Genomic DNA, 144,179 nt, shown 5'->3' with positions numbered 1-144,179 from the left:
ATTCTACATTTATTTTTATTTTTAGAAGCCTTGACATGCATTTGTGTGTGTGTGGTGTGCTGCACACACATGTCAGGACATGAATGTGGAGGTCAGAGGACGGCTTTCAGGAGTTGACTCTCTCCTTCCACCATGTGGAAGGGATCCACCATGTGGACCAGGGATCAAACCCAGGTCCTTGGGTTTGGTGGGGAGCTCCTTCACCCACTGAGCCATTTTGCCATTACTCTGCTTTTATATATTTAATTATTTATTGTCAAAGAGCACCATTGGCCCTAGTCTAGAACAAGTTGATTAACTTGAGTCTCAAAAAATTCCTGAAAATATATATATATCGACAAACTTTAGTGTTAAGACTCATACAAATTCTTTCTTTCTTGGTAGGTTTTATTTTTGAGGATCTCGGCAGTTTTCTGTTCAGCACTGTAGTTGAAAGCTAAAATTTAATGACAAAATGGATTAAGAGTTAAATATTTAAGAACAAAAATAGAGGAAACCACTTTTGGAATCGATTTTTCTCCCATTACTTTGAAGTCTGATATTTAACCTTGGTGTGACAAAACGTTGACTGACTTCACACATCCAACTTGAAACTGAAATGTTGTTTTGCATTTGACATCTCAACATCACCGTGATGAGGGAGTCGGATAACACAGGACACTAAACTGAGAATCAGCACGGATGGAGATGGAGCTAAGTTCTTGAAAGACCACCCTTTGCTTCCTCCAGTGGGCCATAAACATTGCTGAAGGGCTCAATTTCTAAAGTTTTTATAGTTTTGCATAATTTAAGAACACTAGCAGGATTTTCCCCTGAAATTATCTTCACTAAGTACATTCTTTAAAAATGTGCTCACGGCTTGCAGTGGTGGCTCAGGGAGGAAAGTGCTCGCTCCGCAACCACGAGGACCTGAGTTTGAATCCCTCGCACCCCTCTCTCCCACAAAAGCCAGACACAGTGGTACATGCCTGTACTTTCAAGACTGTGAGGCAGAGACAGGCAGACTTCTGAGGCTCCCTGGCCAGTCAGTCTAACCTAGTGAATTCTTACGTCAGTCAGTGGAAGACAGAGTCTCGTAAAATAAAGTTGAAAAAGATAGAAGAAGGCACTTGACACTGATTTATAACCAACCCCACCTGCACATGCACATACATGCTTGCACTGCACACAGACTCACCGTCACTAATACAATAGTAGTAGTAGTAGTAGTAGTAGTAATAGTAATAATAATAATAATAATGTGTTCACACTTTGGTAATGCATGTTCTTTTCTAGTGTGAATAGAGCTGGATAATTAATTGTTTACAAGTTCCGATCTTGCATTGAATTCTGTGTGTGGGACCCATTCCGTGTGGGAAATTCTAAGCTAAGTGCCTACTCTATATAGAGAAAGCCCAGTCTTGCGTTTTTAGACTGATAGGCAGGCAGCCGATCCTTCTTCCTCTCATCTCAGCCCTTGATTGCCGTGAGGCTCGGTGGGCCTGTGACTGCCTTCACCTGTCACATTACCCTGCCTGGGCATTTTTTTTTTCCCCCAGTGATTACAGTGCATATTTCATTTATCTCTTTTGTGACAGAATTTATGAGTGAGCTTGAATGGTTAAGGTCGGAGCCTTGTCCTGCCCCGTCATGGAGCTCCTTTCCGTTAATATAGTTCGTTTCCTTAGTGTATAATTGCGGCACTGTGGGTTGCAGAGAGAGAGAATCCCACAGCTGAGATTTTGAAATCAGCCTCACAGTGAGTGACGGAGTGACGGGCTAGCCAAAGCTGCATAGCAAGGCCCTGTCTCAGACAGACAGATCGACAGACGGACGGACAAACGAGTTGTGAGGGACAAAAATTAAAGTATAACAGGGAGCATTTGCTGGGTTTCTTTGAGGGCTCCAAGGCAGAACTCTCTGCGCCTTACAGCTATGGCGCCCTCTAGTGGCTTTACGGAGCTTCTTCCTCTGGGCTTCTGGCACGCAGATTATTCGATGGGTGGGCTTCCCCTCCTGCCAGCTGGTTACTTCTGAGTTTGTCACAGCAAGCTCTGCATGACTTTGAAATCAGTGGGATTCCGGGATTTTCATTCCCTCTTACATGGCTTTAAATGGAAACAGATCGTGGGGCGTGAAACCACCACTACCATCCTTGATTTCCCGTGCTGAATGCCTACTGCCGAAGAATAATTCCTTCTCATGCTTGCGGGGAGAGCCCACAGTAGGGTGAGGTGTACCGAACTGTGGAAGAGGGCGTGTTCAGGGCACAGGTCTCCACAGGGCACAGGTCTCGGAAGATGCACCCCGCTGAACTACACACAAGTCCGTGGAGGGCTACACTCTCTTTTGACTTTGCAACTTAGGTCTCAGCATAAAGTCTTACATAGAGTATGTGCTTAACAAACGCTAACTGACACATTAATGAGTAGATCCTTATGAATAAATGATACCCCTCTCAACTCTATTTTCGTATGGGATTTTTGCTATTTCCCTTGGCTTAACCTTCTTCTGTAGTGTAGTGTCAATGTATACTCGGGAAGAGTCCTTAGATTGATTTAAAAAAAAAGTTGAATAACAAAATATTACTGATTTTCACCCTTTCTTGAGGAACAAACTGAATTCTTCAGATAGATCATGCCTGCTTAAAGGGCGACATTGTTTTAATTTCTTTAAAAATATGTATGTGTTTTTATGTGTATGGGACTTTTGCCTGCATGCATGTGCACCATGTGTTTGCCTGGCACCGAGGGAAGCCAGAAGAGGAAAGATAGATCCCTTAGGATCTGGAGTTCCAAACAGTTTTGAGCTGCTGTCTGGATGCTGGGAATTGAACCCAGATCCTTTGCAAAAATAGCAAGTGCGCTTAAACACTGAGCTACCTCTCCAGACCCCTCTGTTCTAAATGTCTGATGGACTCCTAGGACTAGCAATGCTGTGGAATCTTGCAGAGGTCCTAGCAGTCTGAGCTGCATGTGACAGGACTCTGCTGGTCCTGAGGGGGTGCTGTTTAAAGACCTTGGGTGCATCTGGCAGGCGTACAACGGTTTAGCAGAGACCTTACTGAACTTGAAGTTCTCTGCCGACTCCGTGGCATAAAATTCTAAATTATCTGATGCAGAACCTTGAGTTTCAGGATAGTCAGGTCTTTCGATCCATTTGCAACAACTTTGCTTTTGACAAAGCTATAAAAATTTAAGTGAAGGGGTTTGAATCAGTGCAACTAAGCTGTAGCCCGAGGCTCACTCACCCCTGAGAAAAATAGCTCCACTCTTGTCCATGAATGCTCCTACACTATGGCGCCCTCTTCTTTCTTTACACCATTCCTTTCCTCCTCTGTCCTGTCAATTACATCTCAAGTCAGTGCCAGGGTTTGCTGGACAAAGAGCACCCTCTAATGTCCCCAGGACCCCCAACACCTATGTCTTGTTCTGATGTTGACTTGGTCTTCTGCCCCGCTCTAACTTCTACCCTGGTTATGGAAGAAAAGAAAGAATGTCATTCTCTGGCCATGTACAAGGCCATGCTTATAATCCTAGCAACTTGGGAGGCTGAGGTAAGATGGCACCTGTGAGTCTGAGGCTGGCCTAATGGAATTCATGCTAACCTGTGTATTGTGATCCTGTGTGATTGTGGTACTGCCTTTTAGAAATGAATGAATGAATGAATAAATGAGGCCATTCTCTCTCATAAACCCTGGCACTGGGCCCCAAGAGCTCCCTGTACCTTCTGATGTGGTTCTTTTCTGCTTCTGGACATCTTGGTTTGCTGCTGTCTTGGAATTCTGGGAAGCAATCTAAACTACCTAAGAAATGAAAGGGGGTGTATTGCTCTGAGTTCCTCAAAGGCCATGGGAGATTCTGGGTATCCTTGTATTTTTCCTCCACAGGGTGAGTTTCTTTATTATCTTCCCAGAAAGATGCTTGATTGATGGCCATTGTTCCTTGGTTTCCTGGGAGCTGAGAAACAGGGGTGTTGGTAAAGGTCAGACGTCAGGCCCATCAAGGCTGATTTCTACCTTCCTTCTTCTATAGTGTTCATTAGGCACTCCATGAAAGCACAACCCTAGTGGACAGACTCAAAAGCTGTTATAATGAATACGTGTACAGTTTAGGGCCTGCACCGAAGGCATGTTTGTAATATATATATACATATATATATATATGTATATATATGTATGTATATATGTGATGTATTTAGCTGATATAAAGTGTGTTGCAATATATGCATAAAAAAGCTGTAGAAGGCTGGGTGGTGGTGGCGCACGCCTTTAATCCCAGCACTCAGGAGGTAGAGACAGGAGGATCTCTGTGAGTTTGAGGTCAGCCTGGTCTACAAGAGCTAGTTTAGGACAGGCTCCAAAGCTACAGAGAAGCCCTGTCTCGAAAAACAAAAACAAAAACAAAAACAAAAAAACAAACAAACAAAAAGATATAGAAATTACTTTCTGTGTTTGCAGTTGCATGTGTATGTGTGTGTCTGTGTATACGTGTATGTACCTATATGTCTGTGTATGTTCGTCTGTGTCTCTATGTGTATTCGTACATGTGGATAGTAGAGCTGAGGTAGGAACTGCAGGAGTGTTGCTCCAGTGTGAAGCCCCAGGACTGATCCTGTTCTCTCTGAGCGACAGGACAGCGGCTGTGCCCTGATGCTCAGGAAACTGCTTCCCCCACACCAAGGAGAGGCTGAATCCATTCCGCTACTTACTCGATCCTCGCAGGGCCACTAAGAGAATTAAGTGTATAATGCATCGCACAGCTGTCTTAGTTAGGTTTTCTATTGCTGTGAAGAGACACCATGACCACGGCAACTCGTACAAAGGAAAACATTTAATTGTGCATGGCTTACAGTTTCAGAGGTTTAGTTCATTTTTATGGCAAGACATGGTGGCATACAGGCAGACATGGTGTTGCAGAAGGAGCTGAGAGTTCTACATCTTTTTAAAAAAAATTTTTTAAAGATTTATTTATTTTATGTATATGGTGCTTTATCTACATGTCCACCTGTATGCCAGAAGAAGGCATCGTATCCCATTATAGATGGCTGTGAGCCATCATGTGGTTGCTGGGAATTGAACCCCGGAACTCTGGAGGAGCTGCCAATGCTCTTAACTGTTGAGCCATCTCTCCAGTCCCCAGGCTCTACATCTTGATCTGCAGGCAGCAGGAGACTGTGTGCCACACGGGGTGTAGGTTGAGCATAGACGACTTCAAACCTGCCTCCACAATGACACACTTCCTCCAACAAGGCCACACCTCCTTAGTGCTACTCCCTACCGGGCAAGTATTCACACGCATGAAGTTATGGGGGCCATTTCTATTCAAACCACCAATTTCTTCTCCCAGACCCCTTAAAGGCTTATAGCCATCCCATAATACAGAAATTGCATTCACTCCAACTTCAAAAGTCCCCATAGTCTATAATAGTCTCAGCCCCGTTGAAAGTCCAAAGTTCAAAGTCTTTTCTGTGATTCATGCAATCTCTTAACTGTAATCCCCTGTAAAATCAAAGTAGAAAAGCAGATCACATACTTCAAACATATAGTGGCACAGGATAAAAGTTACCAGTCCAAAACGGAGGAAAGGGAGCATATATACTAGACCAAAGCAAGACTGAAAACCAGCTGGGCACACTCCAAACTTTGCAACTCAATTATTATGTCAAAGTGTTCTTCATTCAGATCTCCAACTTCATTCATCTTTGTTGACGGCAACACACTTCTCTCTCTTGGAATGGTCTCATTCCCTGCTATCCGCTCTCCTCAGCAGGTATCGTATGGTTCCGGCATCGCTAACGTTTTTCAAATCTCCAAGGCAACCCAAGATTTTCCTCACAGGCTCACACACCAGCCTCGCCAGATCGCCATTCTGGGACATCCCTGACAAACACCTGGTCTCAGTGGCTTTCCTTAGTTATGGAGGAAGATCCTATAAACCCTTTCTCTAGCCTTGACTCTAAAAACAGAACCACCACATAGCCAAAGCTGCCAAGTTCTGCTGCTTGTGAGGCTGCAACATGGCCTCCTCCTTCAATTACATCTTCACCAGCTTTCTGTTCTTGATGGTTTCCTTCACTGCCTAAGCTTGGCTGTCCTGGAACTCTGTCTGTAAACCAGGCTGGCCTTGAACTCAGAGATCCACTTGCGTCTGTCTCCTGAGTGCTGGGATTAAAGGCATGCGCCATTACACCTGGACTTAAGATGTTTTCTAATTCTTCTTCACAAGTTGGAAGCTTAGCTAAGTGGTGTTTTGCCTAAATAAAGTTTACCACTTGATTCCATTTCTTAATCGGTTTATTTCCTTGAACACAGGACTTATTTCCATTCCACTTCCTGGCGCCCCTTTCTCCTCACATTGTACGTTTGGCTCCTTTTCATTATAGATCTTCATAAGAGTACCCACTAATAACCACACAACAGAGTCAATACTAGGCTGTTTTGAAATTTCCTCTGTCGATGGAATTAATCCAAATTGCTTTACTTTAACCTCAGGCAGACTCTTCAGACAAGGACAAAAAGAAGCCACATCCTTCACCAAAATATCACAAGAATGATCCCGAGGTAACATACTATCTATTTTTCCCTCTGAAACCTTTTGAGCCAGGCCCCCACAGTTCAAATCACCTTCAACACCACTGTCTTCCATGATCTTACTAGCATGGGCCATTAGGTAGCACTTAAAGTATTCCAATGCTTTCCTGACACAAAGTCCCAAACTCTTACTTCTTCTAAACAAAAGCATGGTCATGTCTATCACAATACTGACTCCTGGCACCAACTTCTGACTTAGTTAGGGTTTCTATTACTGTGAAGAGACATCATGACCATGGCAACTTTTATAAAGGGAAACATTTGATTGAGGTGGCTTACAGTTTCAGAGGTTTAGTCCATTATCATCATGGTGGGACATGGCAGCAAGTAGGCAGACATGGTGCTGGAGAAGGAGCTGAGAGTTTTACATTTTGATAGACAGACAGCAGAAAAAGACTGTATGCCACACTGGACATAACTTGACCATAAAAGCCCACGTGCACAGTGACACACTTTCTCTGACAAGGACATACCTCTTAATAGTGCCACATCTTCTGGACCAAGCTTTCACACATAGAAGTCTATAGGGGTCATACCTGTTCAAGCCACCACAACAGGCCAATGGTAAATTGATGGGATTATGCATGGTTGCAATAATTAGCTACAAATCATGGAGCCATTTTTTTTTAAAAAAGATTTATTTATTTATTATGTACAGTGTTCATATGCCTGCAGGCCAGAAGAGGGCACCAGATCTCACTATAGATGGTTATGAATCACCACGTGGTTACTGGGAGTTGAACTCAGGACCTCTGGAAGAGCAGCCAGTGCTCTTAACTGCTGAGCCATCTCTCCAGCCCCCCATGGAGCCACTCTCAGCACATTTGGTTGATGTGATTTAAACCTTGGTGTGTCAAGTAGAGAATAACATTCAAGCAGGGGTTTACGTTATCAGAAACTCCGGGATTTCAGGAAAAGATTGCTCCAGCTTCTACTCACTGTCCAATAGCAATCCCTTTGAAGCAGACTTTCTTGTTATTTGAGTGATCTTGACTTGTTATGAAAACCTGAGGTCAAAAAGAGCCTTTGGGTTGTCAGGAATGACTTTGTCCTTTGGGGAGAATCAGCTGAAGCCACGCTATTGCCTGGGAAAGCAGAGCGGGGCTCCCGGTAACAGGTCGACCGCCTGGCAGAAGAAGGTCGGGGTCCTTGGGGAAGCCAGAACCAGTACCAAAGCTGAAAGTGCTGCTGAGCACCAAGGAGAGGGATTCTAGCTAAGGGTCCCTTAAGGCAAAATTTCCCTGAAGCCTATGGGAGATGGGATTAGCAGGTGAGTCTGGCCCAAGGTGAGGTCAACTGGGCTTAGGATGGCCCTGGTACTTCTGATGTGGCCATGCTGTGGTCTGGAAGGACAGCCCCGTGAGGTCCAAAGCTCTGTTTGGAGAACTGCCCTCTTCCAAGCAACTGATACACAATGAAGAACATGGCAGGATGTGTCACTGAGGTCTGGATCTCTCTTTACCACGCCAACTTCCTAGACCATCGTGAATTTCAGAACTGGTTAGTGTCCAAATTTTACTGACTGAGCCAACTGTCAGCCCAAATGCTATACATGGTATCGGATGGGAGAAACCAGGGAGTGGATAGAGAGGCAGAAGTAATGGGGTTGGCCTGCGCAGACAGACAATAGGAACAGTTTTTACCTTTGCAAAATTCAAGTCAGGGGGTCTTGAGGGAGAGTAAAGTGCAAGCTATCAGCAGGAGGAGTTGAGTTTAAGTCCAAGCATCCACAGACAAAAGACGGGTATAGTGCCACACACTATCGATGCCAGCGCTGGGGAGGCAGCAACAGGAGGATCCTGATGTTCTTTGGCAAGCAGCCTGGCCGAATTGACAAGTTTCAGGACAGTTAGAGACCCTGTCTGAGAAAATAAAGATAGACGGCACCTGAAGAGGGACACTTGAGGTTAACCTCTGACTTCTTTCTTACATGCTTATGCATGCAGGTGTCGTGATATTTGCTTGTAATCCTATCACTTGGAAGACCGAGGCAGAGAGATCACTACAAGTTCATGGCCAGCCTGGACCACATAGTGAGACCTTGTCTCACAAACCCAAAACAACACCAATAAAAAAAAAAACAAAAACAAAAAACAACTGAGCTTGACCAAGCATATATAGACTGAGAAACTCTACTGCAACCACAATGTCCTTTGGGTGCCTCTCTGTGCTATTTTCAGCTTCAGGTTTGCAGCGGATAACATCATATGACCTAAAACCCCTAAATAACCTCCACCTCAGCACCTCAGGAAGACAGAGCCACCACAAACTGTAGAGCAAGATTTCCGTAGCAACATCACGAGTAGCCAGGCATGGTGGTGCATGCCTGTATTGTCATCCTCGGGAGGCAGAGGCAGGGCCGTGGCTATGAACTCGAGGCCAGTCCGATCTACAGAGTGAGTGCCGGGACAATCAGAGCTATGCATCGAGACTCTGTCTCAACAAACAAAGACAGTGCAAAGAGCTGTAGGGAATACTTGCTGCGTGTGGCTGGCTTTGGTTGTAAACACACCCACCCTCTTTGGAAAGAGTGCTCTCTTTTTGACAGTGTGAATTCTATTCCAAGTCCATACATTTTCTTAAATGTTACTTTAGAAGGGTCAAAATTACCTGATTCTGACCAAAAAAAAAAATTGCTTTAAATGATTTTTTTTAAACAAAAAATACTTTGCTATTGTTCTCTTTAAGGAAGGGTCTACGTTAAAGATGTCAGAGCCTGGGTGCAAAAACATTACTTTTAGAACCTTACTTATGGCCCCTTCTGAACTGGTGATCACTAGCTTCATCTTGAAACAGATTTTAAAATGAACTATGGGACAAAAGTGAACAGAAGTGGACCTCCTCTGCATGCTCTGGGTCTGGGAGACGGGCCGGAAAGGGGATCTCATGGTCCCCGGGACTTGTAATATCTCAGATCTCAAAGAAATACAAGACACTGCCATTAGCAGTTATCTGTCGTGGTCCAAGGCTCCGAACCAACCCAAGCAGATAGAAGAACTTACTGCAAAACAAGATTTAATTCAGGGCAGCACAAAGAAAGGTGAGGGGAGGGGACTTGTAGACAAAGGTTTCTGTCCCACCTGGTCCTGCAGCTGTTCAGTCCCAAATAAACACACAGAGGCTCATATGAATTATAAACTGTCTGGCCTATTGCTCAGGCTCATGACTTACTAACTCTTACAACTTAACCCGTAATCCTTAGCTATATTTGGTCCCGTGGCTTGGCACCTTTTCTCATTATGCATGCTCATCTTGCTTCTTTTGCATCTGGCTTGTGACTGCGTCTCTGCCTTTCCTCTCCCCAGAATTCCCCTAGTCTGGTCGCTCTACCTTTGCTTCCTGCCTGGCTACTGGCCAATCAACATTTTATTAAACCAATAAGAGTGACAAATCTTTACAGTGAACAAGAGTGTTATCCCACAGCAGGGGCTGATCTTAGGGCCACAGAACAGATTCCAGAGCTGAACTGCAACCCCTGAATGCTAGTTGAGGCAAGTATTTAAGCACAAAAATTACAAACATTTGTTGCCAAGTTACCGTTACAATTTTTACCAATCAGGATTTAGAGATTAGGACTTACTTTGAATGTTTCATCAAAGTCAACGGATACACAATGCAAGCCTTTTGATCCAACCAATCAGATTAGTTTGTCCCTTCTTGATTAGGAACAGCCACATTGCTTCTAAAGAACTAAAGATACTTAACAACTATTTCTAGGTTTAGGGAGGATTTGGTCAGCCATTGGAAAGTTCTCAGCTCCCCTAGGGCTTGCGAACCTGAGCTTTATTTCACCCTGCAGGTAAAATGGAGTCTGGTTAAAATGGCAGTATTCAGGCCTAGGTGCTTTTGCCTGTTCCCTTCACCTTCTCCTCCAAGTGTCCTCAGAGTCAATCCTCTTTTGTGAAAGAGCCAAACATCAGATTTGTTTTTGACAGGGAGGGGAGACTGTGGAAAGGAGAGACAGGCCATTGATGGCATTGAAGGCATTCCTCAAACATGGAAGATTCCTGGATTGTGAATTGGTTCAAGCAAACATACTCCCACTTCAGCACCAGCCTTTTCAGAGGAGCCATTTGCTGTCTGGGGCACAAAGATCCTAATGTGCGCTACAAGCTTAAGGAATCAGCTTAAGACAAATAGAGAGGTCCAGCCTAAGTTAGCAAAGGCAGATGAATGCATGGCTTCCTGAGGCTGGAAAGATGGCTCAGCAGTTAAGAGCACATACTGCTCTTTCTTCGAAAGTTTGGTTTTTACTACCAACACAAGACTGCTCACCACCGCCTGTAACTCCAGCTCCAGGGGATCCACTGTCGTTGGCCTCTATGGCACTGTATGTGCACATACACAATCCCCCTGCCACATAATTTAAAATAATAATAATAAATCTTAAAAGGCATAGCTTCTTGGCCTTTTTGTGCCGATCAAGTGCAGAGGACATTCAGCTGATACTATGAAGACCTATTGGTACCCAAGTTGGTTACTGATGGCTGCCAAGCTATACCTGTGATACACAAATGTCTTCCTTTTTTAACCTTTAAGGTTAGCATGTAAAGGAATGGGTTCTATTAGTGTACTTTCATGTCTGTATGTCATTATACTTTGTTCTCATTTGTGCCCCCACCTCTTCTCCATGCTACCCCAGCCCTTTGGCTGGTTCCGTTCCTTTTTTTTTTTTCAAATATTTCCTCTTCTAATCTCATGTCACATGTATCCCACTGCCCTCTCTCCCGTCACCTTAATATGTCTTCCTTTCCTCTTATGAGCATGTGATTGAACAGGTGTGGGTTCACACGAGGCATTGAAAGAAGACACAGGGCACCTTAAGGATGAACCTAGTCTTTTCAGTAGGGGGGTGAGGCGGGGGGGGGCGGTGGAGGGGTGGGTGGACTGTGCCCTGAGACATTATCCTGTAGCCAAGGGCCCTTTTTTATTGTTTTCCAATTTACACCTTTAGCAAGTTGATTTCCATATCCCCAAAACATCCTAATTAAGCCTTCAAAGGGACAATGCCAAATACAAATTCTCAATTAAGGAATATCACCATGTGGGATTTTTCCCAACCAAATTACGCATAGGCTTTTTACCCTTGAGCAAATATCAGCCATGATTTCCGTATTTTAAACAGGAGGTGCTGAAGATGAAGATTAAGGCTCCGTGGACATTCGGGAATCAGGCCAGCTGCAGCTGTGTAGGAGTTCTCCCTACACGATCACCTTTCTAGTTTTATTTTCTTGCTCCCTCCTCCACATATAACTTTAAATTTAGGTTCTGCATATGAGAAAACTGAAAAGTTTTTGCACCCCAGTAAATGTCTCCTGACGCAATAATCCGACCAAATCAAACCAAATTAGAATGGATTGCAATGCTCCCAAATGGCCTTCCAGCCCCCCAGAGAGGGAGAGGGAAGGATGACCAGAAAACCACATGTTTGTTCTCTGGGGGTCAGTTTAAATACCCTGTGGGCGTGGTCTTGAGCATCTCTGGGGAGGGGTCATCGGTTGGCGGCTTTCTTGGAGGTGGGGTCTGGACTGAGGCAACTCTTTCGGCATCTGGATGCCAAGGGCTATGGTGAAGCCTTAACCCAAACATTCCAAACTCTTTGGGTATATGAATGCCAGGGGGTGGGGTGATGCTGTCACCCAAACAAGAACAACATAAACTATTTGTATTTCTGAATCTGGCTTATTTCATTTAACATAATGATTTCCAGTTCCATCCACTTCCTGCAGCCCAACCATTAGAGAGCCCCAAAGCCTTAGCTGAGAGCCCAGTGACCAGCCGTGGAGGTGCCTTTTAGGAGGCTCCCACGCTGCCTCTTACTGTGGTCTTGGCTACTACGGCAGCCTAACTAGCTTCTACTGTGTGTTGCCAGTGTATATTCCTCTACCATATGCGAACCTTGATAGAGCAGTCAGAGATATTTGGAGCAAAGCATTTGACTTTGGGCTGGGGAAGCTGAATGTGCAAAATCATGGAGTGGTGTGGAATTCTCCACATCTGGTTCATTTTTTAAAATGCTGCTATGGTTACCGGGACACTGGAGACTAAATATAAATAGAGGGACTAGAATTGCAGCTGACGGCCAAGTTTGCTAAGATGTGAACATGCCATCTGATAGCTACATTTGCACGGAGCCGGGATGAATAGTGCTGGATTGGAGGGGAGGATGTATAGACACCGGTTGTGCTGGCAAACCATAGCTCAACTGTCTGATTTTGAAGGCTGGCCCGCTGGATACCACAGGACCTGGGGCAGTGGCACATCAAAGCTGGCAAGGAATACCCTTGCAGTGGACTGCAGGACTGGGGACTTCCAGCTATACACCAAGATCACAACGAAACATTATTTGGAAGGTCAGCTGACAAGAAATCATGTGGAGGTCTTGGCACTTCACTAAGCCTTTTGCGGACATCCATCAGGTGACACCCACACACTTTGACAGCTATGTGCCATTTGGGTCCCAGTGCTCCCATTTCTGCAAAATCCAACAACGCCACCTTCAGATGCCACCTTCATTGAACAGGCATACTGAAACTCCAAGGCCTCCTGGGAGGCTCACAGTACTCTGCCTCACTAGAGAGGGTCCATGCTGGAGGTTACGAACTGGGGCTTGTTTGGGACTAGAGATTTAATGCAGCTGAAAGAAACCTCTGGGAACAGATAGCAGAAGTCTTAGCCTTGATATATTTGCATGTGACCAGCACCTACACCTCCGCCAAGGCAACCAAAAATAGAGGAAGAACGGCTTAAGAGCTGAGCTGTATTCCGTTCGTTTGCACAGTCACTGGATAGCTTTACTTGCGATCATGTTGCTCATGCTGCAGTCACCTATGCATTGTTTAAATGTACTAGCTGTCAAACATGCTGCCCAATAATAAAATAGACCTTTGCAAAAGTTGCATTTGTGTACAGTTTCGGGGCTGTGGAATACTCCTTCTGTACTCCGTGAAAATGTGTTGCTCTCATTGTTAATAAAAAACGCTGGTTGGTCGATCGCTAGGCAGGATTTGGGAGGCAGAGAGAATGCTGGGAAGGAGGGTGGAGTCTCGGGAGTCAGGAGAGATGAAGAGAGAAGCAAGATGAACTTGCCATGTTGAAAGAAGGTACCGCCACATGGCAGAGGGTAGATAAGAAATATGGGTGAGTTCGAGGCTAGCCTGGTCTACAGAGCGAGTTTCAAACTACAGAGAAACCCTGTCTTGAAAAACCACAAAAAATAAAAATAAAAAAGAAATATGGGTTAATTTGCAATATAGGTGTTAGTTAGTGACCAGCTATTGACTGAGCATTTATAATTAATAAGTCTCTGGATGGTTATTTGGGAGCAGCTGCCAAGACACAGAGAAAGTCTGCCTAGGGTTTTTTTTTGTTTTGTTTTGTTTTGTTTTTTTTTAACATTGATAGCTGCTGTTGAATGAGATGAATCAGTGGCTGTTTTAGGATGAGTTTAAAGATTTTTGTGATATGAAACCATCAGTAGTAGAGTTCCTTTCACAATTCCCAAACCCTACAAATTATGAATTAGAAATATATATTAAGAAACTGTGCGATCAGGGAAATGCAAATCAAAACCACTTTGAGATACCATCTTACACCTGTCAGAATAGCTAAAGTCAAAAACACCAACGATAGCCTATGCTGGAGAGGATGTGGGGTGAGGGGAACACTCATCCATTGTTGGTGGGAATGCAAACTCGTGCAGCCACTGTGGAAATCAGTGTGGCTATTTCTCAGGAAACTGGGAGTCAACCTCCCTCAGGACCCAGCAATTCCACTCTTGGGAATATACCCTAAAGATTCCCTAACATACTACAAAAGCATTTGTTCTACTATGTTCATAGCAGCACTATTTGTAATAGCCAGAACCTGGAAACAGCCTAGGTGCCCCTCAATAGAAGAATGGGTAAAAAAGGTGTGGAACATATACACATTAGAGTTTTACTCAGCGGTAAAAAACAATGACATCTTGAATTTTGCATGCAAATGGATGGAAATAGAAAACGCTTTACTGAGTGAGGTAAGCCAGACCCAAAAAGAGGAACACGGTATGTATTCACTCATAAGTGGATTCTAACCATAATTAAAGGTCTTTGAGCCTATTATTCGTGATCCTAGAGAAGCTAAATAAGAAGATGAACCTGATGAAGATTATTTAGCTATCCACCAGGAGATCCTTCATCTGGCGAAGGACGGCGATACAGTCGGAGACCCACATTGGAGCACCGGACTGAGCCCCCCGAGGTCCAAATGAGGAGCAGAAGGAGGAAGAACATGAAAAACGAAATCAGTACTGCGAGGGATGCTATCACCCACTGATACAAGGGAACGAATCTGATGAGAGTTTACCAAGGCCAGTTGGACTGGGACTGAACGAGGACGTGATCTAACCAGATTCTTGGAATTTGGGCGGATTCTCTGACTGTGGCTGGCCCGAAGTCTTTCTGAAAAGCCATTGACAATGACACTGGGACCTGTTTCCTCTACATATGCTGGATTTTGGGGATCCAGTCTGTTTGGATACTTACCTTCCTGGACCTGGAGGGAGGGGGAAGGAACTGGAACTTCCCACAGGGCAGGAAACCCTGACTGCCCTTAGGGAGGAAGAGGGAGGAGGAGAGAGAGTGGGGGGAGTGGGAGGGTGTTGGGAGGAGGGGAGGAAATGGAAACTTTTATAATTTAATAAAATTTACTTAAAAAAAAAAGAAACTGTTGTGCCCAGTCCGTGGGGACCACAAAAGATCCCCAGGGACACAGACTCACCAAAATGCAAAATGCAAAAACTGGTACAGCAGCAGCAAGAGGGTGTACCTGCCCTTCTAGAGGGCATTATTCAAAGACAAAAACCAGAAAAGTTACATGAGCAGGGTGGGGGTGATGAATTTATAAGGATTAGGACCCCTGATTGGCTGACATTTGTCTAGGGGTGTCCTAGTGAAAAGCAATAGGTGTGTGCTGGCAGGTGATCCTATCTACAACAGTTGGAAAGTTAGGAACTTTTTTTCGATGGTCTGTTTCTGGGTGGTGCCTGGGTAGTCTCAGTTTGTGGTCTTTATCGGAACCAGGTATTGCTTCAGGGTAAACTACTGAGACTCAGGCCTCTGTTGAGCTTATCATGGCTGGGTCTTACAAAACTAAATTGTGACATCTTGAAATTTGCAGGCAAATGGATGGAACTAGAAGAAATCATCCTGAGTGAGGTAACCCAAATCTGGAAAGACAAATGCAGTATGTACAGACTCATAAGTGAATATTGCAATGGTAAAAATAAAATGCTATTGTTCCCCGAGGGGTGCAATGGCAGAAACGCTGCAGGTCCGTGAGTGGCAGCAGTGGGCAGCTGGTCCTGAGACCACACCTCAGGTCCCCAAGCCATGGCAGGCAGTAGGTCCCGAGACCACGATGGGTCACAAAGGCAGCCAGATCCCAGGCAGGGAGCCACATGGTGGTGAGAGACCATGCAGAGAAAGTGGGTATTTATTTAGTGGGTTATGGAAGGGAAGGGAAGAAGGGAGAAGGGGAAAAGGGAGAATAGTAGAGAGAAGCAGAGGGAGGGGGGAAGGGGAGAAATGGGGAGAAGGGAGAAAGACAGAAACTGCCTCTTTGGGAGAGGGATGGAAAGGGAAAGACTTGGGCTTCAGGCACGAAGGAAGATCTGCCTGCCTTGGCAGTGGATGGGGGAGGGAGTGAGCGTGGCACTCCAGGACAGACCATTATATTCCCATCTCTTTTTTAAAATACAATGGTGGGAGGTTATGTACAACATTTTAAAGGAATTGGGGTGGCAGATTGTCAAGACTTCTTCCTGCTTATTTGTAGGTGTCATCTTGGGCGAGAGACCTGAGAAAGCTGGGTGCTGGTCACATCCTGGTGTAGCTGGTCTTTTTGTTCCTGTCCAGCGTTTGTGGTATGGAAACGTCTGGTGTCTCTTACTCCTGTATTGGCAGAACAGAGAACAAAGTTAAGTTTAGGAAAAGAAAATTTTTAGCACCAGGGAATTGAGAGGGGTGTATCTGACCTGTTTAAGGTGAATCCTTTAATTCAGCTCCCTGGAACTCATGAGAATTTTTTGGGTTTGTGAAAACATACATTTTAAACAGCTGCATATTTATATTAGAATGTCTGTGACAGATATTTTTTTGCACAATGAAAAATATTTTTAAGACTGTGGAAAGCAGCATGAGAGTGAGATTTGATAATTTGTATTTGTCCTCACACCTTTATAACTTGCAGGTATTCATTTTAATAACTTGCATTTGTATTTTACTGAAGTTTATTTGGTGAGGCTGTCCCTTTAAATGACAAAACCTCTCAATTGTCAAACTGGATCAGAGATCTTTGAGAAGGATAAAATTTTACTTGAGTTATTGATTAAATACGAGAACTTAATACATTCTTTAATTAATTTACATTGATTAATACAGAGAACTTACGTGGTTGACACCTAGAGCTATTCTTCAGGGTCCTCCATGGTTGCTGAAGGTCGTATTTGCCTTTTGCTGTTTAGTGCAGGGCCTGCCAGGTTCCAGAAGATCCTGTGGGCTAAGAAATCTGTAGGAAGACAGGCCTACCTTGACCTGAGCAGCTAGGCTGTCAGTTCCAGCGATTCTTGCCACCGTCTGGTGATCTTCAGTTTACATGAAAGGCAGTTTTACCCAGTGGTCAGCGATTGGCAGTTGAAGTGAATTTCAGATGGACATTGTTTTTTGCCCATTTGTCTTTTGTCTTTTTTGGAGGAAGTAGAGTGCTGCTGCTAGGAGCCAACCTGTCTCTTTTTGTTGTGAAAAGTTTTTTTAATAATTAAATATTTAAATGCCATATTTCCTAGATCTCTGAGCATTCAGGGGATGTTCATCAGGTAAAACTACAGTATAGAATCTGCCTGGAGTGCTAGGTCTGGGTTTAACTCAATTAACATGTAAGATTTACACGCGTAAAAAGACAGAAAGAAGAAAAAACTGCTTGAAATAGGTTAACGGCAGAATTGACAATAGTAGAGACCAGCGTAATATAGTTTATATCAGGGTTGGATTACATATATACTATTTTTTAAGAGACTTAAAAGTACATACCAGTTTAAAGTATGAGGCTTATTGCTTTGTAGTCTAGAAAGAGATAACAATGAACAGATAATTATAACATTTAACAGTAAACATAGGTGCATTTCAGTTACATATGTGAACACATACACACAGAGTGAACAGAGTGAACAGAAATTGAGTGAAGTGGATGCTCTTGGTGGGCCCTACCAAAGACATGCCACTGCACAAACACACTTGCAACAGAGTCAGCAAGGGGAATCTAAAGACAAAACATAAGTAAACCGGGGGACCAGGCAGGGTATACTTCAGTAAAGATGGCAGGACTTGGTCACCTGACCTGGCTTTCAGTTAAGATGGTGGTGAAGTTGCCTGACCTCAGTCAAAATGGCGGTTAGGTCACCTGATCTCAGTCAAAATGGCGGTGGTCACATGTTGTATGGAAAAGCCACATTTTCTAAGCCACAGGAGTTTTAAACATAACAACAAGAGAGACCTAGAGGCATGATCTGCCCAGTTGCCGAGCTGCCACACCACAAGGCTGGAATTGAAAACAGCTGCCTCCTGGATCCGATCAATCCTATTGGCAGCAATGGCAGGGACAGTTTGAGGAAAAGTGGAGTCGGTGGGACACCAGTGGAGCATAGTTTGAGGGTTTATTCTGTAGCTGAAAACGTGAAAATCCACAAAAACATCACAGGGCCTATAGAAGAGTGTCCTTTCTCTACAGGCAGGGTGTTAAAGTCTGACTGGCTCCATTGTGGGTGACTAGGGAGGGAGAGCAAGAAAACAGATGTCTTGGTTGAGGGGGCGATTATGGGGCTAGAAAGAAACCTGGCACTAGGGAAACTCCCAGGAATCCACAAGAATGACTCCAGCTAAGACCCTAAGCAGTAGTGGAGAGGGTGCCTGAACTGGCCTCCCCTGTAATCAGATTGATGTCTACCTTAATTGTCACCATAGAAACTTCATCCAGCAGCTGGGTGGTAGTGGTGCATGCTTTTAATCCCAACACTCAGGAGGCAGAGACAGACAGATCTCCATGAGTTCGAGGCCAGCCTGGTCTACCAAGTGAGTTCCAGGACAGGCTCCAAAGCTACAGAGAAAGCCTGTCTTGAAAAACCACAAAAAGAAAAAGAAAGAAAAGGAAAGGAAAGGAAAGGAAAGAAGGAAAGAAAGAAAGAAAGAAAGAAAGAAAGAAAGAAAGAAAGAAAGAAAGAAAAAGTCATCCAGCAACTGATGCAGACAGATACAGAGATCCACAGCCAGCACTGGACTGAGCTCCCAGAGTTCAGTTGAAGAGAGGGAAAAGCCATAATATGAGCAAATGGGTCAAGACCATAATGGGGATACCCACAGAAAAAACTGACCTGAACTCGTGTGAGCTCACTGACTCTGGACTGACAGTGGGGTAACCTGTATAGGGCCAAACTAGGCCCTCTGAATGTCAGTGACAGTTGTGTGGCTGGGGCAGTCTGTGGGGCCTGGCAGTGGGACCAGGATTTATCTCTAGTGCTTGAACTGGCTTTTTGGAGCCCATTCTGTTTGGAAGGATACCTTGGTCTTGCCTCAAAGTGATGTGCCAGACTTTGTTGACTCCATCTGAGAAGCCTCACCCTCTCTGAGGAGTGGATGGGGGTGGGGTGGGGAAAGAGGGTGGGAGGAGGGGAGGGAGAGGAAACTGGGATTAGTATATAAAATGGGAAAAGATCTTTTTTTTTTTTAAGTAAGTTTTATTAAATTATAAAAGTTTCCATTTCCGCCCCTCTTCCCAACACCCTCCCACTCCCCCCACTCCCTCTCCTCCTCCCTCTTCATCCCTTAGGGCAGTCAGGGTTTCCTGCCCTGTGGGAAGTTCAAGTTCCTCCCCCCCCCTCCAGGTCCAGGAGGTGAGTGTCCAAACTGACTTGATCCCCAAAATCCAGAATATGTAGAGGAAACAGGTCCCAGTGTCATAGTCAATGGCTTTTCAGAAAGACTCCGGGCCAGCCACATTCAGAGAATCCGGTCAAATTCCGAGAATCTGGTTATATCACTTCCTCGTTCAGTCCCAGTCCAACTGGCCTTGGTAAACTCTCATTAGATCCGTTCCATTGTATCAGTGGGTGATAGCATCCCTCGCAGTACTGATTTCGTTTTTCATGTTCTTCCTCCTTCTGTTCCTCATTTGGACCTCGGGGGGCTCAGTCCGGTGCTCCAATGTGGGTTTCCGACTTTATCGCCATCCTTCGCCAGATGAAGGATCTATGGTGACAAGCAAAATATACATCAGTATGGTTATGGGCCACGGCCGATTCAGGCACCCTCTCCTCTGTCCAGAGAACAATCTGGGGGATCTCTCCTTGGACCTGGGATCCCATATATAATCAAGTCTCCTGTAAACCCTAAAATGACTCCCTTAGTTGAAAAATATTCTTCCCTGATCCCATATTCATCCTCCCTCCCTCCCCCCCATCCCAGGCCAACGAGCTTTCCCCATTCCTCCCCTACTCCCTTCTCTCTAACCCTCTCCCCTTCCATCAACCCTCCCACCCCTCCATGCACCCGAGGTTACCTGGGACTCTTGTCTATTTCCTACCTCCTGGTGGATAGGTAAATAATCTTCATCAGGTTCATCTTCTTATTTAGCTTCTCTAGGATCACGAATAATAGGCTCAAAGACCTTTAATTATGGTTAGAATCCACTAATGAGTGAATACATACCGTGTTCCTCTTTTTGGGTCTGGCTCACCTCACTCAGTAAAGCATTTTCTATTTCCATCCATTTGCATGCAAAATTCAAGATGTCATTGTTTTTTACCGCTGAGTAAAACTCTAATGTGTATATGTTCCACACCTTTTTTACCCATTCTTCTATTGAGGGGCACCTAGGCTGTTTCCAGGTTCTGGCTATTACAAATAGTGCTGCTATGAACATAGTAGAACAAATGCTTTTGTAGTATGTTAGGGAATCTTTAGGGTATATTCCCAAGAGTGGAATTGCTGGGTCCTGAGGGAGGTTGACTCCCAGTTTCCTGAGAAATAGCCACACTGATTTCCACAGTGGCTGCACGAGTTTGCATTCCCACCAACAATGGATGAGTGTTCCCCTCACCCCACATCCTCTCCAGCATAGGCTATCGTTGGTGTTTTTGACTTTAGCTATTCTGACAGGTGTAAGATGGTATCTCAAAGTGGTTTTGATTTGCATTTCCCTGATCGCTAAGGAGGTTGAGCATGACCTTAAGTGTCTTCTGGCCATTCGAAGTTCATCTGTTGTGAATTCTCTGTTAAGTTCAGTACCCCATTTTTTAATTGGGTTAATTAGAGATTTAGTGCCTAGTTTCTTGAGTTCTTTGTATATTTTGGAGATCAGTCCTTTGTCTGATGAGGGGTTGGTGAAGATCGGGAAAAGATCTTTTTAAAAAATAAAATAATTGGCTGGGTGGTGGTGGTGCACGCCTTTAATCATAGTACTTGGGAGGCAGAGGCAGGCGGATCTCTGTGAGTTCGAGGCCAGCCTGGTTTACAAGAGCAAGCTCTAGAACAGGCCCCAAAACTACAGAGAAACCCTGTCTCATAAATAAATAAATAAATTACTTTAAAAACTTTTATTGAACTACACTGACACCCAATAAATGAAACACACATCAAACATGCAACTTCCAAAATTTTGACGTAGTTACACATATATTCAAATACCAGTGGTCTTCAGATACATCCTCCAAAGCCTTCTTGTCCTGATTTCACCCAACAGCCCTGCTTCTCACAGTCTCCAGGCTGTTGGAGGAGTAGCCGCTTGTTTGTTTCCCGGTTGCTCAGCCCCAAAATAATCACACAGAAATTTTATTAATTAAATCACTGCTTGGCCCATTAGCTCTAGCTTCTTATTTGCTAACTCTTACACCTTAATTTAACCCATCTCTATTAATCTGTGCATCACCATAAGGTCGTGGCCCACCAGCAAACTTTCAGCATGTCTATCTCTGGTAGCTCCATGGCTTCTACCTGACACTGCCTCCCCCCCCACCCCAACATTCAGTTTAGTTTTCCCCACCTACCTAAGTTCTGCCCTATCAATATGCCAAGGCAGTTTCTTTCTTCACCAATGGTGTTCGCAGCATACAGAGGGGAATCCCACATCACCAGGCAACTGCTGATCCCTCCCTGTCACTGTGAGTTGCTGTGTATTTCTTCAAATTTTACATGAATGAATTTTTACGATGCACTGCTTCTAAAACCTGCTTCTTTCACTTTTTTATTAGTTTAAACTTCACCCACATTAATTTAGGTATCAGATGAGTTTTTTAATTGGTGTACTGTGGTTTTCTGTGTCAACTTGACACAAGCTGGAGTCATCAGAGAAGAAGACTCAGCGGAGGCAATGCCTCCATGAGATCCCTTTCTGGGAGACTGGAAGGCCACACGGGACACTGGTATCCATTAAACCTGGGCTTTTTCTGATTTGGTTTGATTTGGATCGTTGCGTCATCAGAGAGGCTTATTGGGGCACTTTTCAGTCAGGACCAGCTCTCTCGTTGCAGTGTTTATATCAAGAGGCAACGCCTGCTTTCCCTGGGCCAGTGAGGGGCAGGACTGGTTCAGAATGGCCCTCTGGTTTCATCTCTCACCTAAGGTCCCCAACGTGACACAGGTCACAGACATCAACACAGACCCCACCTATGAATCCAGACATGGCTGGCCCTTGGCAGCAGCTTGGGTAGAAGCACTGCCACTTAGGTGGGGATGGTTCTGGTGACAGCATGGCCCCAGACACCACCAATGCCTCAAGTTGAGGCCCTACCCCTGGACTTTGAGACCTTTGGTGGCAATACGGGACTCAGACTTCAGTATAGATCCCAATGCCCGCAGACCACAGATCTAGACATGGTCCTTGGCAGCAGCCAGGTCTGGATGTCACCATTGCCCCAAGTGGCAGTACGGGTCACGCAAATCAGCACAGGCTGCACCGATAGTGCAGCCTCAGACACCAACATGGCACCAGACCTCGGGCATCTGCTCAGCCTCTGATGGTAACAGGAGCCTCGGAGGTCAGCACAGATCCTGCCTGCAGTAGGGCCACAGACCCAGACATGACCCTCAGCTGCAGGTCTGGCCTGGAAGTCACCATGACTTTGGGTAGCAGTGCATGTTGCTGTACACAGATCACGGGTAGCCCCCAAAGACCACCATGGAGACTGAATCCCGTATGTAAAAGCAAAGAGCCTCTATTTAAGTTCAAACTTGGACTCTCAGTGTACCCAATGCATTGGCATGGTCAGAGAGCTTCAAACTCTGTTGGGGTGGGTTTTTTTTTTAATAGCAAAGGTTGGGGTGAGGGATTTCTAAGGTTCAGGACCCCGGATTGGCTGACATTTGTCTAGGGGTGTCTTTGTGAAAGGAGATAGGTGTGCGCTGGACTGAGGGATGTCAGATGATCCTATCCATAATGGTTGGAATATTGGGAATTTCTTTTGGCCTGTTAGGTTCCTTCCCCTTGGATGGTCCATTCCTGGATGTTTCCTGGGTGGTAACATCCTTACCTTTCCTGGAATCAGGTAATCTGAAACTCAGGCCTCAGTTGAGCCTGTCATGGTTGGGTCCTACAGTCCCCACTTCACAAGTACTGATGACAGGACTCAATAATGGGTCCTGCTTGCTCAGGGATTTAAGGGGGTGGCATTTGGGACCTAAGAACCATTGGCTAACAGATTTTTTCTAGGGCAGTGACCGGGCCCTGTAGCCCTGATCTTTAAGTACATCCAAATTATAATCCTGAATGACCTCTTTGGTTCTGGATAAAGAATCAAAGTGTCTTATCTTTTTGTAGAACCATTTTAGTTAATAAATCTTCTAATTGACAATTCTGGCTCTCTTTTCCTAGTATGTCAATAGGCATTATAGGTAGCCATTTTGTCCCCCATACCACAGAGTTCCCCTTGTCTCAGCATTTCTACCTATTTTGGTCAGGGAACACAAGACATGTTCTTTTCCGTATCTACTTCGAGCTGACACTGAGGCATCGTTATCAGGGCCCAAGAAGGCTGAAAGGCTAGCCAAAGGTAAGGAGGGAATTCAGGCAATGGGGGCATTTAACAGAAGCATCTGATTTGCTGATTGCATTCAAGAGACAGGTAGCATTCACACAGGCTCTACTGGCCCACCATCAGAGTTCAGCAAATCCAGGTCTTGCAGTTCTTTGAGGTAGGTTGTAGTCAGCAACTGATGCTTGAATGTGTCTGTCAGCCAAGTGGAAATCTGTTGAGACAAGTTTAAACTAGGAACAGAAGTTAAGATTTATAAACTTAAAGGAAAATATTATATTTGAAACTTTCAGGCCCACAGTCTTAGTAAGTGGGAAGGGGAGGAGTCTCAAGGCCAGGAGAGAGAAAAATACTATCCTGAGGAATAGACGGGGAGGGGAGGGGGACTTAGGCTGTACTTATCTGGAACCCTTTTGACCTGCGAGAAGTGGATCCAGGTTTTTTTCTGTAACCTGTATAAATTTTTATTTTATAAAAGGATATAAAAGTTCTAAATATATTAGTATCATCAATCTGTACTGACATACACATAGCAGTAATTAACAGGTCTTGGGTGTCTGTAAAACAGCAGGAGTAGACCCATTTCAGTCCTCGCAAAGACTACAGACTTGGCTTAGAAGCGTGCGTATTTCCCTCTGTCCAGAAAGCCAGGCATAGATTGGACGGAGACGTCTTTAGCCCAAAGAGAAGTACCTGAAAATCTATTAGCTTATCAGAACTATACCATAGAAGAGGAAGACATCTGAACCCCTTGTTTTTTTTTAATCTAATCATTTACCAAAGACATAAGCAGTTATTACTGAGAAAAGTCATTTTAAATCATATTTCTTTAGTGGAAAGTTGCATCTGAAACCTGTTTATATTTTAAAATAAAGTCTGTTGGCAAGGCAAGCCTGTCTAGCTTTTTTTCAACAGGAGACCTAGTAGCTCTAGAAAGAGCAAGTCTTGATTTTTGCATATGAGCTGAGCTAAGAAACTGGCTGCAGCCTAGGGGAAGAACCTGATTGCCGGCTGCTAAGCCGACAAAGTTAAAGCTAGCCCAGGCCATCAATACCATCAGAGAGACAAGAAGGATAAACTATACCTGACCGTAGGTCAGACATCTTCCTAAAGTGGGGGCCCAGCCATGACAAGCTCAACAGAGGTCTGAGTTTCAGATTACCTGGTTCCAAGAAAGACTACAAACTGAGCCAACCCAGGCACCACCCAGGAATGGACCATTCGAGGGAAATGTACCTAACATTCCAAAGGACATTCCTAAGTGGAAAGTTTCTGCACCCCAATAAGCCGATGCAATAATCTGAATCAGATCAAACTGAATTAGAAAAGCCGAGGTTTAGTGGATACAGACACTCCCAGATGGCTTTCCAGCCCTCCAGAGAGGATATGGAAAAGGAAGACTGGAACGCCACGTGTTTGCTCTCTGGGGGAAGGCAGTCTAAATACCCTGTGGGAGTGGTCTTGGGCATCTCTAGGAAGGGGGTCATCCTTTGGCAAGTTTCTCGGGGGCAGAATCTAGGCTGAGGCAACTCCTAGGGGAGGACTTGGGGTGGAACTTCCACCCAAGATTCCAAACTCTTTGGATTTATGGATGCCAGGGCCTGGGGTGTGGCTTCTATCCAAACATTTCAGATTCTATGGCTATATGGATGCCAAGGGCTGAGGTGAAGCTTCCATTTGAACACTAACGTTCTAACCATTGTAGATAGGAGGATCAATTGATGTCCCTTAGCCCAACACACACCCATTCCCTTTCACCAAGACACCCCTAGACAAATGTCAGCCAATCAGAGGTCCTGAACCTTAGATATCCCTCACCCCAGCCTCTGCTATGATAAAAACTCCACCCCAACTGAGTTTGAGCCTCTGTGATGGTGCCAATGTGTTGGACACACCGAGAGTCCAAGTTCTAACTTGAATAAAGGATTTTTTGGTTTTACATATGGGATTCAGTCTCTGTGGTGGTCTTTTGGGGGTTCCGATCTGGGCATAACACAGGTCACTCAGATCTGCATACATTGTGGCCCTTGGACACCAACTTGGACTCAGGTGGTTGACCTGACCCTGGTCATTCTCAAGGCCCTTGGTGACAACAGGAGCCGCCTATGTCAATCCAGACCCTGACTGCTATAGGGCCAAGACCCAGACATTGTTCTTGGCAGCAGCCTGGGGCTCAGATAATGTCGTGGTCCTGGGTGGCAGCACAAGCCATTCAGATCTGTATGTCCTCTGCTGCAACATGGCTCCCAGACTCCAACAAAGCCACAGGCTATGACCCAGATCCTCGGCCTCTGTGTGGGCCCTAGTGGCAACTTGGGCCACAGACTTCAACACAGACCCCGACTACAGCTGGTCTACAGACTCGGACATTACCTCAGGCAGTAGATTGACCTGGTCAATGTCTTAGCTCCAAGTGGTAGCCCTGACCACTCAGATCAGGATGGCTCTGGCAGCAGTATGACTCCCAAACACCAACAAGGCCACGGGTTGTGGACCAGACACCAGACTCATGTGACCTTTAGTGGCAACACAGGCCATGGACATCAACATAGACCTTGGCTGTGGTAGGACCACAGACCCAGACATAGTTCTCAGTAGCAGCGTGGGTCTGGTTGTCACCATGGCACCAGGTGGCGCCCCAGATCACTGGAATCAGCATGGCCCTCGATGGCAACAGGAGCCATGGTCAAAGAATCTGGCTGCTGTAAGACCAGAAACCCAGAAACAGCCCTTGGAAGCAGCCCGACTCAGGCATTGCCATAGTCCCAAGTGACAAGCAGGCCTCCAACATCAGCGTACGCCTCTCCATCTTCAATTCTTCCTTTCTGTTTCTTTCCACCGCACATGAACCATTTTGCTTCTTTTTCCTTTCCCATTTCTCCATCACAGTATTTGATTAGCATAATGGGGCTCATGGATATCTTCCCTCGGGCCAGGGCTTCGAGGACCCTGGCTGGCCTGTGGTTAGCTAATCCCCATCTGAACAGAACTGCATGGGGGTAGGGCATGAATGTCTTCCCTTAATAACTCTTTATATATTCTGGATGCAGGTCTTTTTAAAATTAGATATGAACTGCAAATATTTTCTCCGAGTCCATGGCTTGCTTTTCATTTTCTTAAATTTCTTTTCTGTTTTTCAAGACAGGGTCTCTGTGTGTAGCCTTGAATGTTCTGGAACTCTGTAAATCAGAATGGCCTTGAACTCACAGAGGTCCACCTGTTTCTGCCTCCCGAGGGATGGAATTAGAGGTGTGTACCACTAATGCCTAGCTCATGTTCTTAATTTTTTGATGAGCAAAAATAAATTTTGATAAAGCACAGTTTATCCATGTTTGCTTTTCTGAATTTTGATTTAGTGTTATATCTTGGAAATATTTGCCTAATTTAAGATCTCAAAGACTCTACCTATATTACAAGGTTTCAATTTTTGGCTATATTTAGGTCTCTGAGTCACTTTAAGTTTCGATTTGAGATATGATTAAATTACAGATTTCTGAATAGTTTAGCTGGAAAGATAAATCTTAAGAGAATATTGTGGCAGAGAAAATTAAATGTCTTTCCCAGTCGTGTATTGTTTTTCCTGAACTCACATGAAGAGTGTGTCTCCCAGTTTCTTTCCACACAGGTAAATATGATTGAGTCTTAATCTACACTAGTGGTTCTAAACCTGTGGGGCTCGACACCTTTGGGGTCAAATGACCCTTTCACAGGGCTTACATATCAGATATTCTGCATACTAGATATTTACACTATGATTCATAGCAGAAGAAAGATTAGAGCTAGGAAGCAGCAATGAAATAGTTTTATGGTTGGAGTCACCACGACATGAGAAACTGTATTAAAGGGTTGTAGCACTGGAAAGGTTGAGAACCACTGGTCTCTACAATATTGAGAGAGATCATGTGCCATTTTCTAAATTTCACTGTGCAGTTCTTTGCATAATCATTATTATTTACTGTCGCATAAGAAACTATGCAAACCCGAGTGATTAAAATAACAGTTTTCATTATCTCTTTGGCTATGCGTTGACTGAGCTCTGTACTAGTTCTTGCTTTGGCCCTTGCACAGTTACGGGCATTTGTGATCTGGGACTGCAGCTGATCGTCTGATGGCTCGGTAGGATCTTATTTGGCTTCACCAAGCAATATGTTGACACTTGGTCTCTACATGTGGCCCCAAAATCTCAGTCTGGTGGTTGAACTTCTAGAGGAGGCATCCCATTCCCGGTAGCCTGGTGTGTGTGTGTGTGTGTGTGTGTGTGTGTGTGTGTGTGTGTGTGTATCTGCGCCAGCTATTTAAAGACTATACCTGATAGGTTCAACATCGTTTCCACCATATTCTATTGGTCAAAGTGGTCATAGGGTCTGGACTGAAGAGGAGAGTAAACATAGCTCTTGATGGGACAGTGGCAAAATCCCACTGTGGAATAACAGATAAACCTCTTCAGAGATACAGCATCTCATGTCCTCTCACCAGAACACTCCCTTGGATTATTACTTGTGCTCTGAACATTTTTAAATGTTTTGATGCTAAGTATGAAAGAAGCATTTGTGACTGTTACAGGTGTCTGTGCCCTTCACTTAAAAAATAATAATAAAATCTCCCTGCTTATCTCTCTCCACAATATTTATTGTCCCACCAATTATGTTTTCTGGCATTAATGTTGGTACCCAGTTGTCTTACATCATGGTTTAACATTTTATTTTCCATTTTGCTTCCTCTTTCATAGATATTTTGCACTGCCCCCCTCTCAGTTGGTTGTAATGTTTGATGATTTGTTTACTGAACAGCTTAATGATGATGCTGTACAATCTTGATAAACTACCATGAATTCTTTACTTTATAATGATGAATGCTGTAATTCTTTAATTCTATTGGTTAGTCCTCCCCCATTTGAAACTTCACATGACATTCCTATTGCTGTTTTAAGAACAGCCAATATTTAATCTCATTTTTTTCTTTTTAGGAGTACTTTTCATCACTTTTTACACTCTTGTGTTTTCATCTGTCGCTATTTTCTTTTCACTCAAACAACCCTGAAGTTCCTTTTGGCATAAATCTGCTGGAAATAATTTGTGCTAAATTTGTTTCTCAGAAGATTTCTTTTTGTGTCTGTTTTCCTTCCTTCCTTCCTTCCTTTCTTCTTTCCTTCCTTCCTTTCTTCCTCCCTTCCTTCCTTCCTTCCCTCCCTCCTTCCTTCCCTCCTCTTCCACTTCCTCCTTCTCTTCTCTCCAGCCCTCTCTCTTTTTCTGTGTCTGTCTCTCTTTCTCTCTTTTCTTTTTGGATGTTTGTTTTGTGAGACAGTGTCTTACTTTGTTGCTCTGGCTGAACTGGAGCTCACTATGTAGACCAGCCTATCCTTGAACTCACAGTTATATGCCTGACTCAGCCTCCAGGGTATGGGGATTAAAGGCATGTAGTGGCTTTGCTTTTAATTGTTAAGGACCTTCCTATGAATCTGGATTTGTAGCTACTATTGGTACTTATACATTCATAAATGATCAGCAATACTACGAAAAATCTGAGTATATATTTGTGGTGATTCTTTAGACAGATGAAAACAACAGCTTATCTATTTGGTTCTATATTCATAATGAAATAGTACTCTTAATTTCTTCTTATTAATGCCAGAGCACTGCTGCAAATATTGGCTCAATGGGGTTATTTATACACCTGCTATTACTTTTAGTTATATCCAAATTGCGGGGTCCCCACAAAACCCAACAAAGGAGACCGAGTCCCATAAAATAAAGGCAAAGAGACTTTATTTTAATCAAGTTTGCAAACTCAGTCTCTCTGCATGTCCAACGTATTGGAATATCTGGAGAGCCTCGAGCTCAATTAGAGTAGGGTTTTTATAGTAGTAGAGGTGGGGAGTTTCCAAGGTTTAGGGCCCCCAATTGACTGACATTTGTCTAGGGTGTCCTGTTGAGGTATGCTGGCAGGTGTTTCTATCTACAGCTCTTGGAATGCCAGACATTTCCTTTGAACGATCTGCTCTTGGGTGGGAGTCAGGCAGTCTCAGTCTGTGGTTCCTCTTGAAGCCAGACATTGTCTCAGGGTAAACTATTGAGACTCTAGACTCCTTTTAAATTTATTGATGACCAGAAAGGTGATAATGGTTGGAAGTAAAGAGCTTCCTCTGGGTGACCTGTCCAGACTTAGCATATCATGGCTGGCCCCCACACTTTCTACAGGAATTAATTATAGTTTTTTTTTCAAAATTCTTGTTATAAAAAGCAAGATGTGTATGTGTGTGTGTGTGTGTGGGGTGGCTACTGGAAAGTTGGTTCATTGGTTAAGAATGGTGGCCATTCTTCCAGAGGACCTAATCTGAGGCCTCTGCAGTCTTCCAAGGTACCAGAATACACATGGCATCCATACACACCATAAAGAAAAATTAAAAATCTAAGGCGGGGTAGTGTTTAACCAGTAGGTTTGAATCAAGATGAATAAAGATTGACATTAGCCAGGCTGTAGTGGCCCACGATTTTAATCCCAGCACTCGGGAGGCAGAAGCAGGCAGATCTCTGTGAGTTCGAGACCAATCTGATCTACAAGAGCTAGTTCCAGGACAGGCTCCAAAGCTACAGAGAAACCCTGTCTCAAAAAACACCAACCAAACAAACACAAAGATTGACTTTAACACGAGGTTAAGATCTAACATAAAGATGCCTTTTCAATATGAACACGTTTATTTTCCATTTTTTTTTTTTTTAAATGTCTATTGCTACAAACACGGTTTTTAGGATGCACCAAGCACAGATTGTTTCCAGGTCTGGGGCCCACGTGCTCCTTCACGGTCGCCATGGCTACCTGCCCCGGAACCTTGGCGTGATGACGCTGGTTTCCGGCGGGATTTTTAGAGTGACGAACAGTTTTGGGCCAAGCGACCATGAGAGGGCCAGAGCTGGGGCCCGAAACTAGCATGGAGGGGGACGTACTGGACACCCTAGAGGCCCTGGGGTGAGTGCTCTCGCGGACCGCTTCCCGGGGAGGTACGCCGGCCCTGCGCGTGGCCGCTGCGGCTCGGGCGCGCGTGCCCCCCGGACCCGGCCGGCGGTGTGCGGGGCGGTGCACAGGCCTCTGCGCTCCAGCTCACAGGGACCCGGGGAACGGGGCGGGACCGTGCGGCCTCGGCGGGAGCAGGCCAGGCTGGCGCGGGGCAGGGTCCTGCTGTCCTGTGCATCGCGATCTCCCCGTAGCCGGCTCTCCCCGGGCCTCGGGGGCCTACTGTGAGGACGGAGAAGCGGCGCGAGCCGCTCCGCACCGTAGTCGCCTCTGGACCGTTGTTGTCGCACGCCACTCAGGCTTTGACTTCCTCCGGGCTCAGGATTACTCACTCCAGCTTTTTAGATTGGAGACTTTCTTGGTTGAGTGCAAGCCTCTACATTTAACCTTTTCCGCTCTTTAATGCACGTTTGAGTGGCAGGCAGGGAGAAATGACAGTTTTCAGAGTGATATTAAGCTGTAAAGAATCTACTGTCCGTTGCAGTTTATCATTCTGGGCGCTAGGTGCTATGAGGAGAACCCCAGGGGTGGCGGCGATGGGGCGATCTGGACACGCAGTTCTTACTCCCTCCCATCGTGGTTTCCTTCACAGCCCTGCTCCTTTTCCATCTTTGTCTTGTGAACTTCACCCAGCTCCCGGAGAACAGGTGCTGTGCCAGCTTTCTTCACTGAGGGATTCCTAGCAATGTACTAGAGAGGGGTCTGTCGCAGGGTACAGTGACCGATGGGGTAAATGAGTGAAGAAAAAGTTCAAAAGGGGGTGCATCTCTGCAAGCGAAGGGCCAAACGACTGAGGGTTGATAACCTCACGTTGGCACCATCTGCACAATCGTGTTTGCCTCCTTGCGCGCAGCTTCTTTTTATGGTAACTGTGTTCCTAAAGAAGCTTGGAACCTTCTCTCCGCACCCCCTTGCTTTTGTTCCCTCAAATGTCATTGCTCCTCTAGCGACTGTTACTTTTATTGCCCTCAGGTGATGCGTGCTTTGCTGTTACCCAGCGTAACAGAACCTTGCATTTATTTGATCTTGAATAAAATTTTTTTTTTAAATGAAATAACAGAGCCAGGGATTATATCAGGGCCATTTGTACTTCTGTGAAATTCTCTTCTTACCTCACCGGGATGTAATTATTAGATACTAAGTTAAAGTAGCCATAAGTGTTTAGGTTCCAGTTTGGCTCCCAAGTCCGACCTTTGAAATTTTGGGGATCTTGTAAGTCATTTATGAAATGGGAAGACAATGGTTTTTATCCTTTGATTCATTAAAGTTGTTCCTACTATAACTGTTAAGAGAGTGAGATTTGCTGTAATGCTGGCATTTACTGAGGAACATTCGTTTACATTCAATATGAGAAGTACAACTTTGCACACTTTAGAATTGGCTTTTCCTGGAATGGCCAATGTGGTGACGTTTTGTTTGTGATTTAACAAATAAAGCTTGCCTGTAAATCAGAGTACGGAGCTAAGCCACACTAGTTAACCATAGAGGCCAGGCAGTGGTGGCACACACCTTTAATCTCAGTGTTCGGGAGCCACGGACAGATGGATCTCTATGGGTTCAAGGATGCCCTGGGCTACACGAGATTGACCCAGTCTAAAAGAGAAACAGAACCAAGCAGTGGTGGCTAACATCTTTAATCCCGGTACTTGGGAGCCATACACCTTTAATCCCAGCATTGGAGACAAGAGGAATGTAAGACGGGAGGAGACAGGAGCTCAGAACATTCACTCTTGAGGATTTGTAGACACAGGATCTTGCCTCTTTTGGCTTGAGGGTTTCGTAGAGGTAAGAACTAGTTACTGGCCGATCTGCTTCTCTGATCTCTCAGCTTTCACGCCTAATATCTGACTCCAGGTTTTATTTTTAAGACCAATCAGAGTTTATGCTACAGACCAAGGACAAGATTTTGAGATTTGAAGACTCACTTCATGATGATAAAATGTGGAAATGTTACTGATTGTGTATGTTGTAACTGATCACTGATCTCCATGAAGATTGTGAAGGATGTATTTTTTATTGTGATGAAACCATTTGGTTTATCAGGGAAAGTGCTTTAGGTTGTCAGGTAAAGTAAGAAGTTAATGGAATGACTTAAACTTCTGAAAGGCCAATGTAGAGCTGCAGCGGTTACTAAAGTTAGGAATCAGTTTGCTCTTCCGTGAAGTGAGTATCCTCAAGCAGATGACTTCATGCGTCTTTAGTTACAGTGGTCTGTGATTTTACGAACAATGCGGCTCAGCTAGTTGGTTTGGTTGTACACTGCAGCCTTGCACATAGCTGATGGAAAGGTTCTGGTCTAGTGTATAGTACCCGCTCTCCACGTCACCATCTTCAGAGGAGCATGATAATGTTGCAGATATTACAGAGCTTCAGTCTGGGGTGAAACCACTGTTTATTTCAAACATTTATGGAGCATGACTGGGTCTCGGACACTGTTCCGAGGAGCCAGCGGTGAGCAAAAGAGACTGGTGCCTGTCTTTACGGAGCTCACAGTTAAGTGCCGAAACATGTGGTTGTCCATAGATACACTGTAATAAGTGCTTCAGAGGAGAAAGCAGGGGATATAACAGGAGGCTCATGGGTTAGTGCTGGATGTCTGAGGAAAGGACAGTGGAGTCGAAGTAGGAGGGATGAGTAGAGACTGACTCAGTGAGAGTAGCTGGGGAAGGAAGATGCTGTGTTCTGAATGTTAGAGTAGAAGTGAAGACCTTGAGGAGGCGATGGGGTTGGGAGGCAGAGTGTGAAGAGGATCAGGGCACGCTGCACATACCTTTACAGCTATGTGGTTCATTTTCTCCCTTACCTACTAATAGGACCTGCCAGGTAATTAGCTGTCTAACTTAAAAGTACCTTTGATGGTTTGGGAAAGACGTGCTGCTTAGTGGTAGGGGTGCATCGTAGTATAGAGGTAATAATAGATGTAGAGTATAGAGGTAGTATAGATGATCCTTAGTACCAAGGGTTCGTTTCTTCAGCCAGATGCACTGTGGAATCACAGTCGAATAGGGGAGGCAGTGAAGATAGGAAGGAGGAGGAAGTACAGCGGGTGCAGAGGAACCAGTGGCGTGGAGGTGGCAGGAGGTCAAAGGACAGTTGTTGATGAAAGATGACAAAAGAAGCTGGGGAGATAGGAGGTGTGGCCAGGAGGAATATGATTGGATCCGTGATTTGGGAAGTATAATAGTTCTGGTGGTGGCGAAGTCCAGGGAGATTGACAGATACAGAGTGGAGAGGTTGGAAAAAGGAGGTTAGGGAGCTGAAGGCTCGGGGAGGTAGGTCTTAGGGGCTTTGGAGAGACACAAGATAATAGTAAGAGCAGGGGTGGAGAAGAAAATTGCCCACAGCGGTGTTAGATGCACAAGAGGCTTACAGCTGGGAGCCATAGGAGAAACTGTCCAGAGCTTTAGACAGCAGGGACAGTTGTGAGAGCAAGGAGGACAAACCCCCAAGGAGCTGGCTGGTGAAGTAGGGTAGCCTGAGAGGAGGTGGGGTTATAGGGCAGCTGTTTATAGGTTAGACAGCATGGGAAGCAGAGGGGTGGAGAGCTAAACCGGCAACAGAACCAGTAGGGTGGGTTAATGGCAGGAAAAAGGGCTTGTATCGCTTAGGCTGATTGGGATTAATAAATTAGGGGGCTGGAAAGATGGCTCAGTTTTTAAGAGCACTGAGTGTTCTTTCAGAAGACCCAAGTTGATTCCCAGCACCCACATGGGCGCTCACAGCTGTTTGTAGCTACAGTTCCAGGAGATCGGTGTCCTCTTCTCGCCTCAGGCACCAGGCATTTTTCTACTGCACAGTCATGCAGGCAAAACACCCACACACATAAAATAACAAAATTTAAAAAACAAAAGAAAAAGAAATAGGCCCTGGGTGATGTCTATTTGAGGAAGGTCCACAGCACTCTAATGGACTAAAGCCATGGTTCATTTATCTAATTTGAAGCTGTGTCAAACTAGCAACTACGGTTCCGGTGAGAGGCGGTGGATTCTCAGGTATTGGGAGTAACAGTAGCACTTTCCCAATTAAATGAGAATGTGTGGATGCTAGCACCAGCCAGCAGTACAATTTCATTGAAACCTAAGTGGCAGAATACACCTCTCAAATGCTTGCTGTTATTTCTCATAGAGAGAGTTCTGGCGACAGTAGGGAAGTACCTGGGGCTTGCTGCTGCAGAGGGGCGGTGTCCATCAGAGACTAGGAAAGCAGTTTCTAGACTGCACCCAGCATTGCTATCTTAGATTGGATCTCCACCAGATGCTCAGGAGGCTGCTATAGTCAGAAACACTATTTCTTACCCAACTGACTATTGCCCCACAGAATAGTTTTAGATACTGCTGCTGTATAAATAATTAAAAGGAGACATTTCTGGAAGGTTCAGTCTGGGTTAGGAACACGGGCAGTAGAGGTTAGCCAGTTGCCATGATTGTGGCCATCCCAAGCGAGTTCCCACTCACTGTGGGGTGTTGTACATACTTGGTGCTGGCCTAGCTTGCTCTGAGCAGTTTACAGAAGTTAGTCGCTGTTATGACTCATTCCTAATCCACATTCAGGTTTGCTAGATTGTTTTCTCGGTTTTTAATCTCTGTTTTGAGCTAAGATTTTGAAGATTGTGGTTTTTTTTTCCTAAAGTCAATATTTTTGGTGATTTGATCAACTTTTATTGACTCTTATAATTGGTATTTCAATGGAAATGACTTATAGCCACCTATGTACAACCTAGATAAGTGCTTTATTGTAGAAATGAACACAAGTGGGGACATGAATGTTTACTCTTCTTTTTTTCAAGACAGGGTTTCTTTGTATAACAGCCCTAACTGTCCTGGAACTCCCTCTGTAGACCAGGCTGTCCTGGAACTCACAGAGATCCCTCTGCCTCCACCTCCTCAGTGCTGGGCTTAAAGGCGTGCACCACCACCGCTGGGCTGGAGGGACATGTAGCTGGGACAGTGTCCCAGCTGCAGCTCTGCCTTGTCCTGGCTGCGTCCTCTGAGTTAGGCTTTTTTTTTTTTTTTTAGTTACGTGTATTGACAGAGAGAGGTTCAAGAGTTTCTGTAGAGTGTTTGGAGCCACATCTGGGCTTCATCTGAAAACCACCACTTATCTGTTGGCATCACAGAATCAGACTAATACGAACTTCAAAACGTTTCTAAAAGAGTAAATGATTTATAAATATGCATGTCTATCCCTGTGCCTGACTTGCTATTTAAATCTCAGTAAGGCTTAATTTTTTTTTATCTGCAAAATGTAGATTTGGAAATATTCTTTATGAAATACAACTCATTTTTGACTCAGTAGGTGGTAAAAATACAAAAGTTTGTTAACTTTGGTGACTTATGGGGAATGAATATTATTGATACCTTGATGGTAAAACTACAATAGAGAAAACTTAGGATTTATCATCAGTAAGTGTTGGGTTTGTACTTTATGTTGTACTGTACATACATAATAAGTTCTCCGTAGAAAAGGGTCACAGAGAAAAAGCTTAAGCTCTCTGCAGCTGATGTGTCTGCAGTCAGCCTGTGTGTGTAAGCGATGGACCAGCAGCAGGGAGCAGCTATCTTTCATCTCAAAGGAAAAAGTATGTCGATTTTTATGTTAAAAATGATTGCACGCGAGTCTCAAATTGATAAACTTGGTTATCTATGGTGTGGGAGTCGAGTAGAGATTAGATTCAGATGGCAAACTAGGAACGTGGTGGCTCACACCTGCAGTTCCAGCACTCAGGAGCCGGGGTGGTAGAGGAGTAAGAGTTGATGTCCTGGACTTCAGTGAGTTCAAGGCCAGCCGGACCTATACTCTGAGACAAACAAAACATGGTAAGCTAGATTTGTGCTGACGTACCTCATTTTGTAAATTAGACTTCAAAACTATATATTCTGTATAATTAAATAGCAAGATCAGAAATAAAAGTGAAATGAAAACAAAAATTCCTAAAAATTAAAAAACAAAACAAAACTGTATTTATCAAATGATTGGTTAGATGAATTGTCTGGGAATGAACTCATATTGTATTTTGAATTAAAGATGCCTCCCTGGTAGAAAAGTGTCTGACTGGATTGTCAGGAAAGTAGGGAACTATTTACAGATCCTGGGGATGAATCAAAAGACGCACTGGCCATGTGACTGCGTGCCTGATACCCAGAGACAGCAATTTCAATCTCAAAGTGAAAGTTGGGGGTTCTGCTACATTGAGTGCTGAAATCTGACAGTGTACGATGCCTGAGAAAACCTTAGTTGCAGAAAGAGTAAGTATAGAAAATTGGTATCTAATACAGTTGAGGTGATATAAAGTATTTTGAAAATTTAGTGTCTTGACTAATACAACTTGTGGAAATACTTTCAGTGATACAACTATGAAATAAATAATGTAGGTTAAGATCTCATAGGTCGTTTTTAACTTTGCCTTGTAAACTAGATATTTGCATTATGCTACTTTTCACTATAGTTTTTACAATTGGGACGATTCAAGGCTATTAAGACTGTTGGTATTGTGTTATTTGTAATATTTAAATTTTCTATAAAATCTGAAAAAGCCAAATACTAGTTACATAGAGGAAGAATAAACAGTAAATTGTCCAGCGGTTCCCCTCTTCCCTGAAAGCAGCTACGGTCACACATCAACATAGTTAATGTCTGCCGTCTGATAAAATAGTGTATGAGAACAAGCAGCAGGGCTTGGCAGAGAGCGCCAGAGGCTCCCCCAGGGCAAGTTAGAGATTAAAAAAAAAAAAGAGAGTTGAAAAGTAAACCAGAAAAACTAAGAGTTCCTTTTGCCCTTCCCTCTCCTCCCTCCAGCTGCTGCCATAGCCCACAACCCTCACATTGATAGCCTCCTTTTCTTTATTATTGTTGTACATATCTCTCTCAATTTGCACACTGATATATGAATACATCTTGCTGAGGCCATTTTGTTTGTATATAGTTTCAGGGCTGACCACTTTGTGTTAGATAGCCAATCAGGGTATTGATCCCTGGGAGAGGTCAGTTCTCTCAATAGTCATTGGTAGACTATAGTTCTTTGTCTAGAGTGGGACCCTATGAGATTTTTCTCGCTTCCATGAGCAGGCCTGCTGGTACTGTCTTTTATGTCTGATTTACGCAGCCATTTCTAAGAGAAGCAGTCAGACACGGGGTTCCTTGTATTCTGACTCTTGTGTTCTGTCTGCCCCTCTTGGTTGATGTTCCTGAGCCAGAGATGCTGGCGCTCTCTGCAGATATATCCATCAGGGCTAGGTGCCCCACAATCCATTTCTCTCTCTCTCTCTCTCTCTCTCTCTCTCTCTCCATTGTGTCCAGTTGTGGTTTTCTGTAACCATCTGCATTTGCTGTAGAGAGAAGCTCCATTATCTGGGAAGGAGGGCAAGGCTTAGAATGTAGTTATGGAATTGTGCTAGTCTAGCAGAGTAATGGAGACTCTCTCTAAGACTGTCCCCAACAGGCCCTAGCTGGCTAGGTGTTGAGCAGGCCATAAGTTCACTTAGACAGCTGCTGGTTTGACTTTATGGATATCTTGTCATGCTAGTCACTATTGTGGTTCACAGGTGTCGCTACAGGGCAGGACTATTGATGGCTTCTGTCCCTTGGCAACTTGTACAGTATTGTGTGGTACCATGGGAACTAGTGTAGGAAGGAGGCTTTGGGTTAGATTCAGCTCAAACAATCCAAGTCCTATGTCCTCAGTGTGCCTTCAGCAGAAGGGGCTTTCTTTGGACCTCTGTGAGGTATCCAAAGGCAATAGCCACAGCCTATATTGTTTGGGGAGTCATCTGGCCTCCCTTGGGGCTACAGATCTTAACAGAGTGTTCTCAATAGAAGAAATAAAAATGGTGAGGACATACCCCACCCCCAAATGTTCATCATCCTTAGCAGTTAGGGAAATGAAAATTAAAACAATTTTGAAACTTCCTCTCACCCTCTTTGGAATGGCTAATATCAAAACAACTTTTCTGTATTTTTATAAGTTGTTGTTTCTTCCTTTCTAGGTACAAGGGTCCATTGCTAGAGGAACAGGCGCTCTCCAAGGCAGCAGAGGGTGGACTGTCTTCACCTGAATTTTCGGAGCTCTGCGTTTGGTTAGGTTCTCAAATAAAGTCATTATGCAACCTGGAAGAAAGCATCACTTCTGCCGGTATTGCTGCCCTGCTCTGCCCACCCTTCCACTTTCTAGGGAAGCAAATGGACAGTGCTCAGACTGTAGTTTTATCAGTAGTACGACCACTGTATAAGGAACAATTGCTAATATGATGAACCTCAGTACTGATTATTAAAAAGTCTAAATTAAATTTTATAGTAAACTGTAAGCCTTCACTGCCTATCTGAAAAAGGCAGTGTGAACTGGCTGTTTTAAAAACTGAAGCTCTTGACTATGACTCAGTTTGAATTAAGTTTTAAAAATATGTATACGCCTCAATTTAAGTATTATTCTCAAGTCTTTATCTTAGGACATGGATTCACATGGAAATCTTGTGACTATAAACCTCTTAGTACCTTAGGCTGCTCTTTTAACTCTTCAGTATCTGGTGCTGGAGTCTTCCTGCCAGGTCTGGTAGAATTTCAGATAGTCTGATAAAGTGAAAAAATGGGGAATTATTGGGTATTAGCTGAAGAGAAAAAGTAGCATTCTTTTCCAAAGCTGTTTTTAATTACTTTCTTTGTCATACATGACAGAGTTTATTTGAGACAAAATAAAATATCTACATTTAAAGCATGATGCAGTTCCTCATGATTATATTAAAGATAGCAGTGAAGCTAAATTCCACAATCACATTCGTTATCTGAATGTGGAGAAGCAGCGGAGTTGGACAGCTGCCCTGACGCCAGCTCTCAACTGGCACTGACAGTGCTTTTGACTACTCTGGTTGCTAATCCTCAAAATGTCCAGCTTATCTGATTTTATGGAGACTCCATTTGGAGAGACTTATGTGAGATTTAAATGTAGAAATATTTCTAATCCTGTGATCATGTCCTTCATGTTCTTAAGCTTAGATGTCGCTTTCTGTGTGTAGACATTGTGTGCTTGCCTTCAGCCAAGCCTTGCAGTTACCTATCTAAAGATGAAAGCGAAAATCTGAAACTTAATGTAAAGTGGACGTCAGCTGTGATGCATTTACAGTGGTGGATTATGCGGTAGGCGCTCAGTGAATACCTCTGACTTCTTTTCAAGGGAGAGACGACCTAGAGAGCTTCCAGCTTGAGATAAGTGGGTTTTTAAAAGAGATGGTCTGTCCGTACTCCGTACTCATATCAGGAGATGTTAAAGACCGCCTCACGAAGAAGGATGACTGCCTGAAACTTCTGTGTAAGTTGTCTTTCCTTGGACGTTTGAGTGCGTGTGGTCAGTGTACTCTTGTTATTTTCAGGTCAGAATTATACTCTTGGATTATTGAGACATTAGAGACTACATACTGAAGAGACTTTTGTGTTTGACGGAAAGTATTGCCCCGTCTTAAACAGTCTTACATAGACAGCTTAAACTCTACTAGCATTTATTAATACTCACAGTATAGTCAGTAAATCCCCATGTTTGTGCTTTCTGCAGTATTTTAGCACGTGTTCCTTTGCCTGACTCATCCCTGACGGCTTATGATGAAATGGCTAACTGTCATCTCTGACGTCTGACTTAATCTTTCAAATTCTTTGGGATGTTAGGCTATTCTGCAGATCACTGTACCTTCTTTGTAGTGATAGGCAGTGATTGACTGTTTAGGAATATTTATTGATCACCTACTCTTAAACCAGGAAGAGCAATAGGGATACATCACAGAAAATCAGATAAAGTGTAGTTTGTGCCTTTATGGTTCTTAAGTGAGGTTTGGGAGGTTTGGAGCATATATATGTAGCACGATTAGTAAAAACTCAAGAGACAGATATTGGGGTTCAGCCTGAAGACCAGAAAAGCAAAGCAGCCAGCCACTAGCTCTTTACCTTGACCTCAGTCTGAAAATGGTGATCCTGCCCCCAGAAACCTCAGAAATAGACTGTGACTGAGAGCTGTCTCCTCCGGTTTTATAATCCTCTCTAGGGCTGGGATTAAAGGCATGCACCACCCGGTTCCTATGGCAACTAATGGTGGCTACTGGGATTAAAGGTGTGTGTTACCACTGCTGGTCTGTAAAACTGACCAGTGAGGCTATTTTACTCTCTGATCTTCAGGCAAGTTTTATTAAAATACAAATGAAATATCACTGCATATATTAATCTATATTCCTACAGCTACTTCAAAGGCCCTCATAGAGCCGTATTTTATTGAACTTAGTGCTATTTTTGGAATTCAGTGAACAATGGCTATTTGTCATTGAAGTTTGAGGTGTTCTATAGCTACTGTTCTCACTGGTTCTTTGTAAGTTAGTTTTGATTTTGATATTGTTATTACTTATTTACGTAAACTAGTTCAGTAGTTTTTTTTTCAAGAAATTCTCATGCATGTATTAATGTTATTTTTCTGATTTGTTATTACAGTGTTTTTAAGTACAGAACTTCAAGCTTTACAGATATTACAAAAGAAGAAACATAAAAATTCTCAGTTAGATAAAAACAGTGAAATTTGCCAGGAAGTTCAAGCTGTGTGTGATGCCCTTGGGGTCCCCAAGTCAGACACTTCTGACATTCCACTCCTACTGAGCCAAGTGGAATCAAAGGTATTTTATATGTATAAAATACACGTATACATACATATTTCATTCAAGATTCGACTAAATGCTAACATGTCAGTGCTATATTCTAATTGTGATATAGATTATCAATTTCTCGAGAAACTTGTAGAGGTTTATATTGGTTGTAGAGCCCTGGCCTACCATATGAAAAGTGCTGGGTGACCTACATATGGCACCAAAACAAAATACTTCCTCTGAAGTTTTATATATAAACTTAAGTTTTTGACTTATATTTAATATACTTATAATTTAATTTGTAATTAATATTCAAGAATCATATCTTGATGAGTGAGTCCTAAGACTTTGCCAGTGTTTTCTATGTTAAAAATTGCTTTTCAACTTCAAGGATTGCTGTCCTAGCTAGGTTTGTATTACGGTATAATAGAAGTGGTTGTTTTGCAAAGTGAAGGACACTCACCTCCCCACACCCCATGGGATGTCGCACTCTGCTTTCTTTGCCAGTGAGCAAACATACTCTCTTGATTGTTTAGTAAACATGTATTGTGTAGCAAATGAATAAATAAGCACACTGATGGAGTAGTTATAAGGAACTATGATCTTGTACCTCCTGCATTTTCCCTTATTGTGCCTAAAACAGCTTCTTGTGCCATTCAGTTCCTATCAGAAGAAAAATTTCTGTAATTTATTTTTTCTACACATGCTTGTACAAGATACTCTGTTATAATTGAGAAAGACACTTCTTACTTTCTAACTTAAACTGTTCAGTAATGTGACAGCAAATCCCTGTCATTTACTTTTTGAATATTTACATGTTGTGGTAATTGTTTTTATTGCTTGCAGCCTCCATAGGAGGAAACTGAGGCACTGTTTCACAGTGTGGTAGACCTGATGTCTGAGTGTAACAAGTCTTCCTCTTTTCTGCCAGCCAGCTCCCAAATAATTGCATGGAGACTTATTGTTAATTATGAAAACTTGTCTTTAGCTTAGGCTTGTTTCCAATTAGCTCTTATAACTTAAATTAACCCATTTCTATTCATGTACACTCTGTTGCATACCGCCCATCCTGCTTCTGTGTCTCCGGAAATCTCTAGTGCATCCTAGATTCATCTCCTACTTCCTCTCTCTCTCTACCTGGAAGTCCCACCTATATCTTCCACTTAACTATTGGCTGTTTAGCTCTCCATTAAACCAATCACAGCAGTATATCTTCACACAGTATACTAATATCTCACAACATTTGAGAGTAGACAGTTAGCTCCCAGAGCTGCTGCTCTTGGCTCAGTCTATAACAAGTTTTTTTAAGTCCCATTGCATTTTAGAAATTTAGAAATTACAAATTTATGTACATTTAGTGTCCTCTTGAGTGAGAGGTGACAGCTGACCCCTCATTGTTATGATATGTGAAGTAACCCTACAAGTAGTTATGGTGTTTGGGAAACTTACAGAAACAGCATGTTTAAGAAAATAAATGAATTTAGGGATGATGCTGCATTCTGTACTGTAACTGTGGTCAGTGGAGAGATAGATTGCTCTGAAGATGAGAAGATTTACAATTTGGGTCAGCGCCGCACAGCCTCGCTCTAAGCTGATGTTTAAATGTAACCCTCAAGATCCAATCTGCATGTCAAAATCTACTCATATTAAATGTACAGAGTAATGAATTTTAGTCAATTTTTATGTTGTATAGCCATTATTACAATCATTGACTAACTTTAGAACATTCTTAACACCAAAACCCCTATTCCTGTGTACAGTCATTTCTTATTATCATCCCAGCTTTCAAGACGAATTTGAAAATTTTTCTTTGAATTTGTTCTGTATTTGTTGCACGAGGAGGTGGCCCTTTGTTCCCTTCCGGCCGCCTGGCTAGCTTACACCCAAAATAATCACACAGAAACTGTATTCATTTAAACACTGCCTGGCCCATTAGCTCTAACTTCTTATTGGCTAAATCTTACATATTAATTTAACTCATCTTCATTAATCTGTGTATTGCCACGTGATTGTGGCTTACCACACCAGCGTCCATCTTAGGCAGGAGTTCCAAGGTGTCTGCTACTCTGCCCTTCTTCCCAGCATTCAGTTCTGTCTTCTCCACCTACCTAAGTTCCGTCCTATCAACTAGGCCATGGCAGTTTCTTTATTCATTATCCAGTGAAAGCAGCACACAAACAGAAGGAACTCCTACACCACGTATTCATTTTCTTTGTCTTTCCTGTATACGTGTATGTGAACCACGTGCGTGTCTGTTGGAGCCTGTGGACTCGGGGTTACAGATGGCTGTGAGCCACACTATGGTTGCTGGAAACAGCCCAGGTCCTCTGAAAGAGCATTGAGTGCTCTCAATCGTTGAGCCATCTTTCCAGCTTGGTTTTGAACTCTTAAAGAAACATTACTGCTTCTGATTATTTGCTATGGTTGTTAATATAATAAGACATCAAACCACTCTCTAGTTTGAAAGGTGAGCCCAACTTAGAATGTTACTTTGCAGTCAGTTTCTTCAGGCAAAATCACTATTATTGGAATGACCTGTGATGATACTAAGAAAAAATAATTGTCTAATATCCTATTTTCAGAATAAAAATGATAGCCTGAATCAGTAGCTTTGTAAAAGTAGTTAAAATGTTTGTGTCAGGCCTGTAATGGGGAGCTTATCCCATGTTGTTTTGTAGAGCAGTGAAGTCAGACTAAGTAAAAATTCCAGTATTTATTTGAGAGCAATTGATGAACTTGTTAAACGTCCTAGTTCTCTCTTGAGAGTGGAACAGGAAGTAAAGAGTGCCATCCTGAGAGGACACTGCACAGTGATTGTCCACACGCCATTTCAACTGCGCCTCTGTACACTTCCTTACTGACGAGTGCTCTGTGGTTTGAATGAATGTAGCCGGCTCTGTTTGTGCACCAGGGACTTGGCACTGCCATGACCTGCTTTCCTGCTGGGTGAAGGTGTGTTTCAGTGATTTCACTTTAGCATGGTTATTATTTACTGTTCAAAAACAGCACATCAAATAAGAATAAGATGGTTTTAAATGATCTATATGCAGTTTTTGGTAATCTTTCATATTTGCTTTCAGGTGAAGGATATTCTCTCAAAAGTCCAGAAAAACCATGTGGGAAAACCACTGCTAAAGATTGATTTAAGTTCAGAACAGGCAGTAAGTGTTCCTTTTACTAATTATATAACTAAAGTAAAGCATAGCTGTACCAGCTCTGTAGACCAGGCTGGCCTCGAACTCACAGAGATCCGCCTGCCTCTGCCTCCCAAGTGCTGAGATTAAAGGCATGTGCCATCACAGCCTGGTTCGTTTTTAAACGGTTTTGTTACTTTAAGGAACTACATGAGGCAGGCTACCCTGAGGCTTGTCCCACAGCTTAAAAGACTCAAAGACTACAAGGTGCCAGCCCCGGCAAGGACCACCTTTGCCTCTATCACTTCCTGATGGATGGCAAGGCTGGTGTGTGCGCATGAAGAAGATACCAGATGAAAAGTCACAAGACTCGCATCCCAGACTCCTTTTCAGGGTCATATCTTCAGTGGACCAAAAACTTGTCCCTGAGCCCGATTTCACACAGGCTCTCTGTACCCTTCCTCTTCCTTCTCAGTGCCTGTCCCCTCGCAGACCAGACCTCTAACACAGGAGCCTTTGAGGGGACAAGCAGCATCCAGTCCATTCATTGCACTGGTGTCCTTTTGTAATGGACATTTAGTGTGTTGGAGAATTAGATCACAGATATCATAACACTTTAGTCGAGTTATTAATTTCAGATATCTACTAGGAAGAATGTTTATAGTGGCGATATATTAGCAGAGCTGTGATTTGAAAAGGGTAGTGTGAGGCCAGCAAGGCGGACAGTTATTGGCCTATTATTTCCTTAATATGCGCTGCTTAGCAAGCTGATGTTTTGCTTAAATACATATATCTAATGAAAGATAAGCTTCTTAACTAGTTTCTTAACACCATAAATGCTTTATAATTAAATGTTATTTAAATATTTGTCCATAGTTTCACAGGATTATAAAATGCTCATTAAGTATAATATTATTTAAAGTACAGTAATTTTCAAATTTCTTCTCTGAGCAGAATCAAAGAGTCTAATCTTGTGGTTTCATCCCCAAATCCTGTAGGAAAAATTGGAAAGGATTAATGATGCTCTTTCCTGTGAATATGAATGCCGCCGGCGGATGTTAATGAAACGATTGGATGTGACTGTGCAGTCTTTTGGGTGGTCAGATAGAGCAAAGGTGAGGCTGCTTTCCCCCTGGTTTCCTGTAGGTGGCAGTGTGGGGCAGCTCCTGCTGCTCTCGCTGCTGTTCTTACCTTTCATGCTCTAATTTGATCTGGGCCACATGTCAGCTAACCACTGCTCTTACATACAGTGATTATAGGCTCCTCCAGGTTCGTGTGTGCTGATAATAGTGTTCCCTGACTTTTGTCTTTGTTTTTAACGTGCATGGTTTGATTTATGTTAGTGTAAAATGAGTATTTCTGTGAGCTGACTGAGATAGTGAGTAACTAATGAGAAAACAGAATAGAAGCAGATTTAGGTGGTACTGATGCTGGAATAGGTTTCTTGAGTTTCTTGGCTGGGTGGCTGTGGCATGTCTTCTCACTGAAGAGAGCTGCAGGACGGAGCTATTCCTAACTAGAAGCTTTCCAGATAACCTGGTTCCTTGAATCTTTACCTGGCGTCATTCTGGGGTCTCTCTGTTCCTCCCCCAATCATTAGAACTTTGCAAACAGTGACTAGGGCCACCTTAGGACCTTCCCTCTTTCAGGGACCGCTGTCTTGAGCGCTGTGATGTCCTCTGTATGGCAGTCGTGGTTGAAACTGTTTGTCTGGCAGGTGTTAGTGGAGGCCTTCAGAGGGGGAATCTAGCATCTGTCACTCAACTTTGACCACAAGTGGAGTTCCGATATTACATTGTTACTATTATTTGAGCAGTTGAGCAGTTCTTCCTGTGTTGTATCACTTGGCATCATATGCTACTACGTTTGATGTTCCTCAAGTCTCATATTCTAGAAGCTTGGTTCCTACCATGGTGGTGGTCAGTGGAGTCTCGTGGAAGATAGGCCATCTGCCCTCATGAATGGTCTAATCCTGTCTTGAGCTTTGGCCTCCTAGGAATGACTTAGTGGACTGTTTACAGTGCAACTGTCCTGAACTTGACCCCTCTGCAACACAGTCTTCTCTCTTTCCATATCTTCTCTCCATTTCACTAATTCTCCTCTCATCTTTATTATTCTTTGCCTTCTGCAGGACTTGGGATTGGCTGCTGGTTGCCCTTCAGGAGCCTTGTACCATTAGATTACTAGTTAATGCCCTTCAGATGTTTCATTGTGACAGGACTGCCTTTTCAGCACCCCAAAGGTTCCGAGAAGTTGTGTTCTCATTGTCAGTTATCACTAGGAATTTAAATTTTTCCTGTATTTCTTATATGATACACTGCTAATTCAAAAATATATTGCTTAGTCTCCAGATATTTTTGTAGTTTCTCCTGTTGATTTCTAATTTCATTACACTGTGTTCTAATTGGATGTAAGGGGTTATCTCTCGCTTGATTCTGTTTTCCTTTGGGTTTGTTGAGACTTGGATCTGTGTTCTATGAAAGGATTGATTTTGGAAAAAGTTCTATCTGCTACTGAAAACATGTGTTCCTTCTCTGTTAGGTGGAATATTCTGTATGTATCTGTTATTCCTAGTTGATCTGTACTAAATTTTAGATCTGAATTTCTTTACTTGTTTCCAGCTTAGAAGATCCATCTAAATACAAGAGAGCAGTATTGAAGCCGCCCTCCTCTATTATGTGTCAGGTCTTAGGTGGCCTCTTATGCCATTTAGTGTTTGTTTGTATGAAATTAGGGGCTCTAATAGATCCAGTGTATAAATGTTTACAATTACTGTATCTTCTTGATAAATTGTAATCTTTATTAATATGTAATACCCCTTTTTATGCCTTCCAATTGTCTTGGTTTGTATTGTGGAATATTGTTTATACTGTAAAGATGTGTCTCTGCCCAAGACACCTTCTGATTGGTTTAATAAAAGCTATCCTGCCAATAGCTAGGCAGGAGAGAATAGGTGGGACTTCCAGGAGAGAGAGGACTCCAGGAAAAAGAGAGGTAGGGATGCCACGTGGCAGAATGTAAGTTAGTAGAGGCAGATTAATTGAAGTTATAAGGGCTGGTTGGAGAAAAGCCTAAGCTCAGGCCGAGCTTTCATATAAGTCTCTGTGTCGTTTGCTGACCTGCGGTCCCCATGAGAGAAAACGACTACAGGTTTGAAGTTTACTTCTCTGCTGTAAGGATAACTATGCCTGTGTGTTTACAGTTTCCATTTGCTTGGTGATTTGTTTTCCTTTTTTTCCATCTTAGCTACTTAAGTGTTAGTTGCAGATAATAGATGGCTGGCTCTTTTAATCTAGTCTGTTAGTCTATCTCTTTCTAGTGAATGGTGAATTGAGGCCATTTACATTTTAGGTTATTGTAGAAAGGACTTACTGTTTCCCATGCCTATTCTTGGTGATGTTCTGTTTTGCTGAATTATTGGTGTTTCTTTTCCTTCCCCTGTGTTATTTTTGAGGGTTTGCTGAGTTGCTATGTTGGATATGGTTGTTTCTTTCCCAGCTCTGGTTTGCTTATCTGAACTTACCATGGAGTATCCATATTCATGTTAAGGAGACAGGTGGATGGACTGCCTGCCTGCCTGCCTGCCTGCCTGCCTGCCTGCCGCCTTCCTCCCTCCCTCCCTCCCTCCCTTCCAGTACTCTATTAAGAATTTTCTACAATGCTGGATTGTTGTGAATTGCTTTGGAATATCCTTATTGTCCCACCATTTTGGAAAGATGGCTTTGCTGGGTGTAGCATTCTTGGTTCACAGTTGTTTACTTTCTGAGCTCGAAAGACTTAATTCCAAACTTCCCTGACTTTTATGGTTGCTGATGAAAAGTCTGAAGTAATTCTGATATTTCTGCCTTTATGTGTGAGTTGTTGTTTTCCTGTGCTCTTGGGGTTGTTTCTCTACATTGTATTTGACATTCTGACTGTGACTTGTTGGGGTTTCATCTCTGGTCATGTCTGGAGTTTTCTGTACCTCTTGTGTTTGTATACTGTTTCTTTCTGTAAGTTTGGGGAATTTTCTGCTGTAGCTTCAATAAATAGTCTGTTCCATTTCATTTTAACTCTGAACTTCTACACCAGGCTTTTTGGAAATTTTATTCATGCTCCTTAATATTTTTCTTCTTATATCTGTTTATGTTTTTGTCTCAGCCTTGTCCTCTATCCCTGAACCATGATCTGCTGTGTGGTCTTGTCTATTAATGATGCTTTCAGATGTGGCTTTTATTTGATTAACCATCCCCACATACCCGTCTCTTTCTTTTTCAGCGTTTCAATCTCCTTGATGAACTTTTCCTTCATAATTTGGACATCTAAGTTTACTGACTGCCTTTCAGTTTAGAGACTGCCTTGTTGAGGTCTTGAACCTTTATGACCATTAATTCTTTGAAAAGTCTTTGAATTATTTCTCAGATACGCAGCTGTCTATCTGTAGCTTTGGATTACCTCATAGGTGTGTTGGTAGGATGGAAATGGGCCATGGATGGTGGCCGTGTCGTAGTCTTTGTGTTTCTATGCTGTGTTGTCCGTCTGTCTTTAAGTTTGAGCTTCCTCTTCCTCTAGTTCATTTGAATGTATTATGTTCGTGATTCTTCTTAGAGCAGTGGTTTTCAACCTTCCTAATCTTTTTTTTTTTCTTATAATGTTGTTTCTCTGATTTCTTTCTTGGTCCATTTATCATTCATACATGTGTGGGCTAATGATTTCAACCTTCCTAATCTTGCAACCCTTTAATACAGTTCCTCATGCTGTGGTGACCCCTAATCATATTATTTTTTGTTGCTACTTCATAACTGTAATTTTACTACTTTTGTGAATTGAAATGTAAATATCTGATATGCAGAATATCTGTTATGTGACCCCTGTGAAAGGCTTGCTCAATCCCCAAAGGGGTTGAGATCCCCAGGTTGAGAACTGCTGTCCTCGATGCCTGTCTCTGAGTTGTGAGTTCAGTTATGGGGACTGGTGAAGCTTGGTGCTGATTGCCAGATGGAAGCTCCGACATGATTTCCATCTTGGCTGTACACCACTGGACCAAGGGTGGAGCTGCTCACTAAGTCTGGAGACAACCGCTTGGAGTCAAAACTTTGGTCTGCCCTTGGAGTCTATGAGCCCACTAGGGGCAGGATAGCAAATGTCAGACTGCTGAAGTCTGTACTATCTATGAGCTGTGGCTAGAGTCCAGGGCTGGAGTAAGCTCTGGAACCATGGATGTATTGGCTTTCAGTCCTGGGGGGAGCACTGCAGAAGTTAAGCCTCACCACCGCACTGACCTTAGAGATGCTGGAGCCAAAGCTCAGACCCTGCATGGGTCTTGAGGCTGCTGCAGCTGGGAACTTGGTCCCGTAGTACTCGTGGGTCCCTCGGAAGTATCCTTCCCAGGTACTCTCTGGACCCACTGGAGCAGAAGGCCTGCACCTCTGGAATTTTCTGGTCTTTTAACATCAGAGTTTTTTTCTATATAATTTTTATAACTTTCATAATTTACTGTAAATTTCAGTGTATTATGGTAGATTCCTAAAATGATATTTGCTGTGTGAAAGGTTATTAGTTTTAATAATTAGAGCTTCTGTACACCGATAAATACTGTCTTGTCTCACATAATCTTCATATTGGAGGTAACCAACTTTCTCTCTAACTTGGTGGATAAAAAGATTAACTTACTAACTTGTTTCTTCTTATCAGGAAAATTGCTTTCCATAGGCCCGTTAGTCATTGAGTTTCCTGTTTCCTATTTGTGTCTCGATGCTGCTTCCTGTGTCTTCTGGTTTCCTTTTGATTGAACTCTTTTGTTAAGAAAGTTCACACTTATGGATATTTCCTCGATTTTCTGATGATTCTGTTTTAAACCCTTTGACGTATGATATCTGGAAACTTTAGTCTGTACAATGTGATAGGTTTTAAAGTTTAAGATAAGACAGCTCTGCTCTCTGAGGTGTCTTTGGTGAACGTGTGCCTCCCTACTGGTGTCATCACCGATGTTTTGCCGAGTATCCATCGGCGTGTGCCTCGCCGTGGAAAATGATCTTTCCTTTCTGCTCATTAATCTGTGATGCTTCTCAGGTTATTTTTACATTCATTTATTTATGAGACTCTAGCCATTTTCTATCTTGCTTCATCAATCTTTTTTTCTTCCAAGTTTCAATTAATCGGGTGAGGCAGTGGATGTCCTTTGTGTTGTGCTCAGGGTGCTTTTCCTGCTTTAGATGTGGTGCAACTGAGATTTCTCACTGTGTTTTAGGGACTGAAGTTCCCTCTCTCCTCCCCCCTCCCCTCGTTGATCCATCTATCCTTCATATTCCTGTAACTTAAGGAAGCTGCAGATGGAGTGATAAATGAACAATTCTGGATTAAATAACTTCTTAAGTTGAAAGCAGTGTAACACATTTAATGAGAGTAAATGTTAGCTTTAAAAATGATAAATTCAGCTTGGTGTGGTGGACACGCCTTTAATCCTGGCAGGACAGCCAGGGCTACACAGAGAAACCCTGTCTTGAAAAAGAAAAAACAAAAACAAAGAAAAAGATAATTTCATATCATATATTAGTATATGGTAGGACTCTTCTTTAAAAATACTTTAAGTCATTCTTCCATATTTAGGTTGTGGATTAACTTTAGATTTTTTTTTGTTTGTTTATTTTCTTTTCTTAAAACCATTTCCATTAGGACTACTGTTGCTCAAAATGTGTAAGTTAAACTGAAGGACACTGAAAACAGCCGCATCCCCTCCAGACATTTGACAGTCCTTGCCATTTCTTCAAGTTTGGCTGTTGTTTCTATAAGATTGATTGCCTATTTTATAATGTGTTAACATGAATAGTATCATTTTATTCTGTTTGTTTGTATTATTTTTTTCTATTTATTTGACTTCATCTATTGCATTGAGTATTGGGATGCTTTCTCTCTTCTCTATTTCCTTGCTTACATGTTTTCTTTTCTAAAGATCATGATTGCTACTGCATTTCATCCAGATTCACTTGTGCCAATTTTCCTCTCTCACCATCATGTAGGCCAAAACAGATAACATAGCAAGAATTTACCAGCCCAAGCGGTATGCTTTGTCACCCAAGACAACGGTTACGTTGGCACATCTGCTTGCTGCCCGTGAGGATCTGTCCAAGATCATCAGGACAAGCAGTGGCGTCAGCCGGGAGAAGACGGCATGCGCCATCAATAAGGTCAGTTTTCTTCCAGCTTTTGTAGTCGTGAAGTCAGTCAGCGCCTTCTGACTCTGAGGAGTTGAGAAGTTTTGCAGTAGCTTTATCCATCTGATTAGTGAGAATCTCCGGGAATTGTTACTACCACTTATTAGATTTACTAAATTAAATTCTTTTTAGCGTCTGTTTCAACTCTTATGACAGTGGTCTTCATGAAGTTGGAGATGTCTGTGATTTTGACTGTGTAATGGTAGAACACTCTAGACAAATCCAAAACAAAATGTCACCGTGAGCTTGAGTAGAAAGGTTTCTGTGTCTGTTAGAGCATCCAGAGGCGATTTCTAACTAAAGAACAACAACAACAAAATAATAATCAGAAGAGTGGGACAGGTAGTTTATTTGAGATAGAATTCCTTGTCAGAGGCATTTGGTTTGCTCTCCTCCTCCCCTCCTGTATGCCAGGCAAGTACTCGACCAAACCCACATCGCTGTCCCTCAGGTGGTTGTTTAAAGTCTGTCTTTTCCGTGGTTTTGCTCTATAGTTTATTTGAGGGAGAGCTTGTAGTCTATTTTGGGGCAGCATCTCTATGAATTTGACAGAAAATATATGAGAATAATAGCTAAGAAAGGTTGGTGAAAATGTATAGCACAATAAAAACAAAAAAAGTTTGGTGTTGTGTGTGCACATGCGTGTCCGTGTGTGTGTGTGTGTGTGTGTGTGTGTGTGTGTGTGTGTGTGTGTATGTGTATGATTTGGTAGTTAGGACATTATTGCTGAGAGTTAAAGATTCTTATATGTGGAAGTTTGCTGCACAGTGAGAATTCATTATTATTATTAGTAGTAGTAATAGTAGTAAGTTACTATGTAACCCTGGCTGGCCTGGAACTCATGCAGACTAGGCTGACCTTGAACTCATGGAGACTGGCATGTACTGGGATGAAAAACATATGCCATCATATCTGTGATATAATTTCTTCTATGCATTTTAAAATAATTTAAAAAATTTATAATATAATTATATCAGCCTTTCCTCCCTCTAATCCCTCCCTTGCAGCACTTCCCTTCTGCACTCCCCCTCTAGTGCTTAAACCCTTGTGCGCTCTCTCTCTCTCTCTCTCTCTCTCTCTCTCTCTCTCTCTCTCTCTCTCTCTCATTCATGGCCTTTTCCTGTGGGTTTGATGAGAGGTGACATTACAATCTAGCTGATTCTTTGGCTTTGATTGAGAGGTGAATGTTTTTGCCTTTTCTCCCGGAAACTGTTGGGGTCCCCTTGGCTGTGCCAAGGCTCTGGCAAGGTTGACACTTGCCATAGTTACCTATAATCTTTGACTCTGCCACGAGCATGTAGCATAGCTTATGTCTGCCGACGGGTGGAAGCTTCAGCTCTTCCTAGTTTATCCTTCCAGGTGTTGCTAAGAGCATGGCTAAGGGAATTGGTGTCTGTGTGCACGCTCTCTCTCAGAATGGTGTAATAGTCCTCATTCAAAGTGCTTGGAGAGAAATGCTTGTATTTTAAATGATATTTAATAAAGATTAAACTTAAAATTTTAATTAATTAAATTTATTTATTTTTGTTTTTTTCGAAACAGGGTTTCTCTGTAGCTTTGGTGCCTGTCCTGGAACTAGCTCTTGTAGACCAGGCTGGCCTCGAATTCACAGAGATCCACCTGCCTCTGCCTCCCGAGTGCTGGGATTAAAGGCGTGCGCCACCACTGCTCAACTTTAAATTAAAATTTTTTAAAAAAATAGATTTACATTATATGTGTATGTATGTATGTATATGTATGTATATGAACATACATACACACACAGAGATACACACACATACACTTCCACCCATTGGCAGACATAAACTATGCTGAATGCTCATGACAGAGTGAAAGATTACACACACACACACACACACACACACACACACACACACTATTTGTTTGTTTAAATGATCTTAGGATGAGACCAGTGTTAAAACACAGAGTTTGTTTTGTGTACACCTTATACACATAGTTTGAGGGTCATTTTGTGCCATATGTTTTATGTGCTGGTGCTTCTCCTGTGCAAACCATGATGTCATTTGTAGAATTTTTTTTCCTTGTTCCATCAAGTTGATGCTCAAAAGTTTTGAATTATGAAGCATTTCATCTCTTGGATTTAGAGTTAGGTTATCTATGCTATGATATTATAGTAGGTACATTACTAATATTAAGTTTCCTCAAAGAAAAAGAGTAGTTCAGGAGAATCCTTCCCTCTCTGTCACTTGTTATGTGACAGACTTTGTCTGGGGAGACTGTCCCCCGGTCGGAGCCCCGACAGATCAAAGGGCAGATACCACCAATGTCCAACCAGTGAGTTTCACTAGGGTTACTTACAGGAATATGGATGTAGTAATGCCTTAGACAACTCCATCACCACAGCCCACCCCAGCATTGGTGACAAATGGCTCACAAAAGCTGGGAACCTGGAGCTCACTGCACAGCTTACAGGCCGCTCAGCGGTGGCACAGTTTGAGCCTCCCCTTCCAGCACTTCCGCTGGGCTTCATTTCTTCATGCAGTGCTGCTGGCCTCTGCTCCTTCCGGGCCATGGACAGCGGGTCTTGTCTCAGAAGGGGCTTGGCAGCTCTGCTCCTCTGAGAGAGACGCTCAGCATTCTGTTCTGTTCACATATTCTCGGGGAAGGAGAAACCTAGTGAGTCTGGTCAGTTTTAGGGACTTCTTGAAGTTAGAATGTTTCCCTCTGGGAGGAAGCTGCTACAGAACATAACTTGGCACTGTTGTTCCATTCAAAGGGATATAGTTATGTAGTCTTTATACACTGATGAACTAAAATGTGCAGGGGTGTGCAGACTTATTGGATAACCCATTGCTGAATTGACCCTGGTGGAAAGTCAGAGTTGTATAAATAAATGGATATGAAGTTGACTAACGTAGGTTTTATGGTTTGTGTCTTAAAAACATTTTGCTAAAATAGTTTTTCATGTGACACCATGCTTGTCATAAATTTTGTTAAACAAATTTAAATGAGAAAAAAATTAACAAGACTTTAACTGCAGGGAATACTGCTTTAATTTGTTTAAAAATACTACTGTACTCTGAGGAATATGTCAAACTTCACACTTATATTTTCAGTATTAATTCATACTCGTTCATCCCTTATATGTTCAAAGATTTGGCTTCTTTATTTAGAAATAATAGCCTTAATATCATCTGAAACTTTATGTAAATTTAATGTTGAAAAACAGAAACCTAATGAGAACTCCTTTTTTCACACAGGTGCTTATGGGAAGGGTGCCTGACAGGGGAGGACGGCCGAATGAAATTGAACCACCACCCCCTGAAATGCCCCCTTGGCAGAAGAGACAAGAAGGCGGAGGGAGGGGTGGCTGGGGTGGTGGAGGTGGAGGTGGTGGCAGAGGAGGTGGTGGGGGTGGAAGAGGTGGATGGGGCGGTGGAGGAGGGTGGGGAGGAGGTGGGGGAGGGGGAGGAGGGTGGGGCGGAGGGGGTGGAGGAGGAGGCGGTAGAGGAGGTTTCCAAGGCCGGGGAGATTACGGTGGAAGGGGAGATTATGGGGGAAGAGGGGGCTATGGTGGGAGAGGGGGCTATGGTGGGAGAGGTGGAGATCCATATGGAGGCGGAGGAGGAGGTGGTGGGTACAGAAGATACTAAGGCTGCAGCTGGTAGAGCCCCATTTCCTACTAGATTCCATGTAGAGATAGTGTTCTGAGGAGCATACTTGAATGTCACCTGAGGTAGAGCATGGTGGTGTCTCTGAGGATGGCATTCTTGAATGTAGAAGGCCATTTTACACTACCAGTTGAGCCGACAACATGATGCTTTCCGTATTCTCTGTACTCAAGCATGCTATGGCTTTTTAAAAAGAAAAAAAAAACCCAAAACTATTTTTAAAAATTAAATATTTATTACCAGCAACTTGGAAAATGGAATGTATTTTATTGTCATGATTGATTTTTAGACTGTAAACTGGTATTTTGTTCAGGATTGAAACACACAAATGACCCCACCTGTAACAGAAAGGAACCTAGACTCTTGTCTTGTTTGTATTCCTGTGGATCTGTCCTATATTGTTAATTCTATTTTACAAAACAGAGAAAGTGTCTAATATTTGTGCTCAGTAGGCAGTTGTCATTTTTTTTAATAGAATGAAATTTCTCTGGTTAGGTTTTTATTAAATTTCTGTTAACTGAAGCCAAAGTCTTCTTTATTTCACTATGTCTATGTGACTTAGTTTCCAGCTGGATATGAAACCTGTGTGGTTGACAGAATAGCTAAGTTAAGGATTGAGAACCAAAGATGGCGGGTAGCCACAATGAAACAGTGTTTTCTGGACACGGGACAGTTGCACATCTGAATTCGTAGACTTATCTATGCAAAATGAAGCCAGACAAATCCCAGCATGGAGAGGGCTGTGGTCGTGAAGCCGCACCCCCAGCTGAGGAGCTGTTGGCAATTGATTGCTGCTGGAGGAGGGTGGGCCAGTTTCCTCCAGGGATGTGGGAAGGGGAGCTGCCCATGTGCAAGTCGATGTACTAAACTTGCCCGTGGGGGCAGCACTAAGTGGACTCAGTTAAAGAACAATGACACAAATAGAAGCACATAAAGTTGAGGAGAAAAAGCATGTGGTATGTGGGGTAGGAGAAGGATTGTAGGGAGTGTGGATTTAACCAAATGCATGTGTGAAATTCTCAGACAATAAAAAAAATATCAAAACTACTTTAAAGGAACAAAGATACATACTGATTTTACTTGATGCTATGAAAAATAATGTGTTCCTAATGAGTACCCTTGCTTTAGATATCACGTTCTAAGAGGCAGGCTGTATTAAGGCAGGTTGTATTAAGATAGCCTTTGGGAAACACCAACTTAGGGGTGGCTGCATGTGATTTGGTAGCTGGAGCAGTCAAAGACTTGGCTACCAGGAGTTGTGAATTCACGTTCTCTTGAGTCAGCTCACCCACACCCCTGTCAACAGGGTCAGCTCTATTGTGCTCCCAGGAGAGGAGCAGGGCCTGCTGTCCTGGGTGCTGCAGCTGGTGAGGGGCTGGGCCAGGTCCCCTGTTTGCCACAGGTGTCGCCGAGCAAAGGGGGGGCATCTTTCTCTCGCCCTCACCACCACATGGCCAGTTCTTCCACACATGCCCCCATCAGCAGGGCCAGCTCTACTGTGCTGCCCAGCTGGGGTGTAGGGCCTGTTCTCCCGAGTGCTGCAACGTTGACAGTTGATGGGCAGGCACAGCTTTCCCACTTTAATGACCTCAGGCCCAGCTCCCCACCTGCTGCAGGTGGCAGGGGGGTAGGGGAGGGCTTCTCTCCCTTTGCCCATGCCACTGTGTGGCAGATGAGGGGGCAGACCAGATCTCTCACATTTACATTCTTGGGGCCAGCTCACCAGCACCCCTATCAATAGGGTCAGCTCTGTTGTGCTGCCCAGGTGAAGTGCAAGGCCTGCTCTCCCGTTCGCTGCAGCTGGTGAGGGGCTGGGTCACAGGTTTCAAGGTGGGGGGCATCTTTCCTTCACCTATGCCACCATATGGCAGACAAGGGGTTAGGGCACCTCTCCTGCTCACATTCTCAGGATAGTCTTGCCCCTGCCTCCTCATCAGAGTCAGCTCTATTGTGCTGCCCAGGCAAGGCACAGGACCCTCGTTCTAGAATGCTGCCCCTGGTGATGGGCAGGGCCAGTTCTCCCTAGTGTTACAGCCTGTGGGGCTGGGCCAACTGTGTAGCCCTATCCTCTCGGCCTTCAGTGGTCGCAGGAGCCATGGACGTCAACACAGGCTGACTGCAGCAGGGCCACGGACCCAGGCAAAGGCCTTAATAGCAGCCCAGGCCTGGGCATCACCATGGCCCTGGATGGTAAGCAAAACATCCACCTTAGCCCACTCCTCATCGCCTTCACCTCTTCAGATCTGCCTCTGTCCGCAGGACATGGACCCCCCCCCCCCCCCCCGTATTTCATCATGTGTTTGCTGACCATAATTGTGCCTGCCCACTGGGCAGGCCACCCTGGACAGGCATGTAGGTCTCCTGCTCAGTCATAATGGCTAGTAGGGTTTTCTCTCCAGTTCAACTTGACTTTGTGCTGTCCAGATCCACCCAGAGGTGTGTCTCCTGGGGGTTCTAAATCCAGTGTGGTGGACAATGGAAGTGTTCAGCATGGCTGCTCGTACTTGTGTACTCTCGGCGCAGGCTCCAGGTCACAGTTGTCCATAGCAACCAACCTGTTATCTGGGGACAACACACAACTGGCTTTTGATTGGCAAGTGTGGAATGTTTTTATCATATAGTAAACTCTATGATAAAATTTAAAATAATCTTCACTGTGCAAAAGTTAATACTGTGTGTACCACAGTCACGGACATGTGCTTCTGAGGCAACTTTTTGAAGAATGGGGGGACAGAAAAACTGTATTGTCACTTGGAAACTTAAGAGTTTTTGTGTCTGTGGTTAATGGTTTTTTCTTTTTCATTTGTGGTAATTTAGGCAAGATCCTTTCCATAACTAAGAGAATGCATGTATCAGTATCTGAATTCTGAAAAGTAAAACATTATAAAATATATATGAGTAAGATAGTGTGGAATAGACAAAGTTGAACGTTTTCACATTTCTTTTATCATGAGCATGAGTTGCTGACAGTAAGGGGCGATTCACGACTAATATTTATTTATTTTGGAAAGGTTCTTGCTATTCAGCCTAGGCTATTCTTAAACTTAACTCTCAAACTTGGCATCCTCATGCCTCAGCCTCCTGAGTGCTGGGATTACAAGCCTGTATCACCATATCTGTTCTTTACTTTTAACCCTAAAGATTTATGTAAATATGGCAGACACTGGTGTATTTCTGTTACGCCCTTTTGTTCCTCTGTGAGTGCTGTTGGGGTTGTTCCTGCGACCACCGGCAGTCTTTCTTCAGTCTGAAATCACAGGGAAGTGGAGCCAGCTCTGTGTACCCAGCCTGTGAGCTTCGCACAAGGAGAAGCTCTGTTGTCTGCAGCCTAATAGCTTAGGTGGAGTTCTTATGATGGTCTTTGTAGACTGTTTGCTATTCGACCCCTGTGCTGGCAGTAGGGTGACTGGGGGCGTGCACAGCAGCAGGTTGTCACGTGAGATAGTCGTAAATGAATTGACTTCGTGAAGACTGATGATGAACGGCATTTCGCTGCTCCCCAAAACCTGACGCCTTTCTGGATCCTTGCTCTTTGTTTCTTGTTGTGTTTGTTTGTTTTAATTTCATGTTTTTTCTACTTTTACACTTTTTTGCCTCCTTTTTCCCTTGTCTTTGCCCAGCTGTGGCACTTATGAGCACCCGTGGACATGATCTTACTAGAAACTTCTGAATTAAATTCGTAACTGGGCTTTTCTCTGGGCTGAGAGCATCAATGCTGCCTGACCCCATGAACTGATGTCAAAGGGAAGCAGCTGTTTAGCTGTTTCCTTGTACTCTGTAGATTTAGAAAAACTTGTCTCATTAAAAAGAAAATCCATAACATCTAATTCAGAAACATTAACCAGTACTTGTGACAAACAGTGTACATAATGTCAAAGGACTTTATAGCCAGAAAATGTCCTGAGTGATATTTGGTCCATTTACTACACGAGGAAGACAGAGCTTGCAGTGAGATCTGCAGACTGAGGGTGAGGGTGGATGAGAAGAATTTTCATCTTTCCTTCAGGGTCAGCTTTCCAAAGTGATTTCATTATTTCATATGAAATATTAGGTCCCCCTCCCCCAGAAAACTTTTTAATAGAATGGAGTGGTTTTGCTCTGAATTACAGTAAAACTTCAAATGAAATGCACAATGTTAAGAAACCAAGACCTTTGAATTACAGGGATCCAAATGTCTTTTATCATATAAATATTAGACACAGAAAACGTACAATAGGTATCAAAAATTTTACAATCTGTACATTGTTTTCTTGCGGCTTTTACATTATACATCTTTAGACAGAATTGTGATCAGTAAGGAGGTGAGTCAGTCAACAGAGAAGATGAGAGGTGTCATCACTATTACTGACAGGATTGATCCTTGTTTTGGCAGACATGTATCTGCCCGAACATTTCAAGCAGTATGGTAAACAAAACTTGGTGTGATAAGCTGAACTTTGTTCCCAGTTGTATCAGGAGATCCCACCTGCTCCTACAGCTCTGTAGGAACAGTCCCAACGCAGACTCCAGTCCTACAGCTCTGTAGGAACAGTCCCAACGCAGACTCCAGTCCTACAGCTCTGTAGGAACAGTCCCAATGCAGACTCCAGTCCTACAGCTCTGTAGGAACAGTCCCAATGCAGACTCCAAGCGTCTTTTATCTGTGCTGAACTGTAAGAATCTGTGATGGAAGTACTGCCTCCTTCTGCCTTTTCTGTCAGTTCATGCTAGGACCACCTAGCCATGATTGAGGCCCTCTGAATTCCTATGTTACAGGTTATTTACATAAAAACTCCCTGGGAGATCTTTTTGGGGATGAAGAAAAAATTTACAGCGTCTAAAAAAAATTGGGCTATGCACTTGTGCATAGCAGAGGAAAATTTTCATAGTGAACAATATATGAGGTCTGTCATTACTCATAATTGTTCCAAATAATTGTGCCATATTCCACCTGCTAGCGGTGTATGTATGAGGTGGTAGCTGTGCTTTGCGAATTTCCAAGTTCCTATATAGAATAAGGATGAAATTGTGTGTAAAACGGTTCTAGTGAAACTTTAACCACAAGCCAAGTCTTTGCCACTCAACTCCACAAAGAGGTACACAAATGGGCAATGGTCTTTCATCAAACAAAGTTAAGTGATCCGAGTACTTTAGGGGGCAGCACCACATACAGTTCGCATTCCTCTGGAGACGCGGTGCTGTTGGCTGTAGGTTTGAAACTTACTTTGTTAGGTGGTACTCTTGGAGGTTGTTCGTCCTGTGTATGGATTACAAATTAGTATGGTGCCAGACCTTCCAAGCATGGAAGCAAAGTCTCCCCAAAAGGACACAATCAGATGAAATGCTTTTGAAAGATGAAGAGAAACTGACAAGAGAGTCTGTGAATAGCTTCCCAGGCAACAAGTCAAAACCGCTGACTTTTACCTTTTCATGATAGAATACACGGAGACTGTTACTCGTGGTTTTGCAAAAGAATACAATTCACATTGTTAGCAGTTTGTGTTATAATGAAGAGAACTATCTGAATTTGTGTCAATTCCTAAAAGGTGTTTGATTCACGTCCGCATTCTCTAAAGGAGAAAGTCCAATACATGCATGCTGATAGTGTATCTACATATTCTATACATATGTACATGCCGTCAGCTGTTAGAGCATCATAGCCATTAGCTTATTTCTAGATAGTAAAAGTGAAGACAGTTTAAGCACAAATTCAGTTAAAAAGAAAACCTTAAGATAGTTTACTTAGAGAGAGAGAGAGAGAGAAACTCGAACATGAAGAATTAAGCACTGTCCACAGACTATTCCTTCTAAAAAGTCATGGATTCTTAATTGTACCCACTAGAGAATATCTGAACAAACATTTTTGTCATTTGTCTTAGCTAATTAGCTGTGTATGAAATGGTGATTACTGTTTGTGGATAGTGAGTTTTAGTTTGTATTTCATGATGCCTAAGACCTGCAATCGGGTAATGTCAAGTTCAATTAAAAAGTCCTGGATTTAAAACCGGGCTCCCTCGCTAGCAGTTCCCTTCTAGGTAGGTAGACTGATGCGCCTACAAACAAGGGAAGGGGTGGTGAGGAAGGACAGGGAAGGAAGGAGGTGCTTGGTCGGATCTGAGGTAGTGAAGTAGGGATTGGTCTCACAAACAATGCAGGCATGTCGAAGTCACCACTATTAGGGTATTTCCATGAAGTGCAGGCTTTGGGTTAAAGTAAAAATTTCAGTTTGCAGAAACCTTGGGGAAGACAACAAGTTGATCCCCCAGGGACTTTTTCTCTACGGATCAGTAAAGCAGGCTGCCTGAGACACTGTCAGGAAACTATAGTCTTATTTTAGCACACGTTTGGTGTTGCTTCCAGTAAAGAAAGAACTAGATTTGAATATGAATGCTCAAAGCTTAACATACTTGAGCTTTTCTTCCCACTGAGTCAGCTGACTGAAAACCAATGACTCACATTAAGAGTATTTTAGGTAGAAAAACAATGACACCGGCAACAGTGGCTGGCTTTCCCCTTCTCAAGACTGTTCATCTCAAGTTGCCCGAACCTCTGCAATCAGTTTTTGAAGTGAGATCCAAGTATACCCATCCACAGATTCTGTTCCTTGATTTCTGGATTAGGAGCAATCACCCCGGTCCATCTGTGCTAAGACATGATTGCTTTTCGCTAGTTGAAGGGACTCTATCTTCTTCTGTGCGTACTTCAGTTGGATCTTCAGGGCATCATTATCTGCTTTCAGGGTATTTATTTCCTAAAGGGAAATGAGAATAAGGCATGTCACTAGAGAGGCGGTGAGTGGGAAATCACTTACGGTATCAAGAGTATTATATTTGATTGGCATTTCCTATTCACCGTGGTTAAGAATTAGAAACTCTTTTCAAAGTAGTTATTTAGCTGTGGGTATAAAATAACACACTAACTATCACGGACATGTGCAAATAAATAGCAATTATTCTTTGTTATCGTATCCGTCTCACAGATGTGAGTGGCTAGCAGACAGAATAATCCATTCTTGGGAAGTGGGTGGAGGAAGACATGACCTTTGGATAGCGTGTAGCAGACATCGTCACTTGGCAGACAGTAGTCTGTGGTCTGGTCTGCTCTGAACTATGCAAGCAGTGCTTCAAAACTCCGTGAAATGAGATGTTATTGTTAATTTAACCTAAGTTCACAACCCCCATTGCTGATAACCAATATGCCTTTTTGATGGAAGACTTTTCTCTCACCCCCACACTGGGATTTAGTGTTCTGTTGGCAGTAATTTAACTGTACAGCCGTGGGTTCATCGCCAGGCTTCTGGCTTTGAGGCAAGTATTCTTATGTCAGACTGACTTACACGGGCATCGGAAAGTACAGGTGCACTGTTTGGTTAACGGGATCCCCTCTGGGTTCTCAGACTGAACCACCCAGAGTGCTGTCTACCAGCTTCTGTGAGATTGAGCACTGGCCGTGAGTCTGACAGTTCTATGTGGTAATAGGGTAGCTTAATCCTCGCGCACACCCTGGAAGTTGGTAGACTTTATAGTAGTACTTTATAGTAGTAGCTGTAGACTTTATAGGGACAGGAAGTGCTCCCACATTCTTCTAGAGCCCAGGCGTATCTGACCCAAATGTCTTCGATTCCTCTTTTATTTGGTTCCATGCTGAATCAGTTATGGCATGAACCAAAATAACAGACCTTCCTTTAATGTGTATTGAAATAAACAGCTGTAATCAACATCCTTATTGCATGCTATTTTAAATCCTAGTTTCGCTGGACGCCTTCCCTGTGTTGAGGACTATTGGCCTAAAGACCAGGCATGGCAGGTCCCTAATGGGACAGCAGAGCACATGATTGTGCCTCTGACATGCTTGCGGAGAACTCTGGTCCTCAGGTCTCTGTGAGGCAGGTAAAAGAAAAGAGACGCAGCTAATACAACACCAGGGCTCATGGCCTGGTGACTGTCACCTGTGCCTCATGGCATTTCCACAGCTGGCGTTCTGCCTTTCATAAGCATGTGAGACTTGAAACCTCGGCATGGACTCCCAGCCCTGCATTTTACAGAAGACCAAGCAGGTTGCAGTGTTTAATAACTGGCCTAAAGAATGTCTGGGATTAGATCCCCATACTTAGGAAGTAGAAGCAGGCAGATCTCTGAGTTTGAGGCCAACCTAGTCTACACAGTGAGTTCCAGGACAGTCAGGGCTACACAGGGAAACTCTGTCTTGAAAAACCAAAACCAAACCAAACAGCAACAAACAAAAGCAATACAAAAAAAATGTCTTGGTGTCTCAGACCAAGTCCTCTACTTGTATCATATTCCGTTTCAAGATTTCTTTTATTGTTCTAAAAGGAGACATTGTCAGTTTCTCTTCCTATGGTAACTCAAGTTGACTTGTTTGCTAACATGCATTTTAAAAGTACTTTGAGTAAAAGATATGTTTTCTTCCAGAAAATCTGTTGCTCTTTTGTCCTGTGCTCCTCCTGATACCATGTTCTTCATTCCAGTCATCAAATTAAGTCACAGACATTGCCTAGCACATAGCTCTCAGACTCTCCTTCTGGCCTGGCTGGGAAGGAACCTTGTTGGGAACAAGGATGAGTGTCCCAGAACCTTGCGGGTTGCTTCATTGGACATACTATTCAGATAAACACATTAAGCTAGGTGGATGGTGGATTATGGTGAATGGTGGTACTGACAGGTCTTCAAACGTGATACAAATCATGATGTGCGAGGGAAATGGGCAAGAAAACATTCCTTAGTAAAATTAAACACTGTTAGAGCTAATGTCTCCTTTATTCCTTGATAAAAAAATGACTTAGATTACCTACATTTGGCAACTTTCTCCCTTTTTCTTGTCTGCTTACTTAACTTGCTAGTAACCAAAGTTTGATTCATCACTCTTTGCTTTCCCTACTGGATTTTATTTCAGCAGGAGAGCTAACATAGGGAGGAGGGTGGCGAGAAGGGAGGCACCTGTTCCAGTTCTTGGTAGGTCCGGAGTCTGAGGTGAAGCTCCTGTTTGGGTTTTATAAGTGATTCTTTGTTCTCCCACTTGACGAACGCCCGCTTCCGGAGCAACACTGGGCTGGGGCAAGGGGATGTGGGGCTGGGTAGCACATACAGACCATCCTGGGCCGGCTTCCGCGGGGAGGACAGCACCAAATGGCCAGCTGGCATCTCGCCGCCGACCCAGGGGGACGGGTCTGTCTGGGTGGTCTTGTGGGCAACAGTCCTCTTCAGCCTCACTGAGATCTTCTGGGAGGACAGCCCCAGGAGCATGATGGTCCGGTCCTTGCTGTCTTCGCTGTGGTCCGCAGCCTCCCCATTCTGGAATATAAACGCTCCTTCCTCGGGTGCTGCGGAGAGATATATTTGTTAGTGTTCTCAGATATAGCTCGATTCTCAACATCTGTCTCAAATGAGACCTTTCTTATTTCAGGAGTTCTGTTTCTAAGCACCTTTTGTTTTCAGACATGCGATGTCAGACATGGTAGGAGCCAAAAACCAGGGATTTTGTGTCAGGATTCATCTACACCAAGTTAAGAACATCTTTCCCTTTTTACCTTTTAAAAAGATTTTTGTGTGTGTGTGTGTGTGTGTGTGTGTGTGTGTGTGTGTGTATGGTGTTCTGCCTGTATCATGTATGTGTACATGTATATATGTACACCACATGCATGCAGTGTCCTTGGAGGCCAGAAGAGAGTTTTGGATTCCCTAAAACTGGAGTTAGAGGTGGTCATAAGATACTATGTGGATGCTGGGAGCTGAATTCAGGTTTCTACAAGAGCAACAAGTGCTCTTAACCTCTGAGCCATCCCTTCAGCCCCTCAAGCACCTTTTCTGTTTGCACAAAAGTTACCGGGACAGCCACTGTTTCTGTGAGTTAGAATCCCTGCCTTGACGTAGCATGGTTTCCTAGCACTTCTAAAGATAGCGGGATAAACATATGGACAGAATGTTCCATTGTGTAGGAGGTCCTTCTGTCTATGTGCTGCTTTTATTGGTTAATGAATAAAGAAAGTGTCTTGGCCTGTTGATAGGGCAGAACTTAGGTAGGCAGGGAAAACTGGAATGAATTCTGGGAGAAGGAAGGCAGAGAGAGAGAGAGAGAGAGAGAGAGAGAGAGAGACTATGGAGCTACAGCCAGAGTCAGACATGCTGAAACTTTGCCGGTAAGCCACTGCCATGTGACAATACACAGATTAATGGAGATGGGTTAAACTAAGATGTAAGAGTTAACCAATAAGAAGTTAGAATTAATGGGCCAAGCAGTGATTTAATTAATATAGTTTCTGTGTGATTATTTTGGTGCTGAGCAGCCAGGAACGACCAAGTGGCCCCTCCTCCAACATTCCATAAATGCCTTCTGTGGACTCAGGGCGAGAACTATGGCTCAGAGTTTGATCCAGGAACGGGAGTGTTACTCAGGCAGACAGACAGTAGGAACTCCCTGTGGGACTCACTGTGCAACTGGTCCAGGGTAATGGTGAGGTGGCAGGATTAGTTTTGTGGAGTGTATTCTAAAATTTATCACCCTTATTTGATTCTGCAGGGGCAAGGACAAACCAGCCATCTGGTTTTCTTTTAGCCAATATCCCTGCCTGAGACGCAGCCTGGAAATATTAACTAAAAGGAGGAATTTCCCAAAGAAGTGGAGGATTAGTGGATTTATTTGAGCCAGGTGGGAAGATAAACTGGAGGTCATCCAAGTTTACCTTTTGTAAAGACTCAGCACAAATTTTGAACTCTTTGCAAAGTAATTAGGGTCTATATCTCATTTATTAATAAACACATTTTGGATTCTGTTTATTTCATTAAATGGAGGCAGAACATATCCTGTTTTTCAGAGTGTAGGGAATAAAGTGATTTTTATGTATGAGAAAGGTTTTTTGTTATTTTGTTGGTGATACATGTGTATTAAAATGACACATTTTTCTTGTTGCTAAATTTAAAAAGGAATTCTTTTGTGCCTGTCTGTCTTATGCCTGGAGGCTAGAAGAAGGCGTAGATGTCATCTATCACTTCCCATCCAGTCCCCATATTCTTTACCCTTTCTCTCTCATGAGACAACATCCAACCTGTACAGTGCAGGACCTTCAGCAAATTTGACTCAAATATACTGGTTACTCCACAGGACCAAGGCTGTCTCACAGGACTGCTTCCTGCTGACCAGTTTGGTGGGCATCTTTCAAATCTCAACTAGACACGTCCTCTCTGCTCCTTTGCCCTCCAGACCTGGGGAGTCTCTGGTCTACTGGCTTCAAATTATTTCCTAACCACTCCTCACTTGCACTTTATCATATGCAGAGTTAGCGGTGACAATTCTGGCTTAGTCCTGGATTCCTCTTGGATGATTTGGTTCCTCTCCAAGCATATCTCCAGAGTTTCACCTCCCCCCCCCCCCCCCGGATTTACTTTTCTGATTTTAGAATTTTAATCATCTTTCTTCACCTGATCTCTCAAGGTTCTCCGTCTCGGACAGAGTGTTAATTTAATGGGCGAGGTTCCTCTTAGGGATGATACATATAGTCATTGAACCTGTGCATAAGCCTACTTCCTGCTGCCGGCCCTAAGGGCCAGTCACATGGTTTTCTGAGGCTCCTTTCTGGGTTATTAGCAATGAGTCTGGTTTTGGTCACTTTTCGTGCATAGTGGTCTCTGTTAAACTGCAGAAACCAAATTCTCAGCTGCGTCTGCCTCCTTCTGGAAACAGGGCCAAGAAAACCACGTTTTCAGCTTCTACGCGTGTTGTTTCAGCTACTACTGATAGTATGCTCTCAGGACGCTGCTGAGCTATGGAGATATTAGTCTTTGTTTCTGAGCACAGCAATCCCATTTACATAGTATGTCACACTACTATGTAATACATACTATGTAATACACTACATAACACTTCATGTTATGCATGTTATACATTCATTCTCTCTGCCTCTGGTTGGTGCTTAAGGATGAAGGAAGAGAATTAACATGGGATGCAATCATGGCAGGAAGTCCATATCTGCACTTGGTATGTACCCAGTAGCACCTGATGACTTTTTTGTCTAACTTCCACTCTGTTACAGCACCCAGGGAGTTAAAATCCATAACGAATCAGCCGTGGCATAGCAATTGAGGTGATCTTTCTTACCCTCCGAACTTGACCCTTCCTTCCCTGTCCATACCTACGGCAAACGTCCCTAGTCCCTACTTACCGTGGAGCAGATCTTTGGTTCCCAGTGGGCAAAGGTTGGACATCGGCACCACGGAGCTGATGTTCTCTGTGGATACCGCTGGGCTCTTGATTCTCTTCTTGCACTCGAACACTACCAGGTCTTTGCACTGTTTGTGACAGTTCATCCCGCAGTCTGTGGACAAGACACTCAGCTCACACGTCTGCCGCTCCCTTTTCCTAGCATCTCTCTCACAGCCAAATTCACGCACCGCTTTTTTTTTTTTTTTTTTTTTTTTTTTTTTTTTTTTTTTTTTTTTTTTTTTTTTTTTGCCAAACTCAGCTAGTCTAGCCTCTGGAGCCAGGGCACCTGACGTTCCTAAGGAGTCTAGGAAAGATCACCTCCTGGTTCTTAACCTCCTTGGCAAACCCCAGGACTTATCACTAACTGCGTCAATGAGTCTCAGAACGAAGCAGCATCTCATCGAGGAGAAAAGAGATGCTGACCTGGAAAATTAGGTCCTGAGGTATCTGCTGAAAAAAGAAAAACTGACTGGTCCTGTAGTAACCTAACCCAGTGATTCCCTTTACTTGAGCATCCGTCTTTCCAGACTTCTACAAGGAGCACGGCCATCTGTATTTCCAGAGCAACTGAGGCCAAGAGAGGGTCTTGTAGAGCAAAACTACCTGACTGGTCTTATGGGCATCCCTCTCTTGGCTGGCAACAATTCCTCTTAGGATTCTCTTGTTTGGCTCTGAATGCAGCCAAGAATGTTTGGACTGAACGGACAACTACTATGCACAAAAAATGTTACCAAGAGGAGTTTTGTTGGACAAAGGAAGTGAGTGATTCCATTTCCCAAAACTGGGACTTACCTTTACAGCGATATCCTTGCTTGATCACTCCCCAGAGCTACAAGGTAAAGAAGACAATATGGCCCAAGTCATTCTCCTGTCTGGTATGAGGCTGTGCCTTGGCATTCATTCTCTGTCTTTGTTTTACTGCCTACCAATGGGTAAACCCTGGTAGCATCCATTTTCTATCTCTCTTCCTTCTATTACCTACCAATGGGTAGACCCTGGTAGCGTTCATTCTCTATCTTCATTCTACTGATTGTCAGTTGGGAGACCCTGGCAGCTGTCTCATGTCCTGGTTCCTTGACAAGAAGCCACTAGTCAGAGACGACTGCTCCCTATACAAGAGCTCTGTACAACCCAGTGCTCTGCAGGCCAGATGTGGACGAATCCAGACCGACAGGCTCCTGAGGACTGAGTATGAGATCCTGTGTCAGAAACTTGGGTTTGCAGGAAACTATTAGTTGGGTTGGGACAGAGGACAGACAGCACTCAGGTAATCTCTGAGATAGGATCACTTTGGGATAATTTCCCCCATGTATATAATACACTGTGGTCACACTCATCCCTCTGTCCCATCCTCCTTTGTCCTTCTCCCAGTCCTACCAACCCTTTACTCTTCTCAATAAGCCTCTCTTCCACTGCCATACCTTTATAGTTTTTGTTCTGTGACACCCTGAATTTAACCAGGGTCACCCTGTGGGGTGTGGAGTGACCCACTGGAACACAGGTAAGTTAGTTTCTTTTGAAAGGGGAAGAAAGTGCTGATTTTCTAACATTTGAAACAGCATGTAACACTTTTGAGAGGCATATCCAAACTCCACATTTCTGTACCATTTATTTCAGAACTTTAACGCACCAGGGAAGAATAAAAAAGCAGGAAGGAATTGGATGCAGGCTAAGTCCATAGAGGATTGTGTTTTCTGGGATTGTGCTTTCTGGGTGTTCTTTTGGGTTCTGAGCCAGAGCGATTACGTAAGGATTTTGAGGCCGTGCGCGTCTTACTCATTTAAACTGTCCTGCATACACCGCCCGACACACACACACACACACACACACACACACACACACACACACACACACACCATGTTCAACTCTGACAGTCTAAGAGTGACTTACAAAGCCAGCACAGTTGTCACAGAAAGTAGGCTTCAGGTAGGTGGTCTCTTGAAAGTTGTGAGGAAAGCCCAGGCCCAGCTTGGAATAGATGGAGCTGGCCCTCATGAAGTAGGCTGTGATCTCATCCCTGCTGATGAGGCCTTCCCTGCAGCGAATGACAGGCAAGGCGGTGAGTATGGGAAGGGAGGTTTCCAGCCTTTGGACCTAACCTTCCCATCTGTCCTTCCCGTGGCTGCTTCCTCATCATTCTCCTCATCGTTAGGGCGCAGGATAGCATGGACTGGGAGTGAGGCAGTCTGACTGCTTATCACTCATGGTAAATGGCCACACACATCCGTGTGCTCAGGACTTGAAAGGGAAGTGCTGTGTAATGTGTGTATAGGAAAGCAAATGCCTCATGCACCGGTGTCTGTCCTGAGCCAGGAAAACCATGTGTAGAACCCACGGCCAAGCGTTTGTTTTTCTGAAGAGACCTAGCATAAAGCTTTTAGAGCCAATGAGAAAAATGCAGGAAATATTGATATAACTATGAGTTGTTCCATGGTTTGTAACATCAAAGCAGGAAGGAAGGCCAAGTGTTTCTCCTAAACTGGTGGCACTGGGAGTCTTTGAGTGGGCTACTCAGAAAGCGTGTGGATTTCACGGGCTGCGGCAGCCCAGGGGACAGGCGTGAGGCTTTCACTTGATGGCGGCCCTTTCCTCCAGGATATCCCGTCTAAGCCTGGCAGCACACGCGCTTGCAAGTTTCTCCCACAGTCCCAAGCACCACCCTCACCTGTCTTTGTCCATCACGCAGAAGGAAAATGGAAAGCTTGCAGCGATCTTTTCAAACTCCTCCTGGGAGATGTAGCCATCCTGGTCCAGATCGTAGTTCTTGAAGACAGACTGAAAAAAAAAAAAGATTTCTTCCACTTACTGACGAAAACCAATCACCTTTCCCTGTAGCTAAATGACAAGGGGGCAGAGACATAAACACTTGGCATCAGCCTAACTAAGAGCAGCGCTGAGCCAGGCCCCCTAAACTGTGGCACTGGCACAGCACGGCACATCCCGAGCGACACTACAGGGTGCCTAGCTGCTCTCGACCTGTAGATCTCAACCGGGCCACGCCCTGGCTACTGCACACAGCTACTCCACTGGGTAGAGGATGCGCATTCTCCCTCCACTCTGCCCTCCCTGCAGGTCTCTCTTCCCTTCCCTGGGAAGCTCACAGCCAAACCCAATTGGAAGAGTTCTCCTCCTCGAGTCCTGTGCTCCTCACTGTTCTGCATGTGTGACTCGAGCGTGAAGACAGCACGCAGTCCATCCCCTTCCCCAGCAGCTAGCCAGACCACGCGGTGCCAAGCTTCCCATCCTCCTTCTTAGCATTGCTACATGCTGATATTGGCCACATATTAACCAACAACTTTTAAACATATGTTCCCCTGCAAGGGCCTTTAAGCATGGCAAACCCACCCCATGGGAGACCAGTGTGTTGACATTATTTCCTCTGAAATGTTCTACAGCCACAGTGTGTGGAGTGAGCAGCTTTGTGTTCCCAAGGGAACGGGTTTGAGCATCCTCACCTCCATGCCTCTCTTCCTGGCCCCCTCTCCTCCCCACATCCTGAAATTAAAGCAAGCTACATACCATAATTTTTGTCTGCTGAAATGGGTACTTACATCCACCATCCTCTGGACATGTTTGCTGATGGTCTTTGGGTCTGGTTTGGGAGATACTCCAGAGGCCCAGTCCACTACAACTGGTGGCTTCGAAGGAGTTAGTGGCTAAAATGGAATAGAGAAACCCTTGTGACTGACACAGGTTAACAGGGCTCCTTCCTTTCGCGCTATCTGACTGTGTGCCATGGCAGAAGAAGAAAGCGCACACAGTTGGAACCTGTCTGAATTAGCTCGGCTAACAGGCTTCTAAAGAGCGCCTACAGGACCTCCAGCTACAGACAATTTCGCTCCTCACTGGGCCTGACTTCCAGGCCCCTCTCCATTAGCTCTCTTGTCAGCCGTATCGACAAAGGTTAACGTGAGTCAAGCCCTTTGCCTCTGCGCTCCTGTCCCATTTTAGCAGAGATGGATGAGGAAAAGCTAATCAAGACGGCAAGGTGTCCAAGGAAGAAATGCACTCTGCATATGCCGAGAATCTATTGTTGATAATTTGAACCTTGGCCCCAATTAAAATTCCCCTGAAAATAGAAGTTGCTGACCCTTCTTCTGAAACACCTTTACTGCCCTGGGTGTGGACCCTCCTGACCATTCTATAGAGGCAATGGGATTTAGAAGCCCAAAACAAACAAACAAACAACAACAACAACAACAAAATGGATTTCTTGTGAGTCGGCAACTCTCTTCCCTCAAGTCCTTCTTACTTGGGGAGTTAGGAAGCCTTTTAGGAGATGGGAATAATTATGCTACGTATTTGTCAGTAAGAGAGACAGGCTCAGGTAACCTGCAATGGTCCTACTGTGTGCAAAACCAGGACTTGGTGCTGTTTTGAGTCCTACTGGGCACAGGAGTTCAGAAGATCCAGTACCTTCCAAACCCAGAACACCACAGGACACTGATGTTTTTCTTTCTACCATGGCAGAAAGTTTCACGAATGTTGCTTTTCAGTGTGAGTGTTGCTGTCATCACCCCGTTTTAGAAATGAGATGTGGGGACCCTTTGACAGGAGGGAGACAGCACTGTGCTTCGTCACACTGCCTCTGACAGATTTGACCCAACCCCCCATTAGGCACACAGTCATTTCCTGTTCACACAGGGGTCCCTTGGTCTTAACAGCAAGCTGCTTATGGATAAGAACTATGTGTAACACATATGTTGAGACGCTTTGCACAAAGCTGAGCACACAGCACAAACCGTACAATTAGTAAGCAACTGAAGCCCAGCTTCTTGAGAAGGAATCTGAGGAGCTTTTAAAGGCCGGTTACACTCAGCGTCAGGGTGAGAAACTTACCGGGGCTCTGTGGTTCCTTGGCTCGCGGGCATAGGAGAGCTCATAGATTTCATCTTCTGTATAGTACAGATCCAGGGATAGCTGCAGTTGGGGCAGAACATGGTTCATTTCTGGGGCACCACCTTTCCTAGAGCTGAGGTTTATTCTTGGCTACATCTTCCCTTCCCAGTGGTTCATTTTCTTTTTCTGTTTTTTTTAGGTTTATTTATTATATATACAGTGTTCTGTCTGCATGCTTGCAGGCATGTTCTGTATGCCTGCAGGCCAGAAGAGGGCGCCAGATCTGACTACAAGTAGTTGTGAGCCACCATGTGGTTGCTGCGAATTGAACTCAGGACCTCTGGAAGAGCAACCAGTGCTCTTAACCGCTGAGCCATCTCTCCAGCCCATTTTCTTAGTGCTCAGCTGGGATTTTGTTTGTTTTTAGGTTTATTCATTTTATTTTATGTTTGAGCACTCTGTCTGCATGTGAGTATGTGTGCATGGTGTGCTTTGTGCCTGCAGAGGTCAGAAGAAGGCATTAGATTCCCTAGAGCTGGAGTTGGGAATCACCATGTGGATGCTGGGAATCAAACCCTGGTCATCTCTAAGTGCAGTAAGTATTCTTCACCACGAGCCATCTCTCCAAACTCAGCAGTTTGGAGAACACTAAGTTGGAGCCAATAAGATGCCTTCGCAGGTAAAATCACTTGCTGTGAAAGTCTGGAGACCTGAGCTTAGTTTCTGAAACCAAGATAAAGCTGGAAGAAGAGAAATGACTCCACAAAATTGTCTTCTAACATCCATAACCACACCATGGCATGTGAGCACGTGTGTGTGTGTGTGTGTGTGTGTGTGTGCACGTGCATGTGTGCATGTGTGTGAGCGCGCGTGCGAGCCATCACTCCATCTCGCGCACAAACACACATACATACACACAAATACAAAACGAAAATCCTGAAAATTTGGCCTGTTTAATACCTGCTACTTTGATAGGGAAAACTTTAATTCATTCCTTTAGAATGTTCTTAAATACTGACTAAGTTCTAAGATGTTCTCTTTATTTGTGATTTATTACCTATGCATCTCTATAGACTTGATGGTGGTGTGCGAGACTTGTACTTGTTTAAAGAAAAAGGGTTCGAACCCCCAAACTGCACCCAAGCTGGGGGTGAAGCCTGTGACTCTATCAACACGCTCTGTGAGGCAGGAAGAGACCCTGGCCTCTTTAGAACTTTAACTTTAGAACAGGAGTTTTGGATCACCCCAAGACTGGCCCCTTAGAGTTCACAAAGGAGGGAGCAGATTGAGAGCATAGGCCCACATTCATGCAGCTAGCACTCTGAAGCATCACAAATTTGGAAGGAAGTGCAGCAGATGCTACCCGCACCCACTGCAAACCCGATCTCCACTCCCCACACCCACCCTTGGCTGGGATGTGTCCAGGCACAGAGATCTAAGATGAAACTAACACACCCCCAAAGAGTCACTCTTCTTGTTTTGTTTGGCTGTTTCTTTTTTTCCACCTGCCTTACTGTATTTAGTGAGAATATGCTGTCTCCACTAGTGACCAAGGTTTGCATCTGATTTGCTATCAGCTCCACCTTGAAAGCTTAGGGACAGTTTTCTGCAGGAGTAGGAACCCACCCCTAGAAGTCTACAAGGCACACTGCTTAAAAGAAAGCCTCCTGGGTTCCGCTCCCCAACTCAATTCTAAATTGAGGCCTCTATCACTTAACAATGTCACCTCCTCTGAGAAGCTGAACTTTGTGTCTCTGTATCCTATTCCTAAAGAGGAGCTGGCAGTATATGGGAAGGGAAGTCGAATGGACCCAGGGCATAGCTAGTACTTAGTAACTATTCTCCCATGGGGATCTCACCGTAAGCAGGTGCACCAAGTCTTTGTTGGCATCCAATGGTGGGGCCACCTCTTGCAGCTGGACCAATTCATTGATATGATTGTAAAGGGCCAGGAGCTTTTGGACGTTCACCTTCCCATCCTCCAAATAGTCGGGCATGGCTTCATACAGGGAAATGAGGTCCTTGAGGTGCACTCCCAGGATGGGGATTTTGAAGTGGGTGCACTCCCCATAGGCTCGCCTGTAGTTGTCATAGTTTCTGCAGGAGGACAGCAGTTCAGTCATCTCACCCAGAACCTACAAAGCAGAGCAGACTGGTCACAGATGCCTGTGAGGCCGAGTATGCCACCTTGCTTACGCTCATGTTCGCCGTGGTTTTACCCCATCCCGGATTCGTTGAACGGCGCGTGATGCATCTCATTTGTAGCTATTACAACTCTTAAATCAAAACACCAGCCATGTCAAATGCCAGAGTATAGTCATAACCAAAGTATGTGTTCCCGATTTTATCATTTTATATCAAAACGATTTATTTTTAGAACTAATATAAGCACTCGACGCAACAATTAAAGGCACAGGAGGATACAGTAAATAAGTGCCTTCATAACCCCAAACTCTAAGTTGCCTTTTCTGGTGTCCTTGGAAGCCTCCAGAAGCATCATGTTGAATCGGGTCCAGCTTGTGAGGTCAGCAGGCACAGCCTTAGCTGCTGGCCTGGGAAGCTGTGTTTTATTTGGGGAGCTACAGTAGTGTAGGGCAGGTTACTATTCTGTGGCCCAAGAGTCTCAAAATGGCCCCATGTCTAAAGGGAGCAGCCAGAGACAATCTTCTCAAACACCCCCTGTTGGTGTAAGAACCCCGCTCCCCAAGTATGATGACGCCAGCTTTTCAGAAATGAAGATGCAGAGTGGCTTTGCCATCATGTCTTCACATGCAATACCCATATTAGTTAGACTCTATGCTAAATTCTTTTTAACAAGAGCCATCTCTATACAGTGAGGGAGTAGAGGCTTGAACTGTGCCCACTCAGTCATTCCGAGACAGCAAGAGATCCCCCCCCCCCCACCCCTTTGCATGGTTTCCGATACCTAAGTGATCTTTTCAGTATGGTCTCAGCAGAACTGTTGGGAATGAAAAGGTGACTAAAGATATTTCTGGGTACCCAGCCATAGGGAAGGGGCTTCTCATGGGTCCAGCATGGCAATAGGAGGTGCTAATTAAAAGGAACTCCTTGTAAGGAAGATGAATACACGGGATAAATGGACAGGGATATCGAGACTCAGGAATCTTTCCCTAAAAAGAGCCCCCTCTTTTAATTTAGGATGTTTTGGTTTGTGGATAGCAAGCCCCAAAGTCCAGTGACATGAGATGACAGTGTGCAAACAGCCATCATTACCTAGCTCAAGCCATGCACGGCTCACCACATCATGGTGGGCGGTACGTACACTAGCAACCTTCTGCCACAGAGATTAAAGAATATCCTGTGACATCTAACTAAGAAATGTGGGACAGTCCATGAGACACTTCGGGAAAACCATTTTGAGTAAACCGTGTCATAAAACCATTGCAAGTGACCAGAGGATGCATCTTGGTGACCAGGCCCTTCTCAACAATACCATATCTAAAGAGTGCATTTCCAGTTCTGGAAATTCAAGGGTTTGGAAAGTCTGCTAGTGAGCTAGGGCTCCAGGCTGCCACCGCATAAATACATCTGACACACGCTATGAGCAACTGAACTTCTGTTTGTTCGGGGGAAGCATTCCGAAGTGAGGAGAGACTAGGAGAGTATTGAACATTTGACGCCTTGTAGACACAAGGAAGAGGCACACGTTACTTATCCTAAGTGGTCTGGCAGAGAGAGGCACAGTGACACTGTGGCCAGGCGACATCTCACACACCCTCAGGTCTGTGACTCAAGCATCCTGATTTCCTTAGGTTTGCCTCCCTGGCCCCTAACCCGGTTGAGCAGGGGTATGTAGTCTTAGGGGCCCCAGAACAGACAGGTCACTGACCTTATTGATCTCATGCGGGACATGGGAACTTGTCTCCTTGAGCCTGGAGATGGAGCTGTGACACAGCCCCCCGATCACAGCCATCAGCGTGTTGAAGTTCTGCAGCTGGTGGAGCTTCTGTGACACGGGACACATGACAACAGGATCACTGTGCATGTCATCACACGGGGTGCCTAGAGGCGGACATCTCTGTGCCGCACATTTTCCGTATAGCGTTAGACTAACAGCCAGGGGCTTTGGTTTTTTCCCTTTTATTGACCTCTAGAGCAGATCCAAGATCGGCAGGGAGGCCACATGCCTCTCTTTCATGGTATCTATCTGTGAACTGTCATCTAAACCCTTGGTGTCTAAGACTCATTGAGTACATGCTTAATGAAGACTTTTGGACCCAACCCCATAAGTTCTGGCTCCCTAGACTGGGGGTAGGCTTAGAAGTATGTCACATCTGTCTTTAAGAACTATCAGAGCAGGTGGGCCACTTCCAAACTTGGAGAAATACTGGTGCAGACCATCCTGGGTTGGAAAATGTGTATCGCCTTTATCCTATTGCCAGGCTTCATTTTGAGGAAAAGAGATTATTCCACTGTGTGGTGCTTATGCTAGTAAAGGATAATAGCTGGGAAGGAGAAGTTAGGATCGCTGCTCCTCAAACAGCGACTATGCTATCCACAGAGCCTCAACTCAAGAACCTAAGACAACTCAGGCTGGGCTGGCTCTGCCCATCTGCTGGCCATATGGCTAGTTATGAGATGCTCATGTGTCTCCTGAAAAAGCACGGCAGAGCTGAGTCTTGATCTTGACATGGTCCACATGGCCTTCCACTTTGCTCTCGGGTGAGAAGGAAGAAGAGGTGCATGTCTAGACCAGGAGACAACAGAAGGTGCACACGCCTCCTTGTGGGTCACAGGGGACACAACTCTGACAGGATGGGCTCCGGGCGAAAGGAAGAAGTCATTTACCCCATGGCCCAGGATCTCAGTCCAGCCACTTACCTGAGCCACATGGATGAACTTGATGAACACCTCTGCGCGCAGCTGCGGGGTGGGGCGGCTGAGAACCATCAGTTGGACCCACTGGGAGATGCCATTGCACAGGGCGATGGACCGCTCCATGGTGGGGTTCTCCTTCACGCAGCTATTTACAAGGTAATTTTGATAATCAGAGAACTGGAGGGGAAAAAAAAAGACAGCCATCAGGTATTCTTGGAGTTCTGAGGGGCACATCAGCTCCGCTCAGTGGTGACTGGGAACCAGTATGGGCAGACAAGCCTGTGGCTACCACCCTGGCATCTTTGCTACCAGGTCAAAGAGAATGATGCATGGGAGATCACATTAGGACCTCTCTGTATGAAGCCCATTAGGCGCACAAGGATGGACACAAGTTAATTAACCCAAACGACATGCTTGAGCAGACAGCTTTCTCTCTCCCGAACAGAGCATAGCACAGTAGAAAATGTTTATTAGTTCTAGCTGTGAATCTCCAGGTGGAGAACACAGTTCTCCTTCTAGAACCCTTCTCTTTCCATCTGCTGTCTACAAAAGCTGTGACCACAAAACCTCCCTGCTTAGGACACGAGCCTGCTATAAGCACCGAGATAATACATGGTATGGAAGCACAGCTCTCCACAAATGCAGCAGTGCTAACAGGAAGATCATGCTAACACTAGCCTGTCTGAACTACCCTGAGCAGGGGCCAAGGTACCCGAAACACAGCAAAGTAGACACACAGCGACCTTGTTTTCCCAACCTGTCAGTAGTGTCAGCTATGGATAACAATGGGACCGCATGTGTCCCACTGTTATGAATGGGACTGTGTGGTCTAAGTGATGACTATAGCTGACATGTCCCTGTCACAAGAATCTCTCAGCTTCAGCAGTAAAGAAGAGCCTAGTCTCCCGGGATACTGCTATGGGAGGATGCGGCGATGTGCTGATCTCTGCACTCTGAAAGCCAGGGTGGGCAGGTCAGATAGCCAGTAGACTGTGAGGGAAGCATCAGGGCCAAGCTAAGCGCCAGCGCATGCCTGGCTGTGCTACTTTTCCAGTGCCCCAGAGATGATGGGAATTCCAACCGGAGGGGGACTGGCCACTCCCACTACTCCCGTTAGACTTGTAGTGTGGTGGGAAACCAACTCTCGACACACACACACACACACACACACACACACACAGAGAGAGAGAGAGAGAGAGAGAGAGAGAGAGAGAGAGAGAGAGAGAGAACACGAATGTCTGCCTTGCCTAAACAAAACAGACACCCAGATGCCCAGATGCCCAGATGCCCAGTAACTGATCTCCATCCCATGGTGCTGCGATTGCTGGCGGGTGGTCATATCCCAGTGGGGCAAAAGCGCTCTTTAGAAGAGCTGTGAGGGCTGCCACAGCAAGCAAAGGTCTTCCTGGTTCTAAGAGGAAGTGGTCACCCTCATTCCAACAAATGCACTATGTCCTTTCTCACTCGAAATAAGTTTAATCCATCTGTCTCTTTAAAAAGAGAGAATTATCCACAAAATAAAATTTTCCCACAAAGGGCTAAACAAATCACAGCAGAGATGCAGTTCCCCCATGTTGGAGGGAAAGTTATTATTTGTGAAAACTGCTTAGGAAAAAGAAAAGCACACAAGGACCCACTGGCAAAGCCTTCCATGAAGGGGCCACGGCACTCAAAAGAGAGAAGGCTGAAGCTTTTATCTGTAAACAGAACACTGTTCCACCCAGAGAGGCTGGCTCTGATTCCTTCTCCTCCCTGCCACTTTTGCCTCCCCACAGCTGAGCACCGGCATCAAGCAGACATCACGCGGGCCCAGGATGGCTCTGCCAGTTTCTCCGGCACAGCTCTGATTTCCAGTGTGATAACATTCCCTTTTCAGAGGCTTTCAGCTCTATCTAGCCTTGGGACTCGGGAGGTGGGTTAAATGGAAAAACCCCAGCCTCACAATGGGGGCCCAGCGCTCTATCTGAGGGGTGCCCAGGAGGGAAGTTGGCACCGGGGAGCCTTTAGATCCAGTTCCAAGGGGAAGCTCCTGGGTCTCTGGTTGGGTGATGGCAGTCAGGGTGTTATGGGAGAAGCTATGACATAATCTCTGCGATCTGGTTTGCTTGTCTCCTTCCACAGGCAGCTGGGCTCAGGAAGTTGGTGCTGAGTGACTGGGAGACCTGAGCCTCAACTCGAATAAGCTATGCAGCCCTTGCTCAAGTCAATCCTGTGACCCTCCACCCTCCACCTGGGGAACACAGGTCATCCTAAGGCAGCAGCAAAGTACTGACTGGTGTCAGAGTGAAAACTGAAGACGGTCCCTGGGGGTGGGAGGGGAGCCTGAGTGGAATAAGTGTGTCATGTTTCAAAAAGCACAATGGCCAGGGACAGCAGGTTGCAGCTAACACGGTGACAAGTTCTCTTGTGTGGAACAGTGTTCTCAGGTGTCCTGTGGAGTTAGTTGTGAGGACCGTAGTGAGAACAGGATGTGCCGTGGTCTCTCCCAGTTGCTAATGGTTAAGTAAAGCTCCCTCTCTCCCTTCAGCTCTCTCTACCTTTGCTCTGCTTGGTTATACCAACAGCATGAGCTAGGTAAGCAGTTTGCTTCCAGAAGTATGGTAATGCTGGCCATGTCGGCACCGTTTCAGGAATTTAAATATGTTTTAGAAAGACTGGCCACATTTGTTTTATTTTTAGAACTTCCCAGAGTTATTCAAAGCCTACCCTGGAATCCCAACTCTTAGGGAACCTACTCCCACTTTTTCTTTTCTTCTCCTTTTTTTTTTGTTGAAAAATTATAAAACAGTTTTCTGAAAGTCTAATGATTTTCAGGGGTGGAGGGCATGTGCATCCTCATAGACAAGCCTGCATGCAGGATATCATGTGTACCCCGCCCCCAGCACTTATCTTGATAGACTGAGTGAATGCTAGAATGGACAGTCTGAGGGCACAGAGGGTGTGACAAGGGGAAGCAGAGCCCTGGCAGCCAAAGGAGATCTGATGGCATTGGGTTTCCAGATCCCATGATGCCTGCTAGGGAATTCTGGTACCATGGCAGAGAGAGGGTCATGCTGGGTCAGGGGGGCAACTGGCTACTGACATCCTCTGCTCGTGTCCCTAAGCTCCCCAGAGTAGGTTTTCTCTCGCCCCTTGGCTACGTACAGAGATCCTTCGGAAGGACTTGAACTCAAGGTAGGTGAGGTGTTCAGACAGTTCCTCGGGTTCCAGATGGTCAAACAGCAGGGAGACTTTCCGCTTCTTGCTGGTGTTCGATTTTATCCTCTGGGTCAGTTTCCTGGACCAGTCTCGAGAATTACTGTTGTGGGGAGATGAGGAAGGGAGAAGACAGGAAGAATAAACCACAGCTGCTCTTCAGGAGCGAGCACGCTAGCGTCATCCACAAGAATTCCCAGCACACAGTTAGCGCACAATTAGTGAGCATCGGAGGGCGCAAATAACGCACCGGCTGAGTTTTCCCCAGTCGTTTGTTCCGCTGGGATAGCAATTCAAAGAAGTGAGCCTCCTGGACTCAGCAAGAGGGACAGCAGGGCAGTGGGAAGGGACACTTTTAGGCTTTGGTCCTGGCTCTACCTCTGGTCTTAATATAACTACTCTTCTGATGTGTTCCTTCATTACTGTGAGGGTTGCAGGACTGTTGGAGGCATTCGTAAGAGGGTGGTAATATTCATACCAGCAGAACTCAGAGACAAACAGAGAGAAGACACCATGCTGCAAGGATCATTGGTAGGAACCTGTGGTCACCCTGGGCAGAAACAACTTATTTTCCTCTAATGTCCCCAGTTACAAAGATGGCCATATAAACTAGCTGACCCTAGAACGACCCAGTGATTCCTTGATGTCCTCACAGCCTCTCCCAGAGTCTCTCTTAGTCTCTCTTTCGTGCCAAGCAGAGGCAAGCAGTTTTGGAAGGCAGCGGGCATAAATTTGGGTTTTTAAGGTGGCATTTCTGAGATCCTTGGCTCGGGACATAAGCGTTCCCTGATTTTAAGTTTGGGAAAGGCTGCAAATTCCGTAGATCTCTCCCACATTGTATTCAAGACTCTCGAATGTATGGCAAAGGAAAATGTAACTTAAGTGCATCAAGTCAGGCCATATCCTCAACTAACATTTTCTAAAGAATGCACGGTGAAAAACTCCGGGAGAGAAAATCCAACTAGAAAACAAGTAGCCTGGATTCTAGGCACTTTTTTTTTTCATCTTTAAAATAGAAAGGTTGTTACTTTGAAAAAAATAAAAAAGCAACTCTTTTATCTTTCAAGTTGTGTAATTCCAAGCAGAGAAGTAGAGAGGACCCAAGTGGATGGGCAGATTGATCTGGGATTGCGGGGTACGACTTTGAAATCATTTCTTTGTGCACGGGTGTTCCAAGCGTGACTCGGAGAGTAGTCACAGCTCTGCCACTAGTGAACAGCTCAACTGTGTCAAACAGATGGCAGCGACAACAAGATGAGGGGTAGAGACCAGTCACAGCCCCCAGACCAGTAAATCGGAGACCCCAGACCAGCCAGTCACAGCCACCAGGTCAGACAGTCACAGCCTCCAGGTCAGACAGTCACAGCCTCCAGGTCAGACAGTCACAGACCCCAGGTCAGACAGTCACAGACCCCAGACAGTCACAGCCCCCAGGTCAGACAGTCACAGCCCCCAGACTAGCCAGTCACAGACCCCAGGTCAGACAGTCACAGCCTCCAGGTCAGACAGTCACAGCCTCCAGGTCAGACAGTCACAGATCCCAGACAGTCACAGCCCCCAGGCCAGTCAGTCACAGCCCCCAGACTAGTCACAGCCCCCAGACTAGCCAGTCACAGACCCCAGGTCAGACAGTCACAGACCCCAGGCAAAACAGGATTTTGTGTGAATTAATCTCTCCAATATGCTGCTGTTCTAGAACTCTGTATTTTGGGAATTGGTATTATTGCAAAACAATTAACCGCACATAAAAACCCCAGCATGTAATAACGTGTGACCTTCTTCCCCAAATTAAGAAGGCCTCATTTTCCAGAGTGAGCCAACTGTGTGAATAAGGAACTCGAAGAACAATGTAAACAACCCTGAGTTCCTTCTCGGCTCCGAAAATCTAATGGTCTTTCACAGACATCTACTACATGTTCTCACACTCTGCTTGGGGCATTTGGCAATAGTGCCTGGGCCATGTAGTGCAGGGGTGCCTGCTGCACCAACTACAAATGAGGGCCTGGTCCAGACACTGAACTTTTGGTTTCTCACGGACTACCTTCTGCTCTTAGCTCCCATCCTCTGCAGCTTCCTCACTGGGGACCTCTCCGCTTTCCTAGTGAATGTCAAGTTATCTGGTGGTGGCACAAGCCTTTAATCCCAGCACTGGGGAGGCAGACTGATCTCTGTGAGTTCAAGGCTAGCCGGGTCTACAGAGTGAGTTCCAAGGACAGCCAGGGCTATAACACAGAAACTCTATCTCGGGGGTGGGGGTGGGGAACAAAACAAAAAAACAAACAAAAAAGAGTCAAATTGTAAAGTTATCTTTGGTGGGGCTCTCTGAACCTTCTTGGAGGCGGAGAGAATTAGAAGCCCAGCAACCCCGCTCGGGTTCCTGGAGGGAAGTGGTTTCAAGGGACCCACGGGGACCTTAATACTTACATTTGCGTCGTGTCGATGAGGCGGCAGTGTGACTCCTCACCGTTGGCTTTCACCAGGTCCTGAAACTCTTCCATGGTGCTGGTCAAGCTGGCATCCATTTTGAACATGATCCAGAATTCTGTTATCCAATACCTACAAAGAGGGAGTTAGGAAAAACACTGAGCCTAGGGCTTCACAGTTAGGCAGATTCCCAAAGGAATTTGAGGCTACAAAAAGTTCTCAGAAGACAGAGGGTCATTTGTATGTGGTAAAAAAACCTGGGGGTAGAGGGTGCCTGGGAAGGAAGAAAACCATCTAGGGGGCTTCAGTGTCTCCACACACAAATGCTTTGTTGGGACAAGGCCTGTCATCTCAGAGAACCCAGACAGGATCTAGACACGACCGTGTAAACAAGCAAATATTCAAAACTGTGCAAAGTATGCTTTATTACATGTTGCTATAACTATGAAAAATAATGCTTACCAAAAACTTATAAAAATTAGAATTTTTTACAACAGAAAGCAAAAGATACACATTATAAAAGCATTACACACACACACATACACACACACACTGGTTTTATTTTTTTGTTGTTTTGTTTTTTTGAGACAGGGTTTCTCTATATAGGTCTGGCTGTCCTGGAGCTCACTCTGCAGACCAAGCTGGTCTCAAACTCAGAGATCTGTCTGCCTCTGCTTCTCAAGTCCTGGGATTAAAGGCGTGCAAAGGCAAGGGGATGGTGAGACAGGAGAACAGAAGCAGAAAGGGATGAGAAGGAACAAAGTATAAAGACATTTATGTTTGAAAATGCCATAATGCAACTCATCAATCACATGTTAACTTAAAAAATTAGTAAAAACACTTAATTTTTTGGTTGTGAGCCTAGCCTTTAATGGCTGACAGACACTGAGAAACAATTAATAAAAGGGACCTCTTGAAACTGAAAGGCTTCTGTAAAGCAAAGGACATGGTCAACAAGACAAAACAGCAGCCTACAGAATGGGAAAAGATCTTCACCAACCCCACATCAGACAGAGGGCTGATCTCCAAAATATACAAAGACCTCAAGAAATTGGTCATCAAAAGAACAAATAATCCAATTTTAAAAATGGAGTACAGACCTAAACAGAGAACTCTCAACAGAGGAATCTAAAATGGCTGAAAGACACTTAAGCAAATGTTCAACATCCTTAGTCATCAGAGAAATGCAAATCAAAACAACTCTGAGATTCCATCTTACACCTATAAGAGTGGCCAAGATAAAAAACACTGATGACAACTTATGCTGGAGAGGTTGTGGGGTAAAGGGAACACTCCTCCATTGCTGGTGGGAGTGCAAGCCTCTTTGAATATCAGTGTGGTGATTTCTCAGAAAATTCGGAAACAACCTTCCTCAAGACCTAGCAATAACTTTTGGGTATATATCCTAAGGATGCTTAACCATGCCACAAGGACATGTGTTCAACTATGTTCATAGCAGCATTGTTTGTCATAACTAGAATTTGGAAACAACCTAAATGCCCCTCGACCGAAGAATGGATGAGGAAAATGTGGTACATTTACACAATGGAGTACTACACATCTTGAAATTTGCAGGCAAGTGGATGGAGCTAGAAAACATCATATTGTTTGAGGTAACCCAGACCCAGAAAGACAGTTATCACATGTACTCACACATAAGTGGTTTTTAAACATAAAGCAAAGAAAACCAGTTCACAAATCACAATCCAAGAGAACCTAGACAACAATGAGGATTCTAAAAGAGACTTACATAGATCTAATAGATCTTAATAGATCTTAATAGATCTATGGAAAGTAGAAAAAGACAAGATCTCCTGAGTAAATTGGGAGCATGGGGACCTTGGGAGAGGGTTGAGGGAAGGGGAGAAGTAGGGAGGGGAGCAGAGAAAATGTAGAGATCAATAAAAATCAATAAAAAAGTAATAAAAACTAAAACAAAAACTTCATGAAGGATACATACAAAAAGGTAGTTAGTTATGAGTGCTTATTATATTATTTTTGGAATCTTCAAAATGTTTAATTGCCACAACAATTAAGAATAAAAATAAAGAAGAAAACAGAGGTCCTTGATTGTATTCTTCTCTTGTGTCATTCGATACAATCTGTCATAAGACTAAAAGGCAAAAGGATAAAAATCTTAAGCACAGAGAAAACCCACTATGTTTGGTTGAGTTTCTAATATTAAGGCCTTTGTCTTTTGGTCTGTCCAAACGCAACCGTCAGTATCATAGGCCACCTACGGGGTCAGTGGCCGCCTACGGGGTCAGAGAGCTTACAGGGTCAGAGGCCGCCTACAGAAGGCTGGGAGATGCAGACTAGGAGGACCAGAAAGAGCAGAATCCCAGAGAGCATCTTTCCATCCAACTCCACTCCACATGGGGCTTCACATCATACAGACGTTACCTGACAAAATAGCAGATCTTCAGACAAATTCCCGGAGATTTCTTCTCCAAGGCATCTTTATATGTAGGGCCGTGGTTAAGGGAAATGAAGGCATATTACAGAAACCATAAATCTTTTACCAAATCAGCGTCTGAAATGTGGACAAATTACTTCTTGCCTGTGCCCAAGAGACTAGGAACTAGGAGTCCAGCTGAATGAATAAGTTAGAAAGAGATCCCCTGCATCTTTTAAAAATTTTCCAGTAATTGATTTATGCAGTAACTACTTGGGCAGTGATTTAGGAAAATATATATCCATATATATTCACATGTGTTGATAATTAAGAGCAATAACATGAACATTTTCTCCTACATACATACACATGTACATATATACACATACACATATATACATAGACATATACATGTACACATACATACATATACACATATATACATACACGCACACACACAACACACACACACACACACACACACACACACACACACACATATCAGGCATTATTTGAATGACCTTGTGCATTGCCATGCCAAAAGTCCTGGAATAATCCAAAAATACAACCGTAGAGTGCTTTAACAGTCTTATAATTCCGAATATTTTGAAAGAACAAAAAAATTTCCCTGTGTTTGCCTGTCTTTTGAGATATAAGGAAAGGGTATTTGCATATTTAAGAATCTGATGAGAACCCTAGTCCAATGGTAAATGTGGTTGGGTCCTACCATTTTCTTCTGTTGACAGATTAAAGAGCAAGCTAGCTGGCTCTCTGTCCCTCGAGGTCACGGCCTCTTTCTCTCTGAACAATTGAGACATGGTAACTGCGATCTAGGGGTCGGTGATTTCCAGCTGGGCCAGGGAGATGGATCTAGTGACAAACAGCCCCAAACCCATAACTGGGGTGGAAATGATCTTCCCTCGGCAGGTGTGAATGCTTTCCCCTTGGAAAACTCAGTTAAATACAGAGAAGGCAGGGTTCATCAGGACCCCAGTGCTCTGGTTCCTAGGAAAACCTGTGGGCATTTTGAATGGTCTTGAGCATCTTGGACCCAGTCTTGGAACTTCAGTGTGGAACATTTGGTTAAGTGCAGTAGACATGTTTTAAGATGAACGTTCACCGATTTTATGCTCTGCTTTAAAACATCTATGGTAATGCCAGTCCATTAGAGTGATAAATCACAACTCAAGAAAAAAAAAAAAAAACAACACTGTGCATCTTAAAGACGAGCAAAGGAAACTTGAAAATACAAAGAATTATGCTAAAATTTATAATTTTAATAAATATAAGACTGATTTTTAAAATTAAATATGAATATATTTATTTCTTATTAAATCTGTTCTTGAAACTAAACACGCATACATGCGCATGTATGCATGAGTGCACACACACACACACACACACACACACACACATCATAACCCTCTTCCACACAAAACCTCACACATCAACAACACAATGAAAATCAAAGTATGTCCAGGCTTCCAGTGGCAAATGGATGAAGGGAAAGGCTCAGAAGCCAAGAACATAGAATGACCACATGTTTCTCTGTTGCAGAGAAAAGGTGTAGCTCAGCATAAACAGCACAGGTCACACTCTTGATAAATGCTTTTGGGGTTCTATGTTTTTTATCAGTTTTCCTCAACTTGTTGAAATTTTTATTCTTCTTTAGTAAAAGGAAAGGGAACACAGACAGACAGACAGACAGACAGACAGACCTCTCTTTTGAAAGAGCTAAGGTTAAACATCAAGTCAAGGGAGCTGGATTGTTTTCCAGGGTAGCCTGCTCCCTAGCCTCCTGATGTTTGGTGCACAGGAGCTGCATTCTGTGCAGACCTCAGCAGCACTGGACTGCGAGGCTCCTCGGTATCCTTCAGAAGGAGGAAGTAGCCCCAGCTCTCGGCTGTGTGCCGTGGCAAAGGCAGCCTGCTCAAGGCGGCTGCTCCTGTTTTAACCAATGGTACTATTGTCTGCTACTGAAAATACAGGAGCTAGTACAGGGTTGAGGAGAAACTGGTATGCTACGTGGGGTTAAGAGAAGAGACACAAACACTGGGGGCAGGCTAAGAAATAATTTGAATGCCTTAAAATGTTAGCAGGACGCGCTGGCCCAGACCTTCAGCAAAACAGTTTATGATAGAGAACTGTAAACTTGAAAGCCATCCTGGGCCCATAGAGTGGTGGGGGAATCATCGCGTGAAACCTCCCACAAAAGGTTGCTGAGTGAGAAGACAGCAGATGGACCGTGTGCGCAAGTGTGCTCATGGGAGAGGTCCCATGAGGATCTGGGAAAGCCACGGAAAGGCCAGTTCAGGAGTCCTGGGGGAAAGGTCTCAGAGGCCTGGGCTGTCCAGTGCTTCTGGGAGGTGTGAGCAAGGACAGAGTGAAGCCCCTGGGCCTGGCAGCGGAGAGGCCCCGGCAACAGCAGAGGAGAGTCTGCGTGCTTCCGTGGGCGCCGCAGTTGTGCCGCAGAGTGAGTAGGAGGAGAGGTTGGAGGCTGGGAAGGCAGAGCGTTTCAGAAGGTTTCACATCCAATTTCTAATCCTAACAGCCGAATAAAGGGGAAACAGGGTTGAGTTTATTTTTAGATGCGGGGCATTTGAATGTGCCACGGCTGGGGAGCAGGTGCCACTGATGGGCTGGGTGCGAGCACAGCGGAGAAGGGGCGGAGCGTGGGGGATGTTGTAGGGCAGGCAGTGTAGGGGTTGCTGCAGGAGGAGCAGCACCCGGTGCTGCCCCAAAGGAGGCCACTCAAGTCCTTTTGGTTCTGAGGCCAGCACAGCTTTAAGGAGGAGTGTTTAATTACTGGCATTGTTCACAATTACTGGTGCATGGAGTTAGGTAGAGCAGAGTGAATTGCTTTGAAATCCTCTGTAGAGGAGGCACCTACTTACTACAGGTATGTCTCATTAGGTGGCCTTCTCCCTAGCTCTACCCTTGTTGTGGCCCCGGGAACTTGGTCTCTGAGAGGGAAGATAGAGCTTCATGAAGGAGGCTTAGAGAAGCGAGTCTGTCCTGGCTGCTTCGTCTCCCCCTTTCTTTCCTAGGCTGTAGTGATCTTTTGTTTGCTTTGTTTTGTTTTCTGGAAAAGGATTTGCACAGTCACGTGTCCTGACTCATCCGCAGAGACCTAGGCCTCAGGTGCTGGCTGGTCCCCTATAGCACTTTTCTCTTGAGGCCAACAACTCACGGTATCGCTGGGGCTCTGAAGGAAAAAGTGGGCGCTTTCCTCATCCTGCCACGGGAGGCGCATGTCTAGCAAGGTCTAAGTCGCTCACAGGCAGTGCCACAACCTAGAGCAAGAAGGCAGTGCAGCTCATGTAGCTGGGCCTTCCTTCAGAGCCCAGGAGGGGTGAAGAACTCATATATAGTCCATCAAGGCTCACGACTCTGCCGGTCAGTCTGTGTAGCGTGAATATGATTTGTGACTAATGTATAAGGAAAGATCTTTTTTAATAGCAAGAAATATTAATGTTGTCTGCATTTGTAGGATGATTTCTTTGACCATCTACCACTCAGAGAAATAAGCATAAACAATACTGTCCTACCTAAAAGAAGCTATACACACAGGTGCACACATACAAGTTCACATACACAGAGGTATACATACACACACAGGTGCACACATAAAAGTTCACATACATACAGGTACACATACGCACACAAGTGCACATACACCAGTGTGCACACACATGCTATATCCTTAAAGGGACAGATGAAGCCATTTACTGCTCAGGTTTATCCCAAACCAATCAAAGTAAAAGCATCCTTGAAGCTGCAGCCTAAGTTGGTGCCCAAGGATATAGGCTCATGAGTTTCTGTAGCAGCTCAGCCGAGGAGATGATGATCCGGTGCATGGTCAGCACGACTTGTAGCAGTTGGTTACTTCGACACAGGTTTCCATCTGCATCTGAAAATGCAAAGAGCAGCCTGTGAGTCCCTCAGTGAGAAATGGTGGGGTCCCCGAGCATCCTGCAACACTCCAGGGGACAGCCTTGGGCTGCCTGGCACTTCATGTCCTCCCTGCTGGCTTTGCCATCCTCCTGCAACCCTCCCCATCACCAAGTGCTCGCTAATCAAGCTGCCCCAAAGGCAGCAGAATCTACATCGACACTGGAAACAGAGGCAGCTGTATGTTTTATGGAACTCAAAGTTTATAGAATGTGGGGTTGAGAGGCGCTTCTCTAGGGTCAGAGTGGGAAGCCACAGGCTTAATAATAAAACAGTTAAAACAAATATCGTTCAGAATTTTTACGAAGGTACGTGGCTAGTTGGATATGTTTCTGTGGCTCTCTCCTGGCCTTGGAAGGAGCTCAGACCAGCAAGGAGCCTGAAGTGCAAGCTGCCCCAATTCGAAGGCTTGTGGTGAAATCAAAGAGGGACGGTTGGCGTAAACATTGCAGGGGAAGAGTGGCAGCGGTGTTTGAGGGTGGATTTTGCAATGATTTGCAAAAGGCACCATTTGCATTTTTTAAATCCCGATGAGTAGGAGTGCCAATCTGTGTTCTGCATAGTAGCATCAGGAGTAAGGATGCCCAGGAATGGTTTCTAGCACTGCTTTGGTTTCTATGGTATCAAATGTCAAGGGCTGTGCTGCTTGTATCCGCCATATCTACTCTCTAATCTTTACCATGAATCACATTTGTTGGGAAACTCTTTTTATATACTGTGTGAAGATGTGTCTCTGTCTTGACACACCTGACTAAGGCACCTTTTGATTGATTCAATAAGGAGCTGAATGGCCAATAGTTAGGCAGGAGAGGATAGGCGGGACTTCCAGGGTGAGATGGGAACGCTGGGAAAGAATTGGTGGCACGAGAGAGCCACCAGCCAGATACAGAGGAAGTTGAACATTTGGTACTGAGGAGAGGTAACGAGTCACGTGGCAGACATAGATGAATCAGTAAAAGATGAGAGGAGAAAGAAGTCAGGTTTCTTTTTCGTCCCTCTCTGTTTTGACCCATTTCCTACCTCCTGGATGAACCGTCACAGTGGTTGGTCCTTCCTCATGGCTACAGCACTCACTAGGATCTCAGACGTGTTATCTCCTGACTTATTGGACCTAAGGATGGGAATGACTACTGGGGGTTGGGTAGTTCTGGTGTAACATCTCTCAATTCCATTCTCATCTCCATAAGTAGACCAGTAATCCTACCTATCTGTCTGTCTGTCTATCATTCATCTATCTATCTATCTATCTATCTATCTATCTATCTATCTATCTATCTATCTATCATCTATCTATCTATCTATCTATCTATCTATCTATCTATCTATCTACCTATCTATCATTCATGTATGTATGTATTATCTATCTACCTATCTATCTATCTATCTATCTATCTATCTACCTATCTATCTACCTATCTATCTTTCTATCTATCATCTATGTATGTATGTATTATGTATCTATCATCTATCTATCTGTGTGTCTGTGTGTCTGTCTGTCTGAACTACTAGCCATCTATAATGATGTCTAAGATACATCGTAGAAGGAGTGATCATTTTTACTCTTTTCCAAGTCTGGTGAGTTGTAAATGAAGGACATAGTCTCAAAAATCCTGAATCCTCAGATGCTGACCTAAAGTCACATGTCACCGAGGAAACTTGAGTTTCAACTTCTGTCTCCACTATTCTGTTTGTTGGATAGTTGTGTCTACAGGATCTCTTACTTGGCCTAGGTTGGTCTTGAACCAGAGATCCTCGTGCCTCCGCCTCCCAACTGCTGGAATCCTAAGCACGAGCCTCCATGCCTATTCTAAGTATCTAATTTCCAGCGTTATCCATCAGCTCCACACTTCTGATCACTCCCCTGTCCTCATCTTGCTTCAGGATTCAGTTAATCTTCACTCCACCCAAAGGCAAGCTGCCGAGTCTCCTCCTGGAAGGCTCTCTTCTCTTGGCTCCACCGCTCCGCACTCTGTCACGTCTCTCTCGGGCTCCTCTTCTGTCTCCTCTCCCTCGGCTAAGCTCTTAAATGTCAGCTTGTGCCACAGTTTAGTCCTCCCACTTCTTTCTGCTAATGTTTTTTTTAAAACTTCAAAGTTCTTAAATTTTAAATGAAAAAAGCCAACGCTTTCCCTAGATGAATTAATCCAGGCTCTGACTGAAACACCATCTCTCTGCTGATATCTGCCAACTTCTATTTCCGGCATTGACCACAAACTTAGCCCATCCAGCAGTTTAGTCTCCTTAGGGGCCTAAGTCCAAATGAACTCGTGCGGACAGAACTCTTGACTTCTCTGGTTCATTTCTCAGCCACTCATCCGCATCGCCTGAAATGCACCGCCAACCACCCCCTGAGTTCCCCCAGCCCCAAACCCAGAACTCACACGCAGCCCTTCACTTTCCCTGCACCCGATCCATCAGTGAGTCTTGGTCATATTTCCAAAATACACCGGTGACCTGTCCACCTCTCTCTAGCTTTGATATCTCTCCAGAGTAACCACCATGATGCAACTAGCCAATGGGCCCGCCTCTTTCCACTCTTATCTACCCACAATCTCTTCTCCACACAGCTCCTGAAGCTTGGAAAATCAGGCCACATTCCTTGCACATTCCAAGGAGTTGCATTGCCTTGATTGTGGCTGGCTGGGCTCCATATGCCAGCTTCTTTGGCTATGGCCTTCATTTTGAAATGCTTTTCCCTTCTCTACACCTCTGTTTCCATTACACACTCGGAGACCGTTGCTAGATCAGGGCCTTTGCACTTGCTATGGCCCTCAGTGTGATCTTTCTTCCATCGGATCTCCCATCACATTGGCCTCATTCCACGAGAGGTCTTCCTCTGACTAGCCGATGTAGCCAGTACTCTGCTTAAACATCTTGGTTGCACATATGACCTGGTTGTCCCATTGGTCTTTAAAAATGTTTAACTTCCAAAAGATTCAATAGACTACAAGCTTCCCGGGACCTGAGCCTTGCGCATTTCCCTCCACAATCTCTTTTTCCGAGTGCAGACTAGTGCTGACACATGGTGGGTGAACATGGGCTGAGTAGCGTTATGAATTGTGTCGGACAGAAGTCCTCCCGACTTCCCGCGTGTCTCTTTGGTCATAGCACCTCACTCACTTCGCTCATCGCACACTCACTCACTTGTTTCCTTCTTAGCCAGTCTCTTTCTAACTTTAAAGTTAGAAATTTTTATGAGACATTCATTTATTTTTTATGAAACATGCATTTAACTTGATTATAGTTTTGTAATCTTACCCATACATTCTTTTAAACTTATATTCTGATAGATAGAATTCCTTTCTGCTTGTAGGTTTTATGGCCTACGTAATTTCTGTATAATAGCCCTTTGGCAGAAAAATACCTGAGAACAAATTATCTTAAAAACATTTGTTTTTGCTCAAGAGTTTGTGCTTTGACTGTGGGCTGGCTGATATAGACACCTTTGCTGGGGGCCCAACTCAACAAGTCTTCCAGCTTTCTTGGACCAGTAAGTCAATGTGAGTCTATTTTTCTCATGATGCCAGGATATTGAGAGCTACATAGAAATATCCAGTAGCCTCTAAACCTATGCGTGGAAGTGATCTGTTGTCACTTGTGTCTCATTCTGTCGGCTAAAGCAGGTCATGCTTTTGAGTCTAAAGTTGAAGGGCAGGAACTTCAAGTCACATGGGAGGCATTAGACATACAGAGAAAAAAAATTGAGGGCAACAATGCAACAGAACCCATGAGAGCTACAGGGAGTAACTTTTCAATGCAACATTTGACAATATGGTTTTACACCATGCTTTTCTTTGTAGAAGTAGTGGTGTTCCTGTCCCTCAACACAGTGCTGAAAGGCAGGAGACGCTATGATCTGTACTTGTGAAATGCACACACTCCCATGTTCACATGAATTTATTCAGGATGTACTGCCCCAAGATGCTATCCCCGCATCTCCTTACGGCTGGCAAACGCCTTCCCATGGATGCTCACATGGGAAGGAAAGAGTTCCAGAAGAATCCTCAGTGAGATCAAACAAGGTCTTTGGAAGGATTCACAGATCTAAAAGGGCTCACCATCAGCTCAGGTACTGCCTTTTGTGATTCCGCAGAGCAAATCTAAACTATTTGAACAGTTTCTGTGCCTCCCTCGTCTTCTCCCTGGCAATTTCTAGAGGCCGCATATGTCACATTTGCTCTGTCTGAACTTGAGAGTTGTCTTTAAGATGCCAGGGAGTCCTGCCTAAGATTCGTGAGCATCTTCACACTCCCCGCCCCCCAAACTCTTCTTCTACAGTCTCAGTGACACACACCACACGGTGGCTTGTAAATCCCACATGCGTTCTGTGGGGGTGAGTGCTGGCGAGTGGTAAGTGCAATGGGGGATGACTCACTCATGCTCCTCCCCTGGCAGAGACGGAGCCAGGGGAGGAGCAGAGAGGAGCACTTTTCTCTACACCTAGGCAGAGTTTCTCACCATCTTCCTTCCTGGCTTTTCTTTTCCAACGGGGTTGGTTTAGTGCCGTCTCTCACCCTCACCCTACTGCCATCTCTTCCCTACATGACCTTTGATGACTAGATGACCTCACCGAGGGAGCATTTCCTTCCTGTCCCCAACCCACACTTCTTCAAGATCCTGGCCAAGGGGGATCTAGCCACCTTCCAGGGTGCTAGATTTTATTTTGATATAACTGCTGTAAGCTGATTTAAATATTTCAATGAATAATTCTATTTTGTTTTCATCTTTAGGCTTTTAAAAATGCAGGGTGCCATATGAAAAATTCTAATAAGCAAAATGTGCAATGCATAATAAAATGTGCATAGTTTTTCACTACCATCTGCTGTGGCTTATTCTTAAAAGGGCTGGAACTTCAGTAGAGTGCCACTCTTAGAGTCTCTGCAACTTTGGACTCATAGAATGATGGATGTATACGTCCAGGGAAATTCACTGATGAAACACATCTAACCTGCGGACCGTTTGATTGACAGCACAAACAAAAAGCCATATGGGTTCTGGATTCATCTGCCCATGAACTGACAATCGCTTCCCACCACTAGTCCCAAAGTATAGCAAAAGCTATGCTTTCCAGAATCACAGATTCTTGATTGTCTTCTATCCCTATTTTCTAGCTAATGCATCCTTTCCTTCTTAAAACTCTGCAGGTCAGTGGGTGAGCACCTAGCAACTACTTGTACCAATAAAGACACATAACTCTCCAACTGTTCTATGTATCAACCTTTTACTCTGCTTCAGTTTTAAAGAGTTGACAGGGTGCCTAAAGGTCCCTATCCATGGCAGGGTGCTTGTTTAACACGAACAAGGCCCCAAGTTCAGTATGCTGCAAAGAAACCATGTTTTTACATCATTAACCAATATTGATTATGAAACTATCCTGAGAGAAACAATGTCCTAGGTACCAGCAGATGTCTGAAGAACAGAGGTAAGGCTGCCACTCAAGAGTTCCAAGTTTAGCTGAGGAATGAGCCACAGTTGACGGACCTAGTAGTTTTAGGCACCAAATCTTAGGAAGAGAAACCACAGAGACCACGTTGAATAGTGGGAGGTCTAGGAGAAGGGAGAGATGGTCCCACATAGATGTGGCGGTTCAGAGAGGACCTCATGAGGTCTCTGACAAGGTGACCTAGAACGTCAAGGTCCAACCGTGTCTGTCATCACACAGACGCTTCTTCCTTTTTATTTTTGGCTTAGATTTAAATAAGCTTCTCGCTTCAGATGACAAACTACTTCCTTATGGTCCAAGTCCTATGAGAAAAGCCAGCAAAGGCTTCGTGCCCTGTTTCCCACCTCCTGGCAAGGGGAAGGGGTGGCTTGCCAGTGAGGCTTGTCTGAGGGACAAGATGAAAATGCCACCCAGCAAAGCTGACATGAAGCATGAAGGCACATGACCCACACCAGTGAGAAACTAACACACAGCCTTTTTGTCCCCTTTGCTTTGGTTTCCATGGAAATATCTTGATGTGTGAAAGATTTTTTGAGGGTACCAAAGGCAGAATGTCAGAAATTGGTATGCTGAGCATGAATAAGCATGGGGGTGGAGGTGGCTTGCATAACAGGAAGTAGCATCCAGGAATTGGGGGAGCCAGGATCAGAAATCCATGGGCAAGGCTGAACCTGTCAAAGGAGATCAGCATCCCAGAAATGAAGGCAGACTGGATATAGGCGGAACCCAACAGGCACAGTCAGAACTCTGAACATATAACAACGGGGCGAGTGCTTCAGAGAAGTAAAACCCACTTGACAGTGAGACAATGACATTCTCAAAACTCTGGAAAGGACACCCAAAACTTACTGGGTTTAGTGTGTTGGGCTCAGAGACTTCTCAGGCCGACAGAGGCAATGGAGACAGCAAGCATATGTGATGAAGGAATTTAGTTACACAGGCCTTCAACTTCACAGCCTTGGCAGCGTAAAATATGTAATTCATCTCACCTTATTTTTTTTTCTTTAAATTCTCAACCCTTCAGGACTTGAGAGGAAGAGAATAGTGTAGAGAAACCAAAATAGTGTAGAGAAAACCTGTGTGCCAATGAAGCTGTGTCCAAAGCAGCTTCCTTCAAATCAAATCAAATTGCAGTATGTGAACGGGCCAGGTAATTCTACTGTTCGAAGGGTGCTCGGAGAAGAAGCTGACACAGTCTTCTCACAGTGGCTTTTAGAGTCTGAAGTCATTGCATTGCACCAGAGTCAGCTCACTGGGTCTTCCCTCCTATCCCACGTCCACGCTGGCCTGGTCTTTAGTCCCTTGCACTTCGCCTTCTCACTCTCAGAACTATTACCAGTTTGCAGACTTACTAAGGACAACTCCCTTCATGACTTCTCAGGTCCCTGGTTCCACAGATGTGGCAGGGTCTAGACTCAGGCAAGCAGCCCATAGGGCAGCCAGCTGTTTTGTGCAGCAGAGACAACGGAGCTCAAACGTCCTTTCTCACTTTAGGCAATCCACGCACGTGGGTAGACATTTATAGACTGCGATCACTCATCTAAAAAATCGAGGTCATGAGAGGGGGTGGGTCTGTTGGTGCCTGCTTTGCTATAGAAATAGAGAGCACTTCTCCTGGTCGAGCAGGGTTCTGAACTGACAGCTTAGGACAGTCACCATTTTTTAGCCAGTGGCAGTTGGCTCGTAGGCTGTCTGTATTCGAGATGACCCAGGCAAAGGTACTAGTAGTAACTGTCTCATGTGCTCATAAACAATGGTGGGTAGGCCTAAGGGTTAGGATTGCTGAGGAGAGCGGACTTTAGAGAATGTTCTGTGGTTCTACAAAGGATGGCGGGGCTGTCTGTGTAGCAGTTCTTCACAGGACAGGAGGGAGGCACCAGTGGAAATATCCATGTAGCATAGGTGTCTTTTTTTTTTTAAAAGACTTTATTACCCCAAGAAAAAGCAGGTGCCAAGGAAAAAGACCAGTGCTTGGGACGAAAGGCCCTTCCTGCCAGGTATTCAATTCACCAGCCCCATGACCATGAGTACGGTATGTTGTCTCCATTTCTTAGCCTTAGTATCAAGCCCATGGTCATCCTAGAGAAGAGGGGTCAATAAAGATAGGGAGACCAGAAGAGGACCCTAGTAAGCATCAGATCTTGAACCTCACAGGTCTGCTGGGGCTGCATGGATTGCCCATCTTTGGGGCTGACTGTCAGCGCGCCTCTTCCAAGCTCTACTTCCCAGCTGTGGCTTTATGTTGTTTCCTTGAAAAAGACCATACTGAGAATAGTTATATCCTAGAAATACAGAAACACCACAGACCAGGAACCCGTCTTCTCCAGAAGAGCTGTTGAGCAGCCATTCTGACTGGCAAGCTTGTCCTGGGTCCCAGGCTATGACCTACCCCATGATAGTCCCATAGGAATGCACCTAAGCAGGGGAAATGGAGCATTAGGCCAGGTCCCAACTTCTCAGAGGGACCCGGAGAACTGCTAGAAAGTGGCTGGTGGGAGACTGGGCACAAGCCAAAGACTTGAAGAAGACAGAGCTATAAACAAGCCGGGCAGGAAATGTGGGGCAGTACTCTTACCTTACTTGTTGTAACTCCTCTCATCTCTTTCTTGTCTATTAAATTCTAAGAATTTCCAACACAAAACAGATTCCATATTTTTGTGTGTGTCTGTTTTGTTTTGATATTCCTTATCTTATTGGTTTTTTTTTTTGCTTGCTTTGCTTTTTCTTTTGATAGAGAAGAAAAAGAAAAAGAAAAGATAGAGAAGAAAAGCCCTAGAGAAAGTCTAGGGCTGGGTAGGGAGGTGGGGAAGATCTACAAGGAGTTGGGGGATGGGAAAGAATATGGTCAAAAATATAGTGTATGAAAGGAAAACATTTAAATTGTAAGGAATCATGTACTTGTTGCTTTTCCTAAATGAAATAATAATGTCCTCTGGGCTTGGGGAGCTGGGCAGCAGGTCAAGCAGGTGCTAAAAAGGGGGACTTTGTACAACCCACATGGTGAAATAATGCAAAGCCCATCTATGAATTCCTGGCTCCCCCTGACCTCAACCTTCTTCAGAAATGTTTTTTGTGTGGGACTTAAATTTATCAGACCAACAAGCCAAGACAATAGATAAACTCAGTCTAGTGCAGGACAACCTTACAGCAACCAGGCAGGTGGTTTTAACCAGTGAGGTATCAAATACCATCTTACCACCCAAATAGTTCTAGAGAAAAGACCATCACAGCACCATGTAAGGCAAAATTCACTGAGCATAGTCTCCCATCGTCAGAAACTCTTCTTCTGAAGGCCCCTTTCCCTTGGTAAACCATCAGTGATAGATTACACTTCATTGAGCACTCACAGAGGCTTTGTAAACTGAGAAGCACCATGGCGATGGTGAGTGGTCCCTAGTCTCTGGCCAGATTTAGGACATTGTTTATTTGCTCCCTTCACCTGCTTCTATTGATCCTGGACTATTCTGCATCAGGGCTGTGATCTTCAGAGAACACTGAGTGACTGTCCACTGCAGTCTGTCACACAATCTAGGCCACTGAGATCATACTTAACGTGCCCTCAAGCATAAACACCACAGCAGTTAGCTCCTTGCCTCCCAAGAGTCTTGCTAGAGCTAGGTTTTAGCTGCACCTCCCCCTCAGCCCCTCAGAACTGAAGAGGTGCTAGGAAGAAGGCTTCTTGAGGATGTGGGCAGCAGCTCTGAATGGGGAACTGCATGGGTGGGTGGGAAAATCTCTTCCATAGAAGGGAAAACATTGGCCACTATTCAGTTAACCAAGAACCCAGTGAGAACGCGGTTCACACATTCTGAGTAATGAACCAATGTCATGTGACTGCATTATGGAAACTGCAGAAATACAAAACTGAACATTACAAAGTTTTCCCCACCCATGCAGGTAGGGACTAGGAGAAACACTGGCACCGTTGGAAGAAATTAAGCTCTAGCCTCTTTTTTTTTTTTTCCTGTCTGCTCGCTGTTAATGTTGTCCTCATACTTGAACTCCTTCCTGTGCTCCCAGGGTCATGTCAACACAGCCTTTCCATATTAGCCCTCTGAAGTCTCAATAAGTGGTGTTGATGCCATCTGGCAAAGGGACTGAAATTAGGGGACCATGTCACTTGCTCAAGTTTATACAGTTTATAAGTAGTAGACACAGGATTCTGTCCCAGACTGCCTAGTCCCGAGAGGGTGCTGACCATTCTGAGCCCCAGTTTGCTTATTCTTAGAGTTTGACAGTGTCTCATTCTCACCCCGTCAGCAGAGACACAACCAAGAGAGAAAAGAAGGCAGACATTTTGGGGGGACTCAAGGTCCTGGACTGAGTTCAAACTGACTTCTTTTTGGTCTGTGGGTCTCAAGCATAGAAGTGGCCTGACAGTTTTCACATAATGATGTGGGATTCCCCTCTGCAAGCTGTGAATATGTTTCATTGCCATGGGTTAATAAAGAAGCTGCTTTCAGCCAATGACTTAGCAGAATATAGTCAGCCTGGAAAAGATATATATAGAGAGAATAGGTGGAGTTAGAGAGACGCCATGTAGCCGCCGCAGGAGACAGATGCCAGAAGCCAGATGGAACCTTACTGGTAGGCCACAACCTATCAGGGATACACATATTAATAGAAATGGGTTAATTTAAAATATAAGAGCTATTCAATACAAAGTGTGAGCCAATAGGCCAAGCAGTGTTATAGTAATATAGTTTTTGTGTGATCATTTCAGGTCTGGATGGCCAGGAATGAACAAGCTGTCTCCATCAACAGAATTGGCATGCCAGTGTGGGGCTGACTATATCCATGTAAAACCCGAGGGTGCTTGGAAAGGAATTCTAGACACAAAAGAACAGAATTAAGTATGGCTTTTTGGTAACCAGCATTTTTTTTTTCAGATGGGCTCTGTTTGCTGGTGGCGAGAGGGGGTGCAGCAGCTCCTTTAAGAAAAGACTTACTGACTCAGCATAAGAAATGGCAGCTTCCTGGTTTGGATAGCGTGAACTCTGGCTCTTTCAGGAGGCTGAGCACTTAAATGGGGTTTGTGGGCAGTATGTTGCAAGTTACTTGGTGGCAGCATGGGCCAGCTGGTTACCAGAATTGAGGTGGTGAGGACGGATCCTACCCGGCAGTCTCACAGGCAGTGAATGGATCTCCACCATGTTGGACTGGGTGGAGACAAACGGGAAAGCAGCCTTAGTTCTCGCCATGCTGCTTAGCATTTTAAGAAGTGGTCCTGGTCAGAAAAGGATTACAGATATGCAATAAAGACAGACTCAAATGGAAAGACCTCTAAATGGATCACAGTGTTGGATAAATGTGCATAAGCTTGGGAGAAAGAAGAAATAGTTATAAAAAGAAGTAAATGGTTTTTTAAAAAATAAAACAATGTCTTTAAAGATACAGAGTAAGGCAGTCATAGATTAAAGGAGAAATGAAAAATAAGCCATGTAAAAAATGGAATATACACAGAGAGTTTGGATTATGTATATTAATGTGTTTAAATTTTTTTGACTGTGAAGGAGCTAAGTACAGAGAGACATTTCATTGAACAGGCTGCTAAGCTAAACCAACATATATACATTAAAGATATCCTGACTTCAAAATTTGAGTCTAAGGATGTGTTGCTTTGGAAAAGAGCTTCTGCTTTTGTTTCTACAGAAGATGGGAACCTGTGGATTCCTTCCAGACTAATGTGGTTTGATGGACTAAGACCCCCTGAAGGGTTTCTGTAAACTCCAAAATTGCTTCACCCAACAAAAAGCAGGAGGCATCTTGGAGAGAACTATGTCCAAATTTCCAAATATTGTTTATAAATGTTTGTTTACATTTAAAGGGGATATGCTATAGAGATGAATACTTTGTATTGGTATTTATATCTTTGCAAGATATTTATATCTTGGTTTATTGATATAAATTTCAGGTCAGTTTTGTTATATGTATATTTTTTTCTCTTGATTAAGGTATTGTGTTTGTGCAACTCATTTAAAAATGTAATGTATAATTAAGAAATATAGGTTAGTAGTAATAATAGGTAGTCATCTATAATAGCCATTTGTAGTCATGTTTGTTAGGTTTTCTAGATATATAGAGATATATTTCAAATGGATAGATATTCTTCAAACCTTTCAAAGACTAACAGAATAAGGCATTTAAGATGCTTTAAGAATTTAGGACTTTTCTTGACAATGAAACTCATCTGCTCCTGGCAGCATCTATCTACTTCAGGAGGATGATGGACATTGAAGAGGCTCCTGATGGAGTTTGTTAGCCATTTGGACAAGAAACTGCTCTTGCCTGCACTGTCTGATGTTACGATATGTCAACTAGACATGCAGGACCTACCAAAAAATGACTGCTGAAGTTGCCTAAAGAAGGTGAGACAGTCTTTCAGGGTTCCTGCTTCATGAAAGAGTCTGCCAGACATTCTGCAGAAGAAAGTGACTAACAAACTGCCAATTTAGGTGGAACTGTCTTTGAAATTTCCTGTTCATGGAAAAGTCTGTTGGATACTATGGACCTATAGGCTGAAGGTCGGTGCCCCAATGTTACAGAAAAACTTTGGGTGTCTGTCTAGGCAGCAAGATGTCTCTGTCAATTCTAGACTTTCAGAAGTTACTTAGAATGCACTTCCTTAACTTAGGTAATATTATATCCTTCTGGGGTCTTTGATGGAGTTGAAGAATAGATAGTTACAATTATAGTTTTTCTTAGTTTTGATAAAAGATAAAAGTAGATATAAATATTTTAACTATAATTCTTGCTTGATAACTGATTTGTTGTATGTAATTTTACTATGTTAAAGTTAAAATCTTTATAGCCAGGCTGGAAAAGATATATATATATATATATATATATATGTATATATATACATATATATATATATATATATATATATATAGAGAGAGAGAGAGAGAGAGAGAGAGAGAGAGAGAAGGTAGAGTCAGAGAGATGCCATGTAGCTGCTGCAGAAGACAGACGCCAGACACCTTACGGGTAGGCCACAACCATGTGGGGAATACACAGATTAATAGAAATGAGTTAATTTAAGATATAATAGCTATCCATAAGAAGTGTGAGCTAATAGGCCAAGCAGTGTTGTAATTTCTGTGTGATTATTTTGGGTCTGGATGGCTGGGAATGAATAACCAGTCTCTGTCAACAACATAAGCACATGAAACCCTCACTGAGCTGTGAAGCTTCACAGCCAACCCTGACTGTGGCCGGTAGCCACCTTCTCCTTTGGTGCTGTCTCCTCCACGTTCACAAAGCCTCTAGGTGGCTGGTGTTACTTTCACTATGTTTAGGTGAAGAATGGCCGTGATAAGATGTGACCTGCCTGAAAGGAGATGACTAGTGAGTGACATCATGGGGATTTGAATTCACAGCCCATTGTGAGACAAAAGAACATCCTTTGGGCCAACATTTGAGGGTTTCTAAAGCTGGGTTTCTAAAGCCCATAGAGGAGCATGTCAACATGATGATTGATGACTATTGTAGCTAGATGTGGCCTGTGCACATCCCAGACATTCTCAACTCCTGCACATATAGCACATGTTTCCATGAAGGAGCACACTCAATAACTTGCCGATGGTCCCACTTCTACAAAGTGGCTGCACAATACTGTCCTAAATAAGAGTTCTTGTTCTAATTCTAGGATTTTGTTCATATTTATCATCATTCTGTGTTGCCTTTCATATAGGACTTCCTCAAGTCTTGTCTACTCTCCTGTCAGTTCCCAAGGATCTCCAGCATTCTGCTGTATACACAACACTGAGATCACTTCTTTCGCTGAAATCCAAAGGCACAAGAACAGACATTGACTGCAGATGACCAATAAACACAAAAAAGCAACCAGTGCTTAACGGAAAGAGTTAATGCCTTTAGGAGAAGGAAGTAGCTAATGATTTGTATTCCTATAGTTTAGAGATGGGAGGGATATGGGGAGGGAATGAAATAGTGAGGCTCAAATACTATTCTTTTTTCTTTCTTTCTTTCTTTCTTTCTTTCTTTCTTTCTTTCTTTCTTTTTTGTTATTTTGTTTTATCAAGACAGGTTTTCTCTGTAGCTTGAGAACCAGTCCTGGAACTTGCTCTGTAGAATAGGCTGGCCTAGAACTCACAGAGATCTGCCTGCCTCTGCCTCCCTAAGACTGGAATTAAAGGTGTGCACCACCACTGCCTGGCTTCAAACACAATTCTTCAGGAAGAACACATTGGAAAAGGAGACAGAAAACGGTAGAGACAAAAGAGCTATGATGAAACCTTAGTTTCTTTGAATCAGTGTCAGTCCACTCCGCAGATCCAGGCAGAACAGTCCAATGTCACATAGAGACTCAGAACACCTGCTATGTCCAGAAATCACTAAAGATTCTGGGTTTTAAGGTCAAAATGCGATAGCAAATGGCATCCTTAAATGAATCAATTTGCAGTAATGTTCAAAAAGTCTTCCTAGGCTTAAATTTTTGATGAGACTTCTCAAAACTCATCTACTGAAAATATTTAGCCTTTAGCCTGAAAGGGGAAGAGGCCCGGCTTGAAGAAGATAAGATTAAGGGACGAGGGAGAGCTGGTGGTTGATTCCAAGCTCTCGCAAGCTTGTGCTGTCCTGATGAGTTGCTCAATGGCTCCTTCGTTTGCTCTCTCAGGAGGTGGCTTGGAATGAAGTGGAACAGGAGGCAGGAGGCAGGAGGCAGGGGGCAGAGGGCAGGGGGCAGGGGGCAGGGAGCAGGGGGCAGGGGGCAGGGGGCAGGAGGCAGGACACTGATGGTACAGGAGCCATCCCACACTGGGTACTGGAGCCCCACATCTGCAAGCCACTCTCTGCTCCCCAAGAACTTCCACATGTGTTACCCCGTTTGCCCAGAGCAGTCTTGTGAGATGGGGTAGGGGCTGTATTCATCTAGGAAAATTACAGCAGCAGGGCTGATATTCAGGCTGTCCCAAAAGGCATTTGATCAGGCTGATAGGAACCTGGGCTGTCCCAGTTACTACGTGATTTGAATATCACCTCTGGTTAAATAACCACCTACAAATAGTAATAGCCCAGCACCAAGTAACAGAGATGGAGTTCCGCACTTGAACTCATCAAAAGCTCTTTGTTCAAAAAGGCTGTGATAGGTGCCGCGGGCTACGGGTCTAATGAAGATCCTGCTGTCCCAGAAAGCTGAGCACCAGGAGCTACCAGCAGTATTACAGTGCAGGAGACACTGAGGGCCTTTAGGGAACTACAAACAAAACACTAAGGTGGCTCAGAGGAAGGGAAAGCCAGACGGACAGGAAACAATGGCTAGACCTTCAGAAGGGTGACATTGGAGATTGGCCTTGAAGGAAGGGTCACATTGTGACAGAGTAACGTGGAGGTTTGGGGAATAAACGATCTCTGTATTTGGAGACAATGGAGATAAAGTTATGCTTGGGAAAGGATACCCAAGCTGGTTGAATTATGATACAGAGGGAGTGATGGGTGGGTAGGGAGGAAGATCAGGGTTGTAGTGTTGGGGACCTCACATTCTAATCTGAGAAGAAGGCTTTGCTTCGATCTTTGTCGTGAAGGTTGAAAGATCAGATGGTCCTCCAAGTAAAGCAAGCAGCAACCTCTGACCTAGTATCCTGTTAACATTGATGGTTTGAGGCTGTGGCTTAATGGGAAAGTATTTGTCTAGCCTGTGCCAGGTCTTGGGTTGGTTCCTCAGTACTGTAAAACAAAATAAAACAAAACAAACGAAAACCCCCTCCAAAAGTTGTGTACTTTACAATCCGAGCCCTAAGGTTCTTAGGAAGCTTTCATTCATTATTCATTCATTCATTTGTTCATTCATTCATTCGCTAGTTTGTTTATTGTCATGAGTGTGTCGTATGCATGTGCTAAAATGAGTGCATGGCCAGAGACTGATGACATCAGGGGTCCTCAACCACTCGCTTTGTTTTGCTCAGACAAGGTCTCTCACAGATTCCACTAGGCCCCTTGGCCCACGAGCCCAGGGATCCTCCTATTCCCACCTCCCAACTGTTGAGATTACAGGCTTCCACAGCCATGTCTGGCTTCTTAAAGTCGGGTCCTCGAGCTTGCGTTGCTAGCACTTCACCAACGGAAACAGCCCTCTGGCCTAAGATGAGTCACTCGTAAAGAATCCAGACATCATTTCAGTTTCTGCGTGGAGACTGTTCCGAACTGCATAGCTCCAGAGAACACAGCCTTCAGGGAGGCTGGAGTGTGTGAAAGTGTCCCTGCATGCACGCATGTACTGTCATAACCAGGAAAATGAAGGACGGCTTTTGCTGAATTTAGCTGATTTTGCTGCTCGGAAGGCTCAGTCGCTTGAAGTTGTGACTCTTGGTCCCTTGGTGCTCACACCTTTCTCTGCCTTTAAGCTTGGCCTTTACAAGATAAGCAAGCCTAATACTGAAGGCTACAGAGAAGTAAAAGGTCCAGACCTCCCCACATTCATTAGCAGGAGCTGTGTCATTTATTTGCTAGTTGAAGAAATCCATACCCTCAAAGATGTACAAAGGCCACAAGGGTGGAGCTTAAAGTCGGCAAGGCTTTGACTTCGCCTGCCTAGCAAAGTGGAGCAAATGTGGTTATTTCATTTTCAGTTGCTCCGTAAGCACCCAGGCACCTCTACGCCAGAGACCGACAAAATGACCAAGTCCTAATAGATGGCTCTACAATGGTATCCTTGCTTGATACATTTTTTTCCCTTCTTCTTCCACCTTCCAGCACTAAAACACCTGCTCACCGTGCAAAGGGAAGGAAAGGCGTGTCTACTCAATGCTCCAGAAAAACACACATAGCATCCACAATGAAAATGGCTTAAAACAATGAAGAAAACATTCATAATCGGTATCAACTGGGGCTTTAGTGGGTGAAATTTACCCTCTAAGTGATAAAGTCAGTGGCCACCACTCAATCACCATGCCAAGATACCCGTGTGCTGGCTGATTCTATGTCCACTTATCACAAGCCTAGAGTCACCAGAGAGGTAGGAGCCTCAGTTGAGAAGATGCCTCCATAAAACCAGGCTGTAAGCAAGCCTGTACTGCATTTTATTAATTGATGGGGTAGGTATGGCCCACTGTAGGTGGGGCTACCCCTGGACTGGTAGTCTTGGATTCTATAAGAAAGCAGGTTGAGCTAGCCATGAATAGCAAGCCAGTAACTAGCACTCCTCCATGACCTCCATATCAGCTCCTGCCTCCAAGTTCCTGCCCTTGTTGGTTCCGATGGTAAAACTATTATATGGAACTGTGAGTGAGATGAACCCATTCCTCCCCAAGTTACTTTTGGTCATGGTGTTTCATCACAGCAGGAGTGACCCTCACAGCCTAGGGACAAAGCAGAGATTTTGCAATTTTGAAAGTCCTGCAGGGGGGATGTGAAGATCAGTCAAGTTTGGTTGGGCCTATCTGAACCGTTTAGTTCATGCCTTAACCCTTGGGTGGTGGGTCTACATACTACATACTACATTGTGTCAAGTTGACATAAAACCAGCCAGCACACTTGGGTATCTTGGCATGATCCCACGAAGATTTCGCAGCTTCAGAAATTAGTGGAATAGATTGAGGGTAAGTGCTTAAGTGGGTGGTTATTTTTTCCTTCAGACATTGTGGTGGGGCCTGGTCAATTCTAATTGGAAATACACAATAGGAAACAGATCAGAAATCAACTTGGTGTGAGTCAGAGAGCTGTGGTAGGAAGCAGTGCCTGGGTCAGGGGCGGGGTGAGTGAAGTGTATCTCTGTGGTAAAGAGACACTTGTATGTACAAGGTCCTGGGTTCGATCCCCAAAACCAACCAAACAAAACCCCCAAAGGCAATTAATCTGGGCTGTAGGGAGAGTTCTATTGTGTGCTAACACGATCCAATGTTCCTGTCAGAGGTATATATGGCTAAGAACGTTTACCCGCTGTGTAGCTTGTATATTCATTTTTTCAACAATACCTACTGAGTAGAACTTTTTGATTTCTATGAAGTCCAATTTGTTAAATATGTTATTTATGGTTACTTTATATCGTGTTTAGAGATACCTCCTCAAATCTTGCATGAATACTCACCTCTTTTTCCTGCTAGGTGTCTTACTGTAATCAAATATGTAGAATCATCTCAAATTATTTTTCATATATGGCATACTTTATGTACATATGTCTGTATATGCATGTGGGGGGCATGCATGCATGTGTGTGGTTGTGTGAGCACACACGCGTGTGTGCATGTGTGTGTGTGATTTGTTCATCAGTGTTTGTGGAAAGGACACCCATTCTTATAGACTTGCTTTGGTGGCTTTGTGGAAGAGCAGTTGACCATGTGTGCATTTGTCCCTGAAGATGCTGTTCTGTCTCTCGGGTCTATTGTGTGTGTTTGTGGGTTTTTTTTGTGTCTCTTCATCTTAATTATCTGTAGCTTTATAGTAAGTTACGAGAACAGGTAGTATAATGTTTCTCAACTTTGTCCCCTGCTACCCTCCATCCTTTCAGGTCCTTGTGAGACCTGGTTACCTGAAATCCGAGTTGATTTCACCCAGTCTTTTCTTTTCCCCCTTTTGAAATCAGGTCCTGCCTCTGTCTTACCTGATCTCTCCTTTCTCAGCGTTCAGTGTGCAGTTCAACCCATCTAGTGAATTTTTCCTTTTGATACTTTTTATCTTTTGGTTCTAGAATTTTCATTTGGCTCCTTTGTTTCTCTCTGTTGAAGTTTTCCCAACTGTTCCTCTTACTTTGAATTCTCCAACATAGTTTTAAGACATCCAGATGTCCGGATGCTATAACATGCCCGCTTTCCCTTGGGAAACAAAATGTTGCCTCCCCAAGTGACTCCACCCTGGTGACCACAGGCTACAAACAGTAGCCACCAGATCCAATCTGAACTAGTCAAAATTCTCTGGCATTTGTTAAATTGAACACAGGGCAAATAAATAAATAAATGGATAGATAGATAGATAGACAGACAGACAGACAAATAAATAAATAAATAAATTCATGAAATCTCTGAGGGTATGAGACACACCACAGTACCGTGTTCCCCATCTATGGGAAGAATGACTTTCAGTGAGAAGGGAGAGCTGACAGGCAGAGTGTGTGTGGGAGGGTGATGCTAACTTCCTAGGACACCCCAGGCCCTGGTTTTGGAGGCTCCCATGGCCTGCAGATATCCTGTCCCTTCCTGAGCTTCAGGGGTGTGGACTGTCCTCTCACCTCCAATAGCTTCCATAAAAAAAATCATAATATTTTCATAGTGTTTTTTTAAAAATTAATAAACTTCTGTGGCCCATCAATATAGCCCAACTACATGTCAAGTTTAAATGACAAAATGACCCGTTGGGTTTATACACTAGGGTTTACTGTGATAATATCCAGTGTCTTTTTTTTTTTTGCCAATACCTTTTTAAAAAACACAAAATCACTATAGTTCAACCTTGGGACAGGACCTTAGGAGAGACATCTGGTACAAAAACTTCTTTAACATGGGGAGTTTTCTAATGATGAATCTTAACTTTCTGAGAAGCTTAATGACCCGCTATGTAACTCACGTGTGTGAAAGTCTGATGGACGCATCGAGAGCTCCGGCTGTCCACAGGCACAGCTATCTTAGCAGTGGTGAGCACAACTATTGGCCAGCTCTGAGTCCATCTGGGTTTGGATACAGCCTGGACCTGCTGGCTAACATGTACCGGGCATCAACGCCTGGACTCTGTGACAGAGTCCGCAGCTGTGAACCCACCAACCTTCAGATCGTGCCATTGCGCGCTCTTACTAAAGTTGGCTTCCACCTGACAACTTTCTCTGGCTCCCCCCGAGCCCCGCCCTTCACCTGTGGGGGACTGGACGGACATGCTGGGAACTTCACATCCCCTGGAAGCAGCCCATAAAGCATTGGCGGGGCGCGGGGCGGGGGGCGGGAGAGGGGAACGTGGCCCCTAACGCGTTTGTCTTGGATGCCGGATGGGTCTGCATCTGCTATCTTGGCTTCCAGAGTTGGCGCTCACGTGATGATGCCGTGTGCTGAGCAGCCCTCTCTGCCTGCACCAGCTCTTCCCAAGCCCCCTTCCCAAGCACACTGCCTGAGCTTACTTCCTCCTCTCAGGATCTGCTTCTGGGACAGCTCACACCAAGGCACGCTAATTCTCATCTAACCTAAAACAACCTTTCAAGCTTTTCAGCACTCTTAGCCATCTTGCAGATGAGAGCAAGCACAGTGAGGCAGTTTGTCGAGGGCAATGCTTGGTAAATAGCAGAGGCAGGATTAGCGTCCCAAACCCACAGAACCATGTGGCCTCCCGTGGCCTCCTGCTGCGATCTGTTCTCTGCCTTGCTGGGAGCATGCTGTGCCAAGACCAGGGCATCTCCATCACACAGACTGTGTGGCGGGGGAGGGGGGGGAATTCTGCATTTTCTCACTTACTTAAAAAAACAAAAACAACGACATAAAATTGAGCGGTTAATGGGAAAACTAAATATTAAAGTTTCTTGTTTCTTTTCTTTTTGAATACCCAAGTATTCATCATCTGTGTGTGGGCAGGAAAATGGGCTGATTTGACAGGATACCTAATACAGGACTTAAATAAATCATTTTCATGGTATGCAACCAAAGCCAGTCTTTCCTCTCCCTTCTTTATGCTAAAGTAATTAATATTCACTAATTGTGCAATATAGTAGGTTTCCTTTTGAAATTTCCATGCCATAATGTATACAACACATATAGAACACACTATGGTCATATTCATCCTTACATGCCATAACGTATACAACATGTATAGAACACACTATGGTCATGTTCATCCTTACATGCCATAATGTATACAACACACATAGAACACACTATGGTCATGTTCATCCTTACATGCCATAATGTATACAACACACATAGAACACACTATGGTCATGTTCATCCTCACATGCCATAACGTATACAACACACATAGAACACACTATGGTCATGTTCATCCTTACAGATCCTTTCCTTTTTGCCGTCCTTCCTCCCATCTTTTCTCTTTCCAAATAGGGCCCCTTTTTTTCCTCCCTCCCTCCTTTCCTTCCTTCTTTCCTTTCTTTCTTTCTTGAGGCAGGGGGTCACTCTGGAGCCCTGTCTGGGCTCACTGTGTAGATCAGGCTGGCCTGGGCTCACTGTGTAGATCAGGCTGGCCTACACTCAAAGATATCTCCCTGTCTCTGTTTAGCAATGCTGAGGTTAAAGGTGAGCACCACTACACACTCCTCCCCTTTTTCTTTCCATGCTGAATGCAGACTAATGATAAATAGAGGTTGTAAGGGTGCGTGTGGAGGTGAATAAAGGGAGGATGGGTTTGATCAGTGTATGGTGTAAGTATGTATGGATGGAAACATGCAAACCTCACTAATATATAACAACTGTTAGTAAAAGTTAAAAATAAAAGATTACATAAACAAATCAATTTTGATTCTTTAATATCAAACTAACTTCCAAATTTCAATATATATATATATATAATTACACGAATATATCTAATTACATAATGTGAGCCTATCTGCATACATGCACAGGAATACATCAGACTGGTCTCTTGTAATCTGGAGTCTCTTCCTCCACGTTCTCCCTGTGGCACTACGAACGCACGCTTCCTCAGGTAGTTGAGTCTATGTCCCTCTCAGGTTGACACCAGTGCTTTGAAGACAAGGTGATGGGTACAGAGACAGTGGGGAGCCTACAGGAAGAATAAGCGAGGGGAATACGTTTGTAGAGCAAAGCCAAGTTACCACAGAGGCAGAGCCCTCAGGCTTAGCAGGAACTGAAGGTAGTTGAGGAGCCAGCAGTGTGGTTCCTGTGGCTGACCTCTGCAAGCCGTTGTATTAGAGGCTGAATGCTTTATTATGTAGCCTGAGTTACCCAGGGCTGGAGATGAGCGGCGAAGGGCGAGGCAGGTTTGGATGAAGTGAAGTTGGAGTCCAAGGTGGGAAAGAAGGGAGGGAAGTATGGAAAAATCCCTAAGATCAAGCATGAGGTGAGGAAATGCAGAACTAGCCCACTGCTCAGGGGATTCAAGGGTGCTCTGTAGGGCGTGACTACATGCTAACAAGTTACACTCACACACAATAGCCAGGGGGACATCACTTCCCGGGTGCTTCAGTTCCTCTTTAAAATGGGACTGTTCAACATTTTACACAAACAAGTCATACACTGTGCCTGGACAGATCACTGAGAGGAGACGGAATAAGTCTCTGCTCTTCCGCTTGGGAGTTCTCACTCTCTACCCTTAGGGCTATCCCATGTCCAGATCTTCACGCGACTTCGTCCTCAGCAGCCCCACTATACCCATGATTCCCTGCTTTCCTTCAGTATAAAACTAACAGTCTCCGCTGCCCCTTCTTCCTGTAGTCCCTGCGTTCTTTTGTTTGCTTCAATCCATCAGTTGTGTGCCCCCAGTTCAGGCTCCATCCTGACGGCCATTTCTGCCAAAACAGTAAAAGCCCTCTCACAAGATCCTCCGTAATCTTACCAGGGACCTCGATCTGTTCTGGAATAAAATCAAAGTAAACGGCACAGCCTTTGCTCTGCTGCCCACGGCCTGGTCCTCACTGCAGAAGATGGATTGGGCCGACTGCAGCCTCTTCTAGGCGCTGCCATAAGGCCCATCAATGGCTCCTTAAGACTCCTTAAGGAAGCGATAAGGATGGCAAGAGATTGTATTCTTCGTTTCTGAAGCAAACCCTTACCTCACTTTCACCGCACATGACAGAAAAGACAGCTCACACCCCCCATGTTCTGTTAGTAGAAGCAATTTCCCCCTTTATTTATTCTATCTGGAGCCAGCCTGGGGTTATTATAATTAGCATTTAGCATTGGAAAACTAAGTACTCTTCTCTTCTGGAAATGCCTTCAGTTCTTCATCAGCATCATTTTAGTTGCCAGGCAACCCTCAACTTTATTTCCCCTATTTGATGGAATTATGCCAGCTTTTTTTTTTTTTGTATCAATTTTAGGAAAGAATAGCAGCCTTGTATGCTAGTATACCTCTTAGTAAATACTAATGTTGATCATAGGATCATAATTGGTTAGGATGTGAATTTTGAACACACAGAGGTATGGACAGTCTACCATTAAATGTGTAATAGGTTCACAGTATCTGAGAATGTCCACAGGAGTCAATTTAGAAGGCAAAGACACACCTGAGCATGCTCATAGGTGGGGGTGGACTACATGGCTGTAATTTTCTCCTTTTGTTATTCTATATTTCTGAAGTTTTCCAGAGTGAAACAAAAAGGTATTTTAAAGTTATTAAGGAAATTTAAAAATATAAGTTCTGAGTTTTAGTCAAATCTTTGTAGTTACATAGGAATGTAAATTAAATAAATATATGAGATATTAACATAAACATTGTACTGTTCACAATAATTCCTCAAAAGCCAGTTACTAGTGAAATAACACTTTGAATATTTAAAAAGACTAGGTAAGTGTGTATTAATGTTTTATATATCTCATCACAAAAAAGCCTATTTAAGAACAACATAGTCTCAGTCTGTATTAATAATTTAGAAACAAATGGAATTTAAATATGGTTGAGTCTTTGAGACTTCTAAGGTCATTGGTTCTGTAAACAGTTAAAAGAACTTTATATATAAAGGTACTTTATGCTTCAATTCTGAATGGTCTCCTTCAAGTTCACATTCAATATCACATTTGGGATCACATCTTTCTTCCTCCAGGCATTGTTTGGTTCCAGAACTGATCTTAATGTTCTTTGACAGTATCAGGGAAACTAGGGCGCTGAGCGACAAAATGACCCGTGTGTAGTGGCTTGGTTTGCGGCCCAAACCAGACCGCCTTTAAATCAGAAACAGAGTCAAAGGCCTTCCCTCCTCCATCAATAACTTGTAGACTTTACTGTTCATTCTCAAGAGTAGTTGATACATATTATCTGCAGAATATATTAAAATTATTCTGATTTTTGATTAAAATGACAAGAAGATATTCCCTAAGTGATTGTGATATAGATTTTAAGTTTAGAATTAGTAAAGGAATCTCAGAAAAAGGCATAAAAACACACGGTTTCTACGTAATGGAGGGGCAGGAAGGAGGGAAAGGCCATCAGCAAATGATATCTGAGGAGTCAACAGGCTCAAGCTTCTAGCAACAGGAAGCATTCAACAGGCAAGGAATGGGAAGGTACCCTTCATGATCAGACACACTACATAAAACTCATTAAAAACAAACCAGCAGACTGCTCAGCCGAAGCTTGTGCGTACACAGGAGTGTCATCGTCGGCATCCCGTGGGAACAAAAGCAAATGGGCATCGGGGGTGGCACCCGGAACAGAGACGGCACATAACATGTGAAGGCCAGAAGCACAGAAAGTTGAGAAAGTAAGAAATAGGAAAGGGTTGATCCTGGAGAATGTTTAGACGTGAGTTAAGAATTAAAAAAAAAAAAAGCCAACAAAAAACACTACATATAAGTAGTCTGTTCAGTTCCAAATGAAAATCTCTTGGATTTAGTCTTTGTTCCGTAATTATTTCTTTAAGCAAACCCCCAGCTTTGCTGATATTTCTTCACCTTTTTAGTATATCTTGTCTGGACTAAATGGAGAGTTTGTTTCTTAAGGTATGAAAGAGGCAAAAAAACCCAAACAAACAAACAAACAAACAAAAACCCATGGTAGCCTTCTTCTGTGTGATAAAGAACAAGATCGTTAGGTTTAGGGTCCCTTCTCCCTAAACAGCCCTAGACAGTGGCACGCTGTAGGAGTTTAACCCTGGGCTCCTCAGGATGCCTGAGCAGGAGTGTTGCTCTTCCAGCAAAGCCAAGCTAGGCTCCCCATTCCGCCCTGCGGCAGACGGAGCCATGGAGGCGCTGCACTGCAACAAAACCTCTATAGCATTTTCCTCCATGCAGACATTATGGATACACCCTCGAAAGCACATGGAATAGTAAACAGGACCACGTATTAGAAAGCGATCATTTTGGAATGCTTGTCGTTTATAAACTTATTCATCAGCCAGGCCACAGAACCAATCTTTAGTGGTGGCTATGTTTAACAGCTGGCTTGCCAAATTAGAGAGGACAGAGCAGTTTTGATCTTGTGGACTGGATCATCATGCAGTGAACCACCGTCAGCCGATGAGCTGCTCTCTGCCCCTCCACGCACACTTTGAGAGCCATAGAGAAGAGAGTGAGCTTTGGCCTGTCTCATCCTCTGCATCTGCAGCCAGTTTTCCTCAGCCCCATCCACTCCTGTGATTTTTCACGCCCATGACTTGCTATGTGGTTTTTAAGATCCAACAGGCATGAAAAGGTGCCCCCTTTCCAACAGTTTCAAGACTGTGGTGGCCCTGGAGTTGCATCCTCAAAGTTGGTCCTGCCTACACAGCCTTACTACTTCTCTGCCTTTTCCTTCGGTGTCCTCTAGGGTAGGAAGCCTGCCTTGGTTGTTTCCTAAACGCTAGTGCTGGCCTCTGCAGGGGCTACAGGCATGGAGCAGCAATTGGAAGGTCAGAGAGTGAGTCTGCCCCTGAGGACTCTCTAGGGCTCCTCAGAGGGAGGTCCAGTCAGCGTCGACAGAGCAGGCCGCTTTTGGAATCATATTATTTCCCAATGAAAGCCTTTAAAAAACAATCTATTGGCAAACTGATTTGTTTGGATGGCTGTTCAGGGAAAGCAATTTTTCCAGTTGCTCCCAGCTCAGCCGCTTCTCGAAGGCCTCTGATCCTGGAGACTGCACGGAGAAGATGATGATGGAGCCCTCACTGCAGCACAGGAAACGGGCGTGAACATCACAAAAGCTGCAAAGGTAGGCCTGACAAAACCGTCTCCGAGAGCAAGGAATAAAGGTGGAGGTACCACAGACATCTGCTTCTGTTCACTTTCCCGAGTGTAAGATGGACAGGCTGTAGATTTCGTAGATCACTTTCAGCACGGAGAAGAGAGAGAAGTGCTGGGAACTCATACAGCAGTGGCACTGGGATTGCCAACCTGCTCCCAGACGGAGCGTATATCTAATTAAACCTGGCCGGATTGCTCTCATGCTCCCGCGAGGCTGGCTTCCCTGAGAGCTCTACTGGTTTGTAAATTGAAAAACCTATTTGTTCCATTGCTTCTCAGAGATGTTTGCTTTTTATGTTTTCTTAGAAAGCCTGAGAACATGTCCTGGGATGTCCAAGAAGCATGCGGGCTACAAGGCAGTGGTGTTCAGTATCAGCTCATGGGGGCGTTCCTCAAACACCAAAGTGAGTCCCGTGCAGACAAAACCCCCTGGGCTTGCAGGTCAGGAACCTGAAGCTGATATCAGCCCCTCATGATGAGACCTTAATACAGCAGAGAGAAGACAAACCTCAGAGAGCAGATCAGAGCTTTACTCTCAGCGGCTGGCCCAGTACTAAGCTGGGCCATATCCCATGTGCCTTTCTGTCTCCTGAATTTCAGTTCCCTCTCAGTTAAGAGAGCAAACCAATAATCCACAGTGCTGTGGGGAAGCCCAGTGGGGTCAATTCAGGTAGAGGCTCACTCCCCACTCAGCCCAGGATCCATCAGCGCTCAGCCACTGTGTACTACCTGCCTTCCAGTCAGCAGGAGGATTCATTTCTCTGGGCCCCTCTACTGAAGAAAAGTACCCAGAATTCCTGAGAAACTGTGGTTCTCATGCACCACTGTTCTGAAGACTGATTTTTGTCCCAGCACACAGGGAGGGCTCCTGGAGATGGTGCTACACAGGAAAGTTCAGGGCGGCATTGAATTTAACCCTTTCCTTCCCCAGGCTCCAGAGTTACCAGAACTCATACTCAAGAGAGGGCAGACGTCCTAGGGACACTGGGGGAGACCAGCCCAGCAGAGACACAGTAAAGGGCTCTTTAGCATAAGTGGCATGCTGAAGAGAATGCCAGTTCTCTCCAGAGGGCTAGGAATAGCCATGCTGGGCACTTCTGTTGGCCCCAGCTGTTAAGGACAAGGTGCCTCAGTGACTTTATTTTCCCCTATGAGAAACCTCGCAGATCTAGGGAGTTCTCCTGGGGAGATGTCAAGAGCAGCAGTAGCCATCACACAGGGCCTGTTATTAGCAGTAGCAAAGGCTTCATATGTGACTTTATCCGTGTGGTGGTGCGGTGCATGGTGTGGTGCCTGGCTGTTTCCTCTATACCTGGCTTTGGTAAACAGAGTCGAAGCTACAGACAGCTGAGAAACATCCAACCTTCCCTCTGATGGAGAGGGGACTGGGGTTCTAACAAGCCCCCGATGGCCTTCACTCAATTTTAAATTTTACTTTTAAATTTACTTGGAATTCACTTCCAATTTTAAAGACAGGTATAATGTTTTACCCACAATGCAGTAAGGTCCATAAGGCGCTTAATACCCATCCAGCCCCTAGGGCAGAAACTATACTTCCCAGTCATAGGGTCATTCTAGACTGGGAAACATTAGTACAATCCATGCACATGGTAATTAAAATAATATCAGTTTCACAGGAGATTTAATTTCCCTCAGACATCTGATGGTAGAGAGTGGAGTTGGACTCTTTCTTGCCCTGAATGGAATTTAGTTTCTAGCTGGGGAGACCAGTCCTGCAGGCTGACAAGCCCAGGATGCAGGCCTACTCTGGGCAGCACAAAGTCTTCTCTGAGAATATGAGGCCTATCTTGAGGAGAGAGCCGCACCTGTCCCAGCTCAGGGTACACATGGCTGCTGGAGGCAGAGGCAGAAGAAGAAGGGCAGCGTGTTTTCTATTTAGATTGTGGGTACAAGGCGTGTTGTTTCAGCTCTCGGGCGCTCCACTTTTCTTCTTGTTCATCCAATGGAGATAATAATACCTGACCTATTTCAGGTTTGTTTTGACTATAAAAGAAAAAAAATCAATACATATAGAACACTAAGAAAAAATAACACCCCATAAACATAAGCTACTTGGATGCCCTGTCCTTGGCCGTGACAGCCTACCCTGGACACAGGGGAGCAACTTGCCAGGGTGCTTGCGAGGACCCGTGTGCAACTCTTCTCTGATGCTACGAAGTTGCCTTGCACAGAAAGGAAACATGAAAGAGCTTCGTGAATTGGGGTGTTTGATTTTTTTCCACTTGGCCCCAATGCTGGTAGCCCTCTTGCAAAGGGAGAAAGAAATGAAACGCTTAAGTGATCTCATCGGCTTTGAAGCTCAGAAGCCACTGCTGTGATCCATATCCATCAGACACAAGTGTTCCTGGCTGTGAAGATCCACTTCATTAGGCTCTGTGCTGGGATGGGTTAAGCCGCAGGCACCCGTGGGGTCTGTAGCCCGCCTTCTGCTGGAAACAGAAGGCGGGAGTGGGCTGCACAGGGTTAAGGCAAAGGGGTCGCTGGTGTTTCTAATCAGAGATCTGTAACCCTCTGACGCTGGGAGGGTGGCTGGGGGCCGTCCTCAGCGCCTTCATTTGCATGTGTATCCTTCAAAGCCTTCCTCTGAGAACAGTTGCAGGAGTGGGTAGAGGTTCTGATGCTTAGTAATGCTCAAGGGACAGCTTTTAGGATACACTCGTCAATACCCAGGGGGTTTTAAACAGCATTTAGATTATCCCTTGGGTGCACTGGAGAAGTGAATGCAACCTCGGTTTCCAGAAAAAAAAAAAAAAAAAACCTATCCACTGCATCTCCCTTGAGGTCAGACACCTTCCCTCTCCAGCGTGGTCAGTCAGACTTTTTGTGACCATGGACACCGTCTGTTGACTTTGTCCAGTAGTAGATAGTGGTCGCTACCTGAGGCCATCAGGCACTTGCAGACTGGCTATTGAGGCATCAGAACTAAATTCTACACTTGATTTCATTTTAACTAATTAAAATATACATGACAATAGCCCCGTGTGTTTAGGGGCTGCGGCCCTGGGCAGCAGCACACGGCCTCAGTGAAACACAGCCTGGGTTTCTGCCTGAAGATGAGGCGAGAAGGCAGGGAAAGAAAGGAATGAGCAGCCTTCATCTTCAAAGCTCCTCCTCAGGGTAGATAGGTCAACTGATAACAGGAGAAGGCAGACTCAGGAAGGCTTCCTCTCTAATGGTCTCCAACACACACTGGCGTTTGCTGCTTGGTTTTTTTATGTAAATTCTGTGATGGGAAATTCAGCAACATTTAAGACAGAAACCCTGGATTTTGTCCACTGCATTCCCATGTTCCAGGGGCTGTGAGGTGGTGGCTGGTCCTTCTCAGTTAAGTGCCCATGTTCAAGTTCTACACAGTAAAAGGAACTTGTTTCTTAACACCTTCATTTATTATCGTGTATATGTGTGTGCTTGTTGTGTGTGTGCACCCACTCGCATGAGCATGTGTATGTGGGGGGGATGTATGTGCATGTGTGTGTATGCGTATGCATGTGTGTGCACCCACTCGCATGGGCAAACATGTGTGTGCACCCACTCACATGTGCAAACATGAGTGTGCGCACATGTGTGTATGTACATGTGTGCACATGTATGTGTGTATGCATGTGTGTGCATGTGCACTCCTGAATAGGCTATTTCACAGGTGCTATAAGTGCTCATAAAACAGGCACTTGGTCACTGTCATTTTTTCTTGGGTGCTACACAGTGCAGGGTCAGGTATAATTAAGGACTTAATAAATGCTTCTTGGTAATGGCCCAAGGTCTTCAGCCACAGTGGGTCTTACACAGCTGTTACATTTTAAGGCTCTAATTTTCACCTTAACATATTCCAGGAAACAATGTACCACTGCCTTTGTAGGACTCATTAGGGGAAGTGGGTTGTTATTGGTTGTTTTCAGAAAGGATTCTGGAGTTGGCCGTGCATTTTTGAGGTGGAAGCCACAATTATTTGAAAGCTGAGGAAATAGTCTTGAACTCATCAGGTAGTTAGATGATTGGCAGAAAAGAATAAAGAGCCCATGATAAATACATCTACGGTCCCAGTGTTCTCAAGTAGCAAAACAGAGAACAAAGGTTACGACAGTCTAGGAACTACAATTAGTAGCCAGGAGAAGGACATTTGTAGCCTAACTAACAGCACTAGCCACCTCTCTGTTCTAAATGGTCTCCACCAACTTAGCTGTCTCCTTTAATGTGTACATTTTCTAAGATGGTTGTGAAACACAAAGTTATTCAATCAGTGGCTGATGGTAGAATACCCATCTCAAACCAATCTTTCAGGTAAGGATAAATTAAGGAACAGAACGAATGGCTTTTTATTTTTCAGGGATAGATAGGTTGCCCTCCAGCCCCTGTTAAGCAAGCACTCCACCACTGAGTCACACACCCCCAATCCCCTCCCTCTTTCCAAAGGCAAGCTGGCCAGAGCACACAGTGCTTTAGAGTAGTGATTCTCAAAGTGGGGCTCTGGGAGCAGCTGCTTCAGTCTCACCTGGGACCTTGTTAGAAATGCAAATTATTGGACCCCACCCTAGCCAGACCCACTCAAGCAGAAGCTCTGGGGGTGGGACCCAGCCATCTGCATTACTTAAAAAAAGAAAGAAAGAAAGAAAGAAAGAAAGAAAGAAAGAAAGAAAGAAAGAAAAAGAACTCTCCACATGACCATGTTTGCAAGAATGTTGAGGAAGCAGCGTTTTAAACCCAAATTAAGAGAGTTGCACGCAATGATTCTCCCCAAAGTTCCACATCTTTCCCAAGTCTGTCAGTGAGGTCCGAACAAGCCCTAAACACTAACAGTGCCCACCTCTGAGAGCTGTGCACACCTCCCTGTACTCTCCAGGAGGCTCCGGTTGGGGTGGGCTGATGCTCTGGAGCTGAGCCCCACAAACTCGTCTGCTTCCCAGCAGGAGATGCAGAAACACAGAACCGGGGACACAGGGGGAAAGGATCCGGACAATCTTTGAATTAATAGATTTTACTGAAATCCATCAATTTTCATTTTGCGCTTTTGGAAGCAAACCCAATATTTCGTACTTTCAAATCATCATTTTACAAGCAATCATCAAAAGAAAATGCTGAATTAAGAATAAATCTTTTCAGGGCATTTTGCTCGCTGGCAGCACAGCTCTGAATGTATTGTCAGAGGGCAGCCCCCGGAACCCGCACTGCTGGCCTATGTGCCCACATGCTGGCCTATGTGCCCACATGCCCATTCCTATTCCCTGATCCCCAGCCCCTACCCGACCTGCCTTGCAACACACACACTCCTATCACCAACACAAGTATAATTCCAGACTGTACGTGGAATTGCTGAGACCTTATTTATCCAAGTGACCTGAATGGTTTCAAAGTCTATTTGCCGGTGCATGCGACAGACTTATTTTTTTCTACCCTAAGAAGGACAGAAAAATATCACAGCACTAGAGGCCCAATATCACCGTACGGTATCTCCCACCACGAGCCAAACCTCCACGCAAAGAAAATGCCAAGTCCCCTCGGTAACTTTTGTCACTTCAGATTTCAGCGCTCATCACGACCTGCGCCACCCACGTAGTCATGTGCCGTCACAGTGCAGACTGTCTCCAACATCTCAGAGGCTCGAAAGCTATTTTTAAAGCCCGAATACAATCTAGGCTGCTCTTGTATAAGACATTTTTTAAGGAAAAAGAAAGAAATAACCCGGCGATTTCTATGTATGTGGGCAGTTAGCCAACTCACCAAAAGATTGAATGCAGCTGTCAATAAGATCATCCAGGCTGGCTCCTTTGGCCAAATGTCCCAGGGACATCATCATTCGGAACTGGGTGATCTGGGCCAAGCTGGGCTGGGCAGGGAGAGGGCTGTTGACTGATTTGGCCTCTAGTCTTGCTTTAGGGCCAGCTCTGGAGCCATGGGAAGGTTTCCTGGGGCGGGGGGGGGGGGGAGAGAGAGATTCAAGTTAGGAGAGACAGAGCAGTTGGGGTCTCCCTGGCAGCTCTAGGCTCTGGAGACAGAGGGAAGAGGAGTCAGGGCAATGAGTCCCCAAAGCCTGGCTGGTAGAAGGCATACCCCTCCCACTTGGCAGAAGCACTGAACGGACTGGTTGGCTGTTAAAGAGACATCTCCCCAGCAAATGACAAGGTGAGATTCCCGGGCAGCAACAGCTTTCTCCCCACTGGAGGAAGACCTACCCTTTGCTGCCGTCTCTCTTCCAGTAGGGGAAAGGCAGAGGGAGACTGGCCGTTGGCAGCCCTTGGCTTCTAGCTGCTAGGCTACGGACTTGGGGTCTGAAGGACTGGTACAGTTGGCCTCATTGTCAGCTGGTTTCATTCACTTGAGCATTGCCTAAGATGCCGAAGCGCAGGGGCCCTCTGAGACACCCTTAAGGGCCCTGCAGGAGAACTCAAAGACTCAAGGGTGGTGGTTATGGTGGTGACATTTAGATTTCTCAGCCATCTCTGCTTTTCTTACAAATCTGGATTGGTTTTAATAAATAGTTTCATTTTTGATAACACAAGGCATCACTATGAATCATTTAGACCAGTAAACATTCTCTGAAGTCCTTTCTTGGGTCCTTAATGAAGAGAAAAAAGGGGAGGGGTTGGCTCTGAACTGAACTGCCTGCTCTAGAGCTGAGTGGAAAATAGCTATTTGCACTTGGAGATGGCTTAGGAGTCTGGTGGATCTTCATCCACTCGTGCTTAGCTTCACTGGGCATGGCCTGTTTGATACAAGTCACCCTGTAAAGGGTCTTATGCAGTCTTTTTTAGTTCCCCCTATTAAACACACAGAGAGTCACATCTACAACCTTTGAAGGTTCTGTAATGAAAGGTGGTGTTGCCGACCACTTCTTCGGCATGTACTTAGCCATCCTCTTTCTGTTGCACCTTTGGCTAATTTATAGTTTACTGTCAAAGACGACAAGTGAAAAACACTCTAGAACTGTAACACATATGATACGCATAAACCGGCATCGGTTAACCAAGGACTTAGTCCCTGAGTAGGACATGGCAGTAGGCCAGGGGAGACCACGGGGAAAGAGCCTTTGCAATTACCCTGTAAATTATACCACATGTCCGCTGTACAGTAGTTATTCTTGTATAAAAGCATGGGGAGTTCCTTCATACAAACAGCTCTAGTAGGAGAAACTAAACAAGACACTGAGTGCAACCCCATAACTTCTAGGTCAACGTCCAAAGAGTGCTAAGTGCAAAAAACATGATGTTCTCTGAGGAAGGAAAGGCAGTTTCCAGGGACTCTGTGGAAGAGCTTCTCTAACAAGGTGAAAACCTCACTCAGAAGGGGCCAACAAACAAACCAACACAACACCGGTGGCCTGGATACACCTGGGTGTGGAGAAACCAGCTTGCACAGAGATAGCAGTCTGAACATGGGCCACACCACACAGCCAGACTCCAGGGGACACCCCGGCCTTTCCAGTTCTGTTCGCACTTTAGAACATCAGCCGTCTGCGGTGTGCATGGGGCTCTGTTCCAAACTGAGGTGGGAACGATGTGAAGCCTAGTTACTCTGGTTGCTGGGAACCTGCTAGTCTAAGCCACCGACTCCCAAAGGAGACTCAGGTTGGGGCTGCAGAACTCCAACAAACTGATTTTTACTCAGGCCCAGAGACAGTAAGATCAGTGTCTGAGAACAAAATGGTGCTCTGAAAACACTAACGGCCCTCACAAAGCGAGTTTCCATGCTCCAGCGACACTGGCATCTGCACTGTGCCTGAAACTACAGCCCAGAAAAATGCTACCATTTGATGTGCAAACTGAGTCCTAACCATTCTGAGGCTGTATATGAGCTATCTCGGGGGACTAGTACCTCATCTAATAGGCATTTGGTGGGGGGAGGGGGGGAGGGGGCGAAGCCTGTGTGCTTTTCACCACCTTGGAATTGGTGAGTAGATTGCCAAGGGGCTGAAAGGGTTTATTCAATGTACAATAAAAGTCAGCTCCTTCAGAAAGATGGCTGATCATGGCGAGGCGACATCTCAGCTCTCATTTGTTCAGCGGGTCCTTGGAATGGTCCTCAGGACCTGAGAACTGGCCAGTCTCTGCACAGTCCCCTTCCAAACACCCACAGATACGGGACAGAGGTATGTCTGGCCACAGGTGCAGCAGCCGGCTTCCTAAGCACCACACCACACTTCCTAGCTTGGCTCTCTTCCATCCCTAGGAACAATCACAGCTATCCAAACCTGGGTCAGGGCTAAGAGATTCAGAGGGCATGAAAACCCAGGGAAGGGAACGTGTCAAAAGCCAACGGCGCCCTATGGGTTGCAGATGCTTCCTCTGGACAGGCTCTTGACTGCTTGCCCTGGAAAACTTTCAGGTCATGTTTCCCATTTGTCTTTCTTTCTTTTTAAAAATATATTTTAAAAGAAACCTTTTTTTTTTTTTTTGAGACAGGCTTACTATGCAGCCTAGTGGCCCAGAACTCTCTACCTTACATCAGCCTTCTGGGTGCTGGGATTGCAAGTAAGCCTCATCACACCCGGTTAAAAAATATTACTGCCATCCCACCAGGATGCACCAAAGAAAATAAAAGAAATATCTTAACTAGTTTTCTTTTATGATGCTAGGGACCAAATCCAGGGCTGTCATATGTCAGGCAAGCTTTTTTACTGAAATACTCCCCCCACCCCGCACCTCTCCCTTCCACCCTCCTCCCTCTCCCCCCACCTCCTGGTATAATGGTTAGAGATAAGGATTTATACTGGTGGTTCTCAACCTTCCAAATGCTGTGATTCTTTGATACAGTTTCTCCTGTTGTGGTGGCCTCCACCCATAAAATTATTTTGCTGATATTTCATAACTGTAATTTTGCTACTGTTGATTGTAATGTGAATATGGGACATACAGGACTTCTGATATGCGATTCCAGGGGGTTTAAGACCCACAGGTTGAGAACTACTGATTTAATACAGTACTTCATCATAGGAGGTTTTGAGAGCGTTTTAGCCATCCCCAGAATGAACAGCTGCTAATTCTACAAAGGCGTATTTTTAAAAGGCAGTAGCCACAACGTTTCCAGGTGAAATTGTGAATTAAATAAAACAAACCAACAACAACATTTTGAAAGAAACACATAGCGGTTAGCTCACACCACCTTCCATCCCCCAGAGCACGCCAAAGGAAGTTTGAACTGGTTTGGGGGACTTGGTCTCCAGGTACAGATATCCTCAGTGCAAAGGAGGAACAAGGGAGACAACCCGTGATCTGCTTAGAAGAAAAGGGGGCTTTCACTGGCCACTTCTGCTGAGTTCACCTTCCAGTCCTGCCCCATGCTGTCCACAATACAAAGTTAATTTGATGGACAGAACCAACACAGTGTAGTGCAAAGCGAGGCTGAGGACACTCAAGATGACACACTCAGCATGGGAATTAGAATGGGCTTGGCTATATTCATAGGTCAGGCATGGTGTGCTCATATGTGAGACCACGTGAATGGCGCTGTGAAGGACACAGCCTTCTCGGCTCAAAATAAGGAGAGCAGCATCCAGGCAGTTGCGGGATTCTTGTGCTTTGAGAGCAAAAGCTAAATTCCTTGACCCCTTTAAAGCCCCCTATTGCTTCCAAGAGCCGGACTGTTCATAGTCACTCTTCCTTCACTTTCTGTCATTTCAAGATTCTCCCAAACATCTTTCTAGAGAATGGGGGGAGGAGTGCAGCTCGCAGACCACTGATTTGGAAACTTTTTTTTTTTTTCTTAACGGGCAGTCGAGACAGCACTACCACCTCCGCTTGCAGCCATTGCTGTGGGTCGCTCCAGAAAGGCCCGGAAAGTCCACCAGATGGCGCTTCCCGCGCCCCGCGCCCGCAGCAGGTGCCAGGGGCTCAGAAAGTATGCGAGTGGGAGTTCCCGGGGGTGACCTGCCGAAGAGCATCCACCGGGGTCGACTGTTGTGGGCGCTGGGTAGGTGAAGGCTTGGGCCCAGACCACTCCAGATCTGGCCAGGATATATGGCCTTGCCACCTCAACAACCCCAACGCTCTCTTTTCTCCTGGTCCAAAGTGCTGGGCTCCGGGGGTGTCTGCCTCACGCCTCTTCTCCCCAAACCTCAGTCCGGACCCGGCTCCCTGGTCTTTGGCCATCGTCCACCCCGGGAAGCAACTGTTCTCGGACGGAGTCGCCTGGTCCTTCGAACCTGCGCCTTACCCACTGGGTGAGGACCGCAGGGTACACCGCTCAGCTATCCCTCCCCACTAAAAAATGCCGAGCTCCCCGAGGAGCCACAGCTACTCACCGCGGAGCCTCTCTCGCCTTGCCCAGAGTGCCCATGGCCGCGGCGCGCTGCTTGCCTGGAGTCGTCTCACCTGGAGCGGTGGGACCGGCTCGGCGGGGAGTGGCGCATCCTTCGGCCGCCGCCGGCCCTTGCAGCCTGGCGCCGGCCACTCTCGGAGCCAGGCGAGCCGACCCAGGCGCACCGCAGGCGCAAAGTTTGTGCGAGCGCGCTCCCTGCGCTCGCTCCCGCGCGACCGCGCGCGCGCACACACACTCTCTCTCGCACCAACCACCTGACAGGCGCTGATGTTATCATCAGGGTGGAGGAAACGTGGGGCGCCATCAGCTCTTCTTCGAATCCTGCCCCCAGTACTCGGTAGCGCCCTGTTTAGGGTCTGAGCCGCCCTCGCTTCTCCCTCCGCCGCGACGGTTCATCTTCCTCAGCTCAAGGCTTAGTTAGGTCCAAGGGCTGCAGGGTGAGCTGCCCTGAAATTGACCTAGCTAGAGCCTTGCAGAAGAGTTGCTTCCACCTAAAGCCACGGGTCCCCTGGGGGCTCTGCTGAGACCCCTTCCCCGGATTGCAGTACTGTCTTGTAGGTATCATTGGGGGCATACAGTCGGGTCCGGACAGGGAATACAAACCCCCTAAACCTGTGCACTTCATTCTCTTGGACACATTTTACAAGAAAGAACATAGATGTGTACACTGCATCCTAGAAGAGGTGGTGAGTGTGGAGGTGAGCTCCAGAGGAGTGATCTCTGTGGGACAAGAGACAGCTGCTTGGAGTCTGTGGGTGTGGGATACTGGGGGGGGGGGGAGCCAAGCGAGGGATGGAAGTCTGGGGGAGGGGGCTTTCTGACAGTGCCAGTGTGCCAGTAGACGTGGCCAAGAGGGTAGACCTACCAACTACCATGGCAATGTTAGTAATAACAGCAGCTAATGCTGATACAGTGCTGACCTAGGCATTTCCAAACACTACCTCGTTTAAGCCACCCCCCCCCCCCCCAAGTGCAAAGAGGTGATTACTTAAGGTCTAAAGAACAACAGGTCTCACAGCCAGTAAACAGAAAAAAAGAGGTGGCCCAGACAGAGACTGCCTGGCACCTCTGGGTCCCTGTTGGACTGGCCTAATAACACATTCCTTTTCGTCACATCCAATAATCTTCCCAGTCACAACGTTCTGGACTTTAAGAACTCCTTCTGCTTTATCTCATCTATTTCCTTGTGTTTATGTGCCATGCTGTCCTAGAAAAGAATTGAGGATCATTTACAGGAATACATAACCTACAAAAAAAAAAAGTAAAAATAAGTATGTGTGTATGTGTGGTGGGGATAAAGATGATAAAATGGGGTCAGAAATAGCATTATTCTAAAAATCATGTACCAATATATACTTACACATTTGGGAAACAGAATTCAATATACACTGGGGTCAAGTGTGCCACATCCAAGAGGAAGGCCTGCTCTAAAAATCACGTCCTTACATAAGAAAGAACGACAATCACAGAAAAATTTCAAAAATCTTCAATTCTTGCCACAGAGACTGGGATGGATGAAGTTTCTCCTGAGGATGCTCCTGACGATGGCTACCTAAGGGTCACGCGGGATGAGGGCAGCAGTGTGCAGGCTGGTGCCGGTGGGTGCAGTCCTGGACAAAGGGAGGGCCTCGCCTTACTTTTCTCACAAGGATGGATACCTGTGGCCATTCAAGAAAGCACTCACCTTAGACCTCCTGTGAGCTTCTTCTGTCTGCTATGACCTGAGCAACCTGCCCCCGCCCAAACTCCTAGAAATCAAGGCGGCCCCATCCCCCTCTTCATCTCTGTTATGAGCTAGTGCACACGAAGCACTTCTCACTGGAGAGCAAAGGACTGCTTTTTTTTGTACCCCCATCTTGCCCATTTTTGCTACTGCTTTCACCGTTCTGATCTGATACGGACACTGCCTCTGGGGCAGTCAGCAGCCACGGGGGTCTTTCTTCCCACCCTCTGTGAGGTCATTCATCCTCTTCTTACTTAGGGGTTCCTAATGAAGATCTACAGACCCTTTGCTCAGGTAAGGGACATAGTGTATGACTCCTTTGCCATCGGACCCACATTTTTGTATATGCTTTTTCTGGGGAGATGGTTTTACTTTCCTTGGCTTTTCTGTATGACCTGCACTTCATATTTTTTTTTTTTTTGATTTTTCGAGACAGGGTTTCTCTGTAGTTTTTGGAGCCTGTCCTGGAACTAGCTCTTGTAGACCAGGCTGGCCTCCAACTCACAGGGATTCGCCTGCCTCTGCCTCCCGAGTGCTGGGATTAAAGGCGTGCACCACCACCGCCCGGCTATGACCTACACTTCAATGAGGTGTTTTCATTTTCTTCTTTAGCTTCAACAAGACCCACAGGCCTCCTTTAAGTACCTACACTTAGCGTCTAATAGAATCACCTTCCCCTCCACTTCTCCCCTTAATTGTCACTTCATCTCTGTCCCCAAAACTACAAACTGGTATGTTTCCCCATGGTCCCTCACCAGGACAAAAGCCATAGACTTGTAACTGGCCTTCCTAATTTTGAGACTGCCTTCCTCTGATTTTTTTTTCAGGTCCTTCCCATGGTTATATCACCGTGTTATCCCTCCGCTTCCAGACTTTAGGAATTCCCCATTATCTAGAAAATAAGATTTGAACATCACAAGCTTTGCAGCTCCTCGGCTGGAGCCATCTGGTAACTGATCTCTTAGACCGAACTCTGATCAGTCCTGATAGCTGCTCCTTGCTGCACCCGAGGAAGCAGTGTGTTTGCCTAGGTGCTTATTGCTGCCTCCCCTCTCCCCTCTCTCCTTGCCTGGTAAACACACATACCCAGGTTATTTAGGACACCAGGTCACCCTAGAGGGCAGATAAGAAAGAAGACACGGTGTACAGGCCTCTCTTCAGGCCTGACCATGTTTGGGGAATCTACATGGCATTGCCTAAGACTTAATCACCCTCCTAAAACGTAATTACTAGATGCCTCCTTGGTGTCATATGCTGAGAGTCTGAGAGAGAACAAGACGGGCAAGGTCCTTGTGTTCATGAGCTCACGTGTCTAGCACATGGACAATAACCAGGTCAGCAAATAAACAAACATGTGAGTATGCTGTGGCTTTAACCCTTTCCTGTTCAGGGACTGCCAAAAGCACCAGGACACCTCTACCCTCATGGAGACACATCGAAGTGTCCCAGTGGAGGCCTCTGCATGATCCCACGTCCCAGCGAAGAGCTTGTTGGCCTGTAAGACAAGGCCAGTGTGCATGGGCACTCAACCCCAGAGGAGACGAAAGAGAGGAAGAATGTTATGGAATCAGGTTATGCCATCCTTTGCTGGCCCCGGTTCTGTCCCGGAGGTGGGGATGCTTAGTCTCATTATTTGTGTGATTGTGATGGCTGTTCTATAGTTTGTTTATTAGTTTGCTTGTGTGTATGTTTGTGCATCACGTGCATGCCTGGTGTCCTTGGAGGTCAGAAGAGGGTGTTGAAGCCCATGGAACTGGAGTTCTGGGTATTTGTGAGGCATCTATGTGGGCGCTGGGCACCAAACTCAGGTCCTCTGCAAGAATAGTAAGTGCTCTTCCACTGAGTCATTGCTCTAGCCTCTGACCCATGGGTTTTTATTTTATGTATTGGCTTCTTAAAAGTTTTTTTACACAGTGTATTTTGATCATATTCTTTCCCCTACCCCAACTAATTTTAGATCCGACCATGCCCTCTCCACCTAAATTTGTGTTATTTTTCTCTATTTAGAAAAAAAAAAGGAAAACAAACCGAAAAGACCAAAAATAACAAAGCAAAGAACCACACAAAAATCATGGAGTCTATTTCGGTGTTGGCCTCTACTCCTGAGCATGGGGCCTGCACTTAGTGCACTTTCCTGGTGAAAACTGGTTTTCCTTCTCCCAGAAGGTACCAATTGCAAACAGCTCCTTGGTTAGCGGTAGGTCTTCGAACTCAGTTCCCCATCTCTGTCCTGAGATTTTTCTCTGGCTTGGGCTTGCGCACATCTCCCGTATGCTGTCACGGTCTCCATGGGCTCATCTGGCATCAGCTTTGCAGTACCTGGAAGACGCTCTTCCTTCGGAGTCACCACGGTCCCTGGTTCTTGCAAAATTTTCACCTCTTTCACATAGCTCCCCGAGCCTTGATACTTTGATATAAAGGTTGGGTTTAGAGCGGAGTGAGCGCTCCAAAGGGTCTCACTCTCTGTACATTGTCAGTTGCAGACCCGTAGGTTTGTAAGCAGGGTACAGTCTCGCTGTGGCTCACCTCAGACCAGGGCCAGGAGGCAGGTCTCCGTGAGAGGTGCTCCTTTGCTTGTGCCTTTCAGACGTCGTCCTTGGGTACTTCAGAAGCCCCCCCAGGGAGTGCTATATATGATACCATACCATAAGTCTCAGGATGTCTATTCCTGGAGAGGCATCCTGGAGGAAGAGAACAGAGGAGGGCCGGGACTTGACTTCCACTTTAGCAGACACACACCCCTCTGTACAGGCACAGGGGTGAGGAACTGGGAGAGGTGCCCCTCATGGTACTAACCCAGTAAATCTACTTTGTCCAAGCAGCAAACAACATCGCCTTTTCTTACCAAGGAATGAATTCAGTGGTTAAAAGTATGAGTTTAGAGTTAGACTGAATTTGATTCCCATCTGTAAGATGTCATAGTTAAGTGACTCCAAGTAAGCCTGTTTCTCAAAATGCCCACTTGAAGAGTCTGCAAAGAATCAGGGCATACAGCACGAACTTTGCCTCGGATGCAGTACTGTTAGTGCTGTGATGGCCTTCTCTATGGCAAGGGTGGGCGTTACCAGAGTGGATGTTTCGTACCCTGGCAAGCGCTGTGTTCACACCCATGGGACACCCCCTCCACTTGTTGGCTGAGGAAGGGCTTGTTTCTCGGAGGAACTTAGATCCGGGCTAAGTGACACAAAGGGTCAGAAACAGTGTGCTATGCTGGAAGGTAGAGGACACCAAAGCGGTGGGTGGGGGGTGTTAAAGAAAAGGAATATGCAGAGGTTAGGGAGAGCCAGTGAGTGCTGAATCACACATAATGTTGGGGGACCCACACCCACACACACACACTGTGTGTGTATCAGTCTGCTTCTTCCGGCCTTGGCAGAGGCTGGGAGGTTCCACATCTTCAAGAGTCTCCTTCAGTTCTTTTAATCCTCCCTCCCCTTGGGTGTGATTCAATTACCCCCACCCCCCGGGTTTGCTACTGGGTGCCTGGGACTAGAGGCACTGTGAAAGGGTTGAAGTGATTAAAATTCAACACTGGGCCCCTTTCCAGAGTACAGTCTAACAGCAAGGATTCCAAAGTTGAAACCAGTTTGGTCACACAAACACTATTTTTAAAGCCGTGTCGCGTACCTCGCCGAACTCATTCTGCTTAACCGCTTAGCACCTGCAAAGGTACATTGGCAAAAGCTGGAAAAAACCAGTTTATAGAAAGAGTCAAGTGGCCAGGATCAGCCAAAGGATGTGGTTTGTTTTCTGGGTAAAGACAAAGCCAAACAAAACAAAACAAAACAAAACAAAACAAAAAAACCCCAAGCTGCTCAAGTCAATATGCATTCAAAAAAGCATGTGATCAACACAGCATTGGAAGGAAAATACCCGGCAATTTGCAGATCAACTTGCCTGTGAGTAGCAGAGACAGGCGTTGCAGGTTAACATGGGCAGAAATTGCTCAGACCGGGCTCATCATCTGGTATGCCCTTAAGCTATGTAAGGGAACAGTTCCTTTGAGGGGGAGCCACCTTGTGTGTGTGTGTGTGTGTGTGTGTGTGTGTGTGTGTGTGCGTGCACATGTGTGCATGCTCACATGTGATGTCTAGAAGAAGATGTCCGGAGTCCTGTAGCTTTGCCCTCCACCTTATTCCCTCAAACCAGAGTCTCTCACTGCCGCTGGGGCTTTCCTTTCTGCCCAGAGAGTTCCTAAATCCTCTAATATGCACCCCAAATCACTGGGAACACAGGCACATGTGTGCCCGTGCAGAGCTTTTAATTAGACGGTGAAGACCAAAATTCAGGTTGTAATGGTTGGACAGGTACTCCAGCTCAGGGCCATGTCCCCACACACTGGCTCATTCTCTTAGCCAATGAAGCCTGAAGGAGTCAATTTCGTACCCAAAGACAATGACAAAGACATGATTTTACTACTCGATTTTTGACATTGGCATTCTGATAGCCAATCCCACTGTTCCTGTACCAAAGTATTCCTATCCTGTGTAGACTTGAGGTCCTTCCCGCCGCCCCACCAGTCTGATTCACTGTCAGGAGAACACAGGATGACATTCTTAAGATCAGACAAAATTCCCATGAAAATACAGTTTGGGTCACTTTTCTACGTCTGTTCCTTTTGTGCCCTCTGGCTTTTGAAGTAGAAAGCAAACTCTGAGTGAAGGCAGTGAGCATGGAGGTGTTCTCCATGCATGATGGATGCTCTACAAAGAGCAGAGTCGATGCAAGGCTGGATTGTGCAAATCGGGACTGCGTTGTTCAGTGGGGAATTGCTGAATGATCGCTGCAGTTTGTTGCAAGAGTAAATCAAGACCGGTCTGCATGACTGCTTAGCGTGCAACGGACTCAAACATTTTGGTGGAAATAACTTCTCAATATCACCCCCCCCCGCAACACACATACAAAATTCAGCATACCATTTTTTGGTTTGCTTTGTTTCCTTAATTTTTTTTCTTCCCTGTATTATTTAAAACAGAAAATGCGAGAAAGACTTCATTACAGCTTCCCAGAGGGGATGGAGACCCGCACTTGACCAGGCGTCAACTAAGTGTTCAGTCATTGATCGCGCTCGGTAGTCAGTGCAAATAAAAAAAAAAATAAAACACGGGCATTGGCTGTGAGCAGTGTGATCGTTGCTGCTGTGTGTGATTCACAAGAGCCTCTGAAGTGAGAGCTACTCCCAGGGGACAGCCACCCGTGCCAGATCCTAATTTGGCCCATGCAGGTGTGACCCCCACTGTGCTGTTAGTTGCTGTGACGTTGTTAGTTTGTGTCTGGGATGGGGGGTGTGAAAAATCCGGGAGAGGCTTCTGATGGGCACATGAGCTAACCAAGTCCTGGATAGTCAATGCTGGTAGTTGCTTAAAAAGAGATCCTTGTAGAACTCAATGCGACTGTGGCTTTTGCCTGGTCATGTGGCAAGAGGAAGAAAATGGAGGCATAGACACAAAGTGGGAGATGACATCACCTTGTGTATCTTAAGACCCCCTTCTAAAGTCCCTCCAAACTCAGCATTGGGCTTTTTTTTCCATAAAAATTCAAAAACACCTTTTGTAACTACATTGGCATAAAGGTGAATATAATCCAGTATATGCTCATTGTTAAATATTCGTGTGTATGTGTTTGTGTGTGTGTGTGTATGACATGTGTGGATATATATGTGATGTGTATGTTTTTGTACGTGAGTACAGGAGTGCTGTATGTGTGTGGAGGTCAGAGAAAAACCTTGGCTGTCAGTCCTTCCTTTCTGCCTTATTTGGGACAAGGTCTCATTGTTGTTCACGACTGTGTAAACTGACTTAGCTGACTCTTGATCTCTGGGGAATTCACCAATCACTATTGCTCATCATGTCAGAGAGGGGCTGGAACTAAAGACAAATACTCACACCCTTCCCAAGGGCTCTAGGAATTTGAACTCAGGTCCTCATGCTTAGGCGGCTAATGCTTTGTCACCGGGTCTTCTATGGAGGCTGAAGTACACATTTTGTCTGTTTATAAAAGTAGTGAAGCCAAAATGCTTTTCTGTGGGTGCTGTGATTGCTGTGGGCCCTGGGCACTGAACCTGCCTGGCAAGTGTGCCTGGCAGCTCCACTTGCTCCTTCATGGAGGCCAGGTGCTCTCACTTGGCCTCAGAAGGGTTATCACTAGTGAGTTTAGAGGGGAGCCACTCTCTGGTCCCCTTGGACTCACAAGAAGGAGAAATAGAGAGTGGTTAGTGGGATATGGGGGGCACCAGGGGGAGCTTAAGCACACACTCTTTTGTTTATATATTTTTTTATTGTCTTGAGACAGGGTCTCATGGGCCCAGGCTGGCCTTGAATTCAATATAGACCTTAAACTAGTCTTCCTGCTATCATCTCCCAAATGCTAGGATGACAGGCCAGCACCCACAAACCTGTCTTGTATCTTCTTTAAGTTGGGGGCTCCAACGGACTTTTTAGAACAACGACTCTACTTTGTAAGACAGTGTGAGTGCGTGGGGACACTAGAGAGTGAGTAGTCATTCAGCCTTCCAGAACTCTCACGCCAGCATTTACTCTGGGTGATAATGACCTAGGTTCATCAGTTGTCACACACGCACCATCCCGGAGGGGGACACTGTCCACACATGAAGAAGAAAAGACCTTGTTCAAAACAGTTTTTCCTTGAACCTAAAAACTGCTCATTAAAAATTAAAAAAAAATTTTAAAAAATCCCAACACTCAAAAGATTGAGGCAGGAAGAAAGTGAGTTTGAGGCCAGCTTGGGGTACATAGTGAGACCCTGACAACATGTAAACAAAGAACCCCCATCACAGCCCAAGCAAACTAGAGGCTCAAAATGTGGTTAAATACTAGAGACTCTCATTTAAAGGGGCCCAAAGAGTCACACCTGCCCCACAACTGGCATATCAATTCGTAAGTGCTTGTCCTGGATCATTCACATGTCTCTCCTAGTGTGATAAATTGTTCCATGTCCCACTTGGAGCTGTTATACCAGAGGGCCAAACAGAAAGGACATCGGCAATCCTGGACAATTGAGGAAGTCAGCCACACCATCGGGCGAAACGAGTAAGAGGCCAAACCAGCCAAACAAATAAACCACAAAGATCGCCTGCATGTCAATTCGCCCTAACCTGGGTGCTGTGACAGAGCAGAGTATTTTAAAATAGTCACTCATTAGTAATTGATTTAAAACATTTGATTGCCTCTCCTTGTTTTCCGTTTCTCCAGCCCTCGTGACCCCTGCCCAGCAGAAGCTGCTCTGAGGAAGGCCTGTCTGTGACCTCAACTCGTCCGCACAAAACTCTGTGTTGATTTTTAGTTGTCATGGTCCCTGATTTGTAACTGAGGAACTTAAGACTTAGGAGGGGCCGCGTCACTCATATGGACACAGCTTGTGAGAAGCAAATCGGGAGCACAAGCTAATCACCCCTCGGCCGTGGCAGACACTCATGACAGCTTAGATTCTGCATCCAAAACGTTTGAACGTGTTGGCCATTAGTCATCAAAAGTACTGCGTAAGACCAGGTGTAAACAGAGGGTTGATGGTCCCAGCAAAGTGCCAACCTCTGAACTGTCTTATTGACGTTTCTACCCCGAGCGTCATGGAGGCCAGGATCTTGGCTCACTCATGAACTGTCCCTTGCTCTGTCTCGAGCTCCAAGCCTCTCCACAGTGGCTAAGAAGAATCACTACTCCAGACTTCTCTCGGCCTTGCCGCCAAGTTTTCGCTTTCACATCTGAGAAGCGAAAGCAGAAGTGTTCTCAGTGCGCCCTTGCGTGCTGGTTGGGGTCATGCTAGTGCCATATATCAGCCTTCCTAGGACGGGCCCAGGGCATGCTCTCCATCTCTGTCCCTCTTTCTCTCCGGGCCTCTTGCTCTCTCCCCATGTTAAAAACCAGATTGGGCCGAAAGCACGTTTTTGCTACCATCTCTTCCCCATGATTCTTTTCCTGAAGGCTTTGGTATATTCCACTAGGAAAATGGAAATTCTTAGATGGAGTGACTTGGGTCTTAATACTTGGGTATTGGGTCTTTCTAATCACAGCCCAAGAGGTTTTACTCTTTCCTTTGTTTTGTTTTTCGAGACAGGGTTTCTCTGTGTAGTCCTGGCCAACCTGGAACTCACTCTGTGGACTACCAGGTTGGCCTCAGACTAGGAGATCCCCTTGCCTCTGCCTCCTGAGTGCTGAGATTAGAGGTGTGCGTCACCACTTCCCGGTGAGTTTTACTCTTTAAGCTGTTTCTGCAGCAGCATTTTAGCACTGGAGTGTGCATGTGTGCACACCCATAACCACACAGCCACAACCACCCTCATTACTCCCACACACAAAAAGGGGAAGAAAAGAGAGAGAGGAAGAGAAAGAGAGAGAGAGAGAGAGAGAGAGAGAGAACATATGTATGTATAAAGTATATAATTTATTCTGATGACCAAGCTGTTACTAGAATTGTGGTCTGGGTATCAATATCTATTTTAAACAGGTATGAATATTTTTTGAGGTCCTAACACAATTTCAGGTCCTTGGCCTGACCCGGGTCAATTAAAAATGAATGCCCATCTAGAATCCTCTTTTCTCTGTCTCCTATGTATCCAGTCAGGACCATTCTTTCTCGCAGTGGCCTAAACGTATGCGCCAGCATCTTCCTCCTTGTTCCTCTGCACATCCTGCTTGTAGCTTCTGACTCAGATCTGACCCAGGAGAGAGGAGCCCTCCATCCACTGCTGACACCCAGGATGGGGGCACCCTCCATCCACTGCTGACACCCAGGATGGGGGCACCCTCCATCCACTGCTGACACCCAGGACGGGGGAGCCCTCCATCCACTGCTAATCCCCAGGACGGGGGAGCCCTTCACCCACTGCTAACACCCAGGATGGGGGAGCCCTCCATCCACTGCTGACACCCAGGACGGGGGAGCCCTCCATCCACTGCTGACACCCAGGATGGGGGCGCCCTCCATCCACTGCTGACACCCAGGACGGGGGAGCCCTTCAACCACTGCTGACACCCAGGAGCGGGGAGCCCTCTATCCATTGCCGAGGTTCCTTCACGAGACTAAAGTCAGAGGCTTCTCACCATCGCTCTTCGTCCCAGCAGTGCGTCGATGCTCTTCTGCCCTTTTAGGGAACTTGCATCTCATTTTTCACTGTTATTTCTATCTAGTGTGGATACCTGGCTCCTTAGCCAGGTAAGCAAGCACACCTCGAACCTTTCTCTGAACTCCAGCCTCTACAAAGAGCAGTCATGTGGAAAAACATCCTGGTACGATTGGAAACTGACAGATAGTAGAGAGAAAACTGGCCGGCAGCAGGCGACGTGCCTATGTTTTAGTCTTGCTAAAAAAAAGCATGATATGTCCAGGGTCCCAGGAAACGATGTAGTGGCATTTCATTTGTATTTCAATAAATAAAGCTTGCCTGAAGATCAGGGAGTAAAACAGCCCCACTTGTCAGTCTTACAGACCAGACAGTGGTAACACAGACCTTTAATCCCAGTAACCGTATTAGTTTGCTATAGAAATCGGGTGGTGCACGCCTTTAATCCCAGAACTAGAGAGGAATACAAAACGGGAGGAGACAGCTCTCAGACACAGTCTCATTCTGAAATTCCTGGAGGCAGGATCACTTTCCAGATTGAGGTAGAGGTAAGAGCCAGTGACTGACTGCTTTGCTTTTCTGACCATTAGGTTGAACCCCAATTTTTGTCTCTCAGCTTTTATTAATTGAGTTTCAAAATGAGCAAACTGTGCCTCTCATTAAGTAATCAGTAAAAAAAATCACTTCTGTAGCTAAGACTCGTAGATTTGCTGTAGTGTCTTGAAGGCAGGAGTCGTTTGAATTGCCTGAAATGGACAACCTGTCTCAGTATTAGGAATGCTGTTAACTTTCGTAAGGCGGTGACCATCTCAGACCTGGGACAGGTTTCTGGGAGTCAGGAGTGACTCTCAGAGGCTTTACATTTCAAATCCTGATGTCTCCGGCGGAGGTTTCTCCTTCTGAACCGCAAGTGCATCCCAGGCCTGGGATGCAGAAGGTCACTCTGCACTAAATCAAAGGTGCTCGTTTGCAGAGAGAAAGCACAGACACCTGCCATTTGGAATGCAGGAAGAATGGCACTTTGAGTGACAGACCGGCCACCATTAAACATGCCTAGTCCTGACTGTCGAGCATACAGCTCATCGATGGAAAAAGGGAGGGGCAAGCCTTGTCTTGTTCTCTGCCGATATTCTGGTCTCGGACTCCATGAGGGCCCCGGTTGTCGTTACAGGAACATAGCGGGTGGAGAAAAGAGATATTCTGGAAGGAACTGCGCCAGGGAAAGCCTGCTAACAGCACCTCCTTGTTGTTCTTCAGCAGGTGTACCCCAGATCTCAGTCAGAATGGATGTGAAGAGTGCAGGAAGGTCATATTAATTTTCAAGTTGACCTTAAGAAATGAATCCATCCTGAGTGTAACAGGGGCATTGCTGGCATTGTGAGGGAGCCTGAACCCCATGGACAGCAAACTGATTGTGTGTGTGTGTGTGTGTGTGTGTGTGTGTGTGTGTGTGTGTGTGTAGCGGGGAAGGGGGTGGATTTATAGTCTTGAGTATTCTTTGGAAACACAGTGACTAACTCCTCGCAGCTGGAGAATGACTGTCAGGGCAATTCCAGGCTTCCATGTCTGAGGATGGGGGAATCCCTCATCTTCCCACAGATTTGTGTACACAGTGGGGTAGTTCCTCTTAGGCTTCCCATCCCTGTGCAATATGCACATGAATCCTTCACCAGGCTCAGAGATAGGTGCCCTGCAGAGTGAGTCATTGACAGGTTTTACCTTGCACCGTGTCTTCAAAATCCAGCTTGGCCTTCTGACCAAGAGAACGTCTTGTTTTGCCTGTAGAGATTACATCATGGGTGGGAAAGCGGCCACCTTGCTTCAAGTCCTTTGGAGCCGGTTTCTGGCAGGGATCTGAGGTGTCTGCCTACATGACTGATGCACATTCTACAGCTGGATTTTCACACGTTGCCTCTTTAGTTATTTTGTCTCATTAAAATGGCAGGAAGTCGCATCATGGGTTTTTTTTTTTTTTATTGGCTTGTGGAAATTTCCCACATCTGAAACACAGTTTCCACGGTGCTTCCTGTTCAGCTTTGTGTCTGGCTTCCTAGCTGGGGAAGAAAGTGCTCAGCTGGGCCCAGAACAGAAATTTTAATGCTGATCTTATACAAGTAATTTTCAACCAGGGGCTTAGAAAAATATCCTGAAAATAATCATTTAAAAAACCCTTTGAATATAAATGTGAGTAATCTTCTGAATTTTGTGTCTTGTTTGGCTGAGAAAGTAATGCGTAAGAACATTGGTCAGGACCGAGGTGAATTTCTGGGGAGGGCAGCTAGTCTCAGGCTATGGCCCTTTTCCTCCCGTTTCTTGGGAGATGCCCCAGCCAGGACAACCTCATACTAGTTACAGAGGGGCAAGGACGTCCCTAGGAATGGACCATCAGACATGAGTCCTAGCATTCATTCAGCTTCTACCTAAAGATGTTATATTCAGAAGGTTGACTCATTCCTTCTCCTGCTCCTCCTCTACTTCTTCCTCATCTCACTCACCGGGTAAGTCCCTCATCCCTGACACCTTGGGCTTCTTAGCTGGGTTCAGTCAGTAGCATTGCTCCTCACTGTCACCCAGCTAAATTTCCACTGCGCTCCGTGCTCTCAATGAGATAGGCCATATTTATCCACAATCAACCTTTAGGAGCCTAGGGATTCCAGAGGAATGAAGAGAAGCTCACTGAATTAAAATGATATGCATTAGACAAGGGTTTATTCAGCCCAAGCACGTGATTGCTGGAGCAAATGGTGACCTACTGAGAAGAAAACAACCTTGGAGGACTCGCAAACTTGTTAAAACGCTACGAATTATAGGTAAGTTCAGCAAAGTGGACCACATAGCATTCTGAAAGCATGTTCCACTGGGATACGTTCTGGGAAGGTAAACCAATACCATAGAACTCCATATCCTGGAAGATATCCTGCAGGCTTTAAAAAATGTGACATTATGTTTATTTTCACCAAGAAATTTAACCAGACGTCACAACGTTAAGAGGCTTGGGGTGACTGTGTGGCTCATGAATTTTTGAGAACCATATTTAGCATGATGTTCCTACATGTGAGTTTGCTGTTTAGGTGTGTGTGTGTGTGTGTGTGTGTGTGTGTGTCTTTACGTGTTGGTTAGTGCATTTTAGTGTATAAATGTGTTAAGGAAGCAGGTCCACAGACACAGCAAAGGATGATGAACCTTGGGACTTCACAAGTGGAAAAGAGAAGGAGGAGTCGGGGCCAGAATAACCACATCACAAATAGGTCATTTACAATTATTAATAATTATTACAGTTCATTTATTGGAACTCTGAAGCACAGACTTTCTGAGACAGAAAGTTATTTCTCTATTTGCATAACGCTTTTCATTTTTGTCAATAGGTAAAAAAAAGTCTTAAGATTTGTGTCTTAAAACAAAACCTGTATTTTCTTGACTTTTTGAACAACAACAAGAACAGCAACAAATTCAATAGAATTAGACTAGTCTCCAGAACACAGTCATGATCTGGGTTACCTGGGGCTTTGACTAATAGAGCCTTTCAGTATATTCAACTTGTTTCTGCTTTGTCCTTATTTTAGCCTTTGGTGCTCTGAGAGGAGAATATGCTTGAACATTTTCTCTAATGATTGGCATTCCACACTTTCACAGCTATTTTTAGGTACTAATAGTTGGTCCCCCTAATCGTGCTTTCTCTGTGGTTCTCTTAAGGGATCTGAAGTGGGCCGTGTGTGCAGCTGTGGGGAACACAAGGTGCCACTGGGGCTAAGGAGCCATGGGTCAGGAATGTAGGCTGATGTGGTCAGAGACACGTAAGCTCTTTTCTTTATAATCAGGTTTAGGTCTTTTATTATAGCAGCATGTGACCGACTAGTTCAGTCTTATTTTTTTAGAGTTAGAACTGTAGTCTAGTATAATTGTTCCAGACTATATGGGGCTGTTGAATACTTTAAAATATGACTAGTATAGTAGGTATAAGTATACAAAATATAAATGCAATATACACATCAACTCCTAAAGATTTACCGTGAAGTAATAAATGATAGATAGCTCAATATTTTTTTTTAACTTTGACGACACGTTGAAATCTTTTGAGTATAATTTAATTAAATGAAATACACTTTTAAAATTCATCTAACTTCATTTATTTTTAATAGAACCCCCAGAAGAGTAAAACTTACACTTTTATCTCTTTGGAGTGTGGCTGGTTGACGAATATGCCTCCCCCCTTTTCTCCACGACCATGAGACAATGAAGAGTTTATGACAGTTATCTTTCCCAAGAAAGGGTTATTTCCAGGAAGGGGCTGGATGGAATGTTCTGGTAGGTAGCTCTGCACAACCTTTGCAAAGGGACCGTAAAATCCCCTCACTGCGGTTTCCTCCCGGTAGGCCAGTCCATTACCTTGACTTAGTTGTGACTTCCTTCCTACAGGCCCGAAAAGAAGAACTGCTGTTGGTCCCTGTAGTGTGTGAGGCTCTACACTCACTTTCACTTTCATTTAATAAACTGACGTTTCTTCCACAGCCCCTTAGGGCACCCCCACCCTGTGTGTGTGTGTGTGTGTGTGTGTGTGTGTGTGTGTGTGTGTGTGTGTGTGTATGTGTGAGTCTCATGGGGACAGGATGACCTTGAACATGCTATGAAGTTGAGGATGACCTTGCATTCTTCATCCTCCTGCCTCCCAATGTTGATCTTACAGACACCGTCCTTGGCTCCTTTTTAGTTTTTTTTTTTTTTTTTAAATCTCTGTGCCTTTTAAATTCCTTCTCTCAGTCTGTATTTCGGGAGGGTTTAAATTCCTGAGAGCTGTCTTAACCATATCTTCAGATTCCACATCAAGGTCCTAAATGATAAAGGTAGTATTTCAGGCTGCATGCCTGTCTCCTTTGACTCAGTTCCACACCCTGCTAGCCCATCACCCTTCTAGGATCTTTATACATTCCAGCCCATCTCCCATCCAGGGCTTTCCTACAATGCTCCACTAGGATTTTCTTTTTGAAAATGTTCCAGTTTTACTACAAAAGTTACTGTGTGTTCATCTGACTAAAGACAGAGAATGTAAAAAGTCATTCTCAGTGCCAGCCTAGTCCTTAACAGCGGGGCCGGCTGGCTGTTCCCAGAATGAACATCTTACTTTTCGGGTGAGTTTCCTAAGTGTGATAACACAGTACCCCACATTGCACAACTTAAAGCAACACAAATGTGTTGGTTTTTTGGTTCTGAGTTTGGTAGCTGATAAGTGCACCGTGGAGTAGGGATCAAGACATTTAACAATTATCCTCACCAGTGACTGCAGAGAGAAAATCAGTGCTCCCCACCAGTGATTGCAGAAGAGAAGCTGTGCTCCCCACCAGTGAGTGAAGTGGAGAATCAGTGCTCCCTACCAGTGACTGCTGAGGAGAAACAGAGTGTTTGACCCTTTAAGCCACTGGCATTCCTTGGAGTGAAGGAGGCAAGCTTCTAGTGTCCTGTGGCTGCCATTCCATCTTCCAACTCTATGAGCAGAATCCAGCGCCTACGTCCGTGGTCACAATCCTGTCATATACCACTTTCAGAGGTCTGTTATCTGTCTATCATATCTTTCCAACCCCAAGACACATTTCCTTATTGGCTATCAATACCAAGAAGACATCGCTATACTCAAACAAGTGCTGAGTGTTGCAGAGTGAAGAATAGTAAGAAGTTTTTTGCTGTTATTGTTATTGTTTATTTGTTGTTTTCTGGGCGTTTGTTTGTTTTCTGTGCTCCCCACCAGTGACTGCAGGAGAGAAGCTGTGCTCCCTACCAGTGACTGCAGGGGAGAAACAGATTGTTTGACCCTTTAAGCCACTGGCTGAAGAACCAAATTTGATGCCTGTTTAGACAGAGGTTGATGCCCTGAAAGGGGAGAAACCATTCAAAGAAGGAAATAATGATTCTGGATACATTCATGAACAGTTCAGGACCACGAGAAAAGAATGTGGCTCCAAGTCACCAGTCAAGAATCCTGAAGTTCTTGTGCACCAGAAATGGAGGCAGGGAGGTGGCACTATAGCACGGAGACATTTACTCATGCAGCAGCAGCAGCAGCAGCAGCAGCAGCAGCAGCAGCAGCAGCAGCAGCAGCAGCAGCAGCAGCAGCGGAAGATATCATGCAGAGAGATGTGGTGGCTGAGAAAAGGGTCAGGTCAACTCCACAGGCCAACTGCCGACCATTGTGGACATAATGTGGCCCCAGTTAGACACTGCAAGAATGCCCTTCAATGACATAGATGGAGACAATTAGCTGTAGAACAAGTGTGTGTGTGTGTGTGTGTGTGTGTGTGTGTGTGCGCGCACGCTCGCGCGCGCTTTGTGCCACTTAGCAATCTATTTCCCAAGTGGATGCCTTTCTTCCATGCTATCTGGGACTTCCCAGTGTTCCACGTCTGGGGACATGATGCATGCCCAGCCACTTCTCTTTCTTGTCCATGACTCCTGTTTCCTTCTCTAGTGTAAAGTGCAGTGGGCTAGTGCTTTGGAAGTTTTCATAGATCTAGAATGATTTTCTTAGGAGAACTTACTGGAGCTGGGCAGGATCCAGTCTGAGGAAGGGAAGATAACGCTGGTGACATTAGGACATTTCTTTCTAGGCAGGAGACACTTCCCGCAGAAACCTGGGAACATAGGAGTCAGAGGCAGACCCTTTCTGGTAGAGTGGAGCTGGCTCATTTATTTCTGTCTCCCCACCCTCTCTGCATCAGAGCCTCTGAGGAGCCTGCCCAACTCACAAGGCCACACTTACAAACAGCAGGACCAGGTGATCTTACATTTTATGACGTTGGCTTGTTTGCTCTTAGTTGTTCTGATTGAACCTTAGACTGTCTGGCCCAGGGCTGCTGGCTCTTTGGTCGATGGTTATCTCGGGTCTTCACAGCACCTCCTTGCTAAGTGGTCAGTAGGTCCTTGTTGTTTTCAGAGAGCAGCCATTGCACAACACCCCAGAAGCAGGCAGGATCCTGCAGATGAAGTTGACAGGGAAGAATGGACCACACCTTGCTGAGGGAGATGGCCCCGAGCCTGCACGAAACTGAAGGATTTGGGGAATTCCCATGACTCAGGGCTTGGGAAATAAAGGCAGCAAATCGTGTTTAAATGCAATTTTAATATATACATGATCTGGAAAATAAAATTAGTTCCTTTTCTCGTCACAGTGACAAAACACCTCGCAAAAGTAACTTAAGGGAGTTTTATTTTGGTTTCGGTCTGCCATGGCAGAATAGTCAATGCAGCAGGAGCTTCAGGCCGTTTATCACTTCGCATTCCCAGCCAGGAAGCAGAAAGAAGGATCAACGATGCTCCTCAGCGCATTTTCTCAGTGTAAGATCTCAGCCCAGGCAATGGCGCTGCCCACCCACAGTTAGGCTGGGCCTTCTCCTATCAGTTAACCCAATTTATAGACTCGCTCCCAGATATGACCAGATGCTGGTCTCCTAGATGATTTTAGACCCATGGTTTTCAGCCTTCCTAAAGCTGCGACCCCAACCATAAAATTGTTTTGTTGCCACTTCATAGTGTAATTTTCCTGTTGTTAAGAATTGTAGTGTAAATATCTGATACGCAGCTCTGAAAGGGGTCGAGACCCACAGGTGGAGAACCACTGGTGTAAACCCTTTTAAGTTAAGTGTCATTATCAGTTGCCACAAAAGCCCAAGCTCTGTGTGTGCACATGAAGAATAGGATCCAGAGATGGCAAAGCACTCGCCATCGGTCACACAGCAACTAGCGGCCTAATCACACACCGTGACAACCACAGACGGATATTCTGCACTATTCGGACTCCTTTTTCCTTACTCTTTTGCATTTTCTATGGTGGAGAAAGGGAAAAGAAGAAGAAATACCAAATATTCAAAACAGTTGCTTGTGCACACAACGGGCAAGATGCCTTTCGTTTCTTTTTTGTTTTAGAACTGTCAGCCCGAGCACTGGTTCCCACGGGGACTTTTCTGCGGAGGTTCAGTCCTGGGTCCCGGGGAGCGTGTACCCATCACAGCGATGATTTTGTGCCATCATTTCCCAGCCTGGCTGCCCCATTACACTCTCTTATGTAAGACTGCAGAGATATCTGGGGCGAAATTTCCAGACTTAGGTCATAGAGAGAAGAGGGGAGAGTAGATGGATGGGGACCAGAGTAGAGGACTCTTTCTTCTTGGACCAAAGGGAGTTGTGCAGAACCCTCCTCTTGGGTTCCTCCTTCCAATCTGTCACCAAGGCCACCACCAGCTGTTCCTCCCCCCCACTCCCCCGTGCTATTCTTTTGTTTACGTCTGGGTTAATTCCCTGAAGCCTCAAATGCATAATTTCTTGATATTAGTGAAGGAATGAGACATCCAATTTGTATTTCAGCACAGAAAATCTGAGGGAGCGAATGAATGAGAGTCGGGCTTTGAAGGAAGGTAGACTGAGTTTGAATGTGTATTCTGCCTGGATTAAGTTACTTATCACATTCATGGCTCAGTGCTCATAACTGTGAAATAGGGGTAACATTGGTATCTACCATACAGACTGATTAAATTATGTAATCTGTATAAAGTCACTAATAGTATGACTCCTCAAGATACAAGTTGCTGTTATTCTCACGTGCCAGCTGATATTATAGGCCATTCACCCATTCACGTGTTTGTCACAGAATCTTATGTGGTGATGTTGACGTGTTTGGCTGCGTACCCCACCCACCAGCACAACTTCTCCCTTATTAAGGGAGTCTTGTCTTTTTAGGAAGCAGTTGCTCTCCCTCATCACCCTGTCCTCAGGGAAGGTGGTCCTGTCCTTGGTGCAAGGATAAGGGCAGACAGGTCTTTCACATCCATCACGTCACCTGTGACATGGTTAGTTC

The 144,179-nt window shown here is 44.9% G+C and overlaps 2 protein-coding genes across 3 annotated transcripts; one reads left to right on the top strand and one right to left on the bottom strand.

The window, feature by feature from the left end:
• The first annotated feature begins 30,448 nt into the window (after positions 1 to 30,448).
• Positions 30,449 to 55,729, top strand: Tslig3b (tRNA splicing ligase complex subunit 3B). The gene is made up of 8 exons (XM_048459790.3): positions 30,449 to 30,596; positions 38,624 to 38,769; positions 39,805 to 39,939; positions 41,100 to 41,278; positions 44,329 to 44,409; positions 45,381 to 45,497; positions 51,381 to 51,548; positions 54,797 to 55,729. The coding sequence occupies exons 1-8, from the start codon at positions 30,526 to 30,528 to the stop codon at positions 55,187 to 55,189; spliced, it is 1,290 nt and encodes a 429-aa protein (XP_048315747.3). The 5' UTR covers positions 30,449 to 30,525; the 3' UTR covers positions 55,190 to 55,729.
• Positions 55,730 to 59,364: 3,635 nt separating this feature from the next.
• Rasgrp1 (RAS guanyl releasing protein 1) lies at positions 59,365 to 124,712 on the bottom strand. Of its 2 annotated transcripts, none has more exons than XM_085696485.2 (17): positions 124,522 to 124,712; positions 120,006 to 120,190; positions 88,899 to 89,004; positions 85,103 to 85,165; positions 82,700 to 82,831; positions 80,225 to 80,378; positions 77,084 to 77,257; positions 76,092 to 76,208; positions 74,101 to 74,376; positions 72,242 to 72,322; positions 70,954 to 71,058; positions 70,068 to 70,177; positions 69,293 to 69,437; positions 68,195 to 68,231; positions 67,362 to 67,514; positions 64,144 to 64,526; positions 59,365 to 61,937 (listed from the first exon to the last, which is right to left on the bottom strand). In XM_085696485.2, the coding sequence occupies exons 1-17, from the start codon at positions 124,554 to 124,556 to the stop codon at positions 61,803 to 61,805; spliced, it is 2,391 nt and encodes a 796-aa protein (XP_085552611.2). In that variant the 5' UTR covers positions 124,557 to 124,712; the 3' UTR covers positions 59,365 to 61,802. The 2 variants fall into 2 exon arrangements, with proteins under 2 accessions (XP_085552611.2, XP_087767429.1); XM_087911303.1 differs by lacking the exon at positions 124,522 to 124,712 and adding an exon at positions 120,458 to 120,591.
• Between the last annotated feature and the right edge of the window lie 19,467 nt (positions 124,713 to 144,179).

Source organism: Myodes glareolus, chromosome 10 (genome assembly GCF_982192425.1).
Source record: "Myodes glareolus chromosome 10, mMyoGla1.1, whole genome shotgun sequence".
NCBI classification, from domain to species: Eukaryota; Metazoa; Chordata; class Mammalia; order Rodentia; family Cricetidae; genus Myodes; species Myodes glareolus.
Note: the sequence above shows the minus strand (reverse complement) of the source record. Positions and strands in the feature narration are given on the sequence as shown.

Bases quoted from the DNA above. Each gene is read 5' to 3' on its own strand.
- Tslig3b (XM_048459790.3), top strand. From the start codon at position 30,526: ATGAGAGGGCCAGAGCTGGGGCCCGAAACTAGCATGGAGGGGGACGTA. The intron at 44,410-45,380 runs GTAAGTGTTCCT...CAAATCCTGTAG, and splicing joins ATTTAAGTTCAGAACAGGCA to GAAAAATTGGAAAGGATTAA. The intron at 45,498-51,380 runs GTGAGGCTGCTT...ACCATCATGTAG, and splicing joins GGTGGTCAGATAGAGCAAAG to GCCAAAACAGATAACATAGC.
- Rasgrp1 (XM_085696485.2), bottom strand. From the start codon at position 124,556: ATGGGCACTCTGGGCAAGGCGAGAGAGGCTCCGCG. The intron at 64,527-67,361 runs GTAAGTAGGGAC...ATCTCTCCGCAG, and splicing joins AACCAAAGATCTGCTCCACG to CACCCGAGGAAGGAGCGTTT. The intron at 61,938-64,143 runs GTGCCTCCCTTC...ATTTCCCTTTAG, and splicing joins CCTACCAAGAACTGGAACAG to GAAATAAATACCCTGAAAGC.